Here is a 140,146-nt window from a genome sequence, read left to right as displayed (position 1 = left end):
TTTCACAAGTAGACCCCTGCACCTCTGACGATAGCTCCCTGATACTCTCCCAATCTTTATTCTTTACACAAGGCTGTCGATATCACTGATAGGCTACCTTATAAGCTGTGTTTTAAACCGGTGGTCAAACGGGGTGTTGTGAAACGGCCGAGTGAGCAATAAGAAAGGGATCAACAAGGAATACACGGGTTAACTAGTATTGGGGGGTTGTAAGTATCACGTATGCCACAGGGAATGTCAGTGTCACGACCTCCGAGGTCGTGAATACTGAAAAAGAGAAAAAAAGAGTGCGTGCGTGATGCACGTGCGAATGTGTTCGGATGTGCGTACGTGCATGCATGTGTGTGTGTGTGTGTGCGTGTGTGTGTGCGTGTGTGTGTGTGCGTGTGTGTGTGTGTGTGTGTTTTTCTTCACATTCTTTTTTTTCTTGTGTGATGAGATCAGGCTCGAGACTGCTTATCTTGTTCTCCATCTGTAGTAGATTGTGTGACACGAGGAGCGCGAGGGGGGAAAGAAAACACTTTAATCACGCCTGTTGGCCCCTCGCGACCAAAACAAAGGGCCTCGCGAGCCCCTCCCCCTCCCGTTAGAACGAAAAACAAAATGTGCAAAATGTTATTTTAAATAACAACTATATTTCGTTATGTTAACGTGGTTGAAAATATTATATAGTCGTCGGCTAATTCCGATGTCGTATACTAGAGTGAAAGTATTTCAGTATTTCACGCCCCCTTTTACCTCACATTTATATATAAGGTAGAAGTGGGCGTGGACGTCGGCAAAGTGCCCGCCCCCTCTGGAGCGCAACTGGACGGATTGAGCTGCGCTCTCTTTTCAGCGTGCAGTGAGTTGGGGGAGAAAACTGTTTGCATACCGATCCTGATCCAGCACTCCGTGCACGCATTGAGTCTATTAGTGGTGGAAAAATCTGTGGATTTTATCAGTTGAAAGCTTTTTTGGGGTGCGTATAGACAACCACCGGTTGGTAATATTCCGCGAAACTGTGACGTTTGTTGTGCTGAAAGAGTTGGTGACATCTCCGTGGGAAAACAGCGATATACCAACAGGCTCTGCTGAGAGGTGAGACTGCGTTGCTTCTTTAATATGCCTCTTGAAGTTCATTTGTACCCATTCTACTGTGCACTAAATGATAGCGATCACTCAGCTTTTCCAGTTTTGTTATTAGTCACAGTTTGCTGAGAAATCAGCCCACATTCTTTACCCTTTCTGCGTGTTTGGTATTGCCAATAAATTCCCTGTTTTTTTCCCAGTACTTTGGCTGTTTCAGAAGCGCTCCGTTTGCCATCACTCGGGAGGAAGAATCATGTTTGTGCCATATTAAGCTTCTATAGTAGTATAATAGTTTTAGGCGTATCAAACTTAGAACATGGAAATATACCACTCGAGCTGATTTAATACGGTATCACGTTCTGGTTAATACGCATCAGTCTGGCCCTTATGAGAAAGCCGACACTTGGGAGAAGGAAGCCGTGTCAGTCTCCAAGCTGGCGACTTTCCCATGCGAAGCGACGGCCTGGAAGGAAGGGGCTTACGGTGGGGTGGGTGGGGGGAAGTCATCACTGGGAACGTCTCCAAAGATGCATGGGGTCAGCACACGGATGTCTCTGTCAGCTGCCCGCTTGCTGCAGGGCAGGAGTTCACTGCCACTTCGTATTAGGAGATGGAGTATTGCCAACGGCACTGCACAATCCATATAAGTTATTTGGGGGTGCAGACAGTGAATAGCCTACTGATGTAGCCTGCTTCAACATAATTCAGTGGTGCTCACTTCTAACGTTGTGCCCACGATTTTCATTGCTTGTAAATCCACAATTCCATGAAGTTGTATTTTTTTTTTTACAGAGTCAGTCGTTTTCTGACTATGGGTTTATAATTCAAATTACATCTAGGATAGATTGGAAATGGTAATGAGGCAAGGCAGGCCTGATATAGGGAATGCTTACACTTGCATTGTGTCATGTCAGTAAAAAGCCTATGTATGATACATTTTATACATTATTCAAACTTATCAATATGCATACAATTCAAAAAATGTCTACTACAGAATCCTTTATTTTGTAATAGTAGTATTGTTATAGTATATAGTATGTCATAGTAGTATAATATTGTTAAATGATGATTTCGGCAGAGGGCATATAGACCTGTTCTAATGAGCGGTAGTGATAATTAGGACCAGTGGATCGATGATAATGATGAGATGCTTTTGAGATTGTTTCCAAAAGCATCCAGACAGTTCCTTGGCAAAGTGGGTGTGCTCTGGTGTGTTCCCATTGTCTCTCAACTTGGAGCCAAACATTTTAAAGCGCTTCAGCAAATTCCAGTTTGCCACTCATTCAAAGTAAGCAGCAGCAAAGCTCCAGTCGTGGTCCAACACCTCCAGGCCCAACGAAAACACATTCGCAGATGAAATCAGATCTCCTCTCCCTTCCCCTCTCTATCTATCCTCTCACTCACTCCCGCTCTCTCCCTTTTCTGTTTCTCTCTTTGTCTCCTCTTCCTGAATCCGAGTGGAAATGGCTCGGGAAAGAGGGGGCCCTGTTCACAGCAGACAGAGGAGTGTTTGTGTGTGGCTGCTGACCATGCCCTGCCGGTGTTGATGCCTCTGAAACAGCTGCCAACGCGACGTGAACTGCCCCCAGCACCCACTCTCTGTAACTTGGCTCATCCAGTGCCGGGGAAATAGTTTTGTTGCTCTGATACGATAGCCATGTTCACAGGATAATAAGAGGGAGGAGGAACAACAAGGTGGGAATCACACCGGGAATACTTGGCTGGCAACGCCACGTTGATTTATTGCGTTTTTGACATCCTCCTTGGACCGTAGAACATCAACGAGAGGGAATCTAATTAGAAGTGAATGGGAAGTCTTCAGGAAGGTGTTTATTCCACCCACTGCTTCGGAACACCTGGTATTGGCGCCACTGCACACGTTTCAGAAGCCATGTTTTCCTTCAAGCATAGATTTACAGGGATGGAGTGACAAAATAAACAGGGAAAACCAATTTGTGGAAAGGCTGGTGGTTGGTGTAACGCGGGGGGTGTAGCGAGAGGAACGCTGCGCCCATGTCTCCTTAGTCCTTGGCTAATGGCTCATGGTGTGAAATGGAGTGTGTGGCAGATTGTTGCTGAGAGAGTGGAGTCGAGTTTGACTGACAGGATGGTCCCCCTTGCTGGCCGGCCAGCCAATCATTACGGGCTGAAATTAACCAATCTGCGGTTCCACATGGTCGCACACCAACACACACACACACACACACACACACACACACACACACACACACACACACACACACACACATCGTCTTGCTTCTCCATATCTGCTGCTGATTATGCCTGCAAATTAGGGAGCTCTGTGCCTAGCCCATTTGATCAGTGGTCTGAAAGGCCTCCACCCCTCACCGCCCGCCATGGTTTCCTTTCATCCCCTGGTCCTTCTACCCCTCGTCCCCTCTGCCCCATCCCCTCACCCCGGTCTCTGGGTCATTTCCTTGGCCATATGGAGCTTTAGTTCCATGTAGAGAGGCGTAACGCTACATGGCAGATGAGGCCAGGCCATTAGTGAGCGCCTAGCGTGCTACCATCAGCTTTTCAGTGCTGCCAGTGGTCCACAGAGAGCCCAGAACTAAATGGAGAGCATCTCTCTCTTTGCTCAATGAGAAAATTGTGTTATTTGTGTTTTTTCTCTTGATTGCTAGGACCCTTCACTTAATGGGTGTGTTGTGGAGAGAGCGCGGTAGGTAATGAGCTCAGGGTGAAGTCTGTCGTTGTCGGAAAAATATTGATGGAAATGAGATTCGCTCTTCAGATGGCAGACGGTTTTATCTTTGAGGGTTGAATTGGTTGCAGCTCTAATGTAAAAATGTTTTACGCTTCACTTTGAAAGGTGAGACCATTTCTAAGGTGGCAACCCATGTTTCTTTCACCGTTCATACCGTCCTTTCTCCCTGTTGTTCTTAATGTCCGCTTCTGAACTTCCGTAGTCCACGGCTTAAGAGGAGGTGCAGTTTTGGCAGCCCCCCCGACTTCACTGTGAACAGGAAGTCCAGGAGTTTCTCTCTCTGCTGACACTTCCCTTTAATCAAAAGGAAGCAGGCTGCTTGTTTATGTCTAACCCAAGGATTTGTGCTTTTGTGCTTATCTTGCACTCGCCGCATTTCCCTCCATAATGGCCTTGCCGGGCAGGTAATGAGGCAAAAGGTATGTATTTGACAAGCTGGCTCTGGCAGATAGCAGGGCTCTCTGACAGGCTCATAGGGCTGGCAGACGCTCAGTCCAGGAGACATTCAGCCCGGCCTTGGGATGTTCAAAGAACATTTCTCCCTAGAAATCCCCCTCAGCGACATTTTCCCTGGCACAATGTTTTTCAGAGCTAATAAGCCATGTCACTCAGGTGTCTATTGAAGGCGGGTTGGTTGCGGAGCCCACTGGTCATTACAGACTGCGAGCACACTCTGTAAATCCCTATGCTATCGCTGGAAGCCTTTAGCACCTTGGGCTCCTTTCATTCCCCGGACGCGCTGAGGAGTCGACGCTGGGAGAAAGGGGAGCTTAGGCTTGGCCAGCAGTCAGCATCTGATGGATATGTGAGACAGGGGCCCAGTCGCTACAAGATTACCTGACTGAGGAAGAGACATAAACCCACACAATCTCTGATCGTATTTACACTGCGATGCTCTGCAATCTCTGTACGGCTGCCTGAGGGAATGCCCATCGAGAATATGGGGCTTCTCTGTTTCTGTCTCATTCCTTTATTAATCAGTAGTACATAAGGCCTTTTTTTTTTTAAAGAGATACACAACCACTTTTGTGTGGCTTCACCAAGCTAGGTCCTGGTTGGCTCACTTCAGGCTCTGCTGGCACACGGGGCAGGAGGAAGCGGAGTGCTAATCGGGCAGAACCCCAGACAGAGGAAGTGCTTATTTAAAGGAATGTGCTCTGGGATTGTTTTCATCTCGCTCTGCTTAACATAGGAGCCTTTTTACTTCACCATCTTTTGTGCCAACCTGAAAGAGTCCCCCCACCGAAGCAGATAAGAAGCTTTTGTAAGCGTGTGGGCCTTTTGCTTGGTGTCTGGGCTTAATGACTTGGGTCTATACCCTGTTATGAGTCTGTTTAAAGACCGTATCCACAGATAATATGTTTATTGTTATAGCTGTGGTGTTTTTAATGGTAAAGAAAATGGAATATTAAGTAAATAATGTTCATAGAGCAAGCTTATGTGAACATATGCATTTGTCTGTTGTTTTTGTGAACTCTCATGATTGAATGGTTTTCTACTGATAATAAAGTACATTTGAGCAATGCAATAACAACAACTCTGCGTTGTTTTTGTGTGAGTAATAATGAAAGCAGCGATGACAGAGGGTGTCTGCCTCGTGGTTCACTGCGGGTCAGGGCCAGGGCCACGACCCTCTGTTCTTTGTCACGGAGCGGTTCTGTGGAGCCGGGCACTGTTTTCACAGCCTCTCCCTGTGACTCACTGGGCTCGCTGCTGCTGCTCACATCTCCTGAGTCAGGCATTTTTCAGATGAAATGGGACTCTCCTCAAGCTTCTGGTCTTTCCCTCCTTTGCCGCTGCCCTTGGTAACTGGGTCCCTGCCCCCCCCCCCCCGCCCTTCCTTCTCCTTTCTCTGTGCTTTTTGTTTTGGAGGAAATCTGCTTATTGTGTGTGTCCCGCTTCTTTAAATGCATGTTTCTAATGAAAAACAGAAGGAAAGGAAAAATAGGAAATTCTTGCTTGAGTCATAGTGGATCAGAGTACCCAGCGAGAACATCTCTAACCTTGAGTTGGTTATGAGTTTGCCCTGAGGAGATGGCCCACTCTTGTTTATTTTTAATTACTTACTGTTGCTACACTATTACTACACCGTCCTCTACACAGGATAATTGTTGCTCTAAAATCCTAACACACACACACGCTTGCTCTCTTGGTCTCAAATTAAGTCATCTGAGTTAAATTTTGTTGCTTTAGACAATTAGATGTTCAGCATGCCCCAACCAATCGCCCTTTGTATCATTTTAAACCCATTAAATATATGCCATATGGCATGTCGGCAAGCGGTTATCCCATTAGCCATAGCATCTCTTGTTTATGTGATTAGTACATTAATTCCACATAACTGTGATCTAATCAAAATCATAGATCTACAGAGAATACTTAGTTACTGTGTACAATTTCAGTATCAGGTCAGTTTCTTATTGAAGAGATTTGGGTCTACTTCCTATCAAATGTATGTAAGTGACGACAGAAGCGTGCTTTACACATTCTGAGAAAGCGGGAATGTTGCAGCGTTATTCTGTCTCGCCTTCTCTATAACAGTCAAACACGGAATGGGTTGGCATTGTAGTTTCGCCCACACTAGAGACTGACGCTGTTGCCTTACATGTCATGCCTCTGATTCCGGACTGCCGGGATGCTATGTAAAAGCATACACGGGGGTGGCATTACGCCGGCTTTGTCTTCTGTTCTGTGTAGAAACGCAAATCCAGCATAATGACGATCTGCTTAGTGGCAATATTGCAGGATCTCTGTGTAAAAGGGGCTAGAGTCTTTGTTTCTGTGTGGAGACGTTGCAGATACAGAGTATATTTATGCACTGAATAGGCCTAGTTTCCATTATTGGTCTGTTTTGGCAGAGTTCCCCATAATGAATTACATACAGTTGTACATTTATTCGGGCAAAACACAATTCTCTCAGACGAAACTTAAGTATTGTATCCCAGAAAATGTTTAGCTTTGCAGAGATGTCCTCCCTTTTTTTTTTAAATTATGAACGGTACAGTAGAACTGCCGAAGCACAAGTGGGCTAATGTTATTCTCCCCTTCACATCCTCATTATAATAATACTCTTTTGTACTCGTGCAAGGTTTCAACGCATTCCGATTTTTCGTAAAACTACTTTGTAAGGAGTTCACAAAAATGGTTCCCTCCTTTCCACCAGGTGTTTCTCTGATTCCTCTGAATCCAACACACACCTAGTCCCCAGCGCAATCCCTGGTCATTCCTCCTTTGTCAGAACACCGTTATAAACAAACCTGGTCCCTCCCACCGGCTGTATCTTACCACGGGTCTATTAGACACACGGGCTCCCAACGGCTGGCCTCCACTGCCTTACAGATCTAGCAGGGGGGGGGGGGCAGGCATGGCCGTTTGATTAAAAAGATCCCCTAGTGCTTCCCAGGTCCACCTCGGTGGAGGCAGAAGGCCTAATGACGCCTCCCTCGCTACGTATTCCCCTCTAACAACACGCCTACGCTGTTGTCGGCCATCAAAGCCTTAAGTGAGTAGGACCAAAGTAGCTGCGTCTTGTCAACATAGGAACAGGCGCAGACTGTGCAGGCGGAGGCTGGATATGTCACTGTTTGTTATTGTGTAGTATAGATGGTGGTTTTGATAATGTATAGTAGAACTGGTGGGTTTGTTAATGTGTATTGTAACTATTGGGTTGGTTAATGTAAGTATAGCTGGTTGGTTTGTTAATGTATAGTGTTTTTTTTTAATGTATATAGCTGGTTGGTTTGTTCATGTATAGTATAACTGATTGGTGGTTTAATGTATATAATAACTGTTTGTTAATGTATAGTATAACTGGTTGGTTTGTTAATGTATAGTATAACTGGTTGGTTTGTTAATGGAGAACTGATTGGTTTGTTAATAATATATATTATAACTGATTGGTTTGGAAATATTTAGTATAAGTGGTGGATTTTTTTATATAGTATAACTGTTTGTTAACATATATTATAACTGGTGGGTTTGTTTATTTATAGTATAGCTGATTGGTTTGGTAATGTATAGTATAGCTTCTGGAGTTATTAATGTATAGTATAACTGGTGGGTTTGTTAAAGTATAGTATAACTGGTGGGTTGATTAATGTGTAGTATAACTGTTTGTTAATGTATACCTGGTGGATTTGTTAATGTATAACTGATGGGTTTGTTATATTATAACTGGTTGGTTTGGTAATATATAGTATAACTGGTGGATTTTTATATATAGTATAACTGTTTGTTAACATATATTATAACTTGTGGGTTTGTTTATTTATAGTATAGCTGATTGGTTTGGTAATGTATAGTATAGCTTCTGGAGTTATTAATGTATAGTATAACTGGTGGGTTGTTTAATGTGTAGTATAACTGTTTGTTAATGTATAGCTGGTGGGTTTGTTAATGTATAACTGATGGGTTTGTTAATGTGTAGTAGAACTGATGGGTTTGTTAATGCATGGTAGAACTGATGGGTTTGTTAATGTATAGTAGAACACGTTGCCTCTGCCGAGGTCAAGACGTGTGTGCGGTTTCGTGATGGTAATAAGGGAGTCCTTTTGTGTTATCGTTTCTCATCGCTGAGGTTTAGCGAGGTTCTCGCTCAATACCGGTTGGTTATTCAGGGTCGTTTACTGTTTATTTTTCTGGGATGTGAGAACTTGCGCCATTAGACCCACTCACTGAACACTGGAGCTTAAACAAAAAGCCCGCTGAACCACCACGCCTCACCTGGCCTGTTATCAATCGACGTTACTCAAGCAGGGCGGCACGCATGGCTGACCCGGCCCGCTGGCTGTTTGGAAGGGTGCTAAAGCTATTCCTTAAGTCGTTGGAGGGAAATCGCCCTGCACACTTACACATTAATTCATCTGAATGGTCTCTGCTTCTCTGACTTTGGTTCTATGGCTCCTGTAATACCTTGGGGTGTGTAACAATTACATGGCAAAGACTACGGAATGCCTAATGATTTTTTGATGTGGCTTTATGAAAATTTTAACTCCCCGATCCGTTGAGAGTGCATTACTATAGGCAACATTTGTGGGTCATTGAACTAGAACATGGCCTCTCTCCGTAAGGCAAATTCCAGAGCTGCAAATAGACCCGCACCACAGCACATTTACTGTGGAGATGTGCAAGAAATGTGTTTGATTTATAATCGGGCAATTTGGCAAATGGTTTAAGCCATTTTGGACTCTATAGCCAAAAAGATTAAAAGTACACAAAGATATTTTATTTTCAGTTGTGGTAGCTTGCCTTCCTCCACTTATTTTTGTTTTTACCATCACACACACGCACGCACACACACACACACCGAACACACACACACACACACACGCACACGCACACGCACACGCACACGCACACACACACACACACACTGTGAGGCATAATCTCTTGGGCACCTAAGCCTTACCTTCTGGTTGGCTTTGAAGACGGAGTGCTGGGGAGAATCTCCAGCAAAAAAAAAAAAAGACGCCAGCCACAACCAGTTAAGGCATGTGAACCTTGTTTGATATTGTCATGGAAACGCTTTTCACGACTAATATTTCTGACTGGAGCATCCAGTGGCTCAGCCACGCACGTGTGTCTGCCTCTGATAACACAGGCTCTGCAGGTGGCAGTCGACAGACATGGAGGCTGAATTAAATTGGATACAGTGTTCATTGATTTCCAACCAGTGAATAAAATCTTTTTCTTTTTTTGGTCTTGAGGGTGGTGTTTGGGGTGGGCGGCATGGTGATGGTGATGGTGGTGGTGGTGGTGGTGTATTTTTGTAAATAATAGGCACACATGGTGTGCTATTGATTAATCACCTTATTTGAGTGGCCACGGGGAAGGAGCAGTCTTCCAACTAATTTTCACCAAACGTTGTGTGAGATTAATCGCAAGCGGAGTTTGGCTGCCAGGGGCGAGATGGGGCAACACCAGATAGTTCAGGCACTTCTCCAACCACGTGCATGCTGGGAAACGTGCTCAGATGATCTTTTTTGACCGATAACACTTGGCAGGAGATGGGTCGCGCGATGCCTCTCTGCACCGAGGTTCAAGCCAAAGTCATTATCTGGGTGTCTCCTAAGACCTGGGTTGTGTGTTCCTTCTTGTTATCTGACAAACCATGAAGAGAAGTCCAAACACCTGCCCTAAGCCATGTGCTAAGCAATGCATTCATCTTCAAGCTGCTTTGAATGCATGGAAGAAGTCGAAATATAAATAGTAAACATGATTAAAAGTAAATGGAGCAATTTGATTTGGTCAATACTACAAACAATTGGATTCCAGCTAATTTGGCCTCTGGACCAGTAAATCAAGTCAAGCCAATTATGTTTTCTGGGCGGGAGAGAGGATGTTGAGGAGGTGGTGGGTGTTGAATGGCCATCGGTTCTCTTTCCTATTGCTGCAGGCATTCAGGCATTCTGGAGTCTGACATGATCAGTTTTTTTCATTCAAATATAAAGCAGATGGCCAAACGTATTGTGTGTGTGTGTGTGTGTGTGTGTGTGTGTGTGTGTGTGTGTGTGTGTGTGTGTAGGTGTGTGTGTGTCATGTATGGGTTTTAGTTTGTTACTTTCTCCAGCAACTCTCTCCCCCTGCCCCTACGTGTAATAACCCAGTCAATATTCAATGCTCTCAAAGCCGCTCAATCACACATCTGGTGCTCCTCTACTTGTCTAGTTATTTATTCTATTGCCTTTGGCCCGACCTGAAGTTCTATCGCACCGTTTTATGCACGCCGAGACATTGGAGATGGATGGAAGAGATTGAGAAGGGCTGAAGGAGAAAAGCGTTTAGCTGTTATTGTACCTCCACAGCTCATTACACATACAGTGCGTTTTATAATCCCCCGTGCCTTGTTCGTATCTCCGCCGTTCGATGCCAGCCATCAAAGCTCACGTCTCATGCAGTGAAATTAATGAGATGAAATGCAATTTTATTTTTCTCCTGTTCACGGCACATAATCCCCTTTTTGTGAATGTGGCTTGAGTCCGTTGAGTTAAATCTTCTCATTTTAACGAAACACCTCGGCTGTTGCGCAAGGCTTGGAAGGGAGAGCTGTCATTGGGTACCCCCCCCCCCCCACACACACACACACACACACATACACACATACACACACACACACACACACACACACACACACACACACACACCTCCCCACCTTGTGCATTATGTGCCTTATCAGATGAGCAGTGATGTGGTGCATTCTACAGGTGAACCATGGCCTTCAGTTACTCCTCCAACGGCCTCTTTAAATGGGTGAAAGTTCCTCCTTCCCAGGCAACAAAGACTTCCAGATAGTTATGTTGTTTGCACTCCTCTGAGCTCCCCAGAGTCACACACACACACAAACACACACACGCACACTAAATGTTTTTCGCGGAAACCACAATAATGACTTTCACACCGATCCTCCTGGCTGCGGTAATATCAGGCCGGTGTGGTCTTCTGGGTAATGATGGTGGCGGTATAAAACAAAAGTTGTTTATTTCCAAATGTCCCACTGTGCTTTTGAAGATCGGTGCCCTACTAAGCCTTATGTTTTCTCCAAACGCTCATGCCTCACTCACACTCTCCTACCCGCCCCCAATTAGCCACCGGTGGCATCTGATCTGGCAATTCAGTTGTCATCAGTTCCCTAGAGTTGAGGAAATGGAAATATCACCTTGTGGCATCCCCATTATTTTGACATCTGTATCCAGTATCATGAGCTCTACTACGCGTGTCACTGCACAGCAGTAATTGCAATCCAGAAATTGCTTTTTTTTGTACTTTGCATATTTTAGGGTTGGGGCAGCATAAATCATTCAGGCGCATTGGCCTGGACCGTCTTGTCTGTATCACTTTGGCCACATTCCACCCTGCAAATGCTTCATATCCTCTTATGTTTTGTGGAGAAAACCTATTGACTTGTATTTCTTAAGGGACCTAATCTTGGACCTCCTCCAAGCGGCTCAGTTTCCATCCTCACTCCGTCTTCTCTCTCTCCCCCATAAATCAATGTGATGTAACTGCGTGAACTCCCTTTTCCCACAGACCCCAGGATTGAGGCTTCGTGTGTTTCCACAGAGAAAGTGTTTGAGAGTGGCCAGTTAAACTTAAGCCCCTGGTTCCCAAAACATCCCCCCCCACCTGTACCAGGCCTGCCAAATGACTCCCAACACTTTTTACTTTGGCGTTTACAAATCTAAAATCTGTTCCCGTTGTTGGTAATATTGATGTTTCACGTATAACTCTTTATTATATATTTTGATAGCAGAAGTTAATGTTCTCTTAGCTGGTACCGCCTGTTCCTATCTGGATGGTTGGTTTGCAGCCAACTAGATTGCATCTCATTTCTCTAAGTGCCCTTTGTGTCGAGCCAAGCAGGATTTTTCTCCTGACGTCTGTCCGCTTGCGGCTTCTCCCAGCCTGTCGAAGGAATGCTCCTAAAAAAAAAAGAAAAAAAAAAGTACTTTTCACGAGATTGCTGTTTGGAAAATGTCCGACCTGTATTTTCCACCACACGCTCTCTCCTGGAGTCCTCCTGGGGTTGGTTTAAAGGCAGGATATCTCCACTAGGATATCTTTCAGCCCCTAGTCCTCTTGAGCATTGGACTTCTTTTTTTTTTTTTGAGTTTTTTGAGTTTTGGAAAGGAATGAGAGCTAAAGTGATTTGGAAAGGTTGGAACTCCCTTAACTACTCGCACTGGTTCTCTGTCCCACTTTGCCGCAGTTCCATCTGCCACTCCTCAAGTAAGCCCCCCTCATACAATCGTGCTCAGCTCGCTCTGTAGACCAACACGGCTAAGAACCATAAGACAGACCCCCTTTAGGCAAGATTGTTTTAATTGCCATTTAAGTGCAGACACTCCCTTGCATTAGACGGTACAGGAGGGAAAACTGTGATATCCCCAGTATGCCATGAGTTGCCTCATCACACTCGCCACACATCAGAGAGCTTACAAGGGAGGGAGACATCTGCGGTGGGGTGGGCACAGGCGAGGGGTTCTTTGGCACATGTGCGACTTTTACAAGACCACTCCCAGCGTGGAGCTCCCCCGTGGGTGCAGGAAATGATCCAGATGCAAGGCTTCTGGCTCCCATAACCCAGTTGGGTGTCTGGCCTGCTGCTCCTGAACGGCCTCCCCTGGTTTACCCACTGGGACGTGGAATGCCATCAGTCTGTACTGGGAACCACCGCACGGCTTACGCTAACTGGTGCGGTGTTATTCGGGATGATATCATGAGTTGTCTCGTTTATTTGTTGGAATGGCTTTGCAGTTTCCCCCCTTTTGTTCCAGATTTGTAATGAAGATCTTTGTTAATAGACTGAAAACCTTGCTGAGCTCAAGGCAAACACCGCTCTGCGGATGGTAGGGAAATATTGATTCTGTGTCCGGCGCGATGTTTCGATTTCTCTCTGGTTGTATACCGCTACAAGTGTGCAGGCTCTGTAAATACAGTACGCCGGTGGACACAGAGGTATGCAGTGAAAATCCACATAGAATGAAAACCAGATGCCCCGGCTGTCCTAGTATGGGCTGCCACTACTTGAGATACCGTAAGGCTGCTATATCTCTCTAGTGTTCCACAAAATGTTTTATTTATTTTGTGTTAGACCGTTCAACATGTGTATGTGTGTGCGTTTTGGTATGTAGCCACGCTCTGTGCTAACACGATTAGGTTTTTGAATTGGGATATTTAATGTTATTGTGCTAATGTTGTTAAATGGGGAAAGCAACGGTAACCCTAGGTAGGAGCCATCCATCACTGTTTTTTTGGACAGCTTGCCATATAAATAAGGCAGTAGTTACTTATTTCACGGTGGAAGTCCCCTGATGCAGGTAAACTATGAAAGAGTTGCATATGGTTTTCATGTAACGGTGTGTTTTCCGTTTTTATTTGTTTCCTGAGATGTTCTCCAATCTGCTTGTTAACACGGTGACCGCATGGCCCTCTTCATGGTTCGCGGGCAGCAGGTTGGGTCTAGGGGTGAGGGCATGTGTGTCACAACTCGGCCCATGTGGGGAACATGGTTCTCTTCGGTCCACAGCATTTAATGCGGCAAAAGCATTTCTTTTTGAAAAACACGCAAATTATTCTGAGTAGTTGATGCCAGATGGTATCTTAAGTACACATCTGCTAGTGTTGGTGTTTGGTTTGACTTAGGCGGTGGAATATTTGTTATTTCTGCATGAAAAGCCCTAACAGTTTGTTAAGAATTGTAGACCTTTTTGAATAAAAGAAGAGTTACCCCTCCATCACTGCAAGCATGATCTGTGGTAGTGAGAAGTTGAAACCAGGTTAAATGTGGTTTGGTTAACAACTTTCCCTGTGCCAACCACTAAACATTTCCACATCATGAGAATAGACTCAATACAATGGCGATGAATCATTGGGAACATACAAAAGCTGGTTTTCTGGTTGTATATATTAAACACAGTGCATTTCTATAATCTCCTTAGAGATTGCGACAAAGGTTAATCAATAATCATCCCGCGTAATCACACCACATCGTTACAACTCTTCGAATCTATACTAATTTAACCGGACCATTTATCTGTGGCATTTCATTTCATCACAGAAAATTAAAGACCTTGTTCTATTAATACTTTTGCTATTGTTACATAACTGAAACCACAGTCAGAGTGCCGGCCTCTCTCCGTATTCAGTCTAAGCCTCTATGCTATATTTGTGCACTATTAACTTGGTAAGACGTCAGTTGGTTGCACTATTCCACCAACCGATGAAGGTTATAGCCATCGCCGCGGGCTCTTCTGTGTATGTAGTAATGAACTCTTACCTTGGCTTAGGCAGCTGTGCTGTTGCTCTCCTTGGTGTGTTTTCCTAACCCTCGCTAAAAAAAAACCCTTGGCCCTAATTGTGTCCCTAGGGCCCCCCCGGCTCCCAGCATTCAGGGCCTTTCCTGTCCCTCGGAGTGATCCGCTTCCACTTCCATCCTCACCCCTTAGTCCAATCTGACAGGTTTTTCCTTTAAACGAGTTCGCTTCAAAGTGCTGCTGGGTGATTACCTCCCCCCTCCCCCCGCACCCCATCACCTCGAACCCCCCCTCCCCCCAAAGAGACTTTGGGGTGCAGTGTGTGTGTGTGTGGGGGGGGGGCGGTGTTGGGAGAGATTGGGGTGGAAAGGCGGGCAGATGGTGAAGGAAAACAACAAGTAGCTCCATGGCTGTTGAGCGGTGCGAGGTGCTGGAGTGAATCGCGGTGGTTGACTCTTTTCAGAGACATGCCACAGATGTCCCCAAGGGTCTTGCCTATGCAGGGCCCCGTGTAAAGCAAACCCCTCTGTCCTCTCTCTGATTGGGTACATCTTTGGAGATGTGCTCCAGGTCGAAGGGACGCTTAAATGCAGAATGGTCTGGTTAGTGTTTGGTCTCTTTTGAAGAGCCTGGAGGCTGACACCTTGTCAGCTTCCATGAGCTTTGGAACAACAACTTGTAGATCACACTCGCATGGGCTGTGTACCTGTTAACTGCTTGGAAAGCACAGTCCTGACCTAGTTCAATTTGGAATTAGGTCCATTAATGCAGACGAAGTTCAGAGCATAATGATTGCAAGTTTTTAGGTGGGTGTGTGAATGGACTTGTATCCCAAATCAATACACACTCCACGGACAGTTCCTTCTCGGAACACCCAAAAAGATTAACGATTATTTGTGTGATATCCTCTGATTAGACTAATGATTGTTTCTCCATGCTAATGGATTACGCTTATCCCTGGTTGCTTGACTGGCACTAGTATTCAATCAATAAAGCTAATTTGTTTTCTCAGCACCGACCAGGCCCTCTGTGGCACCAGTGATCATTCTCCCTATGGTGGATTTATTGCCCCTCTGATGTTGTTAATACCCTAAAAGCTAATGAATTAGGTTTGGAGTCCAAAAAGTGGACCTTGGTAAAAGCATGGAGCCTACACGCCCTTAATCTCTGTGAACATCTGTAAGCCCCAGAGGAGAAGCTCTGTTGTTGTCCTGTAGCGGAATGGACAGTCACTTCCTCTGTCATTTATGTGTCCCTTTCCTGTCCCTGGAGGAAGTTGCACCTGATCAAAGCCCCTGCTGTTCTCTGACCTCCGACCTCCAACCTTGTACCCATGGTTCCCGGGCCGATGCACAGGATGGAGTGAGAAGCGAGAACAATGCAAAAAAATGAAGGATAGAGGAGCATTAAATATGTAATATAGGCTAGGTGTTATAACTAATGCATGTATAGTTTGCCTTATGTATGAGGTTTCCCACTATGGGGTTAGGTTGAGTTCTCACCTTTTTGTTAATGTGAGAATATCTACAGTGCGGGCATTGATGATACGCCATTGATGTCGGAGATGTATCAGGATATATTCAGGGCTGGAAATATCCACAGAGACGAATCGATGAACATTGGCCTTCATCCTTCCACTGCACACGCTCTCATGTGCGCACGCCACTTCCTAAATGTCAGGCTTGTTGATAAGCGAGAGTTATTTAAGAGGAGGCCGGTTGAGGAGATGCAGATGAGCTCTATTGTCTGGCTGCGTACAGTCTTTCCTCTCTTTGTCAGACGCTCCGTGGCCTGCCCTTTCTGGTCCCTCCCTCGAGTATCCTTCCCATTGTTGTGCTTTCCCTGTCCGCCCGCGATGATCTCTACTCTCACCCCCATAACCGATAGCGCCAGGCTCCATCGTTCTATTGGTGCTCCGCTTTTCCCTGGACCACGTTTCCATGGAAACAAAAAAATAACGCAGGACCCTCACCATTGTTGCTCTCTCCGCCAGCAACAGGCTTCAGGACAAAATATGGTCCTGTACGGCTAATTGCAACATTACAGAAATGATGATGAAAGACTCGTATCTGCGCCTCTTCAAATAAATGCTCGGAGGCAGGAGGGAAGCTAACTCAAATGCTCGCCGTCAGGGGATATTCTGCCATTAAACTCCGCTAACGTATCATCAATCAATTAAATGTAAATATTGCTTTCCAGGGCAGTCTAGCCAGTGCTGCGTCTCACATGTACTATGTGTGCCCCCAACCCGCCCTCGCCGTTATTGATTGTCCTCCTCTGTTGATGCGTTGCAGTGTCTGAATTCAAGGCTCCCGAGATAAGAGCTGCTATCACTCTCCAACATCTTCCCACTTCTCACAATCATCAATTTCCTCACTCTGGCTTTGATTGCCTTTGGTAGATGTAATCACAGTCCTTTATTGTGTTGGCGCTGTGGTTGTTGTCAGTGTCAGCTTGGCTTTTGTGTGTGTGTATGTGTGTGTGTGAGCGCGAGCGTCAAGTGTGTGCGTGTCAGATGATGTGGCTGGTGCCATCAGCCAGAATACTCCTGGGACCTCTCCCCTCATCCTGTCAGGAGCAGCTTTCATGGCCTATATTTCCCCTATCTAATGTGACAGGCTGTATGTTGCTTGTTACCCTGTAGTTGGCTCACCAATCGTATTTGATGGCATAGTTGTAAGCGTAGGCACTTTGGAACCTGCTCCGAAGGTGTTAGGTGTCAGTCTGAGCCCGTAACGCCGACTTATTTCACCTCGAACCTTGGATGTCTTTGGTTTTAATTAGACCTCATCGCCATACTGAATTGTTAATTTCACCTGGGAGACACTGGGAGACACTTGTGGAGGAATTGTTCAGGGGGAAAAGGGAAAGAGAGAAAAGTTAAAAGTATTTAAGCTTGTTAGCCACACAGGCGTTGGAGGTGGTGGTTGACAGTTGAAACCAGCAACACATAATTAGCAAGGTATGCTTTTCTCGCTGAATAATGGATGAGCTCAGATGCTAATCAAGGCTTATACATGGAAGTACTGGTGAATTTTCAGGCCCTATTATTAATGGATAATTAACCGTGTGGGATGGTGCAGAGATTGTATTTCTTTAATGGCAAGAATAGAAATGTTAAACTGCTACTGTACAGCAATGACCTAAATCCTTTCTACTACATGCTGTTTTTTTGCTTCTTAACTTCTTGTCCCTGTTCGATTTTTGCCTCCAGCAGAAGTCGAGTCAAAAGTATTCAAATGGGCGTAAACAACATTACACTCTTGGATTAGCTCTTGCCGGAAGCAAGTGTTAAATAAATTATATCAGTTTCTAAGAAGTCTCCTAAGTTGGTGATTAATCATATGAAAACGAGGACTGCAACGAATGCCTAAGTCCCTTTAATTTAGTAAATAACAGTTATTTCTTTCTCTCTGTCTCTGTGTCTCTCTCTGTCTCTCTCTCTCAACAGCTCATGAAAACAGGAGAGGAACAAAAGCCAAGAGAATTCATCAGCTTCCATTGAACAAGTGGAACCAACAGGCAGATACTCATGGTATGTTCCTTTTTATTTTAATTAAACGATGAAATTTCAACACTGGTTTAAATAGCTGTATAAGAAACCAGCTTATGGGATTTGTTTTAATGATACACATATGTAATTAAATTGTTTCTATTTTCACATTTTCTACATGAAATTTCTATTCACTTAGTAGTTATTTAGCTGGCACTAAGGGTTAATTCAGATATGTGTTATTAATGAGCTTGTAGATGAGTTAATAATCTTGCTTAAGGAGGCCTACAGGCATTATGCATACATTGAGTATCAAACCCTGTATCTTTTGGCATAAAACCAAACTAAACCTAATAACTAATCACTCAGCTGAGAAATATCTTTCAGTCATTACTTTCACTTCAGCGTCCGTACAGTCTCTGTGTTTGGGTGCATGCTGTGCCGGCTCCACAGTCATCATGCCTTCAAATGTATTCCTGTCTGTGTTGAAGCTGGAGGACAAACAATCCACAAGAATCACTTGTTGATGGACAGGTTTGAGAAAGGTACTGACAGCAGGTGCAGAAAAATGTAATTTGTTTCTGATTCGATCAAGAGCAGAGCTGTGTGTAAACCAGGTTGCCTGGTAAAAAGAAAAATGGAAAGTCTCTCAGCCTTTACAGCAGGCGAGTCCCGGTCTTTTGTAGCTTCTGATTTGCATTGGGAACTATGGCATTACTATTCAGAGCACGCACGTGAATGGAAGACATGTATAGATTTCAAGGTCAAAGGGGGTCTCAAACGCAGACACATCCCCCAAAGTAAGCCCCACCACCCCAGCCCGTAAACCAAGCATTCAGACAAGTGCAAATTGGTCTCTGTGCAAATTTGACATGTCTGATTGATTTGAACCACGCTGCAGTCTTCAGACGTTTTTGACATTTACAACTTTGAAGTCATCCAAGGCTTTGCGAATTATATGCTTAATAATAATCCATGACGAACCAATTTCTTTATTGATTTTTTCATCGTAATCAAGTTCAAGGCCCTTCTGGGAATCCATTGTAGCAGCAGTTTAACATTAGGGGTAAATTTGATAATAATTATTTGTGTGTTTTGCAATTATGTGTGTTATTAATGCAAAGCCATTAAAAACTTTATTTCCTTAACCTCAATTTGTGGCGCAGCCCTTGATATATGTGGTGTTATCAGATATATGGGGAATGCAGTGTTGCTTTGATCTAAGGCAACCAACTAAAACACAAACACAGAAGCGCATACTACTCAAGGCTGTGTTTTGATCTGCAGCGCATTCAAAACTGAAGGGTCTCCGCTGCTTTGCAATGTTATTTTTTTGTGTGCTTTTTCCTTGGTTGTAATCATATCCGTGCATAGGATAAGCCATCGGAAATCATTTACACACAGAGAAACCATCAATCAGCAGTAAACAGGTTAAAGGCTTTTTGCATTGTGGATCTAGCTGTCTGTTAGGCCACCATATGGCCCTGAAACAGGGTGTGAGTGATCACTCATTAAACAAATGGCAGGGGCAGGCTGGCCCCTCACACTAAAGTGCCCAGGTCTGCAGTCTTTTGTTTTTCTGAAACAGGAACTGGTGTTAAGGGGAAATGCCAAACAGTGCTCCGCAGACAAAGACCACTCTCACCCCATATCCGGGTTGCCTTGGAGACCCTTAAGTGAATAGATCTGGATTTTAGCGCAGGGCCTAGATAATAAAATTATTATGCATACAAAAACATATGCTAACTTCAAATAAGCCTTAACATTTTAAAAGATCAAAGGGGTTGTTTTTTTTTGACCTGTTTCAAGACAAGAACCCCACATTTGTGTGGTATTTGGCCCTCCAACACGTGCTCACATTCCAGTCACCCTTTGTCTTCGGATCCCCTCAGGGGTGCGAGAGATGGCCTTCGTAAATCAGGACGTGTCCCGACAACTGTTCCACCCCTGATGAGACCATCTGTGATGGGAGCCTTGTTACTCATGATGCCCCACAACAGACAACAATGGGACCAGACCTTTAGTGTGTTGGGAGTAGGACTCACTTCCTGGCAGATCTTTCCTGTCACTTATTCCTTTAATGGGTCTTTGGTAATGAACCGTTTAATGAACTTTAACAGTAGACGTTTGTTACACATTTAAATTATTGATGTGAATCCTCATTCCTCTGGACACTGAGGCGTGTTGTGGGTGAGACCGCCACAACAGACGCATAGATTACCATTGTCACCCCTAACTCTTATTCGCCATTCAGTGCTAAATTGAGTTACAAACAAGTGGATCCTGGAAAGCCCCAAAGCGTTCATCCTGTGAATCTCCCCCTGGGGGAAAGGCCCCGGGCCCCGGCGGACAGCTGTGGTGTCTGTGTAATAACTGTTCAACGCTGCCTCATACCCTCTCGCTCTGACTAACCAGGGTTCCAGTCAACTACCGGTCGCAGCTCGAGCAAATCAATAGCTCAACGAGCGTCCTCTCAGGTCTGCTATTGATCCACTCGGATGAGGACAGTTTGAGGTGCTGACACAATTAAGGAGCAATCTCAGGTTGGAAATGAGGGAATGTGGAGTCTGTAGTACAACAAAGAAGGGCTGAACAGCGAGCCTCCTTCTGTGCATCTTCATCAGATGTCTTCTACCAAATCCAACACAACAAGCAGAAAGGACACGCTGACTATTTTCAGCCGCCTTTTTTTTTCCATTGGCCTGTATTTTCTAATAAAAAGGCATTGAAGAATCGTTGGAGTATGAAGAATTGATTATTCTGAGGGAACAGCTGGCTGCGTGCCCGGTTTTGGGAGGAAAGAATGTAGCCTGCAGTATACTACCGACAACACATGGTCAGTGTCTTATCTGACAGTGTGTTTGTTCTTACTTGGAGCCTTCCCCACTTAATCAGCCTATTGTTTGGGAGTGTGTCAGCTGCCTGGTCGGAGGACAACTGCCCCGGAGGATTCACAGAATCTAACTTCTAAAGCGTGCGGGGTCAGAGGCGCACCACTTAGAGGCATTGATCAGGGCCGGGGGTCACGGTCACAGCGGCCGCAGTGACCGTGTTACAGACAGCATTACTCCGTGAGTATGGCTCCACTGTGGTGGAACAGCGGTGAGAGAGAGAGAGAGTGAGTGTAACAGCCAACCCCATGTTCTACATGACTGTACTATGTGCATTCTGAGCTCTGTGAAGATTCCTTCCCCGAGGGCGAGCCAATGCTAGTATTTTTTTCTCTTCTCCCATCTGGGCCACACCAGGACACTGGAGGCCTGCCACCCAGACTTGGCGAGCGTCTCTCTCTATGCAGGCTCGCCGTAACCCCTGTGCTCTCTCGAAGCTACGCCCACGCATACTACAACACATACCGCGGCGCCCGGTTTGCCTTTGAGCTACTTTTAGCGTACTTTTTTCCCTCCTTGGTTTCGCTGCTCCGTGTTTGTCTGCGAGTCCATGCCCTCTGAGCGGGGAAACGGGTGATAACGCCGATCGGCATTCAGCTCGCTTCAAAGCCCCTCCGCGTGACAGCGTGGCCCAGGGCTCATTCCCCCTCTAATTGGCGGTTCATTAAGGGTCTGTGCACCTCAGGGGGAAGCCGGCGCAGGCTGCGATGGAAGAATCCTTTTTCCTCCCCACTTTGAGGTGTTCACTCGCCGGGACTGATATAGCAAGTCGCGGCGAAAGATGAAAATGGGCTTTTAATTGAGATGAAGGGTGTGGCCGTGCGTGTGTGAGTGTGTGGGGTCACTGATTGCTTCAATTAGCGGGTATTCGACACATCCGAATGTGAGACTATTGTGGCTCAAGGATGGCCGTAGCACAATGAGGGCTGAAGGCACCTGCTCCCCCCCCCCGCTCATGGGAAGAGCCCCGGAGGAGGGATTCGCACCCTCCCCAGGGGTCCATAACAGGTGATCATTTAGAGGGTCAATGGCATTCGGCGGGTTCAAGCGCCGATCCACACGAGCTCAGCACTGTCCTCCGTGTTAATGATGGTTTCGTATGCAGGCGCATGTCTCGGGTGAAGTGGGCCTTAGCGGCGTCTCGGGAATGAATTTGTGGGGTGGGGAGGGCACTGGGGGGTTGGGGGGTTGCTCGGATGCAGACACCGTGTCCTTGTCGTGCTTATCCATTTGAGCGCGGCGGTGGCGAGTGGAGCGGGGGGGATATGGGCTCACTTCATTAATCGTGCTTCAGGGTGTCAACTTCAAGGAGAGCCATGCAAGGATGTTCTATTAATATGGGGTAGCCCCCCCCCCCCAACCCCCTGCTGTGTGGGACGACGTCTTCTTTATCTCCTTATTGCACTCGGTTGGCCGGGGGGGCTGATTGTGTTAAGGTTCAAGCAAGGCCTCATGTCCGTGTTGTTTCAGACTGAAAATATCACACGACTACGTCTATTATTGTCTCCGTTTTTGCCGTCCTTTGCCGTCCTGCTATAAACTATATCCAACGAAAACAATTGTATGTCATGAGTTAGTCCTCTTTACATTAGACTGGCATCTGACACTGCTGCACAGCTGATTTAGGATCACATCTCATTAATCCGTCACGCCTCCTTGGCTTAGCTGCCCCAGCTGGCTGTGGATCAGTACTCGGAGTACAGTAAGCAGAAGTTAAGATGGATATTTTAGTACTGTGTGGCATTTTGTGGTGACTTGACAGCTGCAGAGTTTGCTAATGGCCTTCGCTTCGGTTGAATGATATTTAGAACGTTAGATAAACATGTTGCGTATTCACCAACTTGCAAACTTCTATAATTCTAGAACAAGCCTCGTGTCTCAGAAGCGGACACGTTTATTTTTGTTCCACATTGACGCTGAACAGAATCGAAACACTCACGCACAGCAAAGAATTTTTTCCTTGATGATGATCTGTTTTTAATCCGACGGTAATCTATCTCAGTTTGTATGAAGTGTTGTTGTAGCAGGGGAGCCAGCGCGGTGGTAACCCTCTGGTTCTAAGACGGTGCGGTGTGATCGATGAGGACCTGCTCTCCCAGGGGCTCGATGGGAAACACCACTTTGTTTACTCTGCACTTTCTCAAGGGTCCGGTGGCAGCTTGATTTATACTGCGCCAGCGCTGCGCCGTCTGACTTGTTATTCCGCTAGCCTGGCCGGGTCCTTGCAGCGCTCTGCATTTTTAACTGTTAATACATTTTAATGCACAGAAAAATTGGCTGCGAATCAGACGGCGATTCCACCCTGAGTGGGAGGAGGGCGAGAAGGGGGCAAGGCCGGGAGCGGAATCAAACATTCTGTTTCAAACATGTGTTAAGCTTTAAAAAAAATCTTTCCAGCCAACCACCATCACCTCCTCCCCTCTTACCCCGCCCCCCAGTTCGCCATTTTTCATCCCACGCTCCATTAAATGCATTTTCTCCCATCACATGCTCGGCCTGGACTGAATAGATGGAAGAGAGAGAGGATGAGAGCCAGTGGCCTCTCTTTCACATTACAGCCTGTAATGTATGCAAATCTCAATTAAGACCTCCTGTGCCCCGGTTAGGCCTTCCAGTAGGGCGCGGGGAGAAGAGGGGTGTAATTAAAATCCATCTCTTGCAACGAGGCCACTTGCTGCTCTCAGAACACCACAGGCTGGAATGATCAATACCCGAGCATATCATTATGATTTAGAGGAGGTGTTTAACCACAGCCTTAAATCAATTTCCCAGAGTCCAGAAATGGAAAATAATCATTAGGACACTAGCCGGTGCAAGGAGAAAATCCTGGGCGTGCACCTCTTACGCCTCAGCAGTAATGCGTATCATTACAGTGTCTGACCATATACCTGTTATTTATTAGCTTTTCCCCCTGCGAAACATGGAAGCGCCGTGAAATGTAACCACAGTCAGGGGTTGAGCGCCGACTCCCCCCCCAGGGGAGCAACGCAGAGCCTGTGCGTGTACTCTGTCCAATCCGGGCAGATGGACAGGCAGCCAGGCCGCGTTTCAGCGCTGCCGAAGCCTTCGGCGCTACTCGCAATGAGCACAGAGTTCACCCAGGAGAGTGGATTTTGCAGCAGTGCGTCAGTCAGTCCAAGGGGCTGCCTAAAGAATGAGAACCGTCATGCGTGATGGAAGTGTGGTAAATCCCAGAAGGGAAGTGAAGTGAGAGACGGCAATTTAGGTTATCCATCCTGACTTGTGTTTGGCCCGTGTTGAATTGCACACAACTGCTGTTTGCGTATTTCTTTCCTCCAAAACAAACCGACTCAGCTCCCTTTCGTCTGATTTATTTATCTATACAGGGCTTGATTCTGGCAAGGCAGGAAGGCAAATAAATAATCATCACTACAAAGTAAAGACTGCCAGCCTGTTTCTGCAAAATAATTAATTTTCGTCTTCCACAGAGATCGCAATTATAGCAGGGCAATGAGCTGCCTCAGATGAGTTTGGGGGGGGGAAAACACTGAGACGTTGAGTTTACTCCCTTGGACAATTAAATTGTTTACCAGATGGTAGATACCTTCAACACATGGGGACGCTTTGTTGACGGGCCAGAATGCTATAGAATAGAGGGTATGGTTAGTGGGGGGGGGGGTCACGGACTGAGGGTCTCCCAGTCCCATGTTGTCTCCTATAATGAAAAAGGAGGGTCTCTTCATTATGTGAGAGTGCTTCCTGCGCAGGTCCTCATCAGCGAGAGTGTGTTTATGTCAGGTAAAAGAATGGCCATTCGGAGCCCCCTCCAGGCTCCTGACTCCCATTAAATTAAATGGGACAGGCTCCGGACTAAAGGGGCCACGTGTTGTCAGTTAATGAGACCCCTGTTGGCTATCATATGCCCAAGATCGCTCAAAGATGCACGGCGCCTGTTTAAGCTCCACTGATATGCAGGGGACCTGCTCTGGTCCGGGGAGACGGAGAACAGGGCCCAATCACCTCGTGGCGCTAGACTATAAACTTAGAAATTAGTTTTTTTTTGTGGTGTTTGGGTCACGTGTGTAGTTTTGCATAGGGGAAAGGAGAAGAGGGAAATTACCACGATTAGATTTTCTCTGGGAGCCTTTTTGCTGTTTTTCTTTTACTGCTGAGGGTTTCTGCTGGGTGTTTCTGCTGAGCCTGCGCTATCTAAAACAATGGCGTCATGGGTATCTGACAGGCAGGACTCATTACAAAAACAATGTGAGGGTAGGTTTTCACAGGGTAACGTTTCCTGACACTTGCAGCTGGATACCTTTTCTGCTGTGAACACTCCCGTTCATTCAGCAGAACTAATAAATGGCTGGGGCAGGGCATTGAATAACATTTTTTGTCCGTTTGTCTTGCTGTTTCAGGGGCAGGGAGAAGCTTCAGCGAGGGGGACCGCCATGGAGGGCGACTGCCTCAGCTGTGTCAAGTACCTCATGTTCGTCTTCAATTTCCTAATATTTGTAAGTATTTGTCAAACAATGATGATGATGATTGATAATTTACTGTATTTATTCAGTTCTTCTCAAGGCCCCAAATGTGCGTTGAGGGGGGTTCCCCGCCACATCCACCACTATCCTACTCTTGATTTCCCCTCAAAGATTACCTTTATCTACCCCTTGAAGTCCCTTGCAGTGTGAAGATTAGGAGCCAGTTCGCTTCCCCCTCTTCCCACCCAACTAACGAGTCGATATTTGCATTTCATTAGCTCGGAAGGCATTCTAGGCCATTCGATACGACTTTCCCTTTTGATTAGATTTCGGCGCGCTGGAACACATCTGAGCCAAAGTGTTCCACACGGACCTCCGAGTGAATGACAGTTGATTTTATCAGCCTCTTATCACACAATCAAGACTAATCCCATTAGCTGGAGACTCCGCAAGGGGAAGACAATATGTTGGGAGTTACACCTGTTCCTCCCCTTCGTTCAGAGCTGCAGCCCTCTTGCATGCAACCGCAACTGTTGACCAGCCGGGAAATTAATTGTCTTGGCAATTAGTAACTGTTCTGGATCCACTGCTACAGTTTACAAATCAACCTTCAACCTCCTGCTGTGGTGTGCTTCTTTCTGGGGTAGTGTTTTTTTTAGGCACATTTTGCTTAGAAAATGACCGAAATACTAACGTATTCGAGTGAATCTTTTCATTCACTTGCATAGCACACTTGCATGCATTACTTTTATTATTTGCATATCCACTTTATTTATTTGCTTACTATTTTCACATCTCATTGTATATGCTCTTTATTTAATGTTATCATAGCCCTGATTTTGACTGCTTGTGTATCATCTACATGTACTAACAAATATTCTGACCAGGCTTTGCCACAAAAACCTGGTTAGGTTTTTGAGGCAGTCTATAAATAAGATACACTTAAACTTCAAACTTAAACAAGTTTCCTGTTTAGTGCTCGAGGGGGTTGAGACTCTCACTCTTAAATGACGGTCAGCAGTTGAAGCCCGAGCCAATCACTGGAGACGGGAGGAAAGAGATTGCGAGACCCGTATCTCTTCCCCTGCCTCCATAGCTTCTTTCCTTAATCACCTAAGTCTCAGCCCTCCCCCCAAAGGGCTTTAACTGTTCGGTAGGATGATGGTGATGACCTGAAGGAGCGTAGGGAGTGTTCGCCGAAGCCGGGGTAGCTATCTCTAGCTGCCTCCCGTGAGGGGCATTAGGGCTCTGCAGAGATCCAGGCATTTACCTCTCTGTCACCCCATCTTCCTCCAAACCTTTGCAGAGATCCCACCGCATTTCTACATCAAAGACGTCTGCTTTGAAGTGCTCTGTTCGTAGGCCTGACTGAGTGTTTGACTGTTAACATTTCAGGGTTTTTTGCAGGGGAAAACAAACGCGAATGATAGTTTACCGTTCATGCCTACGATAACAATGCTGTGCGTTTAATTTAGAAGAAACAATTTGAATTTACAGAGATGCAGAAGGCTGATATTGACGTACGCTGAGACAGCAGTTAAAGATGTGAAAAACATGAGCTGCAAAACCAAGCTCGTAAGTCACAAAGGTTGTAGATTGTAGATAGATTGATTGTAGATTGCACCATAAAACAGAAAAAAACAAGGTATTTAATTTACCCACAGTTATGGAAAAACTGTAGTGTACAAAATTTGAAATTTACTGGCAATATCAGCGGGTTATAAAACATGGCCTCTTTAGCTCTGTCAGAACACTATAGACAAAGGGGGAAGTCTGTTCCGTCTTAGATCTGTGTGATTTTGATTTGTTTACTTACTGGAGGATAATGGCCCGGCCCTCACAACACCGCCTAATAAACCGGCGAGGGCCCATTACACTGTGCGCCTCGTAAACCTGTGTGCATACCAAACAGGGTCTGATCTGTTGTTCTTCCCCCCTCTCTCTCCCTCTCCGTTCCTCCGTCAGCTTGGGGGCTCCTTCCTGCTGGGGGTGGGGGTGTGGGTGCTGGTGGACCCCACGGGCTTCCGGGAGATCGTGGCGGCGAACCCCCTGCTGTTCACCGGGGTCTACATCGTCCTGGCCATGGGGGGCATGCTGTTCCTGCTGGGTTTCCTGGGCTGCTGCGGTGCCATCCGCGAGAACAAGTGTCTTCTGCTCTTTGTAAGGCCCCCGCCCATCCCCCTCTTCCCCTCCGTCCCCGCCGTCCCCTAACCCGTGTGTTCAGTTGGCCCCCCGTACCCCCGTACCCCCTGTCCCACTGTCCCCTGTCCCCTAACCCGTGTGTTTAGTTGCGTTAGTATCGATTTGGCTGTTTTTTGTGGCTGTTGTGATGTCGTCTTGTCTGTTTCGTATGTATGTGGTGAGTCACCGTGGACTTCCTCGTTTCAAAGCGAGAAAGAGAAGAAGATGAAGAAAAAGAAAACGTTTCACGGAAATCCGATCGGGCGTGGAGGCTTTTTATCCTACGGGTCCTTTGTGCATTGGCCCTCATGCATAGTTAATACAGAGTGTCCGGGACCCAGGCAGATAGAGATTTTTAGTGACTTGTGCTGCACTTGTGCTGACACTGCCTTTCAATTGCTCCCTCTCTCCCTCTGTCCCTCCCTGTCTCTCTCTCTCCCCGTCTCCCCCTATCTGTCTCTCTGTCCTCCTGCAGTTCTTCATGCTCATCCTCCTCATCTTCCTCGCCGAGCTGGCCGCCGCCATCCTCGCCTTCATATTCCGGGAGCATGTAAGTTGCCACTGACCCTGAGATGAGCAGGTTGCCCCAACACAAACATGGAGAGAGAGCTATTCCTGTATGTTGTTGATGATGACTGAACGTGTGCTCTGATTGGCTGTCGGTCCCCAGCTGACCAGGGAATACTTCACCAAGGAGCTGAAGCGACACTACCAGGGCTACAACAACACGGACGTGTTCACCTCCACGTGGAACGCCATCATGAACACAGTGAGACCGCTTCTTATTTGTGTCAGCCTCTGTGGCTCGGGGTGTTTGATGAAATTGTGTTTTTATGGATAAAGGCTGAAAGCTCCAAAGGGTTTGGTATTTTATAGAGGAAAACGCTGGGATTAAAGCAATGTTATTTTACAGATGAAAATGCTGGTCTTAAACGGAAGGGGTTTTATAGATGGAAATGCTGTCCTTAAAGGGATGGTACTTTATAGATGAAATGCTGGACTTAAAGGGATGGTGCTTTATAGATGAAATGCTGCCAGAGTCTTGGGTCAATGTTCATGGTTGAGTAGTGCATGCAACCGGCAGATCGCAGGCCAATGCGCTGAGAAATGAGGTATCATCCTCCCCTGCTCTCATCCCTCTCCTCCCTCCCTCCCCTCCTCCTGCCTCCCCCCTCCCCCCCACAGTTTGACTGCTGTGGCGTCAACAGCCCGGAGGATTTTAAGGAAAGTCTGTTCAAGTCGCTGAACCACGATGACATGGTGCCGGCGGCTTGCTGCCAGAGGCCCAGCCAGCCCGCTGATATGGCCGGCCCCAACCAGGAAGAGTGCTTAAGAGGCAATATGATGTTCCGCAATAACAAGGTGGGTGCAGGCAGAGACGCGCTCGCTCCCACCATCCGCCGGCCATCCGTCCCAATTATTCTCGCTCTCCCTGTCTGTCCCCCCGTCTCTTGTCTCCTCTCTTTTTGGCTCCGCTCTGCATCTATATTTCTCTCGTTCTGTTCTTTATTTTTAAATTGTTTTGCTTTCTCTACTCTCTCTCTCTTTCCCTCTGTCTCTCTTCCATGCCGATCTATCTCTGTCTGTCTCTCTCCGATCCGATCTCTATCTCTCTGATTCTGTCCAAATCCGGAGTCTCTCTCTCTCTTTCCCTCTCGTTTCTCTCTCTCTCTCTCTCTCTCTCTCTCTCTCTCTCTCTCTCTCTCGTTCTCTCTCTCTCGTTCTCTCTCTCTCTCTCTCTCTCTCTCTCTCTCTCTCTCCCCCTCCCTCTCTCTCTCTCCCTCCCAAAGTGTCCTCCGGCCCACTGCTTAATTAGAGCAGGAGAGCTGCTGCAGTTGTCCAGGGACTTGCTGGGTACTCACGGCTGATTAGTGCTTTTCCCTGTTCCGGGTGTCAGGGGACGCCTCACTGTGGGTGTCAAGTGTGGAGCCGCTGGCGAGCTGGCAGACTTATCTGCATCGCAAATGCAAAAGTGTGGAATCAATTTTGTTTAAAATGTGTTTACGGTTTAGTGTTTTGACATTGAAAGGCACCATAAGCGTAGGGGCATTCCTTGATACCATAACCTTAACACACACAGATGCAGCATTAGAAGTCAATAAACCAAGATCTTATATAAGATCATATAAGATCTGGTTTATTAATCCCCAGTATAAAATATAATGTATATATGTGGAATATTATTCCCCACACGGGATATTGATTTCATGTCAAGGGGGAAAGAAATGGATGATTCCAGTGGTATCCACCTGTTCACCAGCGCCTGTGAAAGCCTGTGGATGCAAACAAGATGGCCCAAAGGCATCTGTCTCCTATTTCACAGCCACAAAGAGCGCTTATTAAAAGGCAAATGAGGTTGACGGACCCCACTTCCTGTTGCCATTCAACAAGGTCTTTGTTGAGAAAGTGGTTGAGTGAATGCTGTGACGATAACCTGATTGATTCTGTTTCAGCAGGCCTTCATTGATTCTGTGCTTTCCATGTTGATGTGTTTACAGGGATGTTACTCCGCTGTGGTCGACTACTTTGAGCTGTACATCTATGTGGCGGGAGCGTCCGCCATTGTGGTGCTTACCATCGAGGTACTGATCGGTCATTTGTTTTTTATTCTTTGTTTTTTTGTTGGATGTTTATGTCTTTTGTGCGTTTTTAATTGGAAGAAGTCCTGAATATTATCCATGGATGTTATGTTTAATACAGAGGTGTTTTAGCTGCCCGGTGTGGATGTTGTGAGTGATATGTACAGTAGCCTCGTAAATGTGTATCACAACAGTGCCATCTATGGGTCAGAAAGTGGATTGCAAAACGTTGCTTTATTTTCTTGGCAGCATGTTGTGTGATACTGACTACGTTCTTAACTGTTTCTCCCTTGTTTCCTCGCAGCTCTTCGCCATGGTATTCGCCATGTGTCTGTTCAGAGGAATCCAGTAGAGCTACCGACAACATCCAGGAACTTTTTATTTCAAAAAGGGAAATCAGGAGAAAGGAAACAGAAAAAAACACGAACACTTGTAAATTTGTTGTTCTTTTTTTATATTGTCTTAATTGGTTAGGATCACGACAACCTTTTTAAAACTCGTGTACTTCACAGCTGGACTTTTGAGGTACATGGGTGACAAAAAATTAAGAGCAAATGGGAGATCAGAAAACTGATGTAAAAAAACAAAACGAAAAAACAACACAAAAAATAAAAAATGTGTGAGCAAAGGGGAACAACCATAATTCTTGTGGACCAGGTCTCACGCCGACCGGGCGTAGCGCCGCACCAGGCAGAGAGGGGGGTGGGGGGGTAAGATGAGGACCAGGTGAGGCCTAAGCAGAAGGCACTGCACTGACTTTTGGATGAAGAATATTTATACTGAGTAAAGTTGGCTTAACTGTAAGGAAAATGTGTGTTTTGTGTACACTTTGGTTGTTTCCCCCCTCTCGCCCCCCCCTCCCTCCCCCATCTTCACATGCCATTGTTACAGCCACACCGTTTTAATTGCTGTATTATAAGCTGTGTGTGCGTGTGTGTGTGCGTGTGTCTGTGTGTGTGTGTGTGTGTGTGTGTGTGTGTGTGTGTGTGTGTGTGTGTGTGTGTGCGCGCACGCAGGTGTTTGAGAGAGCAAGAGAGAGAGAGAGAACTAGTTTTTTATGTGCATGTGAGTTTGTGGCCCTTCATGACCATCTCCATGCTTGAAAAAACAACTTTTTGGATTATTTTTCAATTTGTAAAGTGATGTTTATTGCGATCGTGGTTACATGTGGTTTTAGCTGGTGAAAATGTATGTATGTATATGCATTTGTATTAGGTTCTTGAAAAGATTAATGATATAAAATGCTGTTCTAAATCTCTGTCCCTGTGTTTTCTTAAATTTTCAAGTCAAGACACAACAATAACACATGTTTTGGCTTACATTGGGAGAAATGCTGTCATGTTTCATATTTTGTGAAACGAGGGGGTAAATGTGTTTTTTAATATGTATTCATGGGTCAGCTTAAAATGTTTTTTCACGTTTAAATAACTGCTCAAACAAGCGCTGAGTGTCAATCGCCAAGTTGGCCAGTGGAAGCAGCGCCACCCTGTGGTCGAGTAAGTCATGGCAGGTTTATTTTTCTGGACGTCATTGCTACTACACGGTGTTTCATGTCCACATTTGACTGCCATACCTAATTCAAACGGACCAATAATTAATTAAACGAGCCACACCTGTGAAAGGGGCCTGTTCTGTTTGGTGATTGGCTGCAGGTTTCAGACACGTGCCTTGGTAGACATGTTTTTGTATATACCAATCCCAAAAATTTGACTGACAATTTTTTTTATTTTTGTGTTAGATTGTGGCTAACACAGCTCTAGTATGTCAAAATACTAAAGTTAAGTGTGACCAGACCGGTTTGTGAGGGATCGTCCCGGACGGGTGTCCAATTCAGATATTTGTTAAACACTCACATGTTTTCACCTACAATACTATTAATAATATTGTACTTTTCAGCGCTTAGACTAAATTGACCCACGAATGTTCACTCATTTTTACCTAATCCAATCAAAAAAACATAAACGCACCAGGCGTCTGAATTCATTACTGATTGGTCTGTCTGTATGTGTGCGTTTCAATCAATCAACGTGTTGTTGTCAAGGCTGTCGCTGGCCCCTGATACGTGAGGTTGTGGATCTGTCAGTACGCTGTCGGTTTGCTGTCATGCCGAAGAGAGAGTCAGTCTTCTTTAAAGACCTCCAGAACGGCTTTCTCTTTTCTTCGCAGGTAAGAAATAGATTACAATAATGCTTACTAGTGGAGTTCATCTTAACTAAGGTAAGGTGAAGTGTTAATGTTAAAAGCGATATTCCGTCATACAAAACTCTTGGAGAGTGCATTATTAGGGTTAGGGTTTACTCTACAATTAGATGTATTTTGTTATGCAGCTTATTGTGATAATATACAATCTTGCCACATGGGGGCAGTAGAATACTTCCTACTTTAGATAAGTTACGAGCTATAGGCCTACGGGACATTTCAAAGACCGGTGAAGAACAATTAAATTCTCGATTTACTCATTGCATTCTCTTCCAAATGTCAAGAAGTGAAAGTTTGTCTCTCCGCACTTAAGAAAGGTTAGTCATCCTTTGCAAATTCTGACTCATTATTTAAATTGTGTTAACCTTTTGTTGTTACTTGCCACATGTTGGCCTCAACAGCATCTGTATGTGTGTTGTTGCCAGATGCTGCCAGTTGTTTCTCTTCCCTGGAATCTCAGAATCTCAAAATTTTCCTGAATCAGTTCTCTCGAAGGGCTTTAGAGTTCAAGATTGCATCCTTCAAAAATATTTGTGACGAACAAAGCAAAATTTGGAACGACTGCCCAAAAATTACAACCATAAATTACTACAGTGTGTCTTTATCGTCCGGCTGCATTGCAGCTCACATGTTGTCCTGAACGAGAACACAGGCCTGCGGTAGCAGCCCAGTGTGTCAGAGTCTCTCTCCCCCCTTAACCTCCTATAGGTAACGTCGGCATTGATTCGGGTCAAGATGTTGCGGAGCATTTAGCAGCTGTTACTGGTGGTCAGCTCTGGGCTACAGAGCTACAGAGTGTTTTACACCCGCCAGCCAGCCGCACGCCCGGGACTCACCCCACACGTGTCCTATTAGTGCTCGACTAGTTGTGCGATCATCAGTCCCGTCTGCACCGGTACGGCGTGGGTATGCTGGAGACTTCCCAGGGACCCTGAAATTAATATATCTGGGTTATGTATATCTTATGAATGTAGATATCGCTTTTTTGTCCCAGCAGGTCAGAGGTTGGGATAAATAACTCAGATAGGATGAAGTTAGGAATTGAGTGTCTTAGCTCGAACTTGTAAGCATTGTCAGCATTGTCAGCATTGTCAATTAGTGCAACATTAGAGTACATTGCCTAACCATTAGCGCAAAATGTCTACTTCTGATTTTGGGGGAGGGGTGAGAGTTTAGGAGTATGTAATGCTTTACTCTTATTTTTCTCATGTGAAGTCTCATGCGTCCAGATTAGATTATGTTTATTTCAGTGCAGTAATTCCATGACATAGTTGGTTCTCTGTATTGTAGTATTTAGCGAGTAGCTATTTTGTCACTGATATGCATGTAGCCTTTATGTGTTAGCGCCTATAGTATAGTACGATATCTAATAGATCTAGTATCTATTTAGTATCTATTATCTGCTCAAATTCAGACCCGAAAGTGAGACGAGAGCATAGCGGATGGATGTGTTTCCCTGGAAACGGTGTGTTCAGTTTATTCTACCTCCACCCGCCCCAACCCACACTCACACCCATCTCTTTTTCAACTTTCATTGCTTGCTGATATATAAGTGTTGGGACTCCCAGAGGATTACAAAAGTCCTTTCCCCCTTCATGTAAGAACCCCGCTCTCACCTCAAACCTCCATCTCCCCCTTGTGTTTATCCACAGCCCAAGGTGTGAGTTCCGGTGGGGTGGTGGGGCCTGGGAGTCCCTCTCCCCCAAGCACCCCCAACCTCATAACTCTGAGGATCACTCTGCAACAGAAATATAATCAGAGAAAAAGAAACAACCTTGCGATGCAGAAAGGCCTAGAGTAGCCTAGTTCCGTTTGGTAGAAGCCAGATCCACTCTGATAGGCTGCGAGGCAGAGGCAGAGAGGGCGAGAGTAGCCTACTTCAGTTCAGTGGAAGCCAGCTCCACTCTGATGGACTGCGAGGCAAAAAGGGCTAGAGCAGCCTAGTTCAGTTCATTGGAAGCCTGCTCCACTCTGATGAGCTGTGTTCCGGGACAAAGCCCTGTTGTTGTGGTGGAACTGACAACGTCCCACAGAATACGTCTCATCCTCAAACGTCGGTTTGGCGGTTTCTGTGTCCCCGAATGAGCGATGGGCCCACAAGGCCCAGCATGAAACAGGAAGTGTGACTTAACTGGCAGGAAATGAGTGTTTGGATGGGATGTTTCTCAGACCGAGCGTCACCACCTCTTCCATGAGAGCCCTCTTGTCGTCCCGACCGTCTCTCGTTTGGGGCCATGTGTTTTTCGTCAACAGGACTGGGTTTTTAACTGGTGACTACAAATAGACCTGGTCCGGGTTCTGTCCCTAGGCGAGTGCGCACCACACCGCATCGAGCTAAAGATAATTCTCCCTGACCAGCGGTCGTTCTGTTGACAGGCAGTCAACGTCTCGTAGTTTAGTCCGCGTTTACAATATCTCCGCTCCGGGGTTTGGCGTTTGGTTTGGCCCCGCCCCCGGCCTCCTATATAACAGAACAGTTCCATGGTATAGCACGACAACGCTTAAAGTGGAGTGAATGTGTCATCATTTCATTACACTCATTTCCTCTGGGGGGCTTTTTGTTTTGGGGTTTGTTATGCGCGGCCTGTCAATCAAGAACCTAAGAAACCCAAGCTCACATCAACCTCCACAGGAGAGGTCAGTGTTTCTGACCCCAGAGCTGCAAAGAGAAAGAGATCTGGTGACAGGGCCGGTGGTGGAGGTGGTGGTGGTGTGGGTGGTGGTGGTGGTGGTGGTGGTGGTGGTGGTGGTGGTGGTGGTGGGGGGGAGGGTGGATGAGTGCTTGATGTGTAAAGGAATAAGATCTGAATATTGAGAGCATGATAAATTGGAGGGACGCATTGCCACCCCGTATTGGCCGGATTCCTAATTGGAAACATGTTGTGGGGGAGGCCCAGCGACGGCCCAACCAAGGGGCTGGGGTGAGGAGGTTAGTCACACTACCCCGATTGCAGCGTTTCCAAAGGTAACGAGAGAGGCATATTTGGTTCAAGGTCGAGGGGCAAAAGAGACCTCCCCACCAAACACCCTAACCAAGTACTTTGTGACCATTAATGTTGTGGCCGGTACTTAAAATTCATTATAGTAGTAAGAGAAAGCCAGTTCAAGGACCTTGTTTGTTTTGTCGCGGGCCTAGAAGACAGTGCTGGGAGTCTCCCTCTGCCACGTTATAAACAAGGAGTAAAACAAATAGTTTTATTGCCTCTCTTTTTATATTGTGCTAATGAAAGACCGAACCTTTTGGTGTTGATTTAACACATTCGGCCCGTGATGAAGAGGCTCACTCGCCTCCTTTTACCCTGCAAGCAGCCTTCTTCCATGTGTCGGTGCCACTTTGAATCCTTATACCTTCTCTGTTGACATTCGCATGTCACAAAGCCACAAAAGACATTTCCGTGTGGCAGTAAAGCACAGTTTTATGGCTGGGACTTGGGGATGGAATGATGCAAGACGTCAGGAACTTGTCGCCATGGTAACATACCACAGAGATGCCTGATGGGCAACTAGCGCAGCACGAAGGCATTTACTAGCAACCGATGGGAAAATATAGGCAGAGCTCACCCACAAGGCCGCAGCCCAAACAACGCACACTGATAAGCCCCTAGGCATGGGAAGAAGCCTGGTTAAATCTCCTTCATTGGGGCTGAAGTCTACCACTGCAGAATAGTATGGAAACCATGTCATCGTTAAAATGAGGCAACACAATGTTGTTTTTGTTATGTGTTTGACAGGACAAAAGTGTGTACCTAAAGTACAGTTGTGTTCGCGTTATGAGTGCAGAGACGGAGCTAATTCCTTGACGGAGGAGATTGCAGTTATTACAATTACGGCATTTAGCAGACGCTTTTATCCAAAGCGACTTACATCAGTTAATATACACATTGACACACCGACGGCAGAGTCAACCGTGCAAGGTGACAGCCAGCTCGTCAGGAGTAGCTAGGGTTAAGTGTCTTGCTCAGGGACACATCAACAATCAGCTAGGAGGAGCTGGGGATCGAACTAGCGACCTTTCGGTTACAAGGCAACTGCTCTACCTCCTGAGCTAAGCCGACCCCTATGCAGTGGCCAACTGCCAAAAAGACCATTAGAAGGTGACATGGGAATGGAGCCATCCGTAGACATCTATGGGTTAGCATTGGTCTGTCACTGGCTGGGTATCACAGAGCAATGACAAAAATCACTGGAATGTTAACACCGACAGCAGATTATCTTAATTACGTGAACTTCGGCTCATTTCAAGACGTTTACTAGCGTCATCCTGAGGGTTGACTTCCTCTGATAATTCTGTTAATTTATGCCACGCTTTGTCACCTCGCTGCTCTCCTGCACTTATGTCTGGGCCAGGAGACTTATGACCACAGCAGACGACGCCGTTTGCTTTTATGTTCCATACAGCAGCGTCCATATATCTTCTATATGGCTTTACCTTAACTCAAGGTGTGGTTTCAGGGTCACGTAAGGGAGCTGGACTACTTGCTCATTGGCTCATACATTCTGCTTCTGATTGTGCCACTTTACCTGTCGCACAAGTCCCTCGGTGAGAGATCCCATTGGCTCCTTCTTTGATCACACAGTCATTTGGCTTCTGCTCCATGTTCCTGAGATCCACAGTGTTCTGGAATTATTTCTCTTGCCAAAAAAGTGTGTGGGAGGAATTTGTGGGATTTACTACAGTACTCTAAGCGTTTTTATTACAATGAAAATGTGATCATTAAACACCGCTGGCTCGGGTGTCAAATCAAACCGGCAACCCTATTAGAGACGTCTCGCTAAAAGATAATCTAAGTGCGGATTTACGACTCCGGTCTCGCTAATGACGGCCCTTTAGTGAGCACCCGTCGAGATCGCAGCAATTTGTTTATGGAGCAGTTTGATTGGCACACCGACGAATGGAAAAGAAGGGAGAAAAGGTGGAATACTGAATTGGACCTCTCCCGATTTTCCCCTCCACAGCCTGTCTCCAGTGTTGTAAAGGTTTGGGGGTGAACTTTGAAGGGACCTTAATGTTCCTCATGGTACTTTAACCTCTCTGAGGCCTCCATTAGGGGTGTCAGTGGGGGCCTGGCTGAGCCCATTATGTTTAACGAGTGCTGTAAGGGCCACAGTGGGTCGCTGCTCTTCCCCTGCGCTGGCTTGTTGATCCCTGCTGCCCACGTTCAGGATGGAGAGACAGAACGGCGTCAGCCATGGAATGAACTTCGCAATCTGACGTGTTTGTTTGTGGCCCTCCTCAGCTGTAACCCAAGTGTGTGTGTGGAAAATGTACTGCCTTGAATTTCACTGCAACTCAAACATTACTTTTATTACAGATCAGATTGAGAAATGATTTTTTTGGGGTTGTGGGATTAAATAAAACTAACTTTGAACATCCAAAAACGACAAATTCCCCCCACAATTTTTTTCTTTTATTGCGGACTGAAACCCTCACCGAAGATGCAGAGCTAGGAGACAACCCCCCCCCCCCCCCCGCTCCTTGAACACCTTGACTAAGCAATTTTCTGGGGGAAAGACTGGTTATTGTTCCACGTCAACGCAACGCAAGGGGGTTTACGGACCGATTACATTCTTGCAGACCCTCCTTGCGTCCACCGGAAGGGCCTGACTCAGGCCTCCCAAAAATCGTAACCTTGCGTCGAGGCAACGCAGCAGCGAGGGCTGTGATTGTTCCGCTAACTACATCATTTCCGGCAATCCGCTTTTCCGGTTCTCACTTCCCTAAACACCGCCATTTTAATGTTTTTTTTTTAACGTTAAAATTTTTTAAACCCGACTAAGAACCAAAACAGGTTCACGACTGCGTCGAAGTGACTGCGTGATCATTGCGTTTCGTCAACATCTAACCATAACTTTACCATTGCCCCTGAACGTGACCATGGCGTAGGAGCGTGTGGTCCAGGAAGAGCACCTGGTGCTGTTTAACGTCCGTTTGAGACATTAGGTCCTTCACGTTGGGCATAATGGCCCCAGCGTCCCATCTGGAAACTGCTGTGAAAAATTGCACATCTTCAACCTTTCTTCTCCAGCACGCATTACATTTTTCAACGATGCACAAATCACTCACGAGCGCACGCACGCACGCACACTCAGACAACATGAGTGAGCAAGATGCGTTTGTGTTTGATTGATGGCGGCTATTTCTGTCTACGAATTCTGTCCTTGTGAAACTAAGTGTTTACTAAAAAGTCTGAAGCGATCCCATCCCACGTGCTCTTCTCTCTGTGATGGACTTGTTGCGTAGCGTGTGTGCGTGCGTCTTTGCGGGTGTGTGTATCTTGACGATGTGCCCTCATCTGCAGATAGCTTATTTAAAAGAAGAACCCCTTTTTTAATTATTCAGTAAATAATAAGATCAATTTATTTCAAGATATCACAAACTTGAACAGCAACTTCTTTACAAACAATAGTACCAGCACTTTGAGCGTCACTCAGCCATGCGTCATGGAGCCCATTTCTTAAAGGTATATTCTATACGGCAACTCTGGCTTCAGAATGACCAATACGCCAATGCAAGTCAATCATGTCTCTTCAACATTGTAAGTGCAATAACTTACTGCAGTGGAACAATATTACACAATATCAGGAATAGAAATACATGATTAATATAACAAATAAAAAAAACAAGAGAGTTTGAAAAGCAAATGTATCCAGCGCAACTTGTCAGAGTCAGAAATTCATTTTTCTGACTTCCATTTCTTGGCAATGTTGTAATACGTTTTTGGTTTAGCATTTAGAGGTCCATTATTTTACAAATTATAAGCAAAACAAATGTACAAAAAAAACAAATTAAAAAAGTCTAACTCACATTCACACAATATGCTAATACAAAAAAACGATTAATTGCTTTTTCTCAGTAGTATAAACATGGAGGAAGCTGCTGATTGGTGGAATGCTGGGGGGGAAAGGGGGGCTCTTACACATGACTACATGTAGTACTACAAATACAACTACAAATAGTTCTACATTCTGAACAGTTAACCTATCAAATCCCTGCTGTACAATTTAACTCATTCCTTTTGTTCGCATTGCTTTTTAGAAAAAAAGCCCACATTTTCTCATCCTCTTCACATCTGTCTTTATTTAGTAATGACTCAATATACCGTCCTGTAGAACGACTGCCCGTGTTTGTGGTTGTTAAAGACATGATTAGCTGAATAAATATTAGGGTTAGGTTTGCACAGTTCAAATCAGGTTACTAGTTACAAATATTATCAACACTGCGGAAAGGAATACATGTATGGCTTCATTGGGGTGTTTTTTATTCTGTTATCCAGAAATGTATTATGTCAGTTTGCTTTTAGCGAAACCAAGAAAAACTTGGCTGATGGCACTGTGATGGGTCCACCCATGTCGCCATGGTGACGGGAACGAAGAGGGGAGCCAGGAACCAACAGGGGATGCCACGGAATGTGAGGCCTCGGCGGCCTCCGGGATCGGCCCGGAGGCTAATGAAGCCCCCGGCCTCTATCCCCCAGCATGCCGAGCGGCTCTGGTGACAGCCGTCCTCCAGAGAGGGGCTAACACACAGAGACATCCCAGCAATCACTGGACAGGCTCACGGCATTCCTGCCTCTCCGCTCTCATGTCATCGCATTACCTAAACTTCCCAGAACGCTCCCGGAGCCTCCACCGACCCGGGGCCCGTGCCCCCCCCCCCCCCTCCTCCCCGCACAGTGACAGATTGCACGGACAGACGTCGTGCCTCCGGGGAATCTGGGAAATCATCCCTCCTGAAACCCCACACTGATTGGTCGTTACAACGTGTGGAAGGGAGGGGGGGTTGGCGTTGAGTCTACGCGGCCGGCAGCAGCACGCTGCGACGTGATGTACTCTCCTAGGTGATTGCGTGGCGCGGTGCGGCGTCTGAACACCGCGGTTTGACGCTAATTGGGAGAGTCTACTCCTGTTGGTTGCTGATTAGGGCGAGGCAGGGTAAGTTGGTGTTGAAGGCTGCTGCTGTGTGTTATGCGGGGCCTGCCGTCTGGCACCGGTGCGCAGACGGTGTTTCCTGTAACCCGAAGCCCCCCCCTCCCTAGTACCCAGGAGAAGGCAACCCTTGGAGGCAGCCCTGGGGGAGGAAATGACACGTTCGTTTGAAATTACTGCCAATCCAACGCCTGCGTCCTCCCTGACTAAATTGCCCCAGCCATGTCTGCCCTTCATCAGTTGCACTCTGTTTGCGTTCAGGCTTTCAACTTGGTTTTTTCTTGTCATGTCGTGAAGGTTTACATGCCTTACCTTTTACAGAGCATGAGGTGAAAGTAAGGGTTCTGTTTGGTTCCATTATTTGGTTTGTTCTTTTGGGCAGTGTGCAGCAGAAATCTAAACTCACACGTACCCTTGGTGCTGTGGAGTATCCCTGTTTTTGTTTTATATGTTTCTGGGTTGCATGTTTAGTGATTTATGATTTGGGTGAGTCACACAAAAATGTGCCTTGGAGGGAGGAGCCTTGGAAACATGTTTAAGAAAGGAAAAGAGGAAAATATATTATGGAAGGCGGCAAACAATAGGGTTATGAATGTGTCATATCTGTTAGATGTTAGCTGGTAAAATCACTTTGTTATTCCGCTCCAGGGAAGGCTTCTACGTGATATAATGGACGGTTGTCACCCCTGTGCATGCAGCCTTGCACATCTGAACCAGGTCATCTAATAGGCAAACGACTGCCATTGAAGGAGGAATCATTCATCATCCTCCATTTGAAAATTTAAAAACCTGAGAGTTTAAGGAATGAAGAATGTACACGATTCAATGAAAACCTTGATCAAAGTTCAAAGTAGCATCTCTATTTCTCTCTCTCTCGGCGCCTGCTGACTGTCATTGTCAGGCTGTTATCTGTGTTGCTATCGATGGCCTGTCCCTCCCTAGAGTAACCTCTGTTATCTCCACGGGCCCTCCTCCAGTTCCTTTGCCCTGCGTTATCATTAGTGCTGTCTGGCTGCGGCCCTCCTCCCCCTCGACGCTTCCCAAACTCCGCTCTGGAGAAGAAGGGGGGCCGTTCCTGTGGGAGACGGAGGAGGAGGGCGGGGAGAGGGGAGCGGGCTTGGCGTCGGGGGTCTGGAGTATCATGTGGCCCAAGAGATGGCCGCGCTGTGTTCTTTAGCCTTCATGCGCAGCGCCGCGATGCTGGAGGACTTGCGGTCGGGCTCGACGTTGAGGTCGTAGCCGTTGATGCCCCCGCCCATCACCGGGCCCCCGAACAGGCTGCTCATGTGCGTCTGTCCCATGTGACCGCCCCCCGGGCTGGGCACGCCCAGGAAGTCCGGGACACCTCCTGGGCCGTGGGGGTGAGGGGGCATGCAGGAGGCGACCGAGTCACAGGGGACCACGCAGCCCTGTACCGGGGACCCCCCGCTGCTGCTCCCGATCCATGACGGGTTCTGGATCTGTGGGAGAGGACCAGGCATCAGGGGGGCTGTGTGACCGGAGACAGGGTGGTGCAGGGGCTGAGGCGTGGTCGACGACCAGACCCAAGGTACTGGGTGTCGTTTCGCCCATGTGTACAATGAGCAACGCTTCCTCACCCCTTCCTGCTCATTAATTAGCTGTTTTCATTCAGAGTGGCTTTGGATACCAACTAAATGTCTCCTAAATTGCAAAATAACTAAACAGTATAGGGTCAGATCTTCATCTGGATTGAAACCCAGAGCGGATCTGAGAAGATCACTGAACACAATCCACCGACATCGACCGTTGCGTACCTGTGCGTAGTTCTCTGGTCGTGTGAGGAGGGGGAGCTCATAGGCGGTGGAGAAGTGTGTGCGGACCTGCTGCATCTGCCCGAAGCGCTCCCTCTTCCTCCACTTGGCGCGGCGGTTCTGGAACCACACCTTTAGAGAGAGAGAGAGAGAGAGAGAGAGAGAGAGAGAGAGAGAGAGAGAGAGAGAGAACAACACGCCCATCAGGAAAATATCCACAGTATGCCCTTCATTTTCTTCTTCTTTTACCAGCCTTTTTATGTTCATTTGTTTTCATTTAACACCCATGTAAACTACAACGGCCAATGTTGTTCAGAAGCAAAAATGGCACCGTATCAGTCCACTCGGCAGAAGGGAGAGAGAACGATGGAGAAACCATGGAAAACCAGAGGACGGAGCAGACTATAAATTCCCCCCCCCACCCCCGCACATGTCAAGGCCCAGGTTTAACAGCTTGACGTGTCTTTAAGATCTCCTGATGTGAAGACGCTGGGTCTTCCCCCCTTGGCTCTGCCCGTCTCTGCCCCTGCCTTTGAAAAAAAAGCCCACCACCTTGTCCTCCCCCTCGCTCTGCCAGCGCAGACGGATCCACATCTGGGCCCACCGTGGTCCATAAATCACCCCCAGAAAGGTGTTCTCTCTCTCGCATGTCAACACAGCTGATGAATGGAGGGGAGGATGACTCCTTCTGCACATTACATGAAAGAAAGAGTAAGCGACCGGCCAGATAGACTTTTATGTCATTTCTTTTTTCTTGGTACCCTAAAGAAGCAAAATATGTCAACATCTACACGCGTGCTTTCAGCGGTCAATGCTCAACGGTGCTCAATGATGAGTTTGAATGACGTTCTTTTGGATGAGTTTCGATAACTTTTTCATTTTTGTGGAATGAGGTGTGTTTGAAACTCAGTGAGCCCCATGGCTTGGACAATATGGAGGAGATGAGGAGAGAATGGAGTTGGCAAGAACTTATGGATATGCAGGACAGTTGGAAGACCACAAGAAAGTACACAATTGCACCCTGGTTTAGTGTCCTCTGTCAAAATACACATGAAAACAATTTGACCTGTACGCTACAGCGAGAGCTGAAGAAGATCCGTTCATAAGCATCAAACATCAATTCAGAGCAAAGAAGTTGCCTTATTTCAGTTGTTTTTCCATTCAGGTATCTGATTGCTTTCCAAAATGTTTTTTGGATTTTCAGATTTTGTCAAAAGATTAAACGTTGTGTAGATATCTCGTTAACAAATAAATTCTGTTTCCATTTAGCTTTCCTCCCTTTTCATTTGCTTACACAATCACAATCAGTTTTGACGTTTACATGTTTTCATGTTCTGATTACTTTTGTCACATCGGAGTTCACAGCATTAAAGTGAGACTGCATATTTCTTTGCGGTATTTATTTGCTGGCTGTCTGAATACTATCATCCCAAGGGAGAAGGAAGAGCCTTCTTCAAAGAAAGAGACAGAGAGAGAGGGTGGGTGAGCGAGGAAAGAGAGAGAGCTCAATCCGGCCTCATCACAGGGGTTTGAACTTGGATTGCGGGAAGATTCCCAGCCCAATCAGCCAGTGGTTTTTATAGAGTCCCTGACATGCAATTTCCCCTCACTCAACCTCTTGAAATCCCTCCCCTCATATGTCATTCTCTGTTACACAGTCCTAACGCACATAGATGCATGCCCCCACACACACACAAACGCCCACACAATGGAATGTTGAATAATAGAAAAGTTTTAACGTTCAAATTCCTACCTCAAATATGATGTCTTTGAGTTGTATGCACCGACATCACAGCCTATAGGGTTGCACTGCGGATTTAAGTCAGGATTTTGCGGTGGATTTTTAATCAAATCAGATAAGGGCAGCTAAGTACCAAGGAATGCATATAAACCCATCATTGTGAAGGGATGAAACTAGTTGTTGGCTTCCTTTTCACAGTAAACACCTTATATGGAAGTCCCAGGGACATTAGAGGACAGCCCACCCTTACAAAGATGTAAACCGATAGCTTGCTTGTCATTGAACCCCAATGTCAAGGTCACAGGCTTCTTGCCCTCAGAGTTATATGATGTGCTTTGAGGGGGTTTCAGAGCATATGTTATGTTCCACAGCCAGCCATCTTGAGGATCTGCTATTGATAAAGTTTCCCCACGTTGTTTATTAAGGCTTGTATCTGACCGTAACACTTTGTGCTAAAGCTTGTACATTGTGAAGCACACTTCCAAGAGATCTGCTCAAGATGCTTTCATGAAGATGTGGCATGTGAGAGATGACTGCAATAATTTGCAACCATTGATCAAATGATCACGGAATCCTGTTGAAAGAACCAGTGCCAGAAGTCTTCCGATCAAGGCGATCGAGATGACACAACAACCTTTTCCCCAGCAGACCTTTGAGGGCTGCTCTCTTCCAGCTCCCCTTCACTAGTATGCATTGCAAAGTTTGGCCATGTTTCTTAAAGTCCTACTTTAAGTCAAAGTAGGGCGTTGTATACATATTAATAAATATTTTGAGGTTTTGCATTAGTCCATTAAATAATCCATATGCTTATTCGCCGTCTCTTCATTATTATTATCCTCTTATTCTGTCCTCCATCCCAAGGCCTGCCTCCTTCCCCCCTCTCCTCCCACTGGAACCCTCCGTCTGCGTCTCTCTTCCTCCCCCAAAGTGGACCGGGGGAAGTGGGGATATTGGAGAGTGAGATGGGAGAATGTTCAAACCGGAGCTTGTTTTCATTTCATGTTTAATTTCCTGACGCCTAAGCCCTCGGCTTTCCGCCGCCAACCCTGTTGACCTTTCAGAGGCGTGCAGGCAAGCAGTGGCCCGACTGTCACACACACATATGAACGCACACACTCACGCACAGACACATGTAAATGCACACACACGCACACACACACGCATAAACACATAGCCTTGCACAGAAGACCTATATATGTAGTGCAATTATAAATGAAAACATTTTACTGTAGCACCAAATAAGTCTACATCTACCAAATGTTTTGCGTTCTTTTAAAAAAAACGTATGTTGTGTGTTCTACACCAACAACACCTGAGCACATGCCTGCAGTGTGTCTTGGTTCCACGGGTCTGTGTGTCATGTTTCTCAGAGGCTTTTGAATGGCGGTCAGGTCGAGACGCCAGCCAAATAGTTTAAAGACGAGATCATCTGCATGGGGGGGGGGGGGGGGGCTGTTGTTCCATGTGTCTCCTGCTCCCCCCACACCCGTAGAGCTTCAACGGCGACTCGCCGTATCTTCGCATTCGAAGGCATCATTCCAATGGACATAGATCACTATTAGTCATCATCAGCCACACTGTGTGCCAGTTTGATGTAGTGGTGGTGGTTTGGGATATACTATCCCTTTACTCGCTCTGACACAAAGAAAAGGGGCCAAACTTTAACCCCGGTCGCTGTCCTTGTTTGTCTTAGCCAGTAGACATCTGCAAGGAAGGTTTGCTCAGAGCTCTCTGGGCTTAAAGTGCTCACCGGTGATACAGTAATTGCCAGAGATGTTGACAGCAAAAGACAGCTTACAGTGCTATTAAAGAGCTTTATTTATGCTTCAGAGCAAGCAGGGGTCTGAGGTGGGGGAGGGAGCGAGGGAGGGGGGGGAGGGCAGAGCTCCAAACGGGGCTTTGAAGTCCAGCCGTCTCACCTCATCTCTGTCACACGAGGCAGCGCGATTGATAGACTGCCTGGCCGGTCACTCAGACGCACAGCCTGCTCCTCCATAAAGTTAGGGAAAAGGGAAGCACGATGAAGTTCAAGTTTGAGGCTGAGCGCAAATTGTACTGGATAAACGAGTTAGGATGGAAGCCAAAAGATTTGATTATAGAAAATTGTCTACTGCATAAAGACCGGCATCTTCAAATTGAGGATGAAAGTGGAGGACCTTGACAATTGTATTTCGCCTTGAAAAAACAGCACTGTACTCCATTACAATCGTCGCTCTTCACTGACATGAAAAGGATTCCATTTAGAATTTGTCAACCTTCCCAGTGCTGGATGGTACACAAGCAACCAGCCAACCCTGGGCTCTACCGTGACCGGTCTGGGGAGGAAATTGTAGGGTTTTGTCTTGATTGTGTAGAGCTATAAGGTATTGTTTTAAAAAGCATGGGTCAAACCTCACACCGACTAAAGTGAGCTGTGCTGTCCGCCTGTTGGACCTGTGGGTTAATTATATTCATCTGTGGGAATAGATAGCTCTGTGTGCAGGCACAACATGAATGCACTCGCTTCACTGTACCAACCAACGCCAGACCAGGTTCTCGGTCCCTGACTATGTCTCAGAGCGGGATTGTAAATTGAAACTGTCATCCCCAGTGTTTTCCTAGGTTACTTCCTCGCCAAAAAAGGTTTCATTACTTTTTTGGTGGAGCTATTGTTTTGCTATGTGTTCGTGTCAGTGTGTTTTTTCCGTCCACTGAGGCTGTTTGTTGAAGTAGACTTGAGAGGGGTTTTGGAAGAGAACACCGCTCGGAAACACTTGACCCTTGACATCCTTTAACAGAGTCTGTCACAGAGTCTGCAGCATGTAACAGTTAATAGTGTTTGGTATTGCTGCTCTGTCCCACCCGTCCCACTCCCGATGTGAAACTGGCATGCAGGAAGAGCGAGCGGGGAACAATGAGCCATGCTGTCTGCTGTTGCGGGGGGAAAAAAAAGCTCTTGTCAAGAGGCCAGCTCCTCGAGGCCTCTCTTCGTTCCCCAAGTGAATATTGACATGCAAACAAAACGAGAACTATAATGACTCAGCTCAGCCTCACCACTCCAATCCCCGTTGAGGAATATCACTTAAACCAGAGAAAACTAGAGACCAGCTCCAAAATCAAGGGTTACGGAGTTGCTGGATCCGGATGATGTCACATGCCATACCTTGTCCTTGACGCACAACTTGTACCCTTGCCACGCAAACCCCCCCGAAATAACAATTCCTGAGATGTTGTCGTTCCAATCCTGAGCTATGATTTTCCCATCTCGGCTACTCTTAAAAGAACCCGTCATGCACCGTGGGTTCAGCAACCAGGAGTAACCCCTTCTGTTCTCACCTGCACTCGGGCCTCTGTCAGGTCGGTCCGCAGGGCCAGCTGCTCCCGGGCGTACACATCCGGGTAGTGGGTCTTCTGGAACACCTTCTCCAGCTCTTCCAGCTGGTAGCTGGTGAAGGTGGTGCGGTTGCGCCGCTTCTTGCCCTTGTTGCTCTCGGGCTCGCTCTTGTCCAGGGGCCCGGAGAGGTCGGAGCCGGGCCGTTCCAGCTGCTGTGTCTTCATGCCGGTCTCCTTGAGGTTCAGGTAGCTGCCCTCCATCCCCGGGGCCTCTGCGTTGGGGGGGCACTCGGACTCGGTCAGCCCGCCGTTGTCCTTGGCTGTGAATGAATGGCGTCGTTAATTAAGCAATGTTTTGATATAGCGATGCATCGGAGTCAATGCACAAGGTCCGAGACAGTTTGGTGGCTAGTTTGGTTATTTTTATTTTATTATGTGTTTTTAGTCTGCGTACCAAAGGTTAATTTTTATAGTGAGTAATATGAAGGACGTTTGTATCTATTCCTAAATGAGGCCACTCGTTTCCCCGACAGTTTCTTAATTTACAACTCAAAGACATGTCTGCGTTTACTCCTGTGTACACTCCCCACGCTGAATGACGTTCACGCTCAGCTTACATCACCTCTCTAAGGTTTTATTTTGGGGCTTCAAAAAGCCCCGTCTCCATTGCGCCTGAGTCTAAAAGTACAAGAGGAAAGCAAGGGCCTGTTTCTGTTTGAAAGGTATGTCACTTCGCATTGGCGTGACCTGTGACACCGCCCCCTCCTACAAAGGCCCATTCCCGTCGCCAGCCCCGCCCCCCAGCTCCGCTCCCCCCCAATCACGCCATCTGAAACCCGAACCTCACAAATTCTGCTCCATCTTGAGCCATGTATGGCTGGCCTTGTGTATACCGGAGCCACCGCAGCACCACCGCACCACTGCGCTCTCCACCTTGTAAACAACGTCGTGTTTGTCACCTTCGATTTGGAGAGACGCAATCTTTTTCGGTGGGTGACAGACTTAGCTCTGTTGGCCCCGGTCTCGTTGTGTGCGAGCCTATTTTTTTTGTTTCCTTTTAGGAGATGAAGAAAGCCGGCCGATCCACTTCAATAAACAAACAGCCGTGTGAATAAATAAGCAGAAGGTTCTCTGGTTGTGAATGGGGCCAGGCTCACAACAGTGAGTTCTGTATTCTGATTCCTTTCCTGCCTCTGCTGCACATGCTCCTCCTGTCCCGGGCTCTGGGACGGGAACCTGCATGTCATGATAGTTCCTGACAAGGGAACCATTAAAAACTTGAACCTCCCATGAGCAAGGCATGTTCATGGACTCGGTCCATCGTTCGTTTCAAAGAACCAACACAACCTCATGTGTTGCTTTGGTACCCCCGGCCCACTGGAGTCCAGGACCTCTGTGTTCGTTATGTCTGAGCAGATAGAGATGACGTCTCATCTGGGGGGCTTTAACAGGCTTCATCTTGGATTGATGAAGTCGGGGGGGGGGGGGGGGGGGGGTGACTCTCTCTCCACTACTACGTCCAAGTTTGTTTTCATGAATTGCAAATGACTTTTCTGCGCCACATTGAGACGTCAATAACCATCGCTCTTCCCCTCACCCTTTGTTGCTCCTCAGACCTGTCCCCCCCCGAGACACTAATGGAACACTACAGCTCGCTCAGCTGGGGGTCATGACCCTTATATCGCTGTGGCCCACCTGTCAGACTCTCTCACAGTCTCTACCGAGGCAGATGTTCTGACATCATCCACCCCCTACACGCACACGCACACACATGCATGCATGCACGCACACGCACACACATGCATGCATGCACGCACAGGCACACACATGGATGCCTCATATTCTAACCCACAGTATATTTCTCTAAGCCCTGGGGCAATTTCAAGAGGCAGGTCCGGCCAACTTTGTGTTCCTGTTTGGCATCTGTGGAACAGAAAATCAATTATGCCACTGAGGAAGGCATCCAGCGTTGCTAGGGCAACGAGTTCATCTGGGAAAGGGAGACACATGTGGAGGTGGATGTCCAGTGTATTTCAGAATAATATTAATAATTGTAAGATCGAACCAACCACGCATTCAAGACTCCCGTGCAGATATTCATGAATAAATATCTTATAAAATTGTTATTCTGCATAGCGGCAAGCACCATCTTTCGTGCTCTGTTACACTCATGTTGGCTGAAATCCTTTGCCACAAATATCTTACTGCTGAGCATTCTGCATGTTCCTCACGAGAACACAGCCATCAAACACTATTTTATTTCATAGAGCCAAGATTCCGGTGCGTTGACTCTATGTTTTTGCCTTTCTTGGAATGTGTTTTGGATTTAGGATCTGCAGTCCTCCACGATGTATATATGACATATGAAGGCAGGATGTTATGTGCTGAACTTGCCTTTCCCTTAAGCAGTCCTGTGACATGCCTCAGACCTCTTCAGTTAGTAAAGATCAGAGATTTACTAGGGTCAGCAATTTAATCACTGCCCAAAACAGAGAGGAAACATCAAAGTGTAATTTAAATGGCCGTAAAGCAGCAGGACACCCTCTTGGTTTTTATGGAATGGGATAGGGAGGGTCAAGAGAAGGCAAATAAACAAAACACAATAAATTAGTTACCTGGAGAAGGGTTAATGACCAAACACTAAATTGGGATGGGAATGCTTTTAAACAGAGTGGTTTTAAAGCCTCTGTTAAAATAGCAAAAAAAAATCAGACTTCAGCTGGCCACGATAGCATTCCCGTTATCACCCCGTATACGACCGCATCAATAAAGCACGATACCACAAATGATTCCAGCGTCTAATCTGGGAGGAGCTACCCACCGTTGATTGGCAGCCATGCCGTCAGGTAAATTGTTTATAGGACGACATTCAGGTGAGGCTCGAGACAACGCTCATAAGAAATGCCACTTCCTTGTTGGAAGTGGTCGGGGAAGAAGCTCCCAGATGTTCCGTAGGGGAGATCAATGGCAGCCGCTCGCGCAGGAATGCAGGTTCCATGAGGAGGATGGAACCTTTCTGGTCAACCTCAGTTCCTGATAATTTGACGTATTCACGGCCTCACTACCGCCATTACATATATTTATTTAAATATATATATATGCTCAATTGTGTGTGCGTCTATTGCAATGTTAAATGTACAGAAATATCATTTGGATAATACTTTAGGCATTATAATTTGAAGTAGGTTGTCTGAGGTCAAGTAGTGTCATGTAATATAATTATAACAATCAGTAACCAATACAAGCATAATTACTATAGTAGATAATTCATGATTTCTGTGAAATTCCCTAACCCTAATTTCTGAATAATAAGCGATGACTAATTAAATGTGGCAATGATTGAACACATAAGGGTTGAATAAAATCCGGCCATTTAACAGATAATTACTGAAGATAAATAGACACTGTTAATTTTTTTCCCTTTGAACCTCACACACCAAAAAATGTATTTGTGTAGTTTCAAATCAAACTACACGAGAGTAAATAAAAAAGTGATGCAGTTATGTGTCAAGCTGGTTTAGCACCATTAGCTTTTAGGGAGACCTCTAACAAGAACTGTCTAAGCAATGTGTTCCATCTTTAACATGGCTCAACCTGCCTTTATTTCCAAAAATAGGTTGTAATGAATGTAAGATTTCAGCTTTTCAAAATTCGGAATCAATCAGTAATCAATCAGTCCTTTCATGGGACAGGAAATATGCATATCTGCGTATATTAGCGTGTGTATGCATGAAGAGACTCCACCAGAGCTAACAGAGCCTCTGATAGAGATTGGTGAGGGCAGATTAAGACTGAAGGCCAGCCGTAACACCAAAGGCTGGGAGTGAAACGCGCCACCTGGTTGAAATTTCCAAATCGTTTCTTTTTCTGGCGAGCATACGTTCTGGGGAGCGGGGTGGGAGACAGGAAGTAGAAGGCAAAGCTTGTTTTCTCTGTCTGTCTGTTTCGCTCTCGCTCTCTCTCTGTCTCTGTCTCTGTCTCTCGCTCTCTCTCTCTCTCTCTCTCTCTCTCTCTCTCTCTCTCTCTCTCTCTCTCTCTCTCTCTCTCTCTCTGTCTTTCTCTCTGTCTGTCTCTCTTTCCCTCTCAATGTTACTTTCTCACTCCCATTTGCTCTCGCTCTCTCAATGGCTCTCCTCTATTCTCCTTCTCAAACTTTCACTCAAACTTTGGGGACTGCCCATGACCAATCAGAGAGGCAACAGTTATTTGACAGAGGCAATCTCTTATAACTGTAAATGTCAGAGAACACAATTCATGTTTTTATTGAAATCTATGATTCAATTTATCAAGCATTGTAATATCTTGAAATATGTTGAATTTTGATTTTTATATAAATTCCATTTTTTTATGCCTGGTTGCCTAATATTAATGTCTGCTGCCAGAGAATTTACAACCTACACTGTGTTAGTAATCAGTAAAAAGACACACGCAAATCATGTGGCACAATTGTGACTTCGTTCAATACACTGCATAGTAACGTAGTCCTGTCACTGACACAACACATTAGATCAATGAACCCAAAATGATTTTCCCATTTGTATTCTTAGATGTTTACGCTGCCTTGTTTCAGGGCATAACTGTTTACAACTGTTGACAACTGTTGCCCAACTCTGCAGGCCATGTGAGCCATATTTTGGGATGTAGTGCGTGAGTATTGATAGTAGCACAGTAATCCCCAGGCCCAGAGCGAGACCCCAAGGCTTAACCACATGGTTCAGCGGGCTCTGAGGACACATCCCCATGTTGGATCGCTTTCCCTCTGCCCCAGTTGCTGCTCCAGATACAGACGGATGGTGTGCATGTGAATATATGCAGAGAGCGGGGAAGTTCATTCGAGGGAAACTCACAAAATCTACCAATATTTTTCGGTATTTCATGTGTCGACTTGAAAACATACGTATCTCAAAGTGGGCCCACATCCGTTTCCGAGGAAACGCTCTTCTCCATTTCTGGCTGTCTCAAATGATTACTCAGAGGCAATCACCATCGTTTGACTCTGATTATTTACACAAAGTATTGTTGAGACAGGGTTATGTAAACCAGCCCCACTTTGTCATCTCAGGGACTCTCCGTGACTTTGCAGGGCTTGTGTTTGGGGAATATGAATAATAACTGGGGCTATAAGGAGCCGGTGATGCACATCTGCCTCTGATTAATGTGGAGCGCTCTTGCGGTGCTGACCTGCATTCCTCCAAATGCCTCCATGCACACGATGTGTTCTCCAGGTTTAACTGCGTTCATAGGTGACAAAGTATACTGGGTTTACGCTTTGTAGGACGGCGTAAATCAACGACGTTCACATGATGTATTAGCAGCACAGCTGACACATTGAAGTTGTAGGGAAAGGCCTATACATGTTTGATATACTGTCTCTCTTAAATGGGGTTGAGTTATATATTATTTAGAAGCTGTTTGAGAAACAAACACCAGACACGTCTTGAAAGAAATCAACAAAATAATATATTTCGGAACAGTTCTTGCCATATGTGGCTACAATACAAAAGGATTTCAACAGAGTAGTAAATATAAATTCTTTACAGCATCATTTTATCAAATCTATCATATATAACTTGTGTTTATTATTGTAATATTTAATATTGGCCTTGAGGTTAGTATTTATAGTTTTGTTTTTGTTTATATTGCACCAATGACTCGATGAAAGTACTTCTATTTATAAAAGACAGACTGTGTAATGAAAGTGATTTTCAGTTTGACATCTGACCTCATTATACAGTATGACTGAGTCATAAACGTAAATAAATAAATAAATAAAATAACTACAAAATAAATAAATTCATAGTAATAAATATACCTACTACAGATCGTATATAATATACATCATGAAAAGGCCATAACGTTACAAACGCAATTCATAAAGTATCAGATAAAGTTGCATGTGTGCAACATGCTGTGTTTTGCGAGGATGAGAGTGAAGCATTATAGTTATGTCCCCCATTGAGGACCACACAAAACACAAGCCCTCTGACGCCTTAGGGTTTGGCCCCCAGCTTATCTTCCCAGACCCACGGGGCCTTCATCTGGTTGCAGCATTGGAAAATAATAACAGAGGGGAGCGCTCCTCGGTGGAGATGATGGTCTATTGGGTTTTTAGGATGGTGTTAAGACAAATTAGGCTGTCACTGCACTCGCCAAGTAAGTTTAGCTCAAAGGCCTACACAAGATATGTTTGATGCACCTCCACAAATTATGCATTAATGTCAAGTTGAATCATTAGAATAAATGTATATACCGTGTGTGTGTGTGTGTGTGTGTGTGTGTGTGTGTGTGTGTGTGTGTGTGTGTGCGTGTGTGTGCGCGTGTGCGTGTGCGTGTGCGTGTGTGTGTGTGTGTGTGTGTGTGTGTGTGTGTGTGTGTGTGTGTGTGTGTGTGTGTGTGTGTGTGTGTGTGTGTGTGTTGGGGTCTTTTTCAGACTAAACATGTGGAGCCAGATAAATGTATCGGGTTCCACCGCACACAATTACGACGATTGCATTCCGCTCCACGTTAGTCGCGCGATGTGCAAGTCGAGATTTATGCGTGTTTTGATGCCTGCTAATCAAAATCTTACATCTGATGATTGATTTCAATCATTTTTCCAACGCGGGGTGTGGTGCGTGTCAGAGACATAGGCCTGCATGCACTATATCATCATATTTAGTTTACGGTATCAAGACCTGTATCAAGACTAACCCAAACTATATCATCCATCTAATCTAATACGTCCAAGCATGATCCTGTCCATAACGAATAATTTGCATATCAATGAAGGCTTCATTTCGTTGTTAGGGTTAGCGTTTTATTGTTTTAAAATGTGAGACTATAGGCCTAGTATTTTCAGTTTTGTCTCCGTTTGAATTAATTTACATGTAGGCTATACGTTAATAAATTAAAATACATATTGGCCTAAACATATTCTGTTGTCCCTTGGGGGTTCTATAGTAGAACATCACATTTAAGTTTTCAAAAGTCAGAAGCCTACACACAAATCTTGAACGTGGATTAGTTTCCAGAAAAGGTTTTGGCCGACCGGGAGAATGTTCATCTAAGAATAGTTATCAATCAACCACTTAATTGTCAGCCAATCCCAGACACGTCCTGCGCCTCATCCATCATTTAATTGATGAAGAACAATCTATGAACTTGGTAGGGCTGGAAGAGGACTTCAAACCAAAAGCCATTAGACATTTTTTAAATAGGTCGATTATTGGCTATTTCAATTTCAAACTTTTCCGCACGGATATGCGGAATTAAAAATGCCTATGGATATCTATTTATTTAAAAAAATGCTTTAGTATTATACAATATAATTGAAGAGCAGCGTTTATTCAATTGAAAAATTGACCCAATAAAGAAATCCTATTTTACATAACTTTGCTGAAGCAGTTTAAAGCCGCAAACATTACAATGTTGCACGGCGCGCATGCAACCTATTATATAGTATCATTTGCAGAACGGTCTCCGCACTCCATCATCTAATTCTACTGCATATTAATCCATCGCACTCCCTTCTACGCATCTTTGTGTCATTCTACCCCTCCGATCCCCGCGGTTGCAGAACTCACCGTAGCAGGGTATGAGCGACCCGTTGTGTCCGCTCTCAAGCTTGTTGCTCTCGGGAGGAGTTTTGCACGCCGGCCGCTGCATAAAGTGGTGGTACTTGTTGAAGGTGTCCTCCTCGTTGCCATCCAAAGACTGGCACTCCTGCTGGTAAGGACTCCGGGACTTCTCCCCGTACGCCTGTCCCTTACCGGGCAGGAAAGTGGGGCTGTATTTGGTCTCGCTCGTCTGGAACGTCCTGAACGGGTTGGCCTGGTGATCCCTGCCCTGCGGAGCGGACGCACCATAATATGAATCCATCGATGTCATATCGCAGTACGAGACGCACGTATCTGCGTTCATACCTACAACAAAAAAAAAAAAAGTGAAAAAAGTGAAACGGAGAATCCAAACTTCTTCGTCTTCTTTAACCCCGTTACGCACGCGCCACAGGTACTCTCTCCGGACTGTTACGCACCGACCGACTCATGCGCGCACACACACTCCGCAGCGGCGCATCTGGGACTGGTTACGCAACGAATCAGATGTTTTCCAGAGGACCGTAGACTGAACAAATGCTCAAATCCCCCTTAAGGTTCGTTGGGGTAAAGGAGGAAAGCCGTGATGGAGTTGGTACCGCCTCGATCGCCCTTCTTTCAAACAGTGCTGCCTCGACCTTCTCGCTCCACAGACTGGATGCTGGCCTCTGCTAAGCCCGTCCGCCACTATTAAGCACTCAGTGGAGATGGGAGGTCAAGCTCAGGAGGAGGCAAGCTGTTTTTCCTTTTTTTTCTTTTCTTTTTTTTTTGGGGGGGGGGGGGGGGGTGGGGGGGTAAACACGCGGGAGGCACAACACATGACACTAATGCTATTAAAGGATGGCTATAAGTGCAGGCCCGACGCAGGCCCGTGCCAATACAGGTCCATCGCTTTGTGAGTTGAATGTTTTGTTGGGCCGCTCGGCGGATGGCCTAAGAGCCCCCCGCAGGGTCACTCCTGACATGGGACACACGTGCTGTTTGGTGCAGAGGATTAATTCGTTAAGCGCATGGAAGGCGCTTACTTCAGGTGTCACGTGTCATAAACCATATTGAAATATAGCAATACATGGCCTGATGATGACTTCAGTGCATTTTAAAAGTTTAGGCCTTCACAGGTCTGTATTTCTCCCCATTGCATACAAAGCTGCTTGTCCGATTCAATTCAGCGTCAGGGTCGGTAAATACTGAGGCTCGAGGCCAAATCAGAACTAACCCTAACCCTGAACTAATATAAATTATAAATATAAATATGATATTGCACTACGCTAAAATACGTATTTTGAATTGTCAACATGAATAAAGCCTGTAGGATGTCAATCGAATTATGTAGACCTCGGTTTACTGAAGGAAGAAGTGATACAAGGCAGTGTGATGATCTTCCGAAGGAGTCTTTATATAGCCTAGCCAAGGATGCTTGCAACAGTTTAGACAAACAAGGTTATGCCGCTCCTCAGCATTATTAATGACATTCTCTGACAGCCTTCGAGTTTGAAGCCATTAGCAAGCAATACTGGACCAATCAATTTAAATTTGGGGAATAATATTGCAACATGCAATTAAGGCCCAATGCCGCTGATTCCAAGCTCGGGACGTCCTGTGTTTATTATAGCCCAAGAAGGTTATGCGTCTCGGGCGCATTATAAATTGTCCATTTTTTGTTGTTGTTGCATATTGTCATTAACAGGATGACAGCAATAGTGTACCAACACAATTTAAATGTTTGAGCAAATAATAGTCATTTTCCAAAAATATAATTTCATAAGCAAGCACAGCTTTTGGAATTACCGTGATTAATTATGTGCAATTCTTTCTATCTTAGTTCATTTAGGAAGATTTAAGCATTATCCCTGGCCCATTGCGTTTACATATGCTATTTATATAAGCTATTAAGCCAGACTTATAGGCATACGCTTCTAAAAATAGGATATAAACTAGGCCGATTATTAATATTGCTTTATTATAATCATTATAATAATGATTATTATTATTATTATTATTATTATTTGCATTATATATATATATTCCTATTATATTATCAATATCAATGTTGTTATTTTTGTTATATGTGTAGGCCTTATAACAATATTAGGTCCCTTATAATTATTTTTAGCAGGCCTATAATATAATGCAATATAAACAATCATATAATATAATACTCATCCATATAACAAAGAAAATAAGATCATTTATAATAAATGTTGTTTTAAATCGTTTAAACGTTTATTTTATATCAAGTAGCCTATTTTAACAAACACTAAGCAGGACATTAAGTATATTTGCGCTGCCCAGTCGTTTCTTAATTAGTCTAATGAATTATTTATACAACGACATTGTTGTGAAGTTTACTCATTATTTCAAACGATCAGAATGAATTCTCGACAGGCCCATGTAACCTAATAAATCGACGGACCTATTGAATTATTTCATGCGCAGTCCTATTATTCAGTTTACACTGAATAATATGTCAAGATATTTCTGCTTAATTAACCATTACGTAATATTTCAATTATTAGCATCTGATGATAGTCGAGTGAGTTGTTTCTGTTGGTAATGAATTATCCGCATAAGAACACTATTGCTTGCGTTGGGATAGGCTGTAGTTGAACGCGACCACCACCGGCACCTCACTTGCTGTGCAAGAATGTATTTACCAGACTTGAAACGAGTACATTTCTTCGTTTACCACTAAAAAGCTTCTATAAAAATGTCCCAGTGTGATGATGATAAGTGTGTCTTGTTTGCCACAGTGATGTTGTGTTTGCTTTCTCTTTAGTTTTACGCAACAACAAACCAACAAAAACAAACTGAAATAATTACATAAGTGTATAAGTCAGTTTATGTGCTTGGCTGCTATCAATTATTAAACATTGGTATATGCTTATACTCCGATAGCGACTTAGATTAGGAAAACATTCTAAAATAAATACATAGTGTTATCTTGTTCATTACAAAACCGTTTGTAATTTTTTTTTAAAATGAATGTAACTTACATAAGGCCTATAATCTTTGATCATTTTCACCAACACTCTTTGTGTGTGTGTGTGTGTGTGTGTGTGTGTGTGTGTGTGTGTGTGTGTGTGTGTGTGTGTGTGTGTGTGTGTGTGTGTGTGTGTGTGTGTGTGTGTGTGTGCATTATCTGCAAACACATGAACGTGCAAAAAGATCGCCTCTGCATCTGCAAACAATAGTTGACGCCAACACTGTTTCCAGCACATTATTGAATGAGTGTTTTTATCCCGATGCAGTCCTTTGAAATAAAACGGCTCAGTGTGTGAAGCAGGAATGCCGAAGGCCCTCCATTCGGGGGAACTCTACTTCGACAAGCGTTTAATACAAACCATTCTGTCTGCAAGTGACCAGGGCCAACCTGACTCCATTCACCCTAAGGCACCGTTCTGACTCCATTCATCCTAAGGGACCGTTCTAAGGGAGCCTTCTATGAGGCCTGACTCCCTTCACTCTAAGGGACCGTAGGAGGCCTGACTCCCTTCACTGTATGGATTGTTCTGACTCCCTTCACTCTAAGGGACCGTTCTAGGAGGCCTGACTCCATTCACTGTATGGATTGTTCTGACTCCCTTCACTCTAAGGGACCGTAGGAGGCCTGACTCCCTTCACTCTACGGGACCGTAGGAGGCCTGACTCCCTTCACTCTAAGGACCGTTCTAGGCCTGACTCCCTTCACTCTAAGGGACCGTAGGAGGCCTGACTCCCTTCACTCTAAGGACCGTTCTAGGCCTGACTCCCTTCACTCTAAGGGACCGTAGGAGGCCTGACTCCATTCACTGTAAGGACCGTTCTGACTCCCTTCACTCTAAGGGACCGTTCTAGGAGGCCTGACTCCATTCACTGTATGGACCGTTCTGACTCCCTTCACTCTAAGGACCGTTCTAGGCCTGACTCCCTTCACTCTAAGGGACCGTAGGAGGCCTGACTCCATTCACTGTAAGGACCGTTCTGACTCCCTTCACTCTAAGGGACCGTTCTAGGAGGCCTGACTCCATTCACTTTCATGGCGCGTTTCCACCGGCGGGTGCGGTTAGGCCCAGTACGCTAAGGTCCGGTAGTCTAGGTGCGGTTAGGCGCAGCCCAGTTACAGCTCGCGTTTCCACCGCCGACAGTATACCCTTATGGTAGTGCGTGGTTCAAGCCGGATGGCGATAGCCGCGGCAGCTAAGTAAGCATTGTGACCTCATAGCAGCCCGTCACAGTGAAGCCTGCTAATAAATCCAAGGAAAAGTAAGAACACGACCCAATGAGCAAAGAGCAACAATGGAGGACGTCCAGGAAGGACCGCAAACCTTTGCGCGACATTTTCTTCAATAAGCTAAGCTTTCGCCTTTGTTCAGAAATGCCTTGCGGGTACTGTGTTTATTTGTTATTATCCCCCTGTCGCACGGAAGTGACAATTCCGTCGACCAATCAACGGAGGGCGCGTGTAGCTCGAACTTGTTGGCACCCTTTCGGACCGCTTGGCACCCCAACTGAGGAGCTCTGAGAGATAAGTACGGCTAATCAAAGCTAAGTCCGAACTCCACCCACTTTTGGCGGAGGAAACACAAACCGTTATGCACCTATTCAGACCAAACCACACTGGAAACGCACCATAAGGGACCTTTCTAGGAGGCCTCACTCCATACACTCTAAGGGACCGTTCTAGGAGGCCTGACTTCATTAGTTCTAAGGGATCGTTCTGACTCCCTTTACTCTAAGGGACTGTTTTAAAAGGCAGTAGACCCGTTGGCTTGACTCACACGAGGGGAACATGTCAATGTATTTCTGAGTGCCGGAGGGGACCGTCTCTCTCTCCACACACACACTCAGAGGCCACCAGGGTTTATGTTGGCACCCTGCATGGCGCCCAATGTATTTGTAGTAAGGGGTCGCCCCTTAAAAAACATCCCCTGGCTATCAGATGCCTTTACGAGAGCAGTAGCAGAGACTAGAATGGCCTGAGGGCATGTGCTTGCTTTGGTGTGTCCCTCATATGGAGATATAGGAACAGTTCATGGGAAAGATCAAATAGAAAATCAGAAAATATTTACTGTGTAACCTAACTCTGACAGACGGCCAGTTTAACGTTCATGGAAAGTAGGAAAACATTTAAGTCTATGGACACCAAAATCAATAGAGTGAAATTGGTGGAGGGACAGCTCATGCTTGGAAGGGTGGGTGATTAAAGGAGCATGAAGCATCCATGGAGCATCATCTAAGATCATCAACAAGATCTATAGAGCTAGATCTATATGGACAGCTGACAGACATATTAGACAGAACAATATATTTTTGGTAGGGATATGCAATCCTTGTGTACAGCTTTGAGAAGGATTTGGGTTCCCTGGAACGACAAACTTGCTCCATCAACTAGACCATAACCCAGGCTGTGGGTGTGTCGGTGTGAGGTCTTTGTTGAGGGTTAAGACTGCTGCACGTGCAAACGTTAAATCACTATGATTATGCTGATTGGGTTTCGGTGCTCTCAGAGACTGTGTGTTCAGCTTCTACTGGTGACTGTATAAAGGGGTCAGAAGACAGAGGAGGTGGCTCTACCTGCGAGAGAGAGAGAGAGAGAGAGAGAGAGAGAGAGAGAGAGAGAGAGAGAGAGAGAGAGAGAGAGAGAGAGAGAGAGAGAGAGAGAGAGAGAGAGAGAGAGAGAGAGAGAGAGAGAGAGAGAGAGAGAGAGAGAGAGAGAGAGAGAGAGAGAGAGACAGTGAGAGACACCCAATGTTTTTTTCAGAGGCAAATTGTTTTCACATGAGCGGGGGACACACTGCATCAGCAGATTCTGTGATCAAATTAGGCGGAGATGAGTGGAGGGGGAAAAAAGGCAGCGGTTGTACTGATCTGTAATCCAATAAACGGGAGGGAGCTTGAGGAGACAGAGGGATCCTGTGCACCTTCATCTCTGAGCTCTATATGGGGTTCAGCCACGGCTACTTACCCACGCAGGAGGGACGGCCAGCGGTACAGCTCCATCCATCATCTCTCCTCTCAGCCGCCCAGACGAGCTCTCTGGATCTCATTTATGGGCTCCCCTCACACACCAAGTCCACCCAAAATAGAAGACGGGACTTAACATCCAGCAAAGTGCACCGCATGATATGATGATGAAATAGCATTAAGGAGGTTGTGTACAATACCAAAGTGAACACCGATAAGATGGTTGAACTTATTGTTATTGCTAATTAGTTATTGTCTAATTCCATTGAGGTTGTGTAGTGTGCGGACAGAAACTCGACAAACAGTTAATATAAGGTTGCTGCTTGACCAATTTGATTTATTTTGTTTTATTGAGGGCAACACACACAAACACACACAGATAAACTCACAATATTCTTCATATCTGAGGCATTAAAATATGTTTTGGATGAGTATATACTGTACTTTGAGCATTTTAAGTTTGTAGTGCGTGTTACAGTATAGCAAGGAGCAGTTCCCACACAATATAGAAGTGCCTTGTCTGAAATGAACTAAACTGTAGATCACATAACAGCACATGTTCATCATGATGACATGAAACACGCCTTTCAGAAGTCCAACCAGGCAATTATGGACACATGTTGTATATTTAATTTCACAATCACCTACGCAGCTACACACAGACACACACAGACACAGACAAACACACATAACTGCACCTACACCTACACACAGACACAGACACACCTCCACACACACACACGTACACACACACACTTGCACAGACACCTACACACACACACACACACACTTGCAAAGACGCCTACACACACACGTTTGCACGCATGCATGCACACACATACACTATAATTTTACAAGCGAAAACCACGTACGAATTTTGCAATAAACATCACCATATAAATTGAAAAATAATGAAAAATCATGGAGAACAGCCACAAGCTCCCATGCACATAGAAAAGTGTTTTTCTCTCTTGAGTGTACACTCACACACACACACACACACACACACACACACACACACACACACACACACACACACACACACACACACACACACACAGAAACATCGTTAACATCTTCTACAAACATTTATCCGGTACAATGAAGAAGTGTTTAGCAGTGGGTGTTCATTCTGTTCTATCAGGCGCGAGCTACTGACCGCCACAAGGCCTCCAGAAGGTAAACCAGCACCAGATTAGCAAGTTTAGCCGTTCTGAACCAACATGGGAGATAGTGAACATAATGTGGCGCAAATTGATTGCAGACCAAGTGCTGCGATGTGCCAGCATTCTGGGGAGATATCACTAATGTCCTGCTGCCATAGTGATGCTGCAAAAAGCCAGCTGTCTCTTGACACTTAGTTCCTAAGGTCCTTTCTAAACATGCAGACCAAAAACATCTCATTCTATTTTTATTTCAAAATATTTTAAATGGCAGCTAAACTTAAAGTCTAAAACGGTTTCCCTATGTGCAAACGATCTGCCTCATGCCACAACAAGATGTTACAATGCTCTTCCTTACTTCTCTCACACAAAGACTTGCATTCTAGGCCAGTTTAATAAAAGCCGGTTTAATGGAAGTCAAATGCTTCCAATCTCTTTTCCTCTGCGTGGATGTAAGCCTCCGACCCTGCGAGTTACAATTGGTTGTTTGTGAAACCTCTTGGCTTTGTAGCCCTTGTTTTCCCCTTTTCAACAAACATAGTTTAACTTGGCTTGATTACAGAGTACACAGTAACATCGTTTTGCGGTTGGACTTCATACTGTTTTAGTAAAATGAACATTCAATCAGAACACATTTTTAGACGAAATGCCTTCCTTTGAAAGTGCTGGCGTGTAGACATCTCAAGCCAGCGCCATCGAGGTCCTCTAACATCAGAGAGGACTGTCCAAAGTCTCACCACCATGTTAGTTTGTTGCCGATGCCCAGCTCCCTGTTTGATACACTCCTGGTGCATGTTTGCATTGTAACACAAGCCCATGTGTGTGATGACCCTCCCTGATCCCCCCACAGCAAGCGTGCGGACCCCGGGCAAGGAGTTACACTCGGGGGGGCGGCCTCCCCGACCAAACCATAACAAAAGGGGGTCTGAAAGGGACCCGGCCCCTGGATGCAGAGTTCAGAGGTACCACACAGTCCGCACGGGGGACTCCTATCTAGATAGAAGGGCGGAGAGGGGGACCCACACATTCCCCTGAAATGAGCTTGCCCGAGGATGAAAGCCTGATTGTGAGCTCCCTGGGTGACCTCTGACCCCAGCTGTGTTTGTGAAAGGGTAAGGCCGGGTCCTGACTCCTCTGCCTCCATGCCAGGTTCCCGGGGAGCCGGTCTGTGGGGGGACCCGACCCTACCGCTCTGCCCTGCAGTGCTTTGTATGTGGGGGGGGGGGGGGTTCAGATCAGACGGGACCGCTGACCCTTTGACCCCCAGGAGTATACAGGAAGTGACTCTGGGAGGGCGAGGGCTCTCTTGGTTTTTCTTGATCGCCTCTTTCGACCAATCTGCGTAATATCTACAATAACGGTTATGGATATTCACCATGATCCGAACATTTGTTAAGATTCATTACATTACACATACGTTGCATGAGGTGAACTCACAAAGAAGAACGGATACTCTGTTAGCAGGTGTAGAAAGAAGCTGCCTAGATCTCCCTTCCGGTCTGCCACAAACGACCTCCAGACAACACTTGCCCAAAATCTGATTAGGGATGTCATCTAGGGACTCTATGAACCCTAGGGAGTCTGGGGCTCTAACCCTAACCCTAACGCTAGGGAATCTAGGGGCTCTATGGATGTTAGCAATTTTAGGGACGCTGTGGTCCCTAGGGACTCAAGGGAATCTAGGGGCCCTAGGGACTCATAGGGACTCTCCAGACTCTAGGGACGAGGACAGCGGCTGGTTCAACAGCTCAGGCCCAAAGAGCATGTGGATATCTCCGGCCTGCTGGCCTGTTGCTGGCCAGTTCCCCCATCAAGCCCAGACATATAACAAGAATCCTGGGGCGACCAACCAGCTAACCTCTGCCCTCCCAAGCCTTGGGCTTTGCAGGATGCCAGCGAAACAGACCCAAACATAGGCAATTACAAACAAACACAAATACCTCGGATTCAACTTTCACTTGAAGAGCTTATGTGGTGACCCCCTCTTTACCTCGGTCGTGCCCCCACCTCGCCCCCTCTGGCCCAGTCACGCCTATTCCAGCCCAGCCCCCCTCTCAAGAGAAAGGGTAATCCAATAGGAAGCTTGCCTTCGAGGTGTGTAAACAGGAAGATGTGAGCAGTGAAAGGGTCTGTACCGCCACCCTGTCCTCATCAGATGGTGCTTGGGCTCTGTTTTCTTACCTGCAGCCCCGCCACAGGTTGCGTATGAATTCCTGAGATTTCCTGTGCGTTTCAAATTCAGGTGTTATGTGCTGTGTTGTGTTGATGTATTACGAAAGTAAAGGTAGATTTCACATTGGATAATTACTATGAACATTGGACAATTACTACTATCAAATTCCTCTCAGTCTACTGGAAATAGAGGATATAACCAGGTAGCTTCAGTTAGCCTTGTGTCCTAAGAAAGGTGTTTTGTGAACATACACTAAGTACATACATACTACTAGCTAATAGCCACCCCCCGCAAAAATAGAAAGAAACCAGATGAGATACACCAAACTTAACCGCTCCACCCACCTCCAGCCACCTCCAGCCCCGTCTGGCCGGTGAGGCTGGCTGGCCGTCCCCCCTTCCCCATTAGCTGCAGCAGAGGAGAGCAAGGTGACGCTGGGAGGTCATCCAGCGTTCATTGTGGCTCTCATAAACACCGTGAGCCTGGAATTACCTTCAGCCTGCCGGGCGTGGGACCCACAGCGTCTCACCAGGGAGAGCAAACAACAATGACTAACACCGCCCAATGACAGGAAAACTCTCTCCACAGTCCCCGTACCCAACTACTACACTGTAGAGAGGTATCTGGATAACTGCCCAATGACACCTTGAGGTTTTTACCCAAGCCCAAGTGTACATGTTTTTCACAGTCTGGTTCTAAATCTCTTACCATCGCTCGCTCATTCCCTGGTTTCTCACGCTTGGGGTGATGTATTTATGTATGATAAAATACATCATGATGTAGGTATGGTTTTGTTCATGTTTTTTAATTTATGTTTTTAATGGACATGCCATAAAATCATGCAGCCAACTTCCACACCTCAACATTTGGCTGGAACCGCCTCACCTCAATCCACATAAGGAACAACATGATGATCCTACTACTATTTTCTGTCACCATAAAATACAATTAAATAACTAATACTGCTGTCGGCCCATTCTCAGACTCCCTCACAGTCCTTTTGTAATACCTTCGCCATGAAACCCTGTCTGAATGCTAATATAAAGGACTCCATCTCACTGTTACTCTCTCTTCCCTCACTGAGAAGCTGAGCCAGTTTCGAAGCACTGACAATACAGAGTCCCTCATGGAAAGCTTACATGATACGCCCATGTGTAACTCAGAGATTGTCCACTACCAACTGACCCAAAAGGCACAAAGGTCGCCACCGAGGGAAAAACAGAGCTGTACTCATTCCTGTAATTCTCTGGAATGTCCACATGGATACAAGAAAGAGCCTCTTTCACATGGACCCCTAATCAGAGTCATGCTATCTGCATTTTATTTCAGACGACACTTGTTGAACAACTGTCTTGTCTTCCTCCCAGCGAACACTGAGGACCGGTGTACTATTCACCCCTGCAGCATCACCACCAGACATTTTCCTTATTTTTCGTTTGTTTGTTCGTTTGAGACCTTCAGTTTCTCTCTCTCCCACGGCACCCTCTAATTCTCTCTTTAAATAGGTATGGTCCCCTGCTGTTTTTTGGTAGGTGGAATGTGAGCCCTGAGATTCAAACGTTGCAGTCCCATCAAGGAATTTCACCAAATTGCTAATTTAAGGGCCTCCCACACCTCTCAGCTCTCAGGTCTCTCCTGAAGATACCTTTTCCAACCGTGGCTGTGATGTAATTATCTCATTGCAGTCTCACACTTACAAGGTTAGCAAGATAGCAAGATTTGAAATAGGTTTTCCAAGGAGCTTTCATTTTATTTCTGAATGCTCTTATTTGTGATATAACTATCATTTGTGACGGCTGTGGTGCACATGTTAGGTTTGATTTAATTCACTTCATTCATCTAATTGGAATCATTTTAGTTGACTTGGTGTACATCATCCATGGAAAGCCCCACAATAATTGTATAATTTGTGTTTTGTACAATTGTCTCAATACTGTTCATAAAGGTCATTCATGCCATAGCTAATATTGGAAGAATTTAAGTTTGTTTTGGGAAACAATCATAGTACACAATATATTCTAAACCATAATGTTTTGTTTTTTAATTACGCCCTTAGTGTCAGTTTTACAGACAAACAGCGTCATTCTGGCCTGAGTATGATTTGTAGGTGAAATGTGCTGAAATAATCGTCCCAGCGCTGCAGTCATCATCACATCTTCTCCCTGAAGCTTCCAACAGTCATTCCCCTTAAAACTCCAGAATTCGGATTCTTAATGGCTTCCCAGCAGCTCTGTTGCCTCACTTTTTCCCAGGCGATTCCCATGTTGCTACGGGTCACCCTGGCACTCGTCTTAAGGGTGTGCTGAAGCTTTAGCATCAAACGTTAAACACACATGGTGAATAGTGCACTTGTCGATGCACATTAGCCGAGATTATTCCCACAAAGGACGGGAGTGAGTGGCGAGAACGTCCTGACTTTTATCTCATCATTGGCTTAAGTTGGCATTTTTCTTGTAAATGTCTGGTAAGAAATCATTCTGGTTCCGTTGGGTCGGTCAAACATTTCTTTATGGACTTCGAGCTTCTCAGGGGCTTTTGATGTATTCTTTCGAATGAGCAGAATTGAAATAATTTGTGAAACTATGACACTGAGTCATAGTTGAGCTATGCAGTATTTTTCACTTTTGTCTAGTATAATGCCAGTCGTGTCCTGCCAAATGTGCATGGGTCGGATCCGATTGGCAGTCAGAAAGTCTAGTGGGCCCATATGGGGGAGCAATCTGTCATACGACTCCATATCTGTGCTCTTACCATTTGGCATAATTACCAATATTCTTAATTTCAATCATTTTTACATTACGTTGTCTGTCATCCTGTCAGACCTTCCTACTTCAGAATCCACCAACACGTGATACACCTAAAAGAGATTGCTTCAAACATTCAAGGCCGTTGGACACAGAATAAGAGGCCCAGGGGGAATTTTAATGCTGCAAAATACATTTGTGTAAATCCAGACCATTTATGATTAGGATATACGTGTGTGTGTCCTCGTGTGTGTGTGTCAGTGTGTGTGTCAGTATGTGTTGTCTGTGTGTGTACTTGAGCCCATTCTAAAGATAGTGACTCACATGGCGAACACGAGACTAGGCAGCACCCTGTACTAAACCTGCGAGATGGGTGGTTCTTAATATCGCCAGTGCGGGCAAATTAGGGTGGTGGGGTCCGCAACATGGACCCTGGCCACATGCCAGCCGGGGCGCGTGATTTGGACTGAAAGGTAGCACCAGTGACGGATGGCCCGCAGACAAAGGACTCACTCACAGGCGGCCTTTTGCTTTACGCCTCAAACTCACGCGCACTGCCCTTCGATTGCTTATTGAATTACATCTAATCACTCAATTAAAGTCACATGGAGCAGCATGCATGGCCCATTTTTTTCCTTTTTCAGAAGCCATGCCACTGGACCAGCGATAACGCTTGCTGTGTTATTGCCCGTGGGAAGCGTCCAAACACGATGTCCGCTGAGAATGAGTTTCGCCGGCTGGGTGTTGACCAGGGTTGCACCTTGCATCAGAAACACTAAAGGTTAAAATTCTGACTGTGACTCAGAAAGAATAAACCCAGCCATTCCTCCTCAGCCTGTGCCCCATGAGGCCTTCTGTGTGAGGGGAGTCTGCCTGGTTTCTGTCTTTGTCCTGCCATGTTCCTGTCAGTGTTCTGCCACGGTTCTGCTGGGGTCCTGCCATCCCCTCGGCCCTCGCGGGTCGTATGTCGGGGGATCGACGGTGGCCCGCAGCCCGCAGGGTGTTGAGAGGCAGCAGTGAGTGGAGAAGGAAATGGGATCTGACATGTTGACTCAGGAGTAAATCCCCCTGGACCTCTCAGAGGAGCTATTGGAGTTTAATCACCCCGCCGCTGCACTCTGTACTCTGTGGGGTATACCAGTGAGGCCGAAGCCCTGCGGGTGAGCTTCAGCATACTGTAGCCCAGCATCGCCTCCACGATCTATGGCCGAAGTCTATGTCAGACCTGGTTTAGAGTCGCTCTCCAATACTCAGACGACGGCATGTGTTTTATTTTGCTTTTGTTTATTCCCTTTCTCGTCGACATCCCGTTGGAATCAGTGGATTTCGTCAGCTTGATTAAAAGTGATTTTTTTTTTTGTTTAAATCCTTTTTATCTATTCTTTTTTTAGAGTGTTTGTGCGCAGTTTCCCAACGGGGCCAGGCCACTCGGTTCCATCCTGTGAGTCTTTTGTTGTTCCTCTCCCCGACAATAGCACCCTCTGTTATTCTGCAACGCACAGGAATGCACCCCAGCACATCGTCTATGAAAATTATCATAATTTTAAGTGAAACTGGGTCTGTTCTATTCTTTTCTGGGTTTTTTTTCTCCATCAAACCAATACTATTTCAAGACATACTGTAGCTGTTTGAGCTAGGGGGGGAGAGTGAGAGAGAGTGTGTGTGTGTGTGGGGGGGGGGGGGAGAGAGAGAGAGAGAGAGAGAGAGAGAGAGAGACAGAGAGAACCACCACGGAGCGAAACGCGACTATCAAAGGGAAGAGCCAGCTTTCATGTTTTAGACACTTTGATTGTGTTACAGATTGGTTCCAGGTGAGGGCCAGGGGGGAAGCGGGGAGACCCCGGGCCAGAAGAGAAGTTGGTAAGCGGGGATGGCATCCCCAGGATTTAAGCATTACCGAGGGGCTCCAGGAGGGCAGGTGTAGAGAATGGAGAGGGATTGGGTCTTCTGTGTTGTGGTGGGTGGCAAAATGGTCTGTTCTTAAACGCTCTCGGTGGGGATTTTCTGCGCTGTAGTTGTTTAGTGTGCAGATGCACGCCGTCCGTGCTCGGGTTCGACTCCTCTTGATGTCTCCGGGAGATGATGGTCCTTGATTATACCGACAATTGTACGGTGCTGGAGCTGGCATGTGAAGATATTTCTTCCAACCTCCATTAAGTTGGGAGGAACAACACTCACATGACAGCAAGGTGATTAGGCCCTTGACGGGCTGCTACACTTTAACACCAGCAAAAAGTATCTTATTACACTTAGAATTTTTTAATCAATTTGAGAGTTTTTTATAATATATAACATAACATAACGTTTACATTTACATTTTTATGAATATAACATATAACAACAATTAAAAGTTCCCTTTACTTTGCTTCTTACTGCTGTGCTACTAAACAACTGTCTCTACTTTAATTCATCATTTTTCCGGCCATACATTATGGACTGGGTTTCTTTTGTAGTGGGCCACAGTACAGGACAGTTATCTGTGTGTATCATCCCTGAATGCCTCCATGTGCCAGTGTGCCCGACGCAGCCGCTCTCTGCTGAGTGGAAGCAGGCATTGCTTGGGATGTCTAATTAGAGACGGAAATCACAGCGAGCAAAACACTGCTTTTCGGAAGCAGGAATCAAGGTCACTTACTTGCACATCTGCACTGCTTGATCGGTGTATCTTTTAACATTAGCTCTCGTTGCTCCTCCAATAACTTAGACTCTTGAAAGACCTTATATGGTCAGCTTTTTTACATTGTTCTGGTGGATTGATGGGTTGTCTAGCATTAGGTCCATACTGGGAGGGTTTTGATGGGAGGCTGCTCAATGTTTGCGCAGTTTATGTTATGTTCCATATACCATGACGACATACATATATACTAGCACTGGGTGAAATGGTGGGTCAGAAAACATCCATACATCACTGAGAAATCAATCACTGAATTATTCTGGCCAACATACGTCATTATTTGCAGAATATGAGGAATCACCAGTGATGGTACAAATGAGTGTAAAACGGACAGGGATATTGCATCTCCCCTCTTAAGTCCAGACGAATACTCGCCTTTGGCGTCTCAGAATGTATCCGCTCGCTCATAGTCATTCCTTACCCGCTGGAATGTTTTCTTGTGTCGTGTAACTTCATTTGTTCACCCTCCGTTCAACCGCGGACGTCCATTCATCTCCTGTGTTCAGCCATGTAAAACAATAAGTGTGTGGTTTTAGTCCAGGGCCCCCTGAAAGCCCACAACTTCAGTGGTCCATACTATGTGGTCTCGATGTGCAGGGTGACATACAGAGAGAGGAAGAGGAGGGGTACATGGAAAAAGAAGAAGAAGAGGTAGGAAAATAAGAGGAAGAGGAAGTAGAAGAAGAAGTAGAAGAGGAAGAAGAAGAAGAAGAAGAAGAGATAGAAAAAGAGGCAGAAGTAGAAGAGATAAAATAAATAGAGGAAGTAGAGGTAGAAGAGATAGAAAAAGAGGTAGAAGAAAAAAAAGAGATAGAAGAAGAGGAAGAAGAAGAAGAAAAAGAGGAGGAAGAAGAAGAACAATAGAGAAAAAGAGGAAGAAGAGGTAGAAAAAGAGGAAGAAGTAGAAGAGGGGGAAGAAGACCCCTCTCTGGGCCAAAGGTGGGTCCCCACAGGGGGCCACAGAGCAGGGAACGTGACCCCAGTGTGAACAGGTCTTGGGGGCTGGGCCGGTGGACTCGGTGCACGCTTGGTTCATCAGGAGCCAGGAACACTGCTCAGCATATGGGCCTCATTTACACAGGGTGTGGGGGGGGGGGGGGGAATGACTTATGGCCCAAGAAACATATGTAAAATAGATTTAAAATAGATTTACTGCACTCGAATCACAGATTTTGGTAGTTTATTCTCGGTCAATTTTGATTGATTTGGTTCCAGAATCAGACATGTCAATCTAATCAGATGGCAAGGAGCATGAAAGGGGATTAACACCTTTGTGTGTGCGTGTGCGTTTGTGTGTGTGTGTGCGTGTGTGCGCTTGTGTGTTCTCGTGTGTGTATTTGCATTTATTTGTGTGTGATTGTGTGCGTGTCCGTGTGCATTTGTTTGTGTGTGCGTGAACACGGGTGTGCATTCTTGTGTGTGTGTGTGTGTGTGTGTGTGTGTGTGTGTGTGTGTGTGCCTGTGTGTGAGAAAGACACGGAGGGAGAAAGAGACAGAGAAGGAGGATAGAGAGGAACACAAAAAGACAGACTTCCTGCACACATCCGTGCACATGGTCGGCAGAACCGCGGCAGGGAGCGCGACTCAAAGTGATAGAAAGAGTCGAGGGCGACAGCAGAAAAAGGGGGAGAGAGGGAGAGTGACCGAGCAGGGGTTGGGCACAGATGGCATCGAAACAACAATCGTAGCATCTCCATCGGGAGAGAGACGCAGAGGTTCAAGCAGGGATGTGACGTTTTGCATCGGGCGCCTCCGTGGACTCCTATAAATCCCGGGCTCTTATATTCAACTTCGCCGGAATAGCACTCACCAGCCACAGAGAGGATACACGCCTGTTAACCCACCCCCCCTACACACACACACACACACACGCACACCTCGCCTACCCCCACCCCACCTCCCACCCCCACCTCACCTTCTCTCTGACCTACACGTGCCTCCCCCTGTCCCCCCCTCCCCCCTCTGCTCCCCCCACCACCCCTCACCCTTCCACCCAGACCGTTGGGCACGATGTGAACCCGGCTATCGGGGGGGAGAATCTGAGCAGGAATGCAGGCTCCTGACAGACACATCTCGCCGGACCCAGGAGGTAGTATGTTCCCCATTAGGGCTCTTCATCTGATAAAGTGTGAGTGCAAGTGAGAAGGCGGAGGGTGGCGCCCGTGATCAATACCCGACGGCTCACTTCATCAGACCGGGGGGGGGTGGGGGTGGGGGGGGGGGGGGGGGGGGCGTTCACTGACGTTGACATCGCCGTGCCTTGATGAATCACCGTCGACGCTGCTGCGGTTCCTCTCCAGCTCCACCGCCGTGTCTTGGCGTGCGCTAGGGTAGGGGCTTGAACTGCACCGCCGTCAGGAAGCGTGGTTCATCGCCGCCGGCTCGGCCGTCGCCCCGTCGTCCATCTGAGACGTTGATTACCTCTGTATCTGCATTTCTGTTTGCTCCACATGCTGCACAGCGCGCTCTTCTCTTCTCACGAGCGGACCTGATGTCAAAGCCATTCCGTTGGAGGGGAATCGCCATCTGCTGTCCAACGCTGAACACTACAGCACAGACCAAGTGGCGGCACACTGGAGGGGGGTGGTGGTGGTGGTTGTGGGAGGGTGGGGGGGGGGGGGGGGGGCGAGGGCGTAGGGTTGGGGATGGGGGGATGTGTAAGTTCAGGACGGTTGGGGGGCTTGATAAAAACAAGCTGCTCTCCGTTTTGCGGTTTTTATCCCCCGAAAGTCTCCTCGGTTTCCATGAGCACAGCTGAATGTTTTTAGAGGTTCTTACCCCCGCACGGGACACGCTGGGACACTCAGGGGCACTGGAGACGAAGCAGGCCCCCCTCTCCTGAAGACAGTACCCCGTACTACACTCCGGGCCTTGTGTGCAGCTGGTGGGGATGACACGAGAGGCGCATGGCTTTCCCGGCTCTCTTGCTGGGGAGAGCTGAGAGCTGAGAGCTGAGGGTCGTGGGTCTGGCCTGACTCAGGGACCTGGAGGAACCCAATGCCAACCGAACTGGCAGGGGATCACAGGTAGCGGGGCCGGCCCGATGCCACGGGCGTTGTTCGAGGCAGCGCCGTGTGTTTTGTTTTTATACGGGGATGTCACGAGATGACGCCTCGGTTTCTCCTGAAGTAACCGTACTCGGTGAACTCTGTAAACTGCTACTTCTGCTTCCTAACTCTGGTTAGATCAAAACAGAGAAAACAATACGTGCGTTGGAGTTAACGGTGATCCGTGCTTTGCGTGTGGTTTTGTTGTAGACGGTGTACTGGTAGAATACTGCAGGTTTTTTAAGTGGAGTGCATTCTGTGGATAGGAGTGTCAGGACAGTAGACCAGTTTGTTCCTGTAGTGAGGAGCCTACAGGGTTCCTTGTGTTGACTCATGCTGCGTTGCTGCTGTTCCTCAACGTTCAGACCTCCAGGAAGGCCGGTCCCACCGTCATTACTCGTAGCCTATGCATCCCGACTCATGTGGGGAAAAACAGATTCGTTTTCACATGAGGATCCTGCTCTCGGTGTGGGTGGGTTTTTCCTCCGGTCCAATCTGTGGTCTTTCGATCCCGTGCCATCCTTCAATAAATGCCTGTCAGCTCTGAGAAAAACATCATCCCAGGGCCCCTTGTCCCTCCTATGGTGCCATCCAAACTGTTCCACAATTAGCTCCTTAACCGCTTAATAACACCAGTTAACACCGTATCTCTCTCTAACCGAAGGTTTCTGTTCAGGCAGCCTGTTCGTCGAACTCCGAGGCTCGCACACAACGCGGTGTCCATGGTCTCCATTAGGCTCGTAAAGATAACCGGTGATGGCAGTCGCTTGACGGATGGCACCGGCCGAGCTGCGTGCCTCGCGGCCGCTCACAGAGTGATCTGACAGCTGGCAGGCACGGAGACAGGAGCGTAACCACTCTGATGGGTACCAGCTTGCACAGACAGCCGGTAACCAGAACATTCTTCAGACGTTGCATGTTCCAATGGAGTCACATCATCGCCTCATTAGGGCCCCAGCGTCGTCTTCCCAGAAGTGTGCGTGCTTGAAAACAAATTTGGAACAAAACAAATTGTAGGCCTACCCCTTGATTATGTTGTGTGATAAATTCGACGGGTTTGGATGTAGGCGCGCACGTCATGCGTGGCTACTGTTGTCAGTTGGCATTTTAATGGCATTTTAAAGTTCTGACGACCTCTTCTGGCGGAACTATGTACATGCATGAACAGGGCTGAATGTACGAGACCTGACAAGAATTGTTTTTAACATTATCTTTTCTCGATATAAGCAACCCCATTGTCGTCAAAGCTGTATGTGAAATATAAATGAACGTGTTGGGATTACAAAAGGACACATGTATACGTTTATTTGTTCTATTTCTTATAACAAATCACAGATTATGTATCCAAAATGTATTGGCACGTGTAAATCTGTTTTCATTACAAAAACCATTAGTGGAAATATCCAAATGAATAACATTGATATTGCAATTATTCCCTAGGTCACTAGAGAGCATCAAACAGTTTAACCTGGCAATATAATACAATCATTCAGATTTTATTATAAATATATCAAAACCCCTTTTGTAATTTCATCCACAAGAAGTGATTTTTGTAACAGTGTTTGACCATTGCAGTAATCGATGGATTAATTGTATTTATCCACTCTACATTTCTAGTCTCTGCAAACATGACTTATTGCATATTGATTGTTTTCTGGTTCTCTGTGCTGGTATGACCTTCCATCGTCTACACCTACTGCAGAACAGTCCAGTCATAGCTAGACGTAATCATTTCACACGTAGATGAGATGCATTACGTGGTGGGCTCATCAGTGTAACAGTCGGTGTAAAAAAATGTTGATTTTGACGTCAACCAAAGGGGAGGAAAGGATAATGTCGCCTTCTTGTGGATAAGAAAATCTCCTCTGAGTCTCTAGACCATACTATGACTGTTGTGTTTGGTCCATTCGAAAATGTCCTGCTCGCACACAACGTCCGAGTTGATGAGCAGGTAGCGGTCGCCCACGCAGAAGTGCTTCTGACAGGCGGCGCACTTGAAGCACTCCAGGTGGTACACCTTGTCGCGTACACGCATGGTCATCTCAAACGCTCGGATCCTTTTCTCGCAGGATGCGCACAGGCCGTCCTGACCGAAAAGCCTGTTGGGGAGAAAGGACAGAAACGTGTATTTGGTTTGTGAAAGAGAAGCACTACACCGCCAAAACTTTTGTATGATCTTCCGCTTCTGGAACTACACGTGCGCCCTCTGCTGGTGTAAAAAAAGACATGTGTTTGCAAACGCAACGTTTTGCACATCTGGAGAGTTGATGAACAAGAGTTTATAGGGAATCTACCACTGATCACTTGTGATAGCATCCCAATACAAAATGATTTATACACTTACAGTTATTCCATTTTATACACAACAAATGTGTGGTCATGAACCAGAACGTGTTTCACTATTTTCTACCCCTTTATTACTTAATTTAGTCTGCTACATGTAAAGTGTGTACTTAGCTATCGTATAATACCCATGAATTGGACTATAATAGCTTCTGAATTTCTCCTTCTTGGAGTATGAGACCACTGCAGCAGCGACCCCTCGTCCACGGAGCCCGTGGACGAGGGACCCTTAGAGCAGGACCTCTGGGGGGAGACAGCTTAGAGCCGGGGCCGAACACCAGGAACCCAATGGGCGAAAATCACACCTTCTTCCCTGTTTCTTTAAGTAGATGTTCGACCGAATACAAACAGCAGCTGGATGAAGCTTTCAGGGGCGGGGGTTTCAATATCTGTATTCTGGCAGTGGAGAGTCTACACAGTGTGCACGACACAAACGCGAAGCTGAACAACGACAAGCGCCATGTTCACCCAAATTTGACCTCGTCTCCCTCCAGACTTCAGACGCTAACCTGAACCCCGACCCAGGAGACCGGCCTGGGGCTCACCTGAGGTAGTCCCTCCGACACAGCTTCCTCCCCAGCTTGTAGTACAGCCGGCGGCCCACCTCGCCCAGCCGGCAGCCGCACAGGTCGCAGCTCAGGCAGTCCTCGTGCCAGTACTGCTCGATGGCCTTCAGGAAGAAGCGGTCGCCGATGCTCTGCTGACAGCCACCGCAGGTGAGCAGCGACGGCGGCATCTGGAGGACCTCGTCCACGGGCTCCCTGGGGGGGGGGGGGGGGGGGGGGGGGGACTCTGAGTAGCTGTAGGATGCTGCAGTGGCCTCATACTCCAAGAAGGAGAAATTCAGAAGCTATTATAGTCCAATTCATGGGTATTATACGATAGCTAAGTACACTCTTTACATGTAGCAGACTCAATTAAGCAATAAAGGGATAGAAAACAGTGGAACACGTTCTGGTTCATGACCACACGTTTGTTGTGCCAATGTCACAGTTAATCAGGAATTTATCATCACCGAGGCTGACGGTTCTGTACATTGGCCCAAATAATGTGAAGCTTAACCATGTTCATGAAATCAAGTTCTCCAAATTTCGTAGAATAACCATCATGCTTGATATAGTTATGCCTTAGTAATAAGTTGGCTAAAGTTGGTATCTGTAGTAAACGACCACTTGAGGGAACCATTTCATCGTGTTCAGTTAAGCACTAGCTTTAGCTCTCAGAGATCTCTCAGACAAAGGCTAGAAGATAATAGGCATACAAACAAAAATGTTAAATATTTGCAAGGCAAATGCAAAGCAGATTAAATATTTGCCAATGGCTTATTTCCATCCTCAGTTCTCATGTCCCCTATTTTTAAGTCAAATGTTGGAAACTTTATGCATTGCCTGAAATGATACTTGATGTGGGTAAAAACTAAATAGTTTTTAATGCCTTGCAATTGTGCTTGGCACTTGTTTCTATGAACATATTTACTGTACCGACAGCGATATATTGTTTCTTTTGTTCTGACAGATACATTTATTATAAGTCGCTTTGGATAAAAGCATCTGCTCAATGCTGCTGCAATAAACCTGCAGCAGCCCTGTTCTCATGAAGTGCATGCATGGCTAAAGACGCTGTGGCCAAGAACAGGATAGGCCTACTTACTCGTTTGCTTCCATCGTCTTTCTCTCTATCGTGGATGACATTGTTCCAGAATGAAGCAAAAAACAAACTATCCGATTTCGATGAAGCGCACGTCTCAGATTCCAACAGTCAACTCTTATCTGCGGGGTGTGAGTGCTCAGTGGGCGGCGGCAGACTGAGACGTCCCACGACCGTCACCGCACCTGTTCAAACGCCCGCTAAACGCAACTTCACCCTGTGTCTGTCGTTAAATAATATTAGTTCATTGAGTGTCCCGGGTGGACCGTGTCACAGCACAAGGTTAAACTTGGTCGGCTGTGATGCTGTATCCCAAACGGATGACGGAGGTCGTTTCCCGAGCCAATAAAGCGTGATCACTTGAACCATCCAAGCGGAGCCCAATAGTATATCCAACAGCGACTTTAAAACTATGTTGATCCTTCACGTCCATTTAATCCGATTAAAAAAGACCACTTGCGTAGACCTTATTTTCAGGGCGTCTCTGTCTTCCCCAAACCCCAGTTGCCTGCAGAAGGGCAATTTAAGAGACGATCGCCGTTATTGTGCAGCATCGCGTTTAAATACGCACATCCCCCCCCGCCCCCCCCTTTGGCCCCTGCTTTCGTTTCCCTCTTCCTGCTCACGACTGTTTGACAATGGGAGGAAATTGTTCTTAAAGCGACAGATAACGACAAGCGGGGTGCACGACTCGCTCGTTCACGCGAGTGAACTCAGTCGTGAGCAGAACGCATGGGGCTGGCATTGTGCTCTAACATGTGGTCAACACAGGATTAAAATGGGCATTTCAGATGTGTTTTTTTGACCCTTACACATAGATTATAGGCTACAAGAGACGAAAAAGTCTTTACATTTGCAACATTTACCCTTAAATGACAAATGAACTGAAGACAAGGGGGTGGGGGGGTGGATCATAAAGGAAGTGTAGGCCTGAACCTCATTGTATTAAACTTGTATAAACAACAACTCTAAGCAGTTTGTACCGTTCCTATCATCACGGGCCAGGAGCCTTGGGGCTGCATGTCGGAGGGAAATCCCAGCCACAGCCGTTGGTCGGTGCGAGCAGATAAAGACTACCCCCCCCCTCGCCCCCCTCCCCAGCCCACTACCACCGCTCTCCTCAGCCAGAGGAAGGTTGCAGCCAAACGTGTGAGGCGCAGTGCACCCTAGGGCTCATCTGCTGTAGGATGCAGTGGCCTTATATAAGGAGCAAGTCAGACGCTATTAAGGTCCAACTCATGGGTATGATACGACAGCTAAATAGAAGATGTGATTGGATGTGTAGGATTATGTTGTTGCTTTATTTGGGACAGTGCATGACCGAAGTATGTGCATCACACCTGCCTTGATGAACTATCTGTGTTGTTGTTGTGTTGTTTTAACCGGCTACACCTACGGTGTCTTCCTATCCTTCGACAACGCCCTGCGCTGCTAAACACAAGGACACACTCAAGTTAAACCAAAGCTTTTGAACGTTAAATGTAAATCAGCCTGCAGCCCCCCCCCCATCAACACTTCCTGGGGCTGACAAAGACGGCCCAAAGGATGTGCAGAATGCTAACAGATGCAGCTTTCCTGGAGGCTGGTGGGGAGAGGGTGTGTGTGTGTGCGTGTAGGAGTGTGTGTGTGTGCGTGCGTGTGTGTGTGTGTGTGTGTGTAGGTGTGTGTGTGTGTGTGTGTGTGTGTGTGTGTGTGTGTGTGTGCATGTATGTGTATGTATAGGTGTGTGTGTGTGTATGTGTGCGAATATGTGTGTGTGTGTGTGTGTGTGTGTGTGTGTGTGTGTGTGTGTGTGATTCTGTTATGATGGCACCCAACTCATGGCTCTCCAGATAGGCAGGCAGGCTCCAGATGGTTGTGTGTGATAAGAGCAACCACACATATAGCCCACCATAAAGAATATACGCCACCCTCTAGCCATCAGATGGAAACGCTCACTCTCTAAATGTCAGAGGAGCTGTGAACGTATGGGTTGGACATGGCGAGACACCTTCTCTCCCCAGAGGAAGAGAAAGAGGAAAATATGGAATGTGTCGTGTTATAACCACATCCATAACTTGTGAGTGTACAGGGTTCTGTTTTGAACATCGTCTTTTAAATACAGTCCATAAAGGGTTTTATTCATGTGGCCAGATTGAACATGGAGTTAGGGAATTCAAGCAGTCTGAACACTGGACAATCTCTCTGGTAGGTTGTGTCACTTATATTATGTAGGGCTTCCTGATTTATAGAGTGTTTAGGGTGCTCTGGAGTTTAAGAGTAAAATGGAAAATGTTGGTTTAAACCATTGTGTTTGTTCATAATCCAATCCAATGGGTTGTTCAAATAAATTCTCATGGCACAATAAAAACACAATGGGCCTTATTGTTATTGTCAGCTCAGGATATGTCACTGAATATTCCAATTGCTACAATATCATTAAAACAAAGATGTGAGACAAGCCAGGAAGTAAAATAGGGTCGAGGGATGGCGGTTCAGAGGTCAACGGAGCACTACCCAGGCCTTGTTAGAGAGTTGTTTTCTGGGTGAACTGCAGCAGTCTGAGGAAATGAGACGCCTATGCAAAAAGCAAGAGCTTCATTGGCCCGTGTGCATCCGAGCCTAATCAGTATTAGTGCGAAAAGAAAACACACTATCGACAGACGAGGGCAATCAGAGAGCCCTATCGTCACGCCTACGGCTTCCTGTGTTTTACAATCATATGGCCTTATAAGGTGCCTCTACACTCTTTCTTATTTCCCTTGGACTGCATTTGACTGGAAAAATATTTGGTTATTTTAATCTTTGTTTCTCCAAGTCAATATTAAAAAGAGAAAGTGTTCAAAATATATTGAGTGAAATCCATGATTAAAGTAATTAGAGAGAGAGAGAGAGAGAGAGAGAGAGAGAGAGAGAGAGAGAGAGAGAGAGGTCATGCAATTAACATGAGCCATTGTTTGCATGATGAACCTGAGTCATTGTTTGTGTTATAAATCATTTGCATCAAGGTCATGTCCCTATGTTTTTAGAGACGTGTGTACGTCTTTAGCCCTTTTTTTTATATTCGAGTTTTACTGCCCTCTGCTGACGAAAATTAAAACTTTTATGGAGCTGGAAATTCTTCACACATTCTACTGACAAAAGGAACATCCTTATTAAATGTTTGATTTCTTATAAAATTGTAATATTGTGAACATTTTTTTTTTTTTTGTCTTTTTTTTTTACTTAATGCAGATCTGCGGTGAACACAATGTTCTGAAAGCTTCTAACCTTTATCTAAAGACAAACCCATTTGCAACCATCGACGTAGAGAACCTGCTGACAACATACAACTATAGATTTAAAGATTTAAAGTTGGATCCACTTGAAGCACTCCCATCCACTTCTAGATGCATCGATAGATAATTAGATATCATCAATATCAACATATTGTTTTTTATGACGATTCGGGTTTGTACATTTCTGACTATGGGCTTTGATATGTACGAGACCATATTTTTTTTTTATCACAGTTAACCCCTTTTTTAAATTCATGCACAAATGTCTCCCATAAATATCAGCAATAAATGCTAATGATTTTGCAGATTTTCTGCCAAGTGGCTCGACCTTAACTCGCCGGTGTACAAACACTAAACGAACAATTTGATTGTTATTTTGTACGCATCAAATATTGAGCAATAACCTTATCCAAAGATTGTTTAAATCTAGAAAAATCCAAAATGTATTTTAATTGATGTGTATGATGCATTTCAAGCGGTTCTTTTTCGTAAGGCACACACCTGACACCTCAAAGCGGACCCTCGTCTTTATAAAGAGTTTCTTCGCTTTCCGAACCGTCTCAGTTGTCGGTGAGGCCGGCGGGGCGGATCCCACACCAGAGAAAATATAACAATAAAGCAACACATCTATTCTTCTTGCCTTATCTGTGTACTGCTTTAACACCTTGCCCCCTGTGGATATAGGATATAAAGGTGGGTACAATTAGGGTCCTATGCCTGGGATAGCTCGCCGGGTTGCAGCTAGCCCACGCTGTTATTTTGGCCAGCAAGCTAACCATAGCTTTGCAAAAAGATGCTTTGTCAAGGGGCAGTGCTAACTGCTAGCCGCATTCACGACAGTGCGGCCAAGGCCGTTATACCAACCTACTGTGATTACAGGCTAACATATGTAGTGGAATTTGGCTTGGTCTACGGCTGTACCTTACTGACAGGATGTTGTTTTGCTGGCAGTAGCAACCATTACCCGCGCTGGGAATTCTGTATACATATTGTTGTCAGGCTCCTGGATTAAATTGGTACTAACATGGCAATTTGCATGCTGAATTAACAATGGATGAGTATTTATGATCAATCTATTTGATTTAATTCCCAGTTATTGTTCTATTCAATTGTCATATTCCTGCTATTTCATATGCTTTTCCATTACACTTGCATCTTTCGTAGATGCCCTCAGCTATGATTGGGAACAGGACAGTTCAGGCTGCGAGCCCAGATGTGGGATCCGCTCCAGCATCATTGGGCCAAATCTCACTAGCGGGACAGTCGGAGGTTTTGAAACAGGTGCTGTGTGTCATTGAGAAGAAGGTTCGCAACATGGAGAAGAAAAAGGTGAATATCATCCTCCTGCCCTGTTTTTTTTGTTGTTGCTTCACAGACCTTTAATGTATTGCCTCATATTTCTGTTATAGTCGTTCAATATTCGTTTTCTATACCCACTATCATACTTAATCCATGCTGAGCTATTGCTGTGTTTAGGTTAATGTCATTTTATTTTATTTGACTGTTACAGGGCAAGTTGGATGATTATGAAGCCAAGAAAAATAAAGGGGAGCGTCTCAACCAGGACCAGCTGGTGAGTCGATGAACCGTCTAATAAATGAATTGTAAGTCCATTTAATTATTAACTCCGGGTTGTGCTTTCTCTAATTACCCCTCTGTTCTTTTATAGGACGCTCTAACCAAGTACCAGGAAATAGTCAATAACCTGGAGTTTGCCCGAGAGCTGCAGAAGGGCTTTGTCACGCTGGGGCAAGACGTAAGCATCAGTACTAGTTATCCTTACTGAGTGGTGGTGTTCCATAGTGTTTCGTTCCTGTTGTAATTAAACTGGAACCCATGTCACCACCTTCATCACCATCCTCCTCCTCATCACCCTCCTCATCATCACCACTCATCTGCATCATCATCACTCCCATCACCACCACCAGATCCAGAAGGCTGTGAAGAAGACGGTCCGGCGGGAGCAGCTGCAGCGCGAGGAGGTGGAGCAGAAGAGGCTGAAGAACGTTCTGGAGCTGCAGTACCTCCTGGACCGGCTCGGGGACGACTCGGTCCGGCAGGAGCTGAGGCAGGGGGTCGGGGGCTCTCCACTACTCACGGACGGGGACCTCAGCGCCCTGGACGAGTTCTACAAGCTGGTTGGGCCGGACCGGGACCAGAACGTCAGGTGGGTCCAGGGGGGTTGCGTCTAGAGTTGGCTCGTGCAAAGCAACTGGCTTTATCGTGGCGGATATGGTTTGTTAACGTTGATGTTGTCTGCTTTTATGCAGGTTGGCTGACCAGTATGAGGACGCATCTACACACCTCTGGGACTTAATGGAAGGGCGGGACAAGGCTGTGGTCGGAACAACATGTAAGTACATGTAAATTCCATTCTTAAGGGGAGCTGAGCTGTATGTTGTGACATGTTATTGCTGCTGCATAACTGCTGTCTAAATAGTAGTTTGACCTGAAGCTTGGCAAATGTTGTTTTAAACCTATGGAATCCACGCCTGATTTGGTCAAACAGAAATGAAAGGATGAAATTCACATCCACAATTCAATACCTAAAGAGTGTACTTTCGGCCATAACTACATTCTGGTAATACTTCCCCATCTCACTCTTCCTTCCATATCTGTCCACCATTTTCTTCCATATGGAAAGAAAAATCAATGCGCAGTACCATTTGCTGATCACTGGCGCTCAACCGCAACGTCAGCCTGTGTGTTTGGGAGGATGTATTCACTACTAAATCAGCCCACTGCTCAGCCCATTCATATCAACTATGTATAGTGACGGGATTCGGCAAGGAATATACAAGACGATATTATAGTGCGGATACAATTCTTTTTCATTTTGCATTGTTTAACCTGGTCCTTCTGTGTCCGACTTTGTTAATTAATGAACGTTCCTGAACAGAACATGGTTGATGCAAGTGGAATATCGCGGAACGTCATTTGATTTTTGAGTCAACCGGACGTTACAGAATCGCACTCCTACTATCAGAGATAACCCCCTGTTGGTGTTGTATTGTTCAGGAAATATGTGCATGGCATTGAGGTGTGGATTATTGGCCCCGGGGCTATTGGAGTGGTGCATTTTCAGCAGTCTGGCATTGTACTTGCACATAAACTGCTGCAGTCGGCTCGGGTCCTGTGGGCTTATTCTGGCTCGGCAGTGAGGCAGGGTGCCAGGTGCCCCGTCGCCTGTAACACCACCGGCCAGGTCTCTGTAGCATGCAACGACCTTGGTGACCCAATTTCCACTCCCCACTCCATTGAGATCTGCGTTGATGGGTCGTTGGCTAAGAGGAAGTTTAGTGCTGTGTTGCTTCAAGCATCACAAATGAAGTAGTGTGTGTGGATGGATGTGGTTTGATGCCTTGCAGCTGCATCCATCCTATGCAACAATGATTAATTTCAAGTCTTGGTGTAGAAACATTAGTGTTTTGTGAAAGCCAGCTTTGATGGGTATTGCAATAAATAACTGATCTGCTGTGTGTAGGACCCAAGTGCTGAGGAAAATCTCTGCTGGCAGTAACTTGAGCAACATCATACTTGATGATGTGTCATTATTTGCCAACACAAACCAGCCACCATGTTGTGCTCAGAATGTCTAAACTCAAGTTCCTATTGGTGTTGCAACGTTGTGGACGTTTTTACACCAGTTGATGGAAACTTAGTTTCCGGTTTATTCAGGTTTAAGTGGCTGTGCATGTTTGTGCTGTATTTGGTCTTTGTGATGAAACTGAAGAGGAAGTCGTTAAAAAAAAGCTGGTGTTATTTTTTGTTGTCCCCTTATAGAGGGGAGGAGACTGTCCCGAATTTACTGACGGACAGAATAAATAATTTCAAGCTTTGAATAATCGTTAGGTTTTCTGAATTAGTATTCAGAGATTAGTAACACTGCTGTAAATTTGCAGTGCATTTCTTTCCCAGTCTGAAATGGAGCCAGCCGAGACCACTACTACAGAATTACACTTTATCAACTGATCATTTTTTTTCCTTTTTTAAAGTGGTTCAATTCGTTTTAACATGTTATTTTAACATTTGTTTTTAACGGAAAACTAAAAGTTTTATTTGGAAAATAATTACCCTATGAATGTACTCTCTTCTCTCTTGTTGGAAAAACCTTACTTTTAGCAGGAGCTTGAAATAGTGTATTTATGCCAGCCCTACAATCCCCACAATTGGATGGCAATATTTGACAACCTCTGCACAAAGAGTAACAGCGCTACAGAAGTTTAATGTTAAGTAACTACGTAGCCTGATAAAATGCTAATAATGTCATTGTGTGCCTATGATTCATTCTCACCTGTGGCCAACCTTTAAAATCCTGTTGGGAGTGATACTAGACAACATTGAGGAGTGTAAAGTACGACCGACTGCTTGGCCAATTCTTTTGAATATGTCCTATTATAACCAACCTCAAAAAAAAAGGATCATACAATTTGAATCCATCCATCTATAGGGGAATGATACCATTGCTCTATTCTGTTTCTCCGTGTTTCCTTGTGTGGCTTACCCCCAACACAAGCCCTGTCCTGTTTCTCCAGACAAGGCGCTGAAGGAGAGCTTGGACCAGGTTCTGCTGAGTGGATACTTCGACAAGGCTCCGGCCCACCAGAACGGAGTGTGTGAGGAGAGGGAGCTGCCACCAGCGCAGCAGCAACAGGAGGAGGAGGAGGAGGAAGAGGAGGATGAGGAAGAAGAGGAGGTGCCGGCGGGAGCCGCGGTCGAGCCGTCGGAGGTGCAGGAGCCCAGCGTTGAGCCAGGTCGGGTCCTTCGTCTGAGAGCCGACGCTTGTTTGAGGGGTTTTTCAATCTCAATTGAATTGAAGGGTGGGAGTTCATATCATTCATTCAATGTTTGCCCCTTCACAGAAGGAGAAGTCATGGAGTACATAGAGCCCATCGCGGTGGAAGCCACAGAGGTAAGTCTAGAATGACATTGCTTTTCTCGAGGGTCAAGAGGTTGCATCCCTCCTGTGTGTATTGTCGTCGTGGTTTTTCGTCGTCGTTGTTGTTGCTGCGGTCGCTACTGACGGGCCTTCTTCGTTCTCCAGTTTGTAAACAGACAGTTCATTCCAGATGGTACATACCGGGATAATGACAAGGAGCAGGCGGGCGAGTGGGCCGCCGAAACAGAGGTAGGACGAACAAGCGGGAATTTGAGCGCAACCTCCTATCCATTGAGGTTATTCCAGGGTGCTCCTCTGTGTGTCTCCTCTCACCGCTCCCACCCCTCCCATCGTCTCTCAGGCCGTGGTCGTCATGCAGCAGCAGGCGGCGCAGCCCCCACCCTCCGCTCTGCCCCTGGAGAGCTGCCCCAACCAGGGGTCCCTAGCCCCCGCCTCCCCTCCCAGCGACCCCCTGGTCCGGAAGCAGGTGGTGCAGGACCTGATGGAGCAGATGCAGGGAACCTACAACTTCATGCAGGTGAGTGGCGGCAGCAAGCTTCTATCTCCAGAGCGGACGCGTTAACGCTCGACATGGTGCGTTTAAACGCTTTGGCTCCACATTTCAGGACTCCATGCTGGAGTTTGAGGGACCACCTCTTGACCCAGCCATCGTATCGGCCCAGCCGATGAAGCCCCCTCAGATTGTGGACATGCCCCAGATGGTCTGTCCGCCAGGTACGGCTCCCTGGTCCGAACCGGCTGTTGCCATGTCCCCTTGTGTATTGTACAGAAGGCTCATGTCGTTGTGTGACTGGGACGAAGCGTTGATGTTTTGATGCTGTTTTTGTTTCAGTGCGCCCCGAGTCCCGCCTCTCAGCACCCAACGCCGTTCCTGTTCAATCTGAGCCCACGCAAGTACGTCGCCGTGATGATGGCAATCGCCTTAAAAATCTATACCAAATCCATTTAAAAGACCATGATTTAATATACTTGATTGCTGCTGTTTAGGTCCCCATCGTCTCCCCTACACCCCCTCCTATGTACCAGACCCCCCACGCACAAGAGCCCAGGCCATCAACTGAGTCCTTAGAAACCCTTCAGGTAATTACTCCACGAAGGATTCTCATGACGTTGTTATGTACCGTTTGATGCTAACAAATGAATTGCCCAGTTAGCAGATTAACCGATCGGCTTGCCAATAGGGGGCAGCATGTGACTTGTATCAATCAGTCCAAGTCATTAGAAATTCAAACCTCCCCACTGTTAACATGCGAGGTTGTGAACTTGGTGTTGTACATTCAGATGGAAACGTCTTGGTCTAATCATACTATGGCTAATGTGTTATAATGTTCCTTTCTGGTCAGACCCCCTTGTCTTTGTCTGAGCAGGCCTCCACGGCCCTGTCCCCGGCCTCTCAGACGCAGGTGTTCCAGCCCGTCTCCAAGGCTCCCCACAGCAGTGGGATCAACGTCAACGCCGCACCATTCCAGTCCATGCAGACAGTAAGGCCCACCCAATAACGATACTAAACAAGGTTCTCTGGTCATTGCTGTGTATCGCTTGACCGTGGAGACAAATTCAACCTTCTGACTCAGACACTGACCGGTGTCTCGTTGTTTGACAACTATGAACTCTTGTGTTGTGTTGACTTGTCAGGTGTTCAACCTCAACGCCCCGATCCCTCCGGCGAGCGAGACGGAGGCCTTGAACCAGGCCAGCCAATACCAAAACAGCTACAGCCAGGGCTTCAGCAGCCAGGCCCCGCTCTCCGCGGAGGCCTCCGAGATGCAGTCGGAACAGCTGCAGTCCGGTGAGCCCAACGGTAAGTGCTTGCTTCTTTTTTTTTTTTTTAAGTGTGTCTATGGCAATGTGTCAACGTGTTTGTCACTACAGTCCACTGTGGTGGAAATGTGCTCATCAACCGCCCTGTGGTTTCCAGAAGTCGGTGCCTTCCATCCTCAAGAGCAGTCGGGCAGCCAGCAGCAGCAGGCCTCGCAGCAGGGCGCGGGCTTTAACCGCCAGGGGCAGTCCTTCTATAACAGCAGGGGCATGGCTCGCGGCGGGCCCCGCAACGCCCGGGGCGTGATGAACGGCTACAGAGGCTCCTCCAACGGTTTCAGAGGTGTGAATGGGACCCAGAAGCTCAAGTTAATATAGAGGCCTGGGGATACGATCACTTGTAGCTCTAGAGCCTGGAGTAGAGAGGCTGACCCGCCGTTTCTGATATGAGGTGGCTCAGTTTCAAATTAGAGACAGGTGTCAAAATGGCACCCATCAGTACTTCTGCTTGTGCGGCTGTCAAAGCATTTGCTGAAGGTGTTACAGGTAGTTCTCTGGTTGGGGCTGCCCATATTAGGAATGTATGCACGCATTTTATTAGATTACACCCTCCACCAGATGGCATACATAGCACCATAAGTATATGTGCACTCATCAACCGGATAACATTAGAAACGTTGTACTTTTGTTTTGTAGGTGGGTACAATGACAATTATCGCACCCCCTTCACCAATACTGCTAACTCTGGATACGGTCAGACTCAGTTCAACACGCCTCGGGACTACCCCAATGGAAACTACCAACGGGTATGAAAAGTGCACTAAACAGCCTCTATTGATCACTACATCGGGATAGCCGACGCCATTGCAGCATCCTAACCTGCCAAAGCCCCATTGATCGACCTCATCGGCCTGTCAAGTCAGCACATTTTGTGTAACGCTGAACATTTTCTTAAACACATGGACGGCCTGTTGCTTGGATGGATGGAGCTCATTGTTTCTCTGCTGCACCATTAATGGTACACTGTCACTACATCACTTCACGGCAGGACTTTAGCACACGATTCAGCCAAAGCTGATCAATGTTGCACTGTAATCCAATCCAGTTAAAAATTATGAAACCACTGGGCCAACCCAGTCGTCGTGATATTTACATTTAGGGCATATAGCAGACGCTTTTATCCAAAGTGACTTACAATATATCGCTGTCTGTACAGTAAGGATGGTCATAGATCCAAGCCACAATAATTGCTAGGTTAACCCATTCCCTGTATACAACAAAGATAGCTAGGATAAGATGCGACGCATCTAAGTACTTTATTTTCTTATTTTTTTGGTGCCAGGGCTGATCTCATCGTTGGTGTGATCGGTGTGTTCTTTAATATGGCTGTCTATGGTTCCTTCCTCAGGACGGTTACCAACAGAACTACAAGCGGGGGACAGGCCAGGGGCCCCGAGGGGCCCCCCGGGGAGGGGCTCAGGCCCTGCGCTCCTGAACGCCCTCTGATATTGACTGTGACTAACTTGCACCACACTGCAAATTCAAAGAATCAAAACGTTGTTTGTTCCGGCTCATTTATGTCCATTCTTTGTTTTTAATCAGTGGTCATTTCCTGGTTCTTTATTGAGGTGTGTCCACGTTGATGGCATATAATATGAACGTTTTAGGTTGAGACGAGTTTGAAATGTAAATCCAATCATGGGTTTTACGCTGGCCCACGTTCAATGTTCCTGTAAACTTGAAAGATTCATTAAGTTATTTTTTTGTATGAATAAAACACCTGCCACTGCTGGTCCAAACCTACAAATTGTTTTCTCCCTTCTCAGCCCTTTATTTTTAATTTGTCTGTTTGGTTATAAAGAACATTTGTTAATTTGAATGGTTCCATTTCTTTGTAAATTGATGTTGCTTCAAAAGTTTCAATAAAGATGTGTTGCATACCTTTGCCCTAATCTGTGCATTTGTATATAAAACGCATCTATCCCTTGATGCATAATATAAATATGACTTTAATTATGTGTATTTTCTGGATGGAACTGAACAGCATGACAGTCAATCTCATATCTGAGTAAAAACATGCCGTTTTCTGGCTCCCAAGTATGCCTGCAGCACGCAAAACGATGAGGCTGAAGTTGCAGCATGGAGTTGCGGCAGCTTTTTGTACTAACGTCGCATAGAATACACGTCACCGGGGTCCTTCACGAACTGGTGTCCCCACGTGAGTTTATCAACAGCATGAGCGCTGGTGCACTGGAGTTCTTTAGAGTCTGGACTTTAATGATTTAACCCTAGTTATCAGGTTGACACATAAGGTAATACTCAATAATTACTTTTTATTTCCAGAGTTATTGTATGTTTTATGTAAATCTGCATTATGATCGAAAATCAGTTTTGACAAGAGATTCCTCCTCACCAGTCTGTCACTCTTTAATTTTAACCTGTTTTCAGCAATTAATGTATCGTAGATCTCATATAAACTATAATTTGCTTTTAGCTTTACGAAAATGGCGACATTTCGAAAGAAGATCGACAATCGGATTCGTGTTCAGATTGAGAATGGTGTCGCTCTGCAACATCGGACCCTGTTCGTTGTTGTTGGTGATCGAGGAAAGGACCAGGTACATCTCGTTTATTTGTATCCTGTTTAAGGCAAAACATGTGTACGGTATTCCGGTTGCATTTGCACCAGCGTCATTTTCAACGATTCGCTGATCTATTTGCATTCCATCTTTCCTTCAGGTTGTTATCCTCCATCACATGTTGTCAAAAGCTGCAGTGAAAGCACGACCCTCTGTTCTGTGGTGCTACAAAAAAGAGCTGGGCTTCAGCAGGTGACCATCATATTCCATGCAATGCCTAACACATATATATATATATCATTATATACAACTGTGTCGATAACATAATGTCACTTTATTCAACAGCAATCGAAAGAAGCGCATGAGACAACTCCAAAAGAAGATTAAATCTGGCACCCTTAACCTGAAGCAGGATGATCCATTTGAACTTTTTGTCGCCGCTACCAACATCCGATATTGTTACTATAAAGAGACCCATAAAATCCTAGGAAACACCTTCGGCATGTGTGTCTTGCAGGTAAGCCATCGCTCCTAGTCCCTATAGATCACAATTCATGAAATAAACAAAGTTTGTTTTTCTTATGTGTTTCATTTCTATACACTCGTTCACAGGACTTTGAAGCACTCACTCCTAACCTGCTCGCCAGGACGGTTGAGACTGTTGAGGGAGGAGGAATCGTAGTCATTTTGCTCAGGACCATGAACTCCCTCAAGCAGCTGTACACTATGTCTATGGTAAGTCCTTCACATTTTCTTCTCCTGTGTACATGGTATTTAAGCAGTTCTTTTGCTGAACCGTGGATTAATGCAAACTGTGGTTGCAGGATGTCCATTCTCGATACAGGACTGAAGCCCATCAGGACGTGGTGGGAAGATTCAATGAGAGGTGCGTTCATTTGGCAGGGTTGCATCTTTACGTATTCATGGTCACAAAGGTGTCTTTTATGGCATGATATTCTACTGGCTTGGGTGCTCCAAACTTAAAGGTTCTGGATTCAATCCAAAACATGCCTTTTCTCTACCCGCTTATTAATGACCTGTATCTGAATTCACTAGGCCACAGAGTCATGAAGTTACTTTCTAACCCTCCCCCAGGTTTATCCTCTCCCTTGCCTCCTGCAAGATGTGTGTCGTCATCGACGACCAGCTCAACGTCCTGCCCATCTCCACCCACATGGCCGCCATCAAGGCGGTTCCTCCAAAGACTCAGGTAATTGGCAACACTTTTTTTGTTGCACCACGTCAACCTTTCACCCTAGCACGCCACTCACCGACAGGGTCACGTAGAATGTTTCTCATCGCAAAGCCCTCTCACTTCCTTCAGGACGATCTGTTGTCGCCGCGGGAGCAGGAGTTGAAGGACCTGAAGGCTTCTCTCCAGGACACGCAGCCGGTTGGCGTGTTGGTGGACAACTGCAAGACCATGGACCAGGTATGACGTCCGCAGCAGCTCCCCCCCGAGAGCTACATCCCATTAGGTTATAGCATGTGAACTATGAGTTGTATCAGTAGGTGACGTCTAGAATTGTTTTCACAGGATGTGTTTGTGATTGCCCGCAAAGTGTTGTATTGTTACTTCAGACCTGTGGGTGCTCTTGTGGGCTTAATTGAACGTGCTTTATTATATTCCTCACCCAGGCCAAGGCTGTGCTGAAGTTCATCGAGGCCATCTCGGAGAAGACCCTAAGGAGCACGGTGGCTCTCACTGCCGCCCGCGGACGTGGAAAATCAGCAGCACTGGGGCTGGCTGTCGCTGGGGCCGTCGCCTTCGGGTAAGGACCTGTTAATGTTTGTTTTATTTTAAATGCCTATATTTTACCAAGGGTATTGTTTTTAATTGAATGGGTTGATTTTGAAATACCTTTATCAATACTTGTTACATCACGAGTGGTAGTGTCCACCCAGCTTCATGATCAATAGTTTAACCTACCAGTTGGTACAGTCCACTGGGTAGGCTTGTTGGTTTATCTATCCATATCCCATCAAGCCCGGTTCTGACATCTACAGATAGGTTCTAGTCACAGTGCAGGCCATTGTTTCTCACGATGCGCTGAACTTCCTCTACAGCTACTCCAACATCTTTGTGACCTCACCGAGCCCAGACAACTTGCACACCCTCTTTGAGTTCATCTTCAAGGGATTTGACGCTCTCCAGTACCAGGTAAGGCACCTGACCATAACCTCTTTTACCCGATTGCCCATTTGAAATACATTTGAATGAATAAATGACAACATTAACACATCATTTTTGTGTATCCGGTCGCCGTGACGCGTAGGAGCACCTCGACTACGAGATCATCCAGTCCCTGAACCCGGACTTCAACAAGGCGGTGGTGCGGGTGAACATCTTCAAGGAGCACCGGCAGACCATCCAGGTGGGTGATCCAGCGCCCTCCCCCCCCCCCCTCCTTCTGCATCCAGGCCCTTCTGAAAGCTCATCTGTACTCGTTTGTTCCCAGTCGTTCCAAAACTATACGAGGGGAACCGTCTCGGGTTGGTGTGTATTTTGAAGGACCCACTACACCGACCTCACCGCTCGTGTTTTGTTCCTGACAGTACATCCACCCGGGTGATGCTGTCAAGCTTGGCCAGGCTGAGCTCCTGGTCATTGACGAGGCAGCAGCCATTCCCCTCCCCCTGGTGAAGAACCTGCTGGGGCCTTACCTGGTCTTCATGGCCTCAACCATCAATGGGTTCGTAGTAGCAGTACTACTGCTTTTAGCTCTCATCTCTCTCTCTCTCACCTGTCCTCTCCCTCCAATCATTTCACTCCCTCCCATTACATATTACATATTTTTCTCTTCCATTATATCGAGATTTCTCTTTCTTCTTCCCAACTCCTCAGCCTTCTCTAGGCCACACCAATTCTTTCTTTCTTGCTTTCTTACTTTCTTTCTTTCTTTCTTTTTACATTTGATTTTGTAATGTATCTATTTATGTCTAACGTATCCCCTCCTCCCACCATATCTCCAGCTATGAGGGCACCGGTCGCTCTCTGTCCCTCAAGCTGATCCAGCAGTTGCGACAGCAGAGTTCTGACAGTCAACAGAACATGTCTGCAGAGAATAAGGGCACCAACACCGTCCGGATAGCTTCAGGTGAAATTATCCTCCAGCCCTTATCTAATTCCACCACTATATTGTAAACTATAGACACACACTCACTCACTCACTCACTCACTCACTCACTCACGACTCTGTCTTCCCCTTCCATGCAGCCCGCTCCCTTCATGAGGTCTCGCTGCACGAGTCCATCCGTTACAGCCCAGGGGACGCCGTGGAGAAGTGGCTGAATGAGCTGCTCTGTCTGGACTGCCTGAACATCCCCAGGCTCATATCTGGCTGCCCGCTGCCTCAAACTTGTGATCTGTATCCTTTTTCAATGGCCGAACATGAAAGATGGAACTGACTTCAATGACTGTGCGGGTCAGATGGGAAAGGGTACCATGACAAATTTAACATTTTCAACAAGGCACCTTGTTTAAGGATAGGGTAGGGTAGGCATCCTTGGGGGATGCCTACCCAGTAGGCATTGGGGGATTGCCATTGATTGACATTGGGGGATTGCGGCGCCCTAGGCACTACTCTATCCGGCCCTAACCTGATCAATGCACCCTTGAGTGCTGCAGCTGTTTTCCTTCCGTCGTTGTCCTTAGCGCCTTCCCGTAGGTACTATGTCAACAGAGACACCCTGTTCTGTTACCACAAGGCCTCCGAGGTCTTCCTGCAGAGACTCATGGCCCTCTACGTGTCCTCCCACTACAAGGTGAGCGGTTAACTCTCCACTCCCCAAGGTACAGTTCTCGGCTCCTGGTGTGGTTCCTATCTGGAGATCCTAACCGTCCCTCCTCTTCCCTCCATCCCCGGCTCCAGAACTCGCCCAATGACCTCCAGCTGCTGTCCGATGCGCCCGCCCACCACCTCTTCTGTCTCCTGCCCCCCGTGCCCCCCACACAGAACTCCCTGCCAGAGGTCCTGGCCGTGGTGCAGGTACGTAGGACCCCCCTTAACCCTATCACGTCCTGCTGTGCACTGCTTGACTATCACTAGGGGCAACAAATAAAATAACCACGAGTTGTGGTTCCGATGGCTACTATATCATTTATTTTGGTTTGCATGGACTGCTTGATCCCTTTCTCCCCGGTGAGATGCTTCGGAGTAAAGCCGCTGCCTCGGCCCAAATTGTACCGACAGAAGTATGATTTATTCCTCCAGGTTTGTCTGGAAGGGGAGATCTCTCAGCAGTCGATCCTCAACAGTCTGTCCAGAGGGAAGAAGGCGGCTGGGGACCTGATCCCCTGGACCGTCTCAGAACAGGTACACCTCCACCAAGTCACGGCTCTGTTTGGTCGTTGACGAGGACTGCTTTCCAGAGGAATCTCTCTTCTCTTCTCCGTTCTTGTAAAGCTTCTGTCGGTTCATATTTGGAACGATTGGATGTGCACACAAATCCAACTCAATTGCTGTAACTCGAATGCAAAGCGACCAATCTTAGAATGTTTACAACCTACTTTCGTGCCTGGGTAACACCCTAGCTCCGCACATCTTGGTACAACTCTTCCTCCCTCTCCCTTCTCCAGTTCCAAGACCCAGAGTTTGGCGGTCTCTCCGGCGCCCGAGTCGTGCGCATTGCGGTGAACCCCGACTATCAAGGGGTAAGAAAAGACCCCTCTGCCGCGTGGTTCGTTGGATGTAGCTGTTCCCCACGTGAAGGTGTTTTATAGCGCTGACTGTGGCTCCTTCCCCCAGATGGGCTACGGCTCCAGGACTCTGGAGCTGCTGCAGATGTACTACGAGGGAAAGTTCCCCACCATGACCGAGAACGGACACACTGGCAACAGTGAGATCACGACTGTCGGCAGCGAGGTAAGACAACCAGAGAGCCATGAAGATGAACTCAGCGCCCCAGAGATGGGGGTTCATTTGAGGGGTAGAGGTAGTGTCAGTAATAGGGGTTAGGGTTAGAAATTGTTTTAGGGTTAGCAATAGGATTTGGATTAGTAATGGGATTAGTTATAGGGTTAGGGTTTGTCATAGTTTAAGGGTTGGTGGTAGGGCCTATTCCTCAATGATAGACAAGCGTTTGGCTGGGATGCCATGAAATTGGAAGATTGAAAAAAAAAAAAAGCTTTAATATAAATGGATTCTAAATGAATTGTAAGTTACCGTATTCTCCGCACTATAAGGCGCACTTAAAAGCCGGTAATTTTCTCAAAAAACGACAGTGCGCCTTATAATCCGGAGCGCCTTATATATGGATCAATTGGTTAATTGGTTGATCCATACTGGTTGTAAACGGCGCTCTGTCAAAATGTTTCAGTATGAAAAACCAATAAAAACAATTTAATAATAATAATAAAATGTTTCACTACGACTACGATAAAGCCACACCGCTTGCAGCATTACGGCTATCGTAGTCAGTGCACACAGCATTTTACTGCGCTTACTCACAGTCCCAGTATCTCACAGTATCACACTCACAGTATCTTCTATGCTATGCGCCTTATAATCCGGTGCGCCCTATTTATGAAAAAAGTTCTAAAATAGGTCATTCATTGAAGGTGCGCCTTATAATCCGGTGCGCGTTATAGTGCGGGAAATACGGTAATTGCTGGTCAATGCATCACCCATCCAGGCTGTCGGCCTGCTCGAGGAGGTGCTCACGCCCAGGAAGGAGCTCCCCCCTCTGCTGCTGAAGCTGAGCGAGAGGAGAGCGGAGCGACTCCACTACCTGGGCGTCTCCTATGGTCTCACCACCCAACTGCTCAGGTGAGCTTTATCTTAAAGGCCGGTTTGCTCAGTTCGTAGCCTCTTTGTATACAGACGGAGATTTAATGGTATGTATCATTTTCTTTCAAATGACAGATTTTGGAAGAGGGCTGGCTACACCCCGGTCTATCTAAGACAGACACCTGTGAGTGAGAAGGGATTTATATTTTTTTATAGTGTCTTTTTCTGGAAGAGAATTCATTCATTTGCATTCCATCCGTGATTGATGGATGTTGTCTGTTACTGAAGAGTGTCTGTGTCTGTCTGCGTCTGTGTTCAGAATGACCTGACGGGGGAGCACTCCTGTGTGATGCTGAAGGACCTCAGAATGGAAGAGGCTTCCGAGCAGGCTCAGTGGCTGTCTGCGTTTTGGACAGGTGAGCAACCACCTCTTTATCCTCCCGTGTCTCTCCGAGCGCACCCTATCACGCCTCGAGCCGCCTCCACACCCCCGAACACCCCTTCATAGCGGCTCCTCTGCTTCCCACAGACTTCAGACGGCGCTTCATCTCGCTGCTCTCCTACCAGTTCAGCAGCTTCCAGCCCAGCATGGCCCTCAACATCCTGCAGAACCGGAACAGCAAGGAGACGGCCAACAGTAGGACTGCTGCTATTCTTCTTTGTTATTAGGATGTGCTATTTCAGCTTAAAAGGTCCAGTGTGTGGAATTGAGTCGCATCTAGCGGTGAGGATGTAGATTACAACCAACTGAATACCCCCGCCCCCGACCGGCTCTGTTCACTGGTGGCCTTTACTGGCCCTTTACTGTTTTGCGTAAGGTGCCAGTAGGTACTTCAAAAACGATGTCATCGTCTACGACTGCATCGTGTAGCCAAGGGTCAAGTGATTTTGACATATTTATGAATCTGATTTAGTAAATGTAAATCTATAGGCCATGTTTACAAGTAAAGATCCTTTTACATCACCATTAACATTTGTTAATTCATGGTGGGGCCTCAGACCCCAAAACCAAAACCTTTATAGCTGTGTCAAAAAGTCGAACCACCTCCGCCACTCAAACCTATCCTGAAAATGATCTAAGATCTCTCACTTTCTCCATCTCCCCTCACTCATCTCCTTCATCTCTCCTATTGCCTTCTCCCCTCCCTGCAGCGATCGGCAGCATGGAGCTCGCCATCCACTTCAGCCCCTACGACCTGAAGCGCATGGAGCTGTACTCCAGGAGCATGGTAGACTACCACCTCATCATGGACCTGGTGCCCAAGGTGGCGCAGCTCTTCTTCCTCCGGCAGCTGGGCGACATCTCCCTCTCCGCGGCCCAGTGTGTAGGTGTCGTTCCCCCACCATCCCGTTGTTTTTCTTTGCGACTGTCGTTTAAGGACCCGTCCACACGTATACATATATCTTTCTAAAGTATACGTTTTCAGCTGTCCACATAAATGCACACCTTGGTTTTGAGAGACCCCCTCAGGAAGGTTTTGTCAAAGGCATTTTCAGTTATCGAAAATAAATTATTAGATCATTTATTTGAAGTGGACAGAGGCCCAAACATAGAGAAAATAGTCATCTATATAAAAAGTGTGCTATGGAGTGTTAACAGTCCTCTTGGTTCCGTCCAGGCGCTGCTGTTGGGCGTTGGGCTGCAGCACAAGACGGTGAACCAGCTGGAGAAGGAGATTGAGCTGCCAGGCACACAGCTCATGGGTCTGTTCAACCGTCTGATTCGCAAGATCGTGCAAGTGAGTGGGCGCCTGGAGCTGCCCCTGGGTGTTAAGCTAACATTGTGTTCGGAGTCGATTCGGTTTTAAGAGAGGCGTTGGAACCACATGGTCACAGATATTATGACCTCTCCTAGGTTTTCAGCAACGTGCAAGAGCAGGCTGTCGAAGCCGAGATGGTGGCGTCGAAAGAAATCACCATGGAGCCGACAGTCGGGAGTCTGACAGATGATCTGGTATTTAAACGTATTTTATGTTTGTTATCATTCTGCAAAATCATTTTAAAGTCCTGCCACTCAACCCCTCACCTCTTCCTTGGCAGAATGAGGCTGCCAAGGAGTTTGACGAAAAACACAAGCAAGACCTGGAGAAAATCAAGGAGCTGAACTTTGAAGAGTGAGTAGTACAAGCCATGGGCAGTGTTTGTTGGGAATTCTCCCTCTAAATGAGCAGGTCCATACAAAAACTATCATTGAATAGGTGAACACTGTTGTCCGATATTCGGACCATTGTGCTTACTATCTGCTGTAATTGATTCATTCTCCCAGCACATTGAAACTCACTTTTCCTTTCTGCTTAAGGTACAAAATCCGTGGAAACGATGACGAGTGGGACCATGTCTTGAAGAAGGCGGGGAACCCGGCTGTCGTCAGTATAAAGAGGTATGTGGGGTTTAAGAGTTGTTTTGAACACATTTCTGCTGTGAAAATATAGGATTTTAACACTCTTGCACTACGCACAGCGACAAGAAGAGGAAGCTGGATGTGGAAAGCCATGTGGCAGTTCCAGAGGAGCCAAAACACGGCAAACTGAAGAAGGGCGGTGGCAAAAAGGCCAAATTTGGAAAGAAGAGATGAGATTTGATGTTGGACCAATGAACTTATATATTTTATACAATTGTGGAGCAATGTTTGCGCTGTTGTTCAATAACCACAAGTCTAGTCAACACAGAATACACATACATAAACCGTAAGAAAGGATTGACTGTTAACATAACTCTTCAGAGCATTGCCTATCATTAATGTCTATCAGAATCAAATTCCCTTTTTTTATAATAAAAAGTTTGGACAGAGCTTAAAATGGCGTTGGGTAGGACTCCATGACATGTCATCGGAAAACACGAGGTCGTAGGTCAATCCACCTCTGATTCAGCTGCTGCTTCAGGGTCTCTGGGGCAAAAGTACAATCTATGGCTTGCTGGGAGAGCTTCCACACGTCCTCATGGCTCAGCCCGAATGTGGTCGCTGCCAGCTCATACTCCTGAGATAGATTGGTGCTGAAGACTCCCTTATCGTCAGTCTGTTGTATAGACAAAATTGTATTGTTAGGAGCAATTCAAAGTAATTGTTTTAAATAAAACCGTTGAACTATGTAAATGCTTGGTTAAGAACTTCAGAAAAACTAAATTTTGAGCAGTGACAATTCAAAACCAATAGGGCCGCACAGACTTACGCATATCACACTAGGATGTCCCATCTGATACCAGAACTTGAAGTGATGTTCGGAGTAACATGGCACCGTTCGACCCTTGACATTAGACGTCAAGCAGAGCTCTACAACACAAATGGACGTTTTAGAATATGATCCATTATACGGGTTAAAGGTGACATATTATACCACCAGGTGTGAGTGTGATTAGCCATTACAAGCCGGTTTGAAAATCTGCCTCTTCTGACATCACAAGTGGGCGTGTCCCCTTAGATCAGTCTACCAGCCTACCCAGTGGACTGTAGCAAACGTTCATCTATCTCGCACACATCTAGGTGGACACACGCCCACTTGTGATGTCAGAAGAGGCAGATTTTCAAACGGCTTGTAACAGCTAATCACACTCACACCTGGTAGTATAATATATTCACCTTTAAAACCGGTTGGTGTGGTCTTGACTCAAATCGTGAACATTTCACACTCACCCAGTGGTATGTTATTCTTCACCACTGCATCAACCAGGGTCTGAGATCCGCCAACGTTGGGATGCAAAAACGTGCCGTGGCCGATCCTGTCGGGAGGAAGAGTTAACAGCAGCTCAGTCTCCTCCAACTGGGAGGGGACCTGAAAACACAACAGCAGACTCAATTTAAAACACAGCTTTCAGGAAAGAAGTTGGCATGGGCAGCCATCTCGTGATGGGTAGACATCACGTACCTCTGACAGGTGGAGCGCAAGCTTCAGTCCACAGTTTCTGGCCCTCACCAGGGCCGGGAGTAGATCTCTGCCATGGCCCACCTTAAAACCGAACACAAGTACTCAGTGAGAGAGAGATGAAATCATGAGGCAGCATGCGCCTCAATCGTTGTTTCACTGACCGTTGGGTCTCCACTCAGGTCGAGCCCCACCACTAAGCCATCTGTGGACAGCATGAACTCTTCGGCCAGTTTCACGGTCTCCATGGCAACCTCAGTTCCGTTCCTTCGATCAATTGCAACTAGGAACCTTGGGGGAGGAAAACAGGAGAAATCAATGCATAAATATTTGGACAATTAAATAGAATCTCAATACAAATCACGCAATGTTACTGAACACAACAAGGAATACAATACACAAACTGTCAAGTTGATTTCACTATCTTTTGTCAGATACAGTTAATGTAATTGCAAACATACCTGACATCAATATCTACGCCGTCGCCTTTACATTGCTTGACGGCTTCAAGAACAGTCTCTACATATCTCCGTTTTGTCAGTCCTAATAATGAGAGAACAATCACTATAATCCCCCTCTGGTTTTAAAAGGTATGGAATACAATACAGCAAATTGGGTGTTATCTTGCCTGTTTTTATCTCCTCTCTTGGTGTACTTCTGAGCTCCAAATACTTGACGCCATCGGCTGCAAACTCATTCACAACATCTTTGGCCACCTAAAAGAAACCATTCAGCTGGTTAAGAAACTGACCATTTGTAAAGCGTCGACAAACACGTCTTATATTCCACCCAGAAGGTTTTTTTTTACCATAAAAATATCCTCCTCTGTGTCCACCAGTTGATGGATCACCTTAAAAACTCGAAAACACCTGCGGACATAAGAGGGCTTGCTGTGAACATGTGGCAATGCGGCAATGTGTTCATAACAATGCGGGTCAATGTGCATGCAAGTGTTCATTAAGGTGCAGGTCAATGTGCATGCAAGTGTTCATTAAGGTGCAGGTCAACGTGCACGCAACTGTTCATTACAGTGCAGGTCGACCGTCAACGTGCATCCAAGTGTTCATTCAACGTGCATATTTGATCGTTTTTATTCAACATAATCCAGAGACATACTCGTCCATTGTCCTCCGCTGGCCGCTGCGGATGGCGGTCATGTTGTGCTCGATGTTAAGATGAGGCTTGCGGGCAATAAGCTTCTCCATGGTCTGGAAGCTGACGGAGCCATTGAGGTGAGCGTGTAGCTCCTAAAACACACCGCAGAGGTTCAAGTTTGCAAGAAATGTAAAAATATGTGTTATGGAAAGACATTCAACGTGGGGAAAAAAAACACTTACCACTTTTGGAAGTTCCCGATAGAAGATATCGGCCTGTTTTTCCATTATGAACAAACGCACGGAGCTTATCTCTCAGAGGCTTTCGAGCGCTTATCTGGTGTTGACAGCTTTCCTGTTTTCAGTGCATATTTTTCGAGGAACATTCAGCGTGCAACCACAAATGTAGTCCCCAGGAAACAAAGGTTTATTTGAAAAGGTACATACATTCATGGTAGGTCGGGTGAAATAAATAAAATGCGGACTCTATAAAAAGTGTATTCAAAAAATATATATATATATTGTAAGTGTTTCGACCAATCCAAGATCAACTTAGTTGCTCAATTAGGTTGAATTGTTTTTATTTTGGGGCTACTTAATCTGACTACTCTATTGCAGTACACTTGCCTACACTGAAATAGACAAAAGCATACTTGGTTAATAAAATATAATATTTGAAGCCCACTCCTTGTAAACTAATATTATATTGCAAACTCACAGTGTACTCACATTTAAACTCTATGCTCAGTATATTTATTTTGTAAAATGGGCCAATTTGGCAAATTTCCCATCAAGTCACAAAAATACATTACAAGTCGATTTACATCAATAGGGGATCGAGTATATTTTTAAATACATTTCAAGTACACTTTTTTCTGTAAGACAATAGGTGATGAAATTGCGGACCGTGCATACAAACGTTATTACTGTAACCATGAATTTGAAAGCAAAAGGCTACCGCTGAGAAAAATCCATGAATGATACTAACATGAACATTGGAAGACATCTGCAACGTTGAGTATAGGGAATGCGTTTTCCCCAAATGGGATTCTTTCTGGAACGTTTCTTTATTTTTCCTACCATAACCGATTAAAACCGATTAAAAAAGCCTTCTACCCAATAGAACATAGCAGAGGAAAAGAAACAAAATATAAGAATAGGGAGCTACTATAACTTGCCTCCTGAGGCAAGGGAATGCCAAAGTCATTCTCAGTACATTTCAATATGTAAAAGAAAATCACAATAAAATGGTTATCTTTCTCCAAATACTTAAAGGCAATTGCAGTTCTTGGTCGTTTCATGTTTGATTCACTGGGTGTCCGCAAAGGGGATATGTCCGTACTCGCTCCAAGTCCTTTCTCTGCCTGGTGGCTCTTTCAGCGTTCCTTCAGTGTTCAATGTTTTGCAGCCTCTCTTTCAGCATATGGAAGGTTGGCCGGGCGAAGGCGTTCAGGCTCCAGCAGAGCGTCATGACGTCGTAGACCACGTCGGGGCAGCCATCTGGGGCCTCCATCCTGTAGCCCTTCTCCACGCGAGGAACTACGTCCTTCAGAGGCTGGTGAATAATAATGGTGGAATAGTAGGGGATTGAATATATTTTTTAATACATTTCAAGTTCACTTTTTTCTGTGATGAAATCATGGACGTTATTACTGGAACAATGATGGTGGAATAGAGGCAAAAACATTTGACAAGCATCAGACTAGGACTAATTACAAATAATTGAACATGGAAGCTATTTAATAACATTTTTGGAAAGCAATGAGGAGTGAATGATGTTAAGTATATTTCATCAATCAGCAAGCTATGCTGAAAGGTATTCACATTCATATTTGCTACATGAATTCACAACGCCTTATCAGGCTATTGTGTGAATAAGTTGATCATCACTACCTAGTGCTGTGGTCAATGCATTACACAGGAATTCATTATTATCACACACCTACCCACTTAGTCAGGCAAATAGAGACTTACGATCTTTGGGTAAGGCAATCTGCCGAATGAGTATATCTCCCACAGCAGCACTCCAAAGCTCCACACATCGGATTTTGTGGAAAACAGCTATTCACAAAAATGGAAAAGAAAAGGCAAGTCAGGCTTGATACAATCATATTATTAATGGAGGGTTTGCATTCCGATACTAACAGGGGGTCCATACCTTGTCCCTCAGGGCTTCGGGGGAGGTCCATTTGATGGGCAGCTTGGCGGTGTCCTGGGTGGAACACGCCTCTTTGGTCATCCCAAAGTCACTGACCTTGGCGATGTTGTCATCCGACACCAGGACGTTGCGTGCCGCCAGGTCCCTGTGCACAAAGTTGTTGGCCTCCAGGTACTCCATGGCAGCGCACACGTCCCTGGAGATGGAGGAGGTGGGGGAGAAGTCGAAGAAGAGCACAAACATCACTTACCGTTAGCATTTCCATAATTGTTTTTGAAGTGACCAACCAGTCTTTCTGTGATATGATGGATGAACATGAAGATATGCTCACAGTGAGAACTTTAGGAGGGAATGTGCGTTGAGCACAGTCCGACCTCTGGAGCGCAGGTAGTCTACGAGGCTGCCCTGAGGAGCACATACACAACAGATCAGGTCCCAGGCTCGTGGTTACTGTTGATAGCCAATTAGGATTAGATCCCTGCCTCTGGAACATGATTGGTCGAAACAAATGTGAAGCAAAAGAAAGAGAAACCCATATTTGTGCTCATTTGCCATGAGACTTCAGATTGATCATCTAAAGTCTGATACTTTTTACTATGAAGGTTTATTACATTTACATTTAGGGCATTTAGCAGACGCTTTTATCCAAAGCGACTTACAATAAGTGCATTTGTTACAATAAGTACATTTGTCATAAGAAGTGAAACAATATATCGCTGTCGGTACAGTAAAGATGTTCATAGAACCAAGTGCAAGTATTACAATCGCTAGGCTAACCCATTCCCCGTGTAAAGCAACGATAGGTTTATATTGCCCTACCTTGGCCATGTATTCTGTCACAATAAACAGACTTCCTTTTTCCTCTAGAATCACTCCAAGAAGCTGCACCAGGTTATTGTGTCTCAGTTGCCTACCAAGAAAGAGGATTGTACTGTTAGGTACTTCATCGAGACTTTTACTCATACCATGTCCACAATACAGTGCCTTTGTTGTGTGACTTACGTCATGACCGATGCCTCTGCCACGAAAGCCTGCGCGGTAGCATCGTGTTTTATGCATTTCACTGCAACTTTAGACCCTCTGTAGTCTCCCAGCATGACATCTGAGAAGCACACATAGCAGATTATCACATTGTTCATCACATTGTTTTTAGTTTTTTTGTTAGTTTGGATCAGCAAAACCTCCCAAAAAGCGGGTCCGTTCAACACAATTCAAGACATATCCCCTGTATTGACTGTAACATAATGGTTATTGAGTGTACTGGTACTTGCCTCCAAACTCTCCTTTTCCTATCGAGTGCTGAAGTTTGAGTTCCTCTCTGTTCAGTGCCCAGCCACCTGTGATATCACATGACAGGATGTTATGGATTTATTCACAAAATCCTATGCATGATTTCCATTAATTAATGTCGACTTAGTCTACCAAAGGACTAAATAGTGAAGCGCACCAGCACACGTGGCACGCCTTAGAAACAGACGCCGTTGTATCGGAGAAAACAGAGCTACATTTTAAAAGTTTCAATTTAAATCTGAATCTCCAATTGATGTTTGTTTGTCTTATTAAAATATATATTATTTTTTTGCGCATTGGCTAAGTGCGATTTAGCGTGTGGTTTGACGTTTGATATCGGGTGTGATTTCTATATGTGTTCGTTGAGAGCGTGAGAATCTTACTCCTGCGGAATGCGTCCTTGGCAGCAAAAGTCCCTTCCTCCAACTTTGGCTTGATGAGTATGGTACACAGGCCGTCTGCATTCTCAGTGTAGTGCTGTAAGCAAAACAGGAAAGAGCAGTTTGATTATGTCCAATAGGATTCCCTTGAATGAAAACAGTTAAAACGGTTTATATTTCACGTGTAGTACTCCACATTGGCCAATAGAGGGCAGTGATCAAGCTAGGTCCACTGATGAACCTTACTAATGCATACAAATGCCCACATCCTCTGTTGAAATTTCCTGTTTATGATTGGTTCATGTAACAGCACACTCTCACTTAAACAGTCCATGTGACAACTCGCAAACAATATAGAGAGCTAGTCCAAAACAACATGCAATGCATCAACACGAAATCCCCATTTATTCCTCCTCCTTACTTCCACCAGCTGCATGAGGTTGTCAAAGTACTCTTCCGCATCGATGGTGAGCTTGCTGTTCTTGTAGACGATGTGGTAGTGCTCCACCTTGCCCTCACAGCTCACACACAGAGTGTAGTCCCCGGGGTAGTTGGTGCTATTGCGTACCAGGAACAGCCCTGTCTCAGGTGGGGTCAGCAGCTGCTCCGCCTGCTCTCTACTGATCTTCCCATGGAACCATCTAGAACAGGTGGGTAGGCAGGTTGTCACTATGCCAATTATTATGCATGCATAAGAGGACAAACATGCGCACACACACACACACACACACACACACACACACACACAGGGGCGTAGCACCAAATTCTGGGCCCTATATACAAGAGGTACTGAAGGGCCCCCCCCGAATTCCCCCTACCAGCCCCCTGCGCAGAACTGTTGACGGGGACGGGGGGAGAGAAGAACAGTTGTTGATAGGGGAGGGAGTGTATTCATACAAACCCACATGCACACACCTGCATTCATAAACACCCACATCTACAAACACACATTCACACACACATACATACATACATTCACACATACACATGGGCACACACACACACAGTCCCACACCCACGCATACAAACTTCCACACATCCACCCACCCATACATGCAAATGTAAACCCACGTACATACACACACACACGTCTTGCGAGTCATCTTTTGAGATTGTTTTTCTTGAGAGATAGAGCGAAAGAAAATGCAACAGGAAATGGTGCAGAGTTCACACGCACCACAGTTGGAAACAAACGAGCCGTGCTCTGCAATTACAAACGTAGCCCAACCCAATTGTGGTCAACATTCACGGCACTGACAGCACCGTCGCCATAAAAAAAATCCGCCATCTGCCTCCTGCCAGCCACCGCACAGCCAGAGACAAAGGGGTACGGTAGAAAAATGTTGGCCACCACCACAGGGGAGACAGAGGCTGCTGTCCGGTGACCAACACACGTATGGGGAAGTTACATGTAAACCATGTCAATTTGTGAGTGAGTGAGTGAGTGAGTGTAAAGAGGATCTTAATCAATCCATGTGTCAGAAGGTAATCTCTGGTTAATTATTGCCATGACTATATGAGCAATTAGCAGATGCTTCCAGCCACAGCGACAGTACGTCCAGACACTCGTCATTGAGACACTGGTGGGTTAGGCATGTGGCTCGACGGTGCTGACAGGTGGGCGTCCCACGCTGGGAGTTTGGACCCGGTGCATTTTGGCAGGGAGTCAAACACCTCCGCCACGAGACACAACCCTGCACCCCATGACAGGAGTCAGGACGAGTGCGTTTTACTTACGGCAAGAGGCTCAGCTTTCCATCGGATTTCACTCCTTCCCTTTTCTGGACGTAGTTGACTGGGATGGTTCCCTCTTTGCCCGCCGAGTTCTTCGCTTTATACCAGTTTGGGTCCTGGAACCGAAGATCAAATCAGAAGATTACAATGGCATTCACAGTGTTTGTTTTCATCAGAAACATACACACACACACACACACACACACACACACACACACACACACACACACACACACACACACACACACACACACACACACACACACACACACACACACACACAGACACACACACCACCATAATAAATATATATATATTGATATTAATAAACCGGTTAACGATAAGCAAAAACACAATTTAATCCTTCACCACAAGCCAAAAAGTAAGCAGTCGTTTTCCTGGCATTCACAGACACACACAGTATTACCTTTGTAGCGAAAATAATAGTCAAGATGTCTCCTTTATCGAAAGGCAAGTCGCATTGCGTGGTGCCTCTGAAGTTGTACCTGGCCACACACTCTGTGCCCTGCGGCCATGAAGCCTGAGAGAGGAGCGGGAGTAGAAGCTAATGAATAATGTTATGTTCATTATTTACAATGTTCCATTATCATTTATCAGGTGCGTTCTAAGCATTTCTGTGGCTTACCTGGACCTCAGTCATACTCGGGGTATTGGGGAGGCAGCACTGCCCTCTCACCGTTGACACAACCTAACTGCATCAGACCACAAACACACACACACACACACACAGATTTTTATTCTTCTTCTTTATATATTTATAATAATGTTTGCCACTGTGCTACAAGGCAGGACCGATTCTGAAACTGCTTGTAATTTGCTAATCGCACTCAAACTGGATGGTAGAGTATGGGCCCTTTAATGATCTGCGGCAATAGCCTGTATGTGCGGAACAGAGTGTAAAAATAGCTCAGGGCAGTAGAAAGCAGAACTTACAGCGCATGCCATGCTTTCATTATGCATTTCATCTTTTTCCGTGATGTAGACAAGTTTTGCACTTGAAAAAAAAAATACAATTCAATTCTAATGTATTCTTATCGTTGAAGTGTAATTTAAACCTGCGATCACGCTTTACGCTTTACTTCTCCTGATATATCACAGTTACTATAGGTATGTTTATTATGGTTTACAAGACAGGATTACTTTTTACTTAAGCACTGTACTTCTACAGTACCTATGATTGTTTACTAAATACTTTTTAATGCACATAATAAATCATTAGGCCAAGCAAAACTGGATTATCATAACCCCAATTTAGGTCTCATAAGGAGTTGAATGTGTGGTCACAATAAAACGAATCAGGATGATGATAAGCATTTCACTTTTTAAACGTTAGAATGTTTGATACAATAATAATGCTTCAAAAATGCTAACATTTTGAAATGTTAGGCAGAGGACTTTTCACTTCACCAAATATATATTTTTTCTTTGTCAATAAGACATAATTAGCTTTTTGCGGGTCAACAGTGAGTGACCCTTGTATTTCTGTATTATTCCTGTATTTATTGCCATACACATCAACCTAGCAGATGCTTAAAAATAGTCATTGGTCTGAGGTTGAGAACAGAATATAACCAACCAATCACTTCCATATTCTATGCGTCAGTTCCTTTCAGCCAGTTCCATGAGAAGGAGTGAGAGATCTCATTCACAGCTCTGCATCCAATCACCTCCCCAAATAAGGTCATGGCACTCCGCCGTGTCATATAGAGTCCATTATGCACTTCCTGCATCGGGTGATTTGACTGTATCAAGAGACCGACTCCATCCGACTTTAGAGAGAAAGAGACAGCTCACTAACCAATACATGCCTCAAAAACCCTATATTTCAAACGAAATCAAAATGTTCCCATTGAAATACCAATGCAAAAGTATCTCCCACACATCAGTTCACATCATCTTGTAACTTTTTTTCTCAGAAAAAGTAATCTCTGGAGATCGCTGACTTAACGGGCGCTGGGGAGGAAGTGGCTGTTTTCACACGGGAAACGCCACAGCTGTCATAGTATACAGAGAGAAATGTGTAAGTAAAAACATTTCCCCACAGAGATACATCTTAAGCTACTACTGAGCACTATTGCACCCCCAATGACACACACACACACACACACACGCACACACAGCTAACTGCACGCATCCTAATCCCAAACCAGCCACAACCTACGAGGGTATATTCCCACCCGACCCATTGAGACGAAAACTATCTCAGTTTATGACCAACCCATAGCCTTCCCGTATTCACTCGGGTCTAATACATTACAGAAGGGCTGGCATTCGGTTAGGTCTGACAGCAACAGGATATGTTCGGGCAAAGTTTGTTGGTAAGTCATGATGTCACTGTAAGCGGAATGGATGTACTTGTCCAAGCCTCGCAAACAAAGCAGTCTTTTAATTCTCCATGTGTGGATCAGTGAATGCATCCCAGTTTGCCTAGTCAAAAAGTCTGCCGGGACTTCAGCCTGTCTCACAGCCCCAATGGGTAAGAGCTATGATTTCCATTTCCAAAAGGCCTCGCTGTGAAACCACAGCTTTTCCCCCTTTCATGAAACAAACAGGGCCATTCTTCCTGAGCCAATCTGCTTTGCAATGAGTTGTATTGACCGAAGCCATCCTAACTGTGCTGAGCATGAGCCCCACAGCATACAATAAAAAGCACACTTTTTATTCACATAACTCATAACTAAAATGTCAAACATAACTCAATATAATATGTAAAAAAACATGTGGTCTATTGAAGTCTATTCGAAATGACTTATAAACGTTGGGCCCACAACTTGTTTTGCGACACAACACCAACTTGCAGTAGAGACATACGACCTAAGACAAACAAAACAACCCAGAAATGTTTCGTTTGACACCATGGATCACAAAGAGCAAACGTTGTCAGCCCACATCTATCGCTAACTTGTGCGCGCAACGGAAACGAGGTCGATTGCTTTCTGCATGTCTACCAAGACAAAGGTGCCTTCGTCAGCATGGATGACGGTAACCATGTCCCACTCAAAGTGAACGGCTCCAATGGCAGTCAGAACAACGAAGCAAGAACAGACAGGCTCAAATACCTCCTGCCACTCCCTTCTCTGCCTGCAAAGTAAAAGACACCAGAGGAAGAGCAGAAAAAACCTGTTGCTTGGGTTCAAGACAGGCTAGCTGTTCTGAGGGGGGGCTATGTAGCATGTAGCTTGTTGAGATGAATAAAATAAACCCTTACCCTCTGCCTCCTCAAATGTGTGGCATCTTTTCCCTCTGGGGGAACTGTGCTCTATAAGCCAATCAATGAGGTTGTCTGTGGAGCTGTGTGCGGTACACAAGCAGCCCTGATAGGATGGGGGTTCAGGGGTAAGGACGATGGAGAGCTTGGCGGTTAATTGCTAGTTGTGGGTCTCTTTCACAGCATGGGGCACTGCAGGGGGCCTCAAGATTGCCTGCCAGCCCGCCGCCCGTCCCGATCCCTCCCGCCCCCCCTGTCCCCGTTCCCCCCCTTGAAGATGGCTCTTCAGCTGCTTTGATGCTGCTGCCCTTTTATCCTCATCATCATCATCATCATCATCATCATCATTGCGGTAGCATCAGGGTGGCAAGACCAAGAAATGGAGAGAGAAGGAGAAGGAGGAGGAGAGAGAGAGGGTTGAAGGGATTATTGCCACATCCTAAAGGTTTGCATAATTAGGGTGTGAACCACATGAAGGAGTGCGCCCCGTAAAGTAAAGTTGTGGCCCAAAGCCCTGAAGGTTGGTGGAGCCACAGAGAAGGGGATCGACAGCATGCTTGGGGACAACAGCTGGAATCTTGTGTAACAACACCTTTCCATGTTGTGACGTCTGTTACATAAGTGGGTGAGGCACATGAGTAGTATCACAGGAACTTTCACCGAAAAACACTTTTTTTGGCAAGTCTAAGACTTTGGTGGAGGCATGACGTGCAAACAGGAACAAGTTGCCAGGCCGAAGTTCGCAACGTGCCCATGGGACTGAGTCTATTCGTTTAGGTAGTGGAGTTTCCTCCACAACACAATCAATTATCCAAAAACGTTATAAAGGGTGCCTATTGTTTAATACGGTCCCATGTTGGATGATGCCTTAGCCTTGCTGTGGCATGTTTTTCTAATTACAAGTTAAGTTGTCAGGCATCCAGGTGTGTCAGAGAGAGAAAGAGAGAGAGAGAGAGAGAGAGAGAGAGAGAGAGAGAGAGAGAGAGAGAGAGAGAGAGAGAGAGAGAGAGAGAGAGAGCGAAAGAAAGAGGGAGAGACAGTCAGAGACAGATAGATAGACAGACAGACAAAGATGCGCTGTTGCTATATTTGGGTTTGTCTGAATCATTAAGTATTCATAATCACTAATAATTACACTGCTGTTCAGTAACTTGAAGCAGTATCGAGAACATCGAGAGAAAGCATTGAGATATTGATCATATTGTTGGTGGTCCTGGATGGCTGAAATGTGCTTACTCTTTCGGAAACACAGTACCCTACAGGAAACAAGCCCAACGTGTACAATAGGGCTCCGTTTAGTGCGATCTGTTGAGCTGTATCGAAAGCAGCTGTAGCCCTAATTCAAGTTTCAGAGTGGTTTAGTTGACGTCCAGAATGGAGATGGGGGGGGGGGGGGGGGGGGGAACAATGCGCTTACCTGGGAATAAAGTTGTCCGGAGAGCAGGCTACGGAGAAGATCTGCTTACGGTAGCGCGTCCGTGTTCAGCAGGATGCATCAAGTCCCGAAAGTGGAGAACTGTGTTATAACCGATACAGAGTTGTCCGACACAAGTCACAAAAAAATAGGCAAATGGAAAATATTGGCGCACTCCGTGACATCATTTAGTAAAAAAGACTACGCAGCGTTTGCATTCCCTGAATGTTTACCTCGCCATCTTTTTTTAAGTCCGAGGTTAGACAATTAAGCAAGGAGGGAATAACGCATATGGAAATGCCTACTCTTCTACAAACTATAAACAGCGAACATTCTTCTGTCATTATAAACATTCAAGTTTTGCCCCACCTTTCATTTTTCACTGCACATGCGCAGTCACGGTAGATTGCTCATCGATGCAGTCTCCTTGTATCTCGAATGCTCAACGGACTTTAAATCCGTATAAATAACTCAATCTATTCTTATCTTCTCGGTAAATGCATACTTTCATTTAGGAATAATTCCAGTTATATAATAAATAAATGTTTGTCTTATTATGCCTAGAATGGCTGATAAGCAAATAAAAAATGTGCTCAAAATAACTATTCAGTAAATTTGTTGGTGTTTTATGCTTTACACTCATAAAAATCGCTGAATATGAGAATCACCGGAGGGAAGTAGTGTTGAAAAGGCAAAAATATATACATTATAGAAAATAATATATGTAGTTTTATTGCCACCAGGTGGCTGAATGAATAAATACATAAACTGAATACATCAAATTAGAAATCTTGTCTGAATCTTCTTTAAACGGCAAGCGCTTGGTTGTCTCTAAACCCCCTATTTAAGGCATTCATCAGAATAGTAGGGAGGGAATAACGCATATGCAATTAAAACACATTGTTTAAGATGAAGACACTTTATTTAATGGCAATGCCACAGAGATAAGAGTCCATCTTACTTCTCATTCTTCACATTTCAATATTCAAAAGCTGAAAAAGGTTCTTAAGTGGCTTTAATCCTGACGGACACCACTTAACTAAATGATTTCTATCTTGTTTTTTTTAGTCTTTAGTCAAAAACATTGGACACAGCTTTCAGGTAAGAAGTGACCTTAGACCCACCAATAGCATGTGTCTGTATACCTGTGGAAGGCGCTTTAACGCAATACTAGCTGCCTGATAGAAAATAGGTCTTGTTTAGAAACAGGTCATAGATGTCAATGCTTTTTTTTGTATCTAAATACATTCTGTAATTGGTAACGAAAATTCAATTGGCTGAAAACATGGACCAGGTGTACAAAAAAATGAGGGACACAAGAAAACATTGTTTTTGAACTAATGATTTCAACCAGCTTATCCTAAAACCAATGTGTTCAGACATTTAACCTCACAGCCCGACGATTGCACATGGCAGATTGAATAGCAATTTCCTCAATGGCAAGAGCTTAAACTAATAACAGCTTAATGTCCCGTAATAAGTCAATGGCCCTTCTTTTCCAACATCGAATATCATGCTCATAACATGGGACGCTACACAGCTACTGTAGTCTTAATGAGCAACTTAAACGTGGCTTACGTGTTACCCAGGAACACATTTGTCCATCGATCAACAACTGAACAAATAACAAGGATTATTACCATAGCCCTTCGCAAACAGACGGGGAGCAGACAATGGCCATTTAGAACGAGCGCACTTGAGCAACGCAACAATGCTTGAGTAAATTCGGTGAATGTTAGTAACCACTACTACACCCTACATGGAATTTAAGGCTTGAAATACCCAAACGGCCAACGGTGGTGAGAAGATGTGTCGTCTCGTAGCCAATCTGCCGCTACGCGGAGTGCAGAGGGATGACAAATTTACAGCCAAAGGGAGAGTGGTACTTGATGCCCACCTCCTGGAACACTTGGCAGGGCACCCCGATGTCACAGAGGTACACCCTGCCGGCCCCCTCGGCCAGGGCCAGCGGCAGGCACAGGGACAGGGACCACTTGGCCTCCACCGCCAGCCCCTGTCCACTGACCGGAGGGTCTATGCTGAGCACCGGCGCTCGGTTCTGGTTGGCCCAGTCGGCGGCTGCTCGGTACCAAGGCTGGTCCATCAGGAATGTGTTTTCATGGCAGTCCAGACAGTTGATGATGAGGTCCACGGGGGAGTCGGGCAGGTCTGTGGAGAGAGGACGAACGTTTGGTGTGATGTGGCCCCGACTCTTGACTGACCTAGCTCGAAATCTTCGCTTGTGATCTCTGATAAACGGCAAGCATAGACCTCGGCTGTACCTTTGATACTCGACACTTGTTTCCCCCCGGTCCGGCCGTAGATTGCGAGCTCTGTGGTGACCGGGTCCAGCATCTTCACAAAGTTTGGCAGGAACAGGATGACCTCAACCTCGTGGTTTGCCAGGTGCCGCCCACAGCTGATGCCCTGCGCCCCCTGGACATGCGGGCCACACAGCAGGGCCACCGTGGGACGCTGGTGCACATTCTTGGGCGTGAGCCTGCGGGAGAACACCGAATGAGGCACCGAAACAAATTGTCTTCCTATATTTAGCAGGGGCTCACGAGGACATTACTGCCACATGGATGAATGTCATGTTGTGATCTTGATACGCCTCAGGGCTTCACACGTGTTCTGTGGCTCCAATACTTGTGTGCCTTGAAGGTCTAATGTAGTTGCTATGCCGATATTTGCATAGCAAGCGTTGTGTAACTCTAACTTACTTGCCTACCACTGCCTGTTTCTTAGAGAGATAATTATCTTGAGTGACAGCCTTCTCCAAGCAATTTACTTGAGAAAGCACTACACATGAAAGCCTAATTTGCTTTTAGAATTAAATTAAGCAACCACAATCTTTGATTCTGATAAGTAAATGCCTCTTCAAATTTGTAGCATCTTTTCCCTCTCAGGGAAATGCTACAAGTTTTTGATTTCAATATTTTATTCAAATGTGTTCTATAAGCCAATCAATGAGGTTGTCTGTGAGGCTGTGCGGTACACAAGTAGTCCTGACCGGATGGAAGCTCAGGGGTGCTGACGGCCACTGTAGCCCCCCACAGGGGCTTTAACGTGACTGCCTAGAGGCCTACAAACAGGTGCACACGTGCTCACCTGTTGGGCCCACCCAGCAACGTCAAGGCCATCTGACTGGCGCACACGCCCGTCATCTCCAGCCGCCGCTCCAGCGAGAGGCCGTGGCGCTCCGCGGCCGCCACCAGCCGCTTGTGGAGCTCGTAGGACACGCTGGGCACCACCAGCCCCGAGTCTAGCCAGAGGAGGCAGGGACACCGTCAAGAGACCAACCAACCCTGAGGTTATGCAACGCTAAAGCAAATGTTTTAACAATTTAATTTTTTAATTTTCATACAAAGTCTGGTCCCTAATCTTCTATTGTATATTAATTAATGCTGTCACATAATGAATGTGGTTTATGAGAATTGTACGCGACTGTTGATTGTGCTTATTTTATCATAGTGATGCCTTCTTGGCAAGGTTATACTCTTAGAAAATAAATTTTAACCTCAATGAATTTTCACCTGGTTAAATAAAGAGGTTGATTGATTGATGGACTGAGTGTGGAGGGACGTACCGGTGCAGTACTCTTTGGCCCCGGCCTGCGGCACCTTGATCTGCCTGTACACGACGGGTTTGTTTTCTAGGATGTTCTCATCGTGGCGGTAGCGCGTGGGCGTCTGCTCCTGGGGCGTGCCGCGCGACCTGGTGCCGTTGCCGCGGCGATCCGAGCCCTCGATCTCCGAGAAGACGGCGGCCTTGTCGAATAGCGCCAGGTTGCCCTCGAAGTCGAAGTCCGTGTCCAGTCCGTCGTCCATGGCGTCCCCGAAGCACTCGTCGTCCCGCTGCTTCATGGGACCGCCCCCGTTCTTCACCCCGTTCTTCTTGGGGGTCGGCTGGTTCGCCCCTCGACTACTTGAAGACCCTGAATGGTATGGGAAATACAATATATTTGAATTAATCCTCAAAAATCATGAATGAGATGCACTTAATTATTTGAGAATGTGCAATTTGGGTGACACTATCTTAGCCACATATTCACAGAACTAAAATGAATGCAAAAGATAAAGAAAAAATAGCTATAAACATCACATGAGCAGTAATAACAAAATTTACACGCAGAATGTGAATGTCACATTAATGTATTCTACATTACTGACGTTGCGGCTGAGGTGGGTAATGGCATCCGTTAACGGTTCTCGCTTCGCATCGACACTTACATGAGTTGTGTCGTCGACGGAAAGCCTTGGGTTGGCCAGGCACATCCAGATGTCGCTCACCGTAACTTTTGGAGCAGTGCTGGGGAGAGTTGAGTCTCCCCTGAGCCCTGGGGTCAGCCTTTGGCACGGCGACCGGTGCACTGCTAGTCTTGCTGGACACAGAGGCGCTGTTCACCGCACAGCCATTACTAATGTCCAAAATCTTGAGCTCCTTGATGTCCATCGCACTGAAGAGGACATAACTTCACCGTTAAAAACAATAACAATGCTGTCGGTCCACAACAGTGATTTGATGGATAGATAGAATAGAAATGATAGATATCTATCGTATCTATCCATCATATTTATGATAGATATCTGTAAATGCTATCATATCTATCTATCGATATATCCAGTACATAAACAGACAGAAATACATGGAAACAGTTCATAACGTTACATTACATAGAAAATGTGTATTATATATGTTAACTTTACCTAAAAGTGACCTCGGGGACGGAACACTTGACCCCATTGTGGAAGGGCTGTCTCAGGGAGATGGTCTGGCTCGTCTGGTCCACGGAGGACACCTCTCCCTGGTACACTCCCAGCGTCGGACCGCAGTTGATGGACACCAAACTACCCAACCAATCGGCTGCCATGTCCTACAACGACAAGAAATGCAGGTCGGAAAGGAGAAAATATAATGGGGTGTAGGGTTTGATTGAGTGTGCAACATTAGAGGATATCTGTGTTCATCTGTTCGCACATCGTTTAGCTGCAGCGCGATGCTAGCTAGCGGTGTTGTTGCCTGAACTTAGCGCCGTTCCAGTTGCTCTAATCACGTACATCGGCAGGAATACGCATAATTTGAGTCTTACCTTTTTCGAAACGGTCTAATGGAGCTTTTGTTTTGCCTCGACCACTGCTTGTGTCTGAACCTGTGACTGAAACACCAAAGGAAAACAAAATTGCGCCTTTGAACTGTTAGCCACTTAGCTTCGTGTATCGTCACCCGCTGTTTGCTGGCGTTTCGCTTTCCATTTCCGTTTTCTGCGTGAGTTTTCTTCGAAGTAAAAGTAGGGATTGTTTGTTTCCAAATTAAAGTTTATATTTCCATTTTATCACTTTGGTTATTTTTAATACATTTTAAGTAATTTGAAAAGGGATAACATTTTTAAATATGTAATATGAATAAAAGAGAACAAACAGAGATTGAGGTGTTGAATGTAATTATTTTAGTATGACTTTGTATTGAGCCAGGAGCATGCAGTATTTGACACTGGGCTGTAACAATAGCATACGCGTACTATAGAGCCTTTAGACACTTTAACAAAAAACAATCTACAGGCTAAAACGAATATAGCTTCTGACAATGTTACTTAAATATAACATTAGTACAAACTAGATTTTAACACTAAGTTCTCTCTATCTTTAAACATTTAAGCATTACTGTTTGTTTGAGATGCAGGCCCCTCTCAGAGAGGTCATTGAGTCTGTTATTGATTCACACCATAGTACGTAGAGATGATCTCAACACTAATAACAAACAGCGAACACCAGATTTAGCTGGTGAGGTTCTCTGTGGACAGCACACCCAACCAAATATTTCTGTGTGTTATGTTTACCATAGATACTGTGATTATGGTGTGCGTGTGTGTGTGCTGACCAACTCACAATCAAATGTATTAAGCGGGTTACATACAATGAAACCATATTCCAGACAAAAGACAGCAGGGGATACATTCAGACATTATTATTGCAGAAACAATATGATACAAAAAAAAAACAAAGGAATTCAAATGTACAGCTTGTTTCTAGTTACCAAGCAAACAAGCAGTGGAAAATGCCAGTCACATCTCCGAGAATAGTGTCACACTTGCTATACGACTGGAGACTGTGATCATCATCATCATCTAGCCCTCAAGTGTCCTGGCCCCATCTCGCACTCTGAAACAACATGTGGGCCGACGAAGACCGCAGCCTGTCCTTCACCAGGAGCAGGAATGACTGGGAGTCCAGCTTCTCCAAGAGCTCCACGCGCTCCTTCAAACCTACCGGCCGGTTGGCCCTCGCAGATCTGGATGTATGGGACGACGCGTGTCTATTTAAAGCCCAGGTGAGAGGGGGGTCACGTCCAAGACAAGAGTGTCATCTTGTAGGTTCAAGTGTGATTCTGTGATTGTAAAATGATCAGCGTTCAGATCCGTTAATTTTTGTTTATTTTTCTTGACAGTCTTCAGCACATAGTGGCATGGCTGCTGTCTCTGGGTTAGGGTTTCTGTCGAACCACTGGTGAGAAGAAAAACGTGTACATGCTGTTCAAATAAAGATGCAGGTCACTGCTAGTGAGTGGTCTGTTGAAAGATGTATCAGATATTCTGGTTGCCTTGGATTTGAACTTTTTCAAATTCTTTGTTAAAAGCAGCCCTTTCGCCAGCACTGTTGGTTTTGGACCGCCGCTGCCAAACATGAGGCAGTGGATGTCCACGTCAGACCTGGCTCCAGAGCACATCCCAGGCTTCCCCCTGGACCCGTCGCGGGCGGGGGAGCTCCACTCCGCCCAGGGAGAACGGGGCTCCAGGCGGGCAGAGCTGGTGCACAGGCTGCAGGAGGCCCAGCAGCGTCTGGAAGACACAAACGACCTCATGAAGAGCAGAGGCCAACCACGGCCCAGCATTAAGACTACAGCACAACTCCTGGACATGAAACACAAGGTACGAATAGAATAGATATGGGACCTCTATGGAAATGAGTTTTCAGCTAAATACAATTATTTCAATCTTAGCTTTTGTCCCCTCCCCTGTCTTATTACAAGACATCCTGTTAACATTATATATGTTAATCAACTATCGACTGCCTTTGGCAGTACCCTGTGACATCTAGTGACATTGCCTTCAGTTTTATTTCTTCCCTATCTGCCATAATGTGTTTACCCAGACCCTGAATGAGTGTGTACATTGTTGTTACATTATCTGTACTTGGTCATCAACAGTCAATTCCATGTAACAAACTGTCGTCTGCTAGTGGATCGCATGCTTTTTATGCGTATATGTGTCTCCCCTTGGAGAAGGCAAACCTCCAGCAGCATGCCCAGGGTGTGCGTCTGAGGCAGCAAGGGAAGGCTCAGTACAACGGGGAGGCGTTTGCTCAGCTCCGTGAGCAGGAGAACCAGGGCCAGGACAGCGCCCTGATCAGGGAGGCCATGAAATCCGTCAAAGAGGTGAGAAGGTTGGATTGGGATGCAGTCACACCCTAGATCCCCCACATCCTCCGCACATGAGTCACACTCTTACTTCTCGCTTAACGCCAGGTCAACGAAACTTTGAGAAGTGAACTCAAGATGGTCAAGCAGAGCCTGGAAACTTCCCAGGCTCAGCTCGGTGAGCTCAGGGCGGAGAGAGATAGCCAGGCCTGTCAGATGTCTACACTCAAGGCCCAATGCACCCAGCTGATTCAGGAGAAGGAGGAGATTCTGGGTGACCGTAATACACATGGACGAGAGGAGGAGCTAGCAGAGTGGACGGAAGAGCGCAGAAAGCTCAGGTGAAATAGGGACGTCATTCATGCATGAGGTCATCCATCAGGCAACATGCTATTGGAGTGGCTATGGGTTTTTGATTTCAACCTGAAAGGTACTGGGTTAAATTGCGACTGTCAAAAGCTTACTTGTAGGCACTCTAGAGGAAGATGATGGCTAAAAACTCTTTAATGTATCAGAATTCACTGTTAGGTGCTTGGGATCAATTTAAAAAGCACATAATTAATGGCATTAAATAGTAACATTGTCATAAAAACATGTCATAAAAACATATGTTTGCAGGGAAACGTTGGATGCTTTGCATGCAGACCACCAGAGGCTGCAGGACCGCTGTCTGTGTCTGGAGTCTGAGGTCCTGGGGAAGGAGGAGGAGCTCTGCATGAAGGTGCAGGAGTGTGGTGAGCAGGAGTCTGAGAGACTCAGTGGCAAGGAGGAGCTCAGGGCCTTGGCCTCGTTCTGGAACGAGAAGTGGCAGGCGGCTGCGCTTAGTCTGAGCTCCACACAGAGGGAGTTGGAGGCCATGAAACAGCTGGACCCTGGACACAAGGTTAGACTGGCTGTGTGCACACAACTCCATGTTCAGACTTTGTTCTGCACCAAAGGAGAATAAGACTTTCCACATCTCCAGTTCCTTTTGAAAACACGCGCAAAAAAATAAATGAAACCAATGAAAGTACCCAATTAATATTATGCCTGGGCCTTGAGTCAGTTCTGATCTTCACATCAGTTGGTCTTTGTATTTTGACAATAATTGCTTTGCACTGGAACCGATTATGGTTCTGTCTCTGAACTGAATCACTTCAGCTCCAGGAGGAAGCTACCAGACTGGCTGCTGAGGTTCAAGGACTTCAAACTGAGCAGGATAGAGACAAGTGAGCAAACTGACTGAACACACAATCTCTATTGGTAAGAATACATTCAGTCACTAAAATAATTTTCCCTTCAAAGAGAAGAAATTAAGGCGCTGCTTCTGCACAAAGCTAACCTTGAGGCAGAACTTAAAAGGACAAAGGTAACTTGTGAAGGCTTACATCTTTATCAACTGGACCTAAACAACGACTGTTATCCGAGACAGAGACTCCTTCATGACTTTTATATATGCATACAGAGGGAGGCTAACTCAATACTGCGTGTTGAACTGGATGCATGCAAACAACAACTGGAACTGGAAAAGAACAGGAGCAAGGAGCTGGTTCACACGCAGAAGGGTGAACGCCCAGGTACATCTATCAATGTATTGAGTCAGTTAAGACAAGTCAAATAAAAGTGAATAGAGGGATTTAATCTCTTTAACTCTTGTGTATATTATCAGTAGGTGAGGCTGTGCAGACAGTAGACAAAGAGACGATGACAATGTAAGTGTAAACCAAGAATGTGTAAACATTTATAAATATGTCATCGGCCCATACACTCTCTTCTTGTTTCTCTGCTCTGTCTCTGAAGCCTGTCTTCTTATCTGTTTGTTAAGACTCAGCATGCCACCCAAGATAGGGCAGCCAATGGTGCACCCCAATGGAAGGCTGAATGATCCTTCACCGGTAAGGATGAGTAAACAGGCATAAGTGGATTTAATACACAGATAAACAAATATGCACTAATCTTCCTCCTCCTCCTCCTCCTCCTCCTCCTCCTCCTCCACCTCCTCTAGAAGATGAGTGGTCGTCTAGACAGGAGAATGCCAGCACAGGAGAATGTATTGGACCTGCATTGTCAAGTCCCTCCCATTATAGAGCGATTTAGTCTGAATTATGCCATTAAGGGTTGAAACTAAGTGTGTTTCTTCTTTTATATTGGCAGGTTATTTTGGAAAGCACTGGGGCTTTAAGTATGGCCCAACATCTGGCAAACATGCAGGTGGAACTGAAGGAAAAGTATGTTAAGTGAATACAGATTGATTATTATTGGCTATGACTATGGTAGGATTTGTTTGGGATTTGTTGGAGTATCTAAAGTCCTTCATGTGTTAGGGAGCATGCTTTGGAGGTCCAAGAAATACTGAGAGAGGCAGAGCAGTCGGAGGCCGAAAGTACGATTTCTGCGTTGAAGCTGAAGGTAGAGTTTCAGTTCTCCGTAATATTAAGAAAAATATGATTAAAAACAAAAATAACAATTGTTGGTAATGTGTATGCTTTAATTTCATGCTTTATGTTCATGATGAGCTTACTTACAGCTTGTGAAGTTGAACGCTGTCCAGGGGATACAAACACTCACCCAAGGTCACTGGGTAAATAGAATACTGCCAACAGAAATGCTGTTAAATATTTTTTTTGAATAAGTCCAACATATTTCACTTGCATAGGATACCGATGATAGAACATCTTCAGAGAGACAGAACATGAAACCGATCAGTCATGTGGACCACGACAGGCAGCGCAGAATGGTCACAGAGCAGGTGAGAACAACAGATAAAAAATTCACCCTTTCATTGTTTGGTACACACCGCCTTTAAGTTGAATATCTGTCTTTGTCTCAAATGAAGTTAAAAAACCTCTTCAAAGAGAGGAAAGACTCAGGGAAGGCCTGTGGCAGTCAACCGGCGGCTCAAACCCACGCGTGTCCACAACAAGAGTTGGCAACCAAGTCCCAAGCCATCAAGGTACAAGAGATACTTAGGAAGCACTCAGGTGCAAATATTAGGTACTGCGTTTTCTATACATAATTATGCAGTGTAAGTGCTTTAGGGCTGTAAATCTTGTTTCCATGTTTGACACACACTGCAGAGTCAACGACAACAGGAGCTACTGAGGTGTAGAAATGAGCTTTATGGCTCAGGCCTTGCGCCTGTATCTGAGGAGGATGAGGAAGATGTGGAGGGGGAGGAGGAGGAGAAGAAAGATACACAGCAAGAGCAAGGATGAACCAGCCTAGTGCACTCCACAACCAGAGCAGCTTGGTCGAAATACTTTGAATAAAGTTGATTGGATGATGGCTGAATTCATGACCATGATCATTCTGTCGCATTTCCTGTCAAACTCCTTCTTCACAACAATTCATTATGTCTCTCTCTCTCTCTCTCTCTCTCTCTCTCTTTTTCTCTCTCTCTTTCTGCCACCACATCCCTTAGTGATAAGTTAGTGCATCTGTAGGCTGTAACTGTGACTGTAACCAACACACACACGCACGCACGCACGCACGCACGCACGCACACACACACACACACGCGCACACACGCACGCACGCACGCACGCACACACACAGACAGACACGATGAGCAGATTATGATTGCATTTCAGACAGAAACTCACATGTGCCGACACAGAGAGTGATAATCCCTGCTGCTTCTCAGAAGCATCACTGCTGTGCAGATGGATGCTTACTGTAGTGTGACTGTAATCTCACACATTTCACTCTTCACTGGGTTAATAGCTGGATTTAGGGCCCAGGCATGATCAGGTCAAATGGCTTCGATATGTCACTTTCTTCTTTTATGTGTTAGCTAGATAGACTGGAGCTGTTAGCTGATAGTCAAAGAAATTTGGGAATAACAATGACAAACTATGATGACAAATAAATATGCTTTTATACAATTGGTTGCATCAACATTTGCAGTGGTATACATAATAAGGGCTATATTATGATTTTGTTCTATGTGACATAACCAAGTGGGTAAACGTTTGTGCAAGTGTGATGATGTTCATGAAAACGTAATAAAAAAACTTAATCCTAATATCATATCCCTTTTGTAACACACTTGATAACAGCATTCAGAATGGAACACGGAGACCGGGTCTCAAACTGTACAAGTCGTAACAGTACTGGGACTTGCGCATGCACCTAACAGGTTAACACACAAGTGAGTGCACCTTGTCCCTTGTATGTCCCAGTGAGTGTGTATGTACCCCTCCTCCGCCACCAGAGCGCAGCCCCCACCTAAGAAGAGATGCACCGAAGCCACTTTGCACTACACACTGGCTGGCTGTACGAGGCGAAAATGTCTGAACCGATGTCTACAGAGGAATCTGGCTGCACGGCGTGCCACTGAGCACGCTCCACCTGTCCCTGATCGCACATCTCCCTCCAGTGTGCACGTCCCGCCTCCGGTGCCTCTGAGCCAATCAGGACTCGACCGAGCACCGTACTCTGGTCCTGCCCGTGTAGGAAAGAATGAGATTAAGAAATGTTTATGGTTGAAAGCTGTGTGTGTGTGTTTGTCTGTCAGTCCGTCTGTCTGTCTGTCCGTCTGTCCGTCTGTCCATCTGTCTGTCTGTCTGTGTATGTGTGTGTGTGTGTGTGTGTGTGTGTGTGTGTGTGTGTGTGTGTGTGTGTGCGCGTGTGCGCGTGCGTGTGTGTGTGTGGATATGCATTTGAATATATTGAATTGTAATCTCAATGTGGGGATACTTGCCTGCATAACGATGAGCTCCAGGTTTATATGCATGTCACTGAGTTCACCTGGAGGGAGGTCAAAGAGGAAAGGGGTGTTCCACCCTGGGGTCTGTTTGGTGGAGATCAACGTGCCTTCATGGTGCAAGTTCATCACCATCTGGTAGCCTACAGCAATACACACAGGCGCAAACTGTTGCATGATTGATGACAGAGTATTTAATTCAACCTAGTACATTCTCTCTTTGTCCTGTGATCATTTCAATTGAATAGGTTTAATTTTCTTTCCCCAATTCCCACAACGATATATTACTGAAAACCCAGTCAGAGATTAATAAAGTACCATCTTCTCTGTTCTTATAAACCTTTTACTAGTTATGATTAATTATGTGATATTATTGACCTTTCAGTCATTGTTAATGGAAGATAAACAGTTTGTATATGGCATGTGTGTCTGCCGGGACAGGCTAATGTCATGTCAGAGCTCTGCTTGATTGAGTTGAATCAGAGATGTGTTCTTTACAGAGCCCAGGGACATTGTCTGGAGGATTGTAAATAGTGAGAGAGGGATTAGTGGGCCATGTCATTAAAAAAGGGGGATGATCCTCATCTTGTCTGATGCTGTAGGACAACATTTAATCTCCAAACATTAAAAGCAAACATAGGGACTTACTTTACCTCTGCGCTTAAAAAGAAAAATCGAGTGCAACTCCCGCTGCTTACATAATACATCTATTGTAAAGCAGCATTGCATGCCTGCATGCCCTTTGAACCACTCTGTTAAATCCGAGTCCACTGCCTTCCGTTTTGACACATCCACTGTTGATTTCACGCCATTCCCTTACCTGGAGCAGCAGGCCAGTGGGAGAGGCTGTCTAGCTGGGCTACTTTAAGGACCATGGCTTTGACGCGATGGGCAAGGGTCTGATACTGAAGCAGAATGAAGAGTTGAGCTAAGATCTGCGGCGAGCAACTAAGCCCCGGCTTGCTCAACGGCGGTGCTTCCACGGAGTTCACACTCTGGGGTGAAAGGACACAAGGTCACGGGATACAGATAGAGAGAGAACATAATCAGGGCAGTACTTATGGGCTGGTGCTTTGAACGACGCATGGAGTACCACATCATGAGTACCACATCACGTGACAGCATACAGCATTTTATATGTTGTTCTTCTGGAAATAAATCATTTGAGTCCACACAGAAGATATAGACAGAAGGTTTGCAATGGTAGATCCCACTGCATATCTATGTCAGAAACACATCTTCCTTGTGCGTGTACAGTCAGCAGGCCATTATCATTTTCCGTGCACACTTGGTGCCACTGAGTTCTTTAGTGAAGTGGATCGGACGCTCCGCTGTCCAGTCTTTGTCTGCACACTGGACCTCCAGCTCCCCCAGAAGGGAGCCCTCGGCCCGGGGGGGGCGATGCTGCGTGTGCAGAGACAGTCTGAGCGTGCCGCGTCGGAGCTCCTCCACAGAGCTCACAGTCAGCACCAGCACCAGACTCTGGGGCAGGGAGTCCAGGCCGCCGTTATGCCCAGAGGCCTTCCCAGTCCCGGGGCACAGGCTGCCCTCGGCCCACACGTCCTCCAGGCGGTAGCTTGTTCCCGTAAGGCTGTGGATGGTGACGGTCAGGGCGCGCCGCTCAGGGGAGAAGGCCACGGTGAAGTGGATCCAGGGGCTGGAGCCGGCGCCGGCGCCGGTGCCGGGCGTGGCGGCGCGTCCGGAGCCGTAGTAAAGCGGCGCCAGGGGGATGGGCTCCTCCGCCGTGGGAGGGGAGGCCCCCCCGGGGCCCGTGAGCCGCAGGCGCTCGCTGTACGAGACCTGGCCCCCCGTCACCGTGCAGCGGCGCTCCAGGATCCGACGCGTCTTGGACCACAGCCCCAGCCTGGGGAAGGAAGGCAGGGAGGCCCGGCCACGCTCGGCGGGCTGGGCTGAGAGACACAGCGGCGTGCCCCGAGGAGAAGAGCGGGCGCAGGGCGACGCCGTCAGGGAGGCGAACACGTCCTCCGAAGGGGTGGAGCAGCAGGAGGTGGAGGGGTATTCCAGAATGTCTCCGTCCGGCTCCTCGTACGGCGGCCCCGCGGCAGCGGCTGAGGGAGCCAGCGGGGGCGGGTCCTGGGGGCGAGCGAAGGGCTCCTCGGGGGCCGGGGCGACCGCCGTCGCGCGTTCTTTGTGATCGGACGAGGGGGTCCGGGTGCTCCGCCAGCAGAGGACACAGCCCAGCATCAGACACAGGCAGAAGACCATCAGGCCCGACAGGAGGAGGATCTGGAGCTGGACTGGGGAGGGAGATCCAAAAAAGTGGAACACAACTATCTTAAGGAATTCTTAACTTGTGTCTTAACGAGTTTCTGTATCAGAAGCACAAATATCTTTGAGCAGCTAGTGGGAATGATGGAGGACACTCCTAGCCCTGACGTACAATTTGCAACCTTGAAATTACAAACACACGTTCCCCCGTGAGGAAGACCGGGGGACCCCTACCTTCTAATTGTTTGGTGAACAGGACCTGCACCAGGAGCCAGAAGAAGAGGATGACCATGATGCCTTCGATCATGCCCTTGCAGCAGAACATCAGCACGGACTGCCACAGCGGCTGGCCGGGGTGCTCCTCGTCCTGGTAAGGCATGGTGTCGGTGGAGGGGAGGAAATCCTGAGAGACACAGGGACCCAACAGATCTGCTCACGCCGTGTCCATCTCCCACTCAAGAGAGGATTACTATTCTCTCTGTTGATAAAAAACGAGGCATTCCGGTTATGGAAACGCCTCCCGGTCCCAGGAACGGCTGGGGGTCTGGGTGGGTCGGTCTGAGATGTTGCTCCGAAGTGGCTTCAAAGTCTTGCAGTCACACAATCCAAACACCTGCTCTGGCGGCCGCCACACTTACTGGATGGTTGGACATCACAGAGTGGTCAGTTGGCGCGGGCAAGAACACAAATATAAAGTAAACAATGCATCTCACATTCTAAGAAGTTACATCTACGTCTCAAAAAAAAGTTGAATCATTCTTCTTTTCATGGATGGAAGAGTGTCTTGTAGTCCAAGCTGTCCTGTTGCATCAGGACATCAGTCTCCTACGCCAGTGGGACCAAGCGAGCTCTGGCTATGGGGCGGAGCGCAGGGGGCGGGGGGCGTGGCAGGGCGGCCCACTCTGTAATATCTCATCGTTGTGACGGCAGTGTATCTGCGGCGGTAATCCAGGAAGCCTATATTGCTCACTGCCGGAGGAACGTCCACCCTTGCAGTAAACCAGTAAACCAGAACGAGCCCATCCCCCATCACAAGCTGTTGCTTCCATTAATGTATCCAGTCCTGAGTTAGATGCATGGCACCACGCAGTGACAGGGTTTAACTTTTAACTCTTCGCTCACATGCGTGCAGCATATACTTGTGTGGTTGCCCTTGTTAAGTCTCTGAAATATCCAACCTTTTAAAAAAGGAATACATATTTCCAGGTCATGCACATATGCGTACATGACCTGAACCATAATAATTTTATTACAATAAAGTAAATAAATGTGTGTGAGGTTGTGATCAGGCTCGATTATTTTCGTTAAAACTAAATATATATAAAATGTACTCACAGGATCTACTGCTACAACCAACCTGCCATGCACTTAAAGTGTGTGTGTGTGTGTGTGTGTTGAATTTGGCCATGTTCATGCAGAAACTACATTAGTCAAAGACAAAGACAGCCAGGCTTTCACAGTTAAGACATTTTATTGCATTGAGAGATTCATGTCCTTTTGATTGTCCAAATATACATAACACCAACTCACTGCACTTATGTATTACTCTGAAGGAATGAGGTAGTGCGTTTCAGCGCTCACTTGACAAAACCTACAATATTCTGTAATATTCTTCAATATTCTGAAGGTCAAAATGTGAGGTCAATAAACATATATTCTCTTGAGTACAGTAAAAAACGACCACACCAGTAGACACTCAAAACGACACTGATGAAAGAACCTGGCTTACCAATTAATTCCTGAGAAAGCGACTTTCCACCAAAGTCTGTTGATTTAAATTCTCCATCACTGCCATCGTCACACAATTGATTCAAAAAAGCATGCATATTAAACCATAACTTATAGACACAAAATGGATGATTCATTTTGGGCCCACCCAAAACTGGTGTTAATGGAAAATGTATTTCCCTGATGAAAGATAACCCATATCATTCATATCAAATCCTGTAGGCTTTCTCGGTAGTGGGACTCCTGGCTGAATCCACTGCCGAGTTAAGAATAAGGTCACACAAAGAGAGGCACAACATGAAGCTGGGGCTTTTTTTTGGTTATGGTTTAGCTGCACTTTGTAACTCATGTTCTGCTTTCTTGTGGTTATATCCGAAAGGTGGTCACAAGCATTCAGGCAGCCACTGACAGACATTTGATACATATACAGATATGCAGAGAGTGGGAGTTAGTAATTGTCATGGGTGTCCCCGGTATGCGGCATTTAATACTGTATTAAAAGCAAACATTTCCAAGGAGGATACTAGCTTTGAAAATAGTATATAATAATAGACAGAAGAGGTAACGTGTTGTCTGAATTTACATTTTTTAAATAACCTGGAAACCCTTTTAATAATAGGACCACATGAACAGAAACAAAACTCCGTGTGGATTTCACTAAGATTGCCATACAGCGGGTGAGTAGAAAGGAACGTGTGTGTGTGTGTGTGTGTGTGTGTGTGTGTGTGTGTGTGTGTGTGTGTGTGTGTGTGTGTGTGTGTGTGTGTGTGTGTGTGTGTGTGTGTGTGTGTGTGTGTGCGACAAGATCAGTTACAGGTGTTATTGGACAGAAGTCCGAGAGACCCGCTTCACTTGGAGGAAGAGGAGGAGGAAGAGGAGGGGCTGTGTGAGGAGAGCGCGCTGAAGCCGCTGGTCCCTGCAGGGGTGACGTTCTGCGAGACCACAGGCGCGCCCCCCGCCTTCTGGGCATAGAGCATTCCTGTAGTGAGACAGAAAGAAACACCGTCTCAAACTGACCACTGGGGGGGAGTCAAGTGCTGATTTGTATGGCCTGTAGATCGAGATGGACCTATCCATCTAAAAAAAGTCCAGAACAGTGTATTCCCATGACTCACCAGAGTACACGATGCCATTCACCTCCACAGACACATTGATGCCGGCCGCCCCGTTGGTGCCGATACTCAAAGACAGGTCTGGTTTGCTCTCTGGGATGGGAACATAGAGCATGAAAATGAGTCATAAAGGAAACACGAGTCATATGAACCATGGATGAATTTCCGCTACACTGGAATGACCCCCCAGTTTAGTGGAATGACTAGATGGCCACAGCTCACCCGGGGTGACGCTGGGCTTGAGGTGGTTCATGGAGCTGAAGTGTGAGGCCATGGCCAGCAGGTTCTGCTGGAAGGCCTGCTGCATGAGGCGCTGATGTTCCTCCGCCATACGGGCCATGGTCTTGTCGGGGCCCTCGGCCACCTTCTCCCGGAGGTGCTCCAGGGCGGCGGCTTGGGCCAGCTGCTGCTGCCCCAGAGCCAGCACCATGGGCCGCCCGTTGGGCCGGGTCGGGTTGGAAGACTCCACTGATGAGGAAGAAAGACAGTTTAAAGGAAGTAGCAAAAAACACACATTTGGGTTTTAGGATGTCGTTCCTTTGGTGCTTGCATAACATTGTTATTTTCACTCATTCACTGTGTTGTCGTGTTCGTTTTATTGTGCAATGTTTGACGTTACTTTTTCACACAAAGTCAACAGTACAGGTTGACAAGTACAGAGTAAACAATCTTAAAATGCATGCAGTGGGTAGGTTTGGTTATTTTTATTGATATAAGTAAGTAAGTAAGTATTCTAAAAAGAAAAAACAATTATGGTCACCTAGGGATACTGTGTGAACATTAATATAGGAAGAAAAACAATCCATTTTAGAAGAAGGCTGCATCATACTATTGGGGAAGAGTCACACACACACACACACTCACACACACACACCTGAGTTCATCTTGAAGGAGGCGTTGGGGGAGGAGCCTATGCCGTTGTGGCCCATGGCGGCGTGGACGCTGAGGGGGGCGGGGCGTGGCGCGGCGGTGGGCGACGGCGAGTAGTGGTACTGGCTGTTGGTGTAGCTCGAGCGCTTGCCCTCGCGGCGGTTGCCGTCGATGGCCGCCTGGAGCTCGCCTGGAGAGCTGAGCCTCTTCCTCTCGCACTCGAAGGTGTACAGATACTTCATGTACCTGCGGGGGTTAGACAGCTGTATTTCAGATGTGCCGTCTGTGCCAATCAGTTAAACAATGGGGGATGTGAATGAAGGTGCTGTAGATAGCACTTCTTAGGATCAGCATTTCATTGTTAGCAGAAATTGGGAGTGAAATGCTCTCTGATGACATCTGTTCTGATTGACTGTGTGCCTGCTGCTCATGTCTGAGCATCTCTTCCCTGATAGGTTCGGGAATCCATCTTGCATGTCAAACACAGCTGTGCGAAACAATGGCGAAGAGCGATAAGGAGGGAGGGAACGTTTTTTTTCAGTTGTTTCGTTTTCCAATATCCAAATCTTGCCCTCTGCCGCGATTTTTTGCTCTCTTTGAAACTGTTCAAATCTTATCTACACCACCTTTATAAATAAACTAGCCATGAGGAACCACCAAGAACCATCAGGACAATGAAAGTTCAAATAGAGGTGACATCAACGTACTGTGTGCGGAGTGTGAAGGCGGCGCTGGTGATGGAGGTGGGCAGGTTGAGTCCTCTGGTGATCTCCCTCCAGATCTTCTTGTTGATCACCTCCACCAGGCCCCCCTTCTCCGTCACCAGCTTGTACAGGCGGTATAGGTCCAGCACCTGCTTGGCCATGATGGGGATGCGGTTCACGGGAGTGCCTGTGTGTTGAAACAACAACAAAAACAACAACAACGTAAAACACCACCATCATGACCACCAGTGTTTGTAAGAACCATGGTAAGGTAACCTTGGACGCAACCTGGCCTCAGAAAACTGCCAGAATTGGTGTTTTGGCGTTTCTACAGTTCAATTGGTACAAATTCTGGTTGAGCTCGGGTTTTCTGAGGCCAGTTTGGTAACACCAAAGACTCTCTGAAATTGTCTTTTGGGTCCCGAGATGAAAGATGAGATGAACCACTGACCTCGACACTAGAAGAAGTTAGAGGGTTGTGCAAGGAACACAAGAGGGTTTTACTACTGAGTCAATGTATTATTTCACCTCTTCGCTTGCAGTAACGATCAGGGTTAAACCATTGTATATAAACCGGTTGGAAATAACCTTTAACCTCCTAACCTCCCCCTCAAATCTAGACTTGAGTTGGGTTCGCTTTGGGTGCGGGGAGGAAGGCTTGTGGTAGGAAAGGTAGAGGTAGGGTTGTGCAGGCGTGCCTGAATAAGTATGAGCATGTGTAGTCTTATGTGTTGTTTGAAAAAGGTCAGTTTGGAAGGATTACCCTATATAGTTGTGGCGGCGGCCATGTTCCGTTAACGCATTATGAACTCGCACAACTCACCGCGTTTCTGCATAAAGATGAACAGATCGTCCAGGAACTCCTTCCGGTTTGGATCGCCGTCTATCTCGTAGAGCTGGAAGTTCATAGAGTTTGTTTCAAGCGTCGTGCCATCAGCCATTATCATTTCAACAATTAACCATTAACCGTTTTTCCCAGTTAAACCCTGTTCAACTGTAAAACCAACTGACCTTTGCAAAGTCCCTGGACGGCTCTCCCCTCGCCTTCCCTCCTTCGTTCTCCTCGGTGCGGTCAGCCGCACTGGCTCTCTGCCATCAGAAAAGAAGAGAAAACATTATTTTGCTAGTTTGCAGGTTGCGATTGCCTAGTCTGATCCACTTCCTCAGTCCAGGAAGGGCCTGTATGATCTTCATCTAACCCCGCAAAATGGACCCTTACTTTACATTATTCCTTTATATAACATAGCATATAACATTATATAACATCGCATTTTGCCAGAGGACACTGACCCTCATGCCCCTAGTCAGATGAGCGGAAATGAGCCATAACCTTGTTTATTCCCTCCAAGGAGTTATACATATAACACTATATAAAAGCAACCTTCCAGACCTTTTAAAAAAAGACACAGAAAGGCTGCGCTCCCCGACTGACCATCAGGCTTCTCCAATAATCAGGGTTTTAGGCCTGCTGCCTCCATGATATGGGATCGGATGTCGGCGAACACCAGGCGATCACCAGTGAATAGCATAACAGGGATTAATAAAAGGGCACCGTCCCCATTAAACAGTTAATGTGACACGTTGTGCTTCTGTCACCTCCCCCCCATTGCATTCTGGGTGACAGTTAGAGGTTAAAGAATGCGAGTGGAGAACAGTGGGAGGCTGCTGTGTGCAACAGTGTGGAAAAGCCCGCCGAGAGCCATTGTCTGCTAACTAGCACTGAGTGTCACATAGCGACAGTATGACATGAAACGAAAAGACCACACAAAATATATTGTGAACGTGGTTTTCTTAATGCTATCTTCTTAAACTAAAGAAATATCAAGAAAACTACAAATCGCCTACAGATATGTATGGTTGGAAACCATTGTCTAGAATTACAGTTGGTCCGTTTTACATCAATGTGTGCTGCGTTACGGTTATTGCCACTAAATTAAAGAAACACAATTGTTGACTGACACAGTCACAATTGTTGACACACTCTCTCATCAATATTTAATTGTATTTTTTTTTGCAATTTTTCATTGAATGTGTTCAAATGGTAAATTATATAAAAGAGTACAACTTCAGGAAAACACTATTAAACCATTTCATTTTTCTATATCCTAAACTAAAACAAAAGAACGTTAACACATCTGCTCTGGGATCTTGAGCTACAACCAACAACACCAGCGCACCAACCCCCGAGTAGCCATCTTGGTGTTAGGGGTTGTTGACACATCTAATGGCTTCGGCCCTGCCGTTCTAATGAAAGAGGGTCTCCAGCTCCCCAGCACGCCCCATTGATGGCAAAGATAGATAAACATCTCAGGCTTTTGGCCATCAAGTGTAAATAAATCCCTTCCCCCCCCTCTTCCCAGCTTTTATTGATGACCAAGTGAGACCTACTGTGGATCCATCAACAAAGACCTTTCAGTTAATGGCTCCGAGAGCTTTCACACATACAGCCATGGGAGTCCAGATACCATTCAACGTTTACGGTGGAGAACATTTCCATTCATTCAGCTTTTTATCCCCCCCCCCCCCTCCACTCCCTCCCCTTCTTTTTGTCTTTCTCTAAATCGAAGGGGGACATTTTCTGTTGTACTTTTTATTGTTGGCTTGAAAACCTGCGGATACGGCCCAAGATATTCTGAAAATTTTACACAGCAAACTCTAGAATGTTTCATAATGCAGCACTTATGGGCTTCATTATACTGATTCCATGGTCCGGGCAGCGTGCCAATAAAAACACAAATCCCCCGTCTCTGTAACTGCCCCCGCCCCCTCAAAATCACTAACCACAGGGGGTGGGAGGGTTAATTTTTTATCTAAATCGAATTAAAGGGCCTCTTTTTTGTTTCTCGGGAAGAAATCACTTATCCGGCCCCTTGCTGTGTGAGGGGATAGTAAGGACATAGGGCTTTTTATCCACCATTGTATCCCATTTAATGGTGGTGGTCAACCACACCTTAAACAATGCTTATTCAACAGCCTGGGAGCCGAACAAAGGCTTTCAACAGGAGGTTGGCTAAATAGCAGTCCAATTAGCACAACTAGGCCTCACATTTCCCCATTATAAAAGAGTGCCCTCTGAAACCAGATGTATTTTCAACCGCTAAAGTTGCAATCTACCTGAAACATGAATTACTTGTCAAAATGGATCCCTATTTAATTAATAATACAAAAGAAAAAGATAATTTAGAGAAGTTCAAAACAAGAAAAAAAAAAAGAATATAAATTCCTAAATTATTTCTTACAATTCTAGAGTAACAGCCTTAGTGGTGGTGGTCTAGCCGAGCCTTAGGTTAGGCCTAAAATAAGCCTTAAATAATATATAACACATTTTTAGAGCCATACCACCCATTTGTTCCTACACTGCTACATAATCACTAAGCATCCAGGGTTGAATGTGCTCCAGAAGCCAATGTAACCTGAGAATAGTTTAATCTTGTTTAACCCCCGTACCTATCTCGTATCTCTTCAGACTCCCCTATCAAAAAGCCTTTCATTACTGTAAACGAGTATCCAGGCTACATCCCAGATACATATTTTTATAACGTAAAAGCCATCTCCCAATCTTAAAATAGACTGCACAACTAGTCATGGCGCTGCGCTCCTTAAATGAATTATTTTGAAGAACCGCAATTCATCTTCAGCGCGTGCCGGCACCGGAGGAAACAAGCCACTATTCTCATTCCCTGCCTTCAATAACAATGGAATAGTCCCTATTGATTACATGCAGCTGAGTCAAGCTGCCATTAAGTGTTGCCAAGCGACAGCTAATTTATGCAATGGTATCCTTATGGGCAGACACGGTTACAGCAGGGGATGTAGTAAGCCTGGGAAAAATGCCTCATGCAACAACAATAAACTAGGGACTCGTTTATGCATGTATTTTTACAAAGTGGTTGAATTGCTAAAACCTGCTGGGTGATTGATTGATCAAAATAGGTGACCTTACAGCTTAAGATAAAAAATAACTATGCTGCGTACGGTAAATAACTTCATACTCGGATGGGCTGTGCAGCTGTGACATGTTGTCTGTCTGTCCGAAGGCCCCTGCTAATCGTTATTGTATTGATGAGGGGCCTCATCAGTGGTGCCTCATCGCCTACAACCAATCACAGAGCCAACCATGAGAGAGAAAAACACACTTAGACGGAGTTGGGGGAAAAAACGAACCGCATGTTCATAACCTTTTGATCCCGGTCAGGTTTAGACTCTGCTGAGGAACAATGCCAAAGAAAGTCCAACAATACGTTTTATTTGGAGTTAAGAACGACTAAAACCATTTTGCGTTAGCTATTCTGGCCATTCTACATCAAATACTTAGATTCTTTCACACTCTTTTCTCTGCCCTTATAGTTTGACTTTCCCATTCTATACTACGCCTTAAAAACTCTCAGCGGCAGCCAGCTTTGGACCAGAGCCAAATCTAATTAGCTTAGTCAGCTCCAAAAAAAATCCCTTTAGAAAATCCATGAGTGGGGACACGAGGTTGGATGCAGCAGAAACCATTATCCCAGCCCGGCTATTTAAATAAACACCATTGGATGGGCACTCTGCCAGAAAGAACTCTGCGCTTACGTCGGCGCCATGCAAAAATGGCCCAAACTCACAGCAGGTGCAAGTTCAACAGTGATGAAAGCAGACACACAAAACAAACACAAACACCAATCACACACACACATAAACAACGCCTACACTTAAGTTTCTCATAAAAAAAGAGTATTGAAAGTAAGAGATTCATTTTGAAGCCTGTGCTTTACAGTGATTATGCAAATAACCGCCTTACCCACCCTGCAAGACCATATTCAAAAGTAGTGATTCTCAACTGGTGGGTCTCGGCCAATCGCGAGGGCATTATTAAGTGGGTCACAGAGCATATGCAAACCCTAATCTTTTGAAAGAAGCCCATGAATTAAGTAATGATTCCCCGTTAAGTCACGTATCAATGGCTTATTTCCTTAAGTTTAGCCCCTTTTGCCGCAGCTTTTTGCTCGCTCCATGTTTTTATCAGTACATGAAGGTACGGTGGCTTACTACAACATTGGCAGAACCATTTTTTTTTTAAATTTTGGGTCATGACATGATGACTATTGACGCATTAGGGTCCTGAGGCTAGAGCCACGTTCTATAGGGGGGATGGGGGGGGGGGGGGTACAGACCTAAAGAGGGTTAGGGCCATAAAAGCCAGGCAGCAGTGCCACTCAGATACTGGGGAGGAGCTTACGTGTTTGGATGATTCATCAAAGCTCCAGTCGACGAAGCCATCTGGTGACGTGAAGCCTTGTCGCTCGGCCGAGCTCGCCAGCTCCTTCTCCTCTGGCTCCTCCTTCACGGCCAGCGGTGGCGGGGAGGCCGGCCTCTTGGCGGCGGCCAGCGGCGACGCCGAGTAGGCGGCGAGGGACAGGGCCGAGTAGTAGGCGGCGGAGTCCTGGTGGAGACGCGGCTTCTTCATCTGCAACCCCGGCACGCCCTCCTCGTCGTCGTCCTCTTCGTCATCGTCGTCGTCCTCTTCGTCCATCTCGTCGGTGCCCTCGCTCTCGTCCAGTTTGCGCTCCTCGTCCCCGCCGTCTTCATAGTAGCTCCCGCCCAGGTCCCCCTTCCGGAGCCCTGGGTCCACGCCGTACATTTGGTGCCCGCCACCGACCCGGTGGGCTTTGATGTCTGCGGCCCCTCGGCCAAAGTAGGAGGAGTCTGGGATGGAACCGAAGGCCCGGGCCTCGGCGGAGTGCTTGGAGAAGAGGAGCTGGGCTTGCTGGAGGTGCTTGTCTGGGTGGTCCAGCTTGGCCTCCAGCTGCCTCTGGAGATGTTCCATCACTGCCTCCAGCTTCACCCCGGCTGGGTTCCCCTGGTGGATCGCTGCTCCTGCAGAACTACCCTCCTGATCAGTGGGGGAAGAAAAATGAAATTGGAATACAAAATGTTACATAAATAATCCGTTTCGATAAATGCTCAAGAGTTCCATTAAGCCAAAAGGGCAAGATTTAAATAAATAGGCCTTTTTTTTTTTTCTCTCTCAACTACCAATAGGCTGCTTAGAAATGGCTTTAAAAAGTCACATGGTTAAACCATGTCTGCTCGAGTACATTGTTTACGTGTTCGCTAGAAACTGGGTTACAGATATAAAATGAACTAAATGAAGTAAGCACAACCAGAACACGTATTGCAACATTAGGAATAAAAAAACGAAGAACCTTCGTTAATTGAATTGGCAACAGACCGAATCCGCAACAACACGTATAGAAAAGCCATTTCCGCGGACAGTGGAGCCTATAGGTCGCCATACATTTTTAAAAGTTCGTTCATTTGCGCACGACGCGGCTTCGATAACTGATCACGGTTAAAACACAATATTTACAAAGGACCAAATGTATCAGTACCATTATATCTTCCTGATAACTTGTTCTTAGCTCGCTTTGTTTCTGTAACTAACTCGACTGGACTTCTCTCGTTGGTTAGTCGAAACTCACCATTTGCGCTTTGGAGTAATCCATCATGACCGGAGGGCCTTCTCTTAGTTGTCGCTTCTTTCCTCAAGTCAAATAACAAGCCACGGTTGATATCAAGAACAATACATATTCCACCGATTCGATGTGTTTTGAAGCGCACAGCCACGTATAGGGTGGGGGTAAAAACCGGTGAAATTGAGCCACAGGATAGTAAGCGCTGAGTCTACCTCTCTCGCTCGTCACCGCCCGTGGAAACACTCACATCTTTGATTGTCTGTGTGATTGTCTACACCCCCAATTTGAATGAATGAAAGGCCCGCCCCAAGCGCCTGGAGACCGCTTTCCTATGCATCTCTATTCACGATACTGTATGTAGAGGGGAAACAACATGAGTTGACCACCTACATGTAAGCATGGATTGGTTTGATCTTTGTTAATGTAGAGTAGTGGGGAGACAGGAGACGCAGAACCATTAATGTTCTTCTAAAAAAAGAAATGCCATTCCAATCACAATTTCACGCTTGCATTTCACAAGTTGGATTTGATGTCACTCTTCTATACTGGCTTTGTAAAGTCACCGCAATCTACGTGGGTGGTAGTGGCAAAGCGATTTTAGAAGAAGTAGGCCTACAATTTGCTGTCCTGCTAAATGTGGATCTTTAAATAGTCCAAATTAGAGCTCAATTCAATAATATCTTAAACAGCAAAGAAAACGTTTAAATTTAGCATAATATATTTCAGAGAAAGTACGGTGTGCTAATTTAAACGAAAAATCCCTTATTTGATACAATCAAAGAATACCATGCCGTTCGTTTTGAATAAACCAATGCAAGTCTCACATTTTAGATTGACTTCATTCAACATTTTTTAAATGTATTCCTAGGCCCTCCATTAATAGTCCTAAATAAAATTACACAACAATAATGTCGTTATTGCACACATCGACAATTTACTAACATGGATATATGCAGCAGTATGCTTATGATATAATTTACAAATTCATCCAAACATTTGGCAACATTCAATAACAAGTGTACAAGAATAAACTAAAAACAAAATTTTTATTGAATCGAGTTTATTATGACGTCATTTTCCCTGAAATGCACAGATTGAGGAAGCGTACAGTAAAATGATTTGCTTTTACATTCACAGGAAATGCTGCTCTCTAGTGGACAAACAGGAGTATGCCATTGTAGTCAATTACATAAGTTACCCAAACACATGTGTGTGACACAAAAATACTTTATTAGTTCAATAGTCCTTTATTAGGTTCATCAATATATATTACAAGCATAAGAACTTAATAAAAGGCCAAATTAAATAGCACACAATTCCAAAAGGCAAAGATAAACACAAGATGTCCCAAACAGAGGTTTTGGTGGTATCCACTTTGTCAGAACTGAAATAAAGTAGAAGAAAGTGAGAGTTGGAACAAGGTTTAGGTGGGTGAAAGAGCAGAGAAAAAAAAAAAAAATTGACAATTAAATACATACCGTTTATAATTTATCAATGCCAAGCTCTTCAGGTGTGGAAATTCCAAGCTCTGTTAATGTTGGCTGCAGCTCTTGAAGAAGGTATGGGTAGATCGCTTTGTGGGGGCCAGACTTGTCCTGGGGGAAAATCAAAATAATTTGAATCCACTAAAACAACCAATAATGACCCAATATCAAAGAGATGAAGGGTCTATTTCCCTATTATCAATTACAAAATGTAACAAACTCCCCAAACCCTTAATTCATTTACAGTACCTTAACAGCCTCCAAGATGCGAATGGCGCTGGCCAGGTCGTCCAGCCTTCGACAGGCCCTCAGAGCCGCGTCAAGGATTTTCGGTTCAGGAACAAGATCATACCCGATCAAGGTGTTCATCCCTGAGGAAGGACGAGGATAGAAAACTTTAGTTTGAGGACAACACAAACTACAAAATAAAAGCATTTATTTACATTTTGATACAGCCGTCACTCCCGGGGTGCAGAAATGCTAAATGAATAATGATACATTAAGTGTTGGAGGTAAACTGTACCTCATCATAACAAAGTTGACAGTGCCCCACTTTAACACTTCTATTGGCTATTCTTGTGCTCACCACGGTCAAAACAAGATCATACAAGATCTCACAGTCAACAGAACCCTGGGCGGCTTGCCAGGCGAATCTGATAGCGCCTCTTGCATTCAGCTGAGGTTTAAAAGAGGCTGAGATAAGGAAGTAAAAACCATCCTACTCCTGTTTCACTGTTTTGTGTTGTGCAGCAAACGACAAACTCATGAGAGGTTTGCTTTGGCAGGAAGCCAAAGCAAAGTCTTCGACCCTGATGCCTTTGTGTAAGACATTGACTATTTCTCATGCTAAATTTAATGTATAAAATGAGTGACGAAGGGCTGAATTAACAGGTAAAGTAACAACAAAGCCAATCCATCCTTTTACCATACCATTGCCCCCTAGACAACGTACCCCTACTAAAGCAGTGACAGAGCAGCATTGTGTTTTCAGTATCAAAGGCTGAACACTTTGTGTACACCTCCATTTTCCTTAACCACGTCCTGCACTTACCTTTCCTCAGTTCCCATGCATCGATGTCGGGCTTGTTAAAGTAGGTCACCCAGCGCGCATCAAACTCCTCATCCGTCTCCACCTTCCCATGGGAGTAACATCTGGCGGCCAAGGCACCTGCAGGGTGAAGTACCAACAGTTCACTGAGATCGGAAACACGGTGTCAATAGTCCACTCTTACAGAGCAAATCCAAGCATTGCACAGCCATAACGTATCTAAGGTCAAGCAAGGTAAAACGCTGCCTTCGAGCTGGATCTATGCCAACGTAATGGCCGTGACCTGGCTACCCAGAAAGCCATGGGTATGGCAGCTACTCGGAAAGCCCGACATGGTGTATTTAAGGACCATGATCGGTTAGTATGTAGGTCGCCAGTTAACGACTAGAACCGTGTATACTGACGCATTAGGATCGGCTCAGTGGACGCTAGCGGTGTTGTTGTGGCTTAGCTAGAAGCTAGCAGGGCCCGAATGGGTCACGGCAAGGACACACACCTTATTCACCACAAATGTGACCGTTTCAACACCCCACCTCCAAAGATCACATACACAAATGACAACATTGACAATGTCGGGTAGTTCACGTACAGCCACACTTTAACTTTCCCTTTTTGCGCAACATTCATTCAACGGAGCTAACGCTAGCTAGCTCACATGTTAGCCGATAAGTCATCGCAAGGAGCCGTTGATAATCCACAAGTACAAGACAATCATGGTAGATGAATGGACATACCTTGGCACCCTAGCTGCGGCCGTGTTAAACTCCGTACCCCGGAGACTGAGAGACGGACGGCTGCTCTGAACATGATGTGGAAGGAGGACTGCGGTGTGCTCGGAGAGAAGACGCGATTCTGGTCGCTGCTCACGTACACCACAGGGATGTGGACAATGCGCATGCGTAAAACGTCAAGCGCCAAACATGGACCGAGAAATGATTGTATTGATTAATCAGGCCAATTATTTGTCCAGTTTTGTCAAGGATGAATGCAGTACATTTTTTGTTCGATATTACTGAACTGATTAAATATTAATTTGTATAGTCGTCCGTCGCCATTCATTCAGAAGTAAAACATAGTATTTGTTATAAATTAATGGGATATTTAGCTCATAACAAAGATAATGGCAACTTCTAATGCGTACTTTTAAAAGTCAAAACAGGAGATTAAATACACGTTTTTTCCTCATTCATTTCCTGAAGATATCAATAATAGAACTTGATCATATTTATAATTAGAATTATGGTTATTTATATTTGTTTTATTATCTACAGTAAAATAGTTACAAAGTGAAAAATGTAACACTGAGTTGGCCTATACTATAAACCAAATATAAACCAAATATAGTGGATCATTTAATATTTCAAAATGAAACTGAAACCTAAAAAAAAGGCTAAACCAGAAACGATGGCTGTGATTCATTGCCCTAAAGAGTAGGTTCTGTACCTCTGGAGACCTGCGATCTGCTCCTGGCTTTGGTCTTGTGTGCTGGCATGGTTACTATGCGGTCCCTAGTAGGCCTACGCTCCTGTCAGAGATACATATAGGTTAAGATAATGAAGCAGGCCATGAACACACATATATTGTGCTTTCTTTATTCAATTTAGCCGAACAGATATTCCAAATATCTCAATTTATGTTATTACTGTGATTTAAATTGTCATCTCTCCTGCCTTTACAAAAATGTAATAATATCAAAGCTGAAACATTATAACATCATCTCTACAAAAAAATAGTCCTAGTTGGCGACATTTAAGACCGAGTCAAACCGACGACGTGGAGGGTAGGTCTCTGTTTCCCTCCTCCAGGCAGACTCTCTTTGCCCCGGGGGCCATATGTTGTGAAGAGGTACCATGAGGGTCCCTCGGTTGGGCCTGGTCTCTCCGCTCCGCCTCCTCCTCCTCTGGGAGAGCATGGAGCCTCTGTGGGGGCTGGTAGCCGGGCTCCTGGGGGTCCAGGGGGTCCTTGGAGAGCAGGATGGTGAGGGCCGGGACCGTGCGGCATATGGTTACCCCCGGCACTCCCTTCCGGAGGCTCTCCCACGCCTCGCTCACCGTGTTGTTGCACAGCTTGGACACCTGGTGCAGGCCTCCCACCTGGCGCTTCAGTATCTCCACGCAGGTAATGGTCTTGGTGAGGCTCCGGCCCGACCCTGTGAAGACCACCTGCCTCAGGACCCCCCCACCGCCTTGGCCCGGACCTTGCATGCGAGCCGCGGCGAATCGCAGGAGGTTCCGGATCTTGCTGCCCTCCTTCACCCTCATGTGGAGGATGTCCGCTGGCAGCCCCGGGATGGGATGGGGATTGGGGTCCTCTCTGCGTCCGACCCTCTTGAAGTTGCTCTGGTCCAGTTTAGGAGGACTATGTGTTGGTGGTGGTGGTGGAGGTGGTTGGCAACATGGGACAGCGACCTGGAATGAGGCAGGTTGTGGTTCCATAGCAATCCTGGTTTGCTTGTTGTTTCAGCGTCTAATTGTATTTACCCCAAGAAAAACCTCATCAACTTCCATAGGCTGTTTGAATAAAAAGTTGAATTCTTGTCTTTTTTTCTCCTTTTTCTCTCCTCCTTTTTGTCGCCTGCTTTGCCCTGTGATCGGTAGATGTTTCCAATATTTACCTTGCTCCGACAATATGAAGGAAAAACATGTC

General features: G+C 46.0%; 12 protein-coding genes across 15 annotated transcripts; 4 read left to right on the top strand and 8 right to left on the bottom strand.

The window, feature by feature from the left end:
* The first annotated feature begins 857 nt into the window (after positions 1-857).
* tspan18b (tetraspanin 18b) lies at positions 858-31,391 on the top strand. Its single transcript, XM_079743862.1, has 9 exons — positions 858-1,080; positions 18,002-18,085; positions 25,311-25,406; positions 27,339-27,533; positions 28,030-28,104; positions 28,225-28,323; positions 28,740-28,916; positions 30,053-30,136; positions 30,438-31,391. The coding sequence occupies exons 2-9, from the start codon at positions 18,083-18,085 to the stop codon at positions 30,483-30,485; spliced, it is 777 nt and encodes a 258-aa protein (XP_079599988.1). The 5' UTR covers positions 858-1,080; positions 18,002-18,082; the 3' UTR covers positions 30,486-31,391.
* Positions 31,392-41,397: 10,006 nt separating this feature from the next.
* On the bottom strand, positions 41,398-54,982 carry alx4b (ALX homeobox 4b; the record flags this gene model as incomplete). The annotated part of the gene is given in 4 exon segments (XM_079743727.1): positions 41,398-41,718; positions 42,034-42,141; positions 42,143-42,162; positions 54,646-54,982. Coding segments are annotated over 4 exon segments (786 nt in total).
* Positions 54,983-73,729: 18,747 nt separating this feature from the next.
* lmo2 (LIM domain only 2 (rhombotin-like 1)) lies at positions 73,730-76,949 on the bottom strand. The gene is made up of 3 exons (XM_079743878.1): positions 76,395-76,949; positions 75,290-75,505; positions 73,730-74,500 (listed from the first exon to the last, which is right to left on the bottom strand). The coding sequence occupies exons 1-3, from the start codon at positions 76,433-76,435 to the stop codon at positions 74,275-74,277; spliced, it is 483 nt and encodes a 160-aa protein (XP_079600004.1). The 5' UTR covers positions 76,436-76,949; the 3' UTR covers positions 73,730-74,274.
* A 1,400-nt stretch (positions 76,950-78,349) lies between these two features.
* Positions 78,350-88,239, top strand: caprin1b (cell cycle associated protein 1b). Of its 3 annotated transcripts, none has more exons than XM_079743942.1 (19): positions 78,350-78,450; positions 79,605-80,341; positions 80,813-80,977; positions 81,159-81,221; positions 81,318-81,404; positions 81,577-81,815; positions 81,919-82,001; positions 84,184-84,402; positions 84,511-84,560; positions 84,693-84,776; positions 84,889-85,065; positions 85,154-85,262; positions 85,381-85,442; positions 85,536-85,628; positions 85,916-86,029; positions 86,184-86,349; positions 86,467-86,649; positions 87,003-87,112; positions 87,715-88,239. In XM_079743942.1, exons 3-19 carry the CDS (start codon positions 80,813-80,815, stop codon positions 87,799-87,801), a joined length of 2,091 nt encoding a protein of 696 aa, XP_079600068.1. In that variant the 5' UTR covers positions 78,350-78,450; positions 79,605-80,341; the 3' UTR covers positions 87,802-88,239. The 3 variants fall into 3 exon arrangements, with proteins under 3 accessions (XP_079600068.1, XP_079600066.1, XP_079600067.1); XM_079743940.1 differs by having other exon boundaries at positions 78,352-78,450; positions 85,892-86,029; XM_079743941.1 differs by lacking the exon at positions 78,350-78,450 and having other exon boundaries at positions 79,600-80,341; positions 85,892-86,029.
* A 272-nt stretch (positions 88,240-88,511) lies between these two features.
* nat10 (N-acetyltransferase 10) lies at positions 88,512-97,205 on the top strand. Its single transcript, XM_079742714.1, has 29 exons — positions 88,512-88,618; positions 88,801-88,924; positions 89,046-89,137; positions 89,231-89,402; positions 89,498-89,620; positions 89,710-89,771; positions 89,981-90,095; positions 90,210-90,317; positions 90,524-90,657; positions 90,953-91,046; positions 91,162-91,260; positions 91,442-91,578; positions 91,859-91,983; positions 92,103-92,253; positions 92,554-92,650; positions 92,758-92,874; positions 93,100-93,201; positions 93,465-93,539; positions 93,634-93,750; positions 94,520-94,653; positions 94,750-94,798; positions 94,934-95,030; positions 95,144-95,251; positions 95,767-95,939; positions 96,234-96,353; positions 96,470-96,568; positions 96,655-96,728; positions 96,914-96,994; positions 97,075-97,205. Exons 2-29 carry the CDS (start codon positions 88,811-88,813, stop codon positions 97,187-97,189), a joined length of 3,084 nt encoding a protein of 1,027 aa, XP_079598840.1. The 5' UTR covers positions 88,512-88,618; positions 88,801-88,810; the 3' UTR covers positions 97,190-97,205.
* Positions 97,206-97,423: 218 nt separating this feature from the next.
* mapda (N6-Methyl-AMP deaminase) lies at positions 97,424-99,932 on the bottom strand. The gene is made up of 10 exons (XM_079742715.1): positions 99,812-99,932; positions 99,591-99,721; positions 99,283-99,343; positions 99,103-99,190; positions 98,936-99,017; positions 98,639-98,765; positions 98,478-98,558; positions 98,246-98,384; positions 97,785-97,885; positions 97,424-97,631 (listed from the first exon to the last, which is right to left on the bottom strand). The coding sequence occupies exons 1-10, from the start codon at positions 99,854-99,856 to the stop codon at positions 97,440-97,442; spliced, it is 1,047 nt and encodes a 348-aa protein (XP_079598841.1). The 5' UTR covers positions 99,857-99,932; the 3' UTR covers positions 97,424-97,439.
* Positions 99,933-100,305: 373 nt separating this feature from the next.
* Positions 100,306-110,105, bottom strand: LOC307080942 (tyrosine-protein kinase CSK-like). The gene is made up of 13 exons (XM_079743918.1): positions 109,777-110,105; positions 105,777-105,843; positions 105,558-105,671; positions 105,134-105,246; positions 103,818-104,037; positions 103,400-103,493; positions 102,998-103,063; positions 102,729-102,828; positions 102,546-102,636; positions 102,058-102,131; positions 101,727-101,922; positions 101,543-101,629; positions 100,306-101,123 (listed from the first exon to the last, which is right to left on the bottom strand). Exons 2-13 carry the CDS (start codon positions 105,789-105,791, stop codon positions 100,956-100,958), a joined length of 1,338 nt encoding a protein of 445 aa, XP_079600044.1. The 5' UTR covers positions 105,792-105,843; positions 109,777-110,105; the 3' UTR covers positions 100,306-100,955.
* A 611-nt stretch (positions 110,106-110,716) lies between these two features.
* On the bottom strand, positions 110,717-115,005 carry edc3 (enhancer of mRNA decapping 3 homolog). 2 transcript variants are annotated; one of them, XM_079744007.1, is made up of 7 exons: positions 114,866-115,005; positions 114,483-114,649; positions 114,006-114,232; positions 113,363-113,710; positions 112,885-113,038; positions 112,056-112,273; positions 110,717-111,942 (listed from the first exon to the last, which is right to left on the bottom strand). In XM_079744007.1, the coding sequence occupies exons 2-7, from the start codon at positions 114,644-114,646 to the stop codon at positions 111,608-111,610; spliced, it is 1,446 nt and encodes a 481-aa protein (XP_079600133.1). In that variant the 5' UTR covers positions 114,647-114,649; positions 114,866-115,005; the 3' UTR covers positions 110,717-111,607. The 2 variants fall into 2 exon arrangements, with proteins under 2 accessions (XP_079600133.1, XP_079600134.1); XM_079744008.1 differs by having other exon boundaries at positions 114,066-114,232.
* A 939-nt stretch (positions 115,006-115,944) lies between these two features.
* On the top strand, positions 115,945-121,399 carry LOC307080162 (uncharacterized protein; the record flags this gene model as incomplete). The annotated part of the gene is made up of 7 exons (XM_079742794.1): positions 115,945-116,103; positions 116,465-116,701; positions 117,058-117,207; positions 117,298-117,530; positions 117,808-118,072; positions 120,005-120,121; positions 121,382-121,399. The coding sequence occupies 7 exons, from the start codon at positions 115,945-115,947 to the stop codon at positions 121,397-121,399; spliced, it is 1,179 nt and encodes a 392-aa protein (XP_079598920.1).
* A 4,248-nt stretch (positions 121,400-125,647) lies between these two features.
* On the bottom strand, positions 125,648-135,173 carry LOC307080086 (AT-rich interactive domain-containing protein 3B-like). The gene is made up of 9 exons (XM_079742683.1): positions 134,975-135,173; positions 133,732-134,385; positions 129,528-129,605; positions 129,340-129,412; positions 128,520-128,703; positions 127,817-128,058; positions 127,165-127,410; positions 126,946-127,035; positions 125,648-126,809 (listed from the first exon to the last, which is right to left on the bottom strand). Exons 1-9 carry the CDS (start codon positions 134,999-135,001, stop codon positions 126,679-126,681), a joined length of 1,725 nt encoding a protein of 574 aa, XP_079598809.1. The 5' UTR covers positions 135,002-135,173; the 3' UTR covers positions 125,648-126,678.
* Positions 135,174-135,997: 824 nt separating this feature from the next.
* LOC307081069 (cytochrome c oxidase subunit 5A, mitochondrial-like) lies at positions 135,998-138,397 on the bottom strand (the record flags this gene model as incomplete). Its single annotated transcript, XM_079744091.1, has 5 exons — positions 135,998-136,352; positions 136,447-136,563; positions 136,702-136,823; positions 137,504-137,620; positions 138,235-138,397. The coding sequence occupies 4 exons, from the start codon at positions 138,395-138,397 to the stop codon at positions 136,450-136,452; spliced, it is 516 nt and encodes a 171-aa protein (XP_079600217.1). The 3' UTR covers positions 135,998-136,352; positions 136,447-136,449.
* An 863-nt stretch (positions 138,398-139,260) lies between these two features.
* Positions 139,261-139,935, bottom strand: LOC307080161 (ribonuclease P protein subunit p25-like protein; the record flags this gene model as incomplete). Its single annotated transcript, XM_079742793.1, has 1 exon — positions 139,261-139,935. The coding sequence occupies one exon, from the start codon at positions 139,933-139,935 to the stop codon at positions 139,261-139,263; it is 675 nt and encodes a 224-aa protein (XP_079598919.1).
* Between the last annotated feature and the right edge of the window lie 211 nt (positions 139,936-140,146).

Source organism: Pollachius pollachius (assembly GCF_949987615.1).
Source record: "Pollachius pollachius genome assembly, chromosome: 9".
Classification (NCBI taxonomy): Eukaryota; Metazoa; Chordata; class Actinopteri; order Gadiformes; family Gadidae; genus Pollachius; species Pollachius pollachius.
Note: the sequence above shows the minus strand (reverse complement) of the source record. Positions and strands in the feature narration are given on the sequence as shown.

What these genes read in the sequence shown, in the direction of transcription:
- tspan18b (XM_079743862.1), top strand. An exon ending in TCTTCAATTTCCTAATATTT is followed by an intron (nt 25,407 to 27,338) that starts GTAAGTATTTGT and finishes TTCCTCCGTCAG; the next exon opens with CTTGGGGGCTCCTTCCTGCT. An exon ending in TTGTGGTGCTTACCATCGAG is followed by an intron (nt 30,137 to 30,437) that starts GTACTGATCGGT and finishes GTTTCCTCGCAG; the next exon opens with CTCTTCGCCATGGTATTCGC.
- lmo2 (XM_079743878.1), bottom strand. Translation starts at nt 76,435, where the DNA reads ATGTCATCCACGATAGAGAGAAAGACGATGGAAGCAAACGA. An exon ending in AAGACGATGGAAGCAAACGA is followed by an intron (nt 75,506 to 76,394) that starts GTAAGTAGGCCT and finishes CCCCCCCCCCAG; the next exon opens with GGAGCCCGTGGACGAGGTCC. An exon ending in TGTCGGAGGGACTACCTCAG is followed by an intron (nt 74,501 to 75,289) that starts GTGAGCCCCAGG and finishes TCTCCCCAACAG; the next exon opens with GCTTTTCGGTCAGGACGGCC.
- caprin1b (XM_079743940.1), top strand. Translation starts at nt 80,813, where the DNA reads ATGCCCTCAGCTATGATTGGGAACAGGACAGTTCAGGCTGCGAGCCCA. An exon ending in TTCAATCTGAGCCCACGCAA is followed by an intron (nt 85,443 to 85,535) that starts GTACGTCGCCGT and finishes GCTGCTGTTTAG; the next exon opens with GTCCCCATCGTCTCCCCTAC. An exon ending in CTCCTCCAACGGTTTCAGAG is followed by an intron (nt 86,650 to 87,002) that starts GTGTGAATGGGA and finishes TTTGTTTTGTAG; the next exon opens with GTGGGTACAATGACAATTAT.
- nat10 (XM_079742714.1), top strand. Translation starts at nt 88,811, where the DNA reads ATGGCGACATTTCGAAAGAAGATCGACAATCGGATTCGTGTTCAGATT. An exon ending in ACTGCAAGACCATGGACCAG is followed by an intron (nt 90,318 to 90,523) that starts GTATGACGTCCG and finishes TTCCTCACCCAG; the next exon opens with GCCAAGGCTGTGCTGAAGTT. An exon ending in ACGTGTCCTCCCACTACAAG is followed by an intron (nt 92,651 to 92,757) that starts GTGAGCGGTTAA and finishes CCCCGGCTCCAG; the next exon opens with AACTCGCCCAATGACCTCCA.
- mapda (XM_079742715.1), bottom strand. Translation starts at nt 99,856, where the DNA reads ATGGAAAAACAGGCCGATATCTTCTATCGGGAACTTCCAAAAGTG. An exon ending in ATCGGGAACTTCCAAAAGTG is followed by an intron (nt 99,722 to 99,811) that starts GTAAGTGTTTTT and finishes GGTGTGTTTTAG; the next exon opens with GAGCTACACGCTCACCTCAA. An exon ending in TTGCGCTCCACCTGTCAGAG is followed by an intron (nt 98,385 to 98,477) that starts GTACGTGATGTC and finishes TTGTGTTTTCAG; the next exon opens with GTCCCCTCCCAGTTGGAGGA.
- LOC307080942 (XM_079743918.1), bottom strand. An exon ending in GGAAAGCTGAGCCTCTTGCC is followed by an intron (nt 104,038 to 105,133) that starts GTAAGTAAAACG and finishes CACCTGTTCTAG; the next exon opens with ATGGTTCCATGGGAAGATCA. An exon ending in CAAGGACGCATTCCGCAGGA is followed by an intron (nt 103,064 to 103,399) that starts GTAAGATTCTCA and finishes GTGATATCACAG; the next exon opens with GTGGCTGGGCACTGAACAGA.
- edc3 (XM_079744007.1), bottom strand. Translation starts at nt 114,646, where the DNA reads ATGGCAGCCGATTGGTTGGGTAGTTTGGTGTCCATCAACTGCGGTCCG. An exon ending in CCGTCGACGACACAACTCAT is followed by an intron (nt 113,711 to 114,005) that starts GTAAGTGTCGAT and finishes CATACCATTCAG; the next exon opens with GGTCTTCAAGTAGTCGAGGG. An exon ending in ACAAGTGTCGAGTATCAAAG is followed by an intron (nt 111,943 to 112,055) that starts GTACAGCCGAGG and finishes CTCTCTCCACAG; the next exon opens with ACCTGCCCGACTCCCCCGTG.
- LOC307080086 (XM_079742683.1), bottom strand. Translation starts at nt 135,001, where the DNA reads ATGATGGATTACTCCAAAGCGCAAATG. An exon ending in CGTCCAGGGACTTTGCAAAG is followed by an intron (nt 129,413 to 129,527) that starts GTCAGTTGGTTT and finishes ATGAACTTCCAG; the next exon opens with CTCTACGAGATAGACGGCGA. An exon ending in GCCTTCACACTCCGCACACA is followed by an intron (nt 128,059 to 128,519) that starts GTACGTTGATGT and finishes TAACCCCCGCAG; the next exon opens with GTACATGAAGTATCTGTACA.